Source organism: Salmo salar, chromosome 09, assembly GCF_965601325.2.
Source record: "Salmo salar chromosome 09, fSalSal1, whole genome shotgun sequence".
In the NCBI taxonomy this organism is placed as follows: domain Eukaryota; kingdom Metazoa; phylum Chordata; class Actinopteri; order Salmoniformes; family Salmonidae; genus Salmo; species Salmo salar.
Window position 1 is genome coordinate 20,139,062 of NC_138299.1, and position 119,689 is coordinate 20,258,750.

General features: G+C 43.3%; 5 protein-coding genes across 8 annotated transcripts; 1 reads left to right on the forward strand and 4 right to left on the reverse strand.

The window, feature by feature from the left end:
• Positions 1-529: 529 nt before the first annotated feature.
• On the reverse strand, positions 530-42,421 carry LOC106610858 (RAC-alpha serine/threonine-protein kinase). Of its 3 annotated transcripts, XM_014210494.3 has the most exons (14): positions 42,181-42,421; positions 31,550-31,717; positions 11,281-11,409; positions 9,890-10,001; positions 9,649-9,775; positions 9,095-9,226; positions 8,925-8,990; positions 8,418-8,486; positions 8,154-8,279; positions 7,205-7,333; positions 3,908-4,122; positions 3,737-3,824; positions 3,502-3,604; positions 530-2,434 (listed from the first exon to the last, which is right to left on the reverse strand). In XM_014210494.3, exons 2-14 carry the CDS (start codon positions 31,593-31,595, stop codon positions 2,355-2,357), a joined length of 1,422 nt encoding a protein of 473 aa, XP_014065969.1. In that variant the 5' UTR covers positions 31,596-31,717; positions 42,181-42,421; the 3' UTR covers positions 530-2,354. The 3 variants fall into 3 exon arrangements, with proteins under 3 accessions (XP_014065969.1, XP_014065971.1, XP_014065970.1); XM_014210496.3 differs by lacking the exon at positions 11,281-11,409; XM_014210495.3 differs by lacking the exon at positions 7,205-7,333.
• A 4,186-nt stretch (positions 42,422-46,607) lies between these two features.
• LOC106610857 (zinc finger and BTB domain-containing protein 18.2) lies at positions 46,608-53,574 on the forward strand. Of its 2 annotated transcripts, XM_014210492.3 has the most exons (3): positions 46,632-46,782; positions 47,532-47,699; positions 48,122-53,574. In XM_014210492.3, the coding sequence occupies exons 2-3, from the start codon at positions 47,639-47,641 to the stop codon at positions 49,708-49,710; spliced, it is 1,650 nt and encodes a 549-aa protein (XP_014065967.2). In that variant the 5' UTR covers positions 46,632-46,782; positions 47,532-47,638; the 3' UTR covers positions 49,711-53,574. The 2 variants fall into 2 exon arrangements, with proteins under 2 accessions (XP_014065968.2, XP_014065967.2); XM_014210493.3 differs by lacking the exon at positions 47,532-47,699 and having other exon boundaries at positions 46,608-46,782.
• Positions 53,575-62,248: 8,674 nt separating this feature from the next.
• LOC106610856 (apoptosis regulatory protein Siva) lies at positions 62,249-75,323 on the reverse strand. The gene is made up of 3 exons (XM_045723454.2): positions 75,124-75,323; positions 63,387-63,540; positions 62,249-62,486 (listed from the first exon to the last, which is right to left on the reverse strand). Exons 1-3 carry the CDS (start codon positions 75,278-75,280, stop codon positions 62,438-62,440), a joined length of 360 nt encoding a protein of 119 aa, XP_045579410.2. The 5' UTR covers positions 75,281-75,323; the 3' UTR covers positions 62,249-62,437.
• Positions 75,324-84,239: 8,916 nt separating this feature from the next.
• On the reverse strand, positions 84,240-91,224 carry LOC106610855 (adenylosuccinate synthetase isozyme 1 C-like). The gene is made up of 13 exons (XM_014210487.3): positions 90,963-91,224; positions 88,982-89,084; positions 88,828-88,890; positions 88,682-88,732; positions 88,463-88,529; positions 87,949-88,056; positions 87,691-87,772; positions 87,477-87,603; positions 87,199-87,353; positions 85,643-85,767; positions 85,386-85,483; positions 85,077-85,226; positions 84,240-84,667 (listed from the first exon to the last, which is right to left on the reverse strand). The coding sequence occupies exons 1-13, from the start codon at positions 91,158-91,160 to the stop codon at positions 84,615-84,617; spliced, it is 1,380 nt and encodes a 459-aa protein (XP_014065962.1). The 5' UTR covers positions 91,161-91,224; the 3' UTR covers positions 84,240-84,614.
• A 116-nt stretch (positions 91,225-91,340) lies between these two features.
• Positions 91,341-107,060, reverse strand: LOC106610851 (inverted formin-2). Its single transcript, XM_045723456.2, has 19 exons — positions 106,857-107,060; positions 101,898-101,931; positions 101,503-101,644; positions 101,238-101,370; positions 100,584-101,069; positions 100,267-100,409; positions 100,084-100,145; positions 99,890-99,992; positions 99,668-99,753; positions 99,367-99,467; positions 98,603-98,673; positions 98,394-98,501; positions 98,171-98,241; positions 97,942-98,062; positions 97,622-97,786; positions 97,389-97,491; positions 95,457-95,609; positions 94,382-95,128; positions 91,341-93,248 (listed from the first exon to the last, which is right to left on the reverse strand). The coding sequence occupies exons 1-19, from the start codon at positions 107,035-107,037 to the stop codon at positions 93,205-93,207; spliced, it is 3,054 nt and encodes a 1,017-aa protein (XP_045579412.2). The 5' UTR covers positions 107,038-107,060; the 3' UTR covers positions 91,341-93,204.
• Between the last annotated feature and the right edge of the window lie 12,629 nt (positions 107,061-119,689).

A 119,689-nucleotide genomic window follows, 5' to 3' on the forward strand; every position in this document is an offset into this window, starting at 1 on the left:
CTGGCCAGACAGTCAGACTGAGCCCTGGCTGTCAACATCTGCTCCAGAGACTGTACCATCTGGGTCTGGCCCAAAGGAGCTTCTCCTCTAGCTCTAACCAGCTGCAGAACGAGCCAGACAGACACGGACCTAAGCAATCCTGTGGAGGTACAGAAACAAGGCCAAGTCCAACCACTCAGTACTTAGGTTTATTCATAATTTGTTTCAGACGCTTGCCTCATGAGTTATTCTTTTCTTAAGTACTTCACTCAGCACAAGCTTGACTTGCTAATGTTTTGGATCTATGACTGTGGGTTAAAGCATATTAGAGAAGATACATTTTTACATTTTACATTTTAGTCATTTAGCAGACGCTCTTATCCAGAGCGACTTACAAATTGGTGCATTCACCTATAATATCCAGTGGAACAACCACTTTACAATAGTGCATCTAAATCTTTTAAGGGGGGGGGGTTAGAAGGATTACCTTATCCTATCCTATCCATAAATGTTCTGTAACGATCAACAAAAAAAGACAAGTTGGCACAAATTTAGTTAAGATATTTTATATAAATTTGAAAGAAACAAAACAGTAAAAAGTGTACAAAGGTTATATTATTTGTTTACTAAAGCTGGTGCCCTCCGTTTCAGGAATGGGAAAGGGCAGGTACAAAAACAATGTAAAAACATAAATGTATAAAAGGCATTTCCCCATTTTCAGAGGGTGACAGCACAGGAATAAGTAACAATCCAATCTAACAATTGTTTGGGAAAAAAGGAATTGAGGTGAAAATATAAATGCCTTTACATTCAATAACATTAACTTTATAGTTATCAGTCCCCTGGAAACACTGTGCAGTTTCCCCAAAAAGCATTTCCAAGATTCTCAGTTTATCTACAGCAATCTGTATAGGGGGGGTTAATTACGCAAACAAGCCTTTAATAGTTCACACCTTTCAGAATTGACATTAATTCAGTCATTTCCAACTATAAAGTGTAACAAGTACAAATACATGTTTTGGGGCAGGAAATTGCATATCATTGGCACAGTCAAACTCGTTTTCTATAAATAACTCAGAACCATGTACCCTGATCCCTACCTATAGAGATCAAAGCGGACTCAACTTGTTTTCCCCTGAACCACAGCCCAGCTTGTTTATGGAGTAAGTCCTAAAGGACTGTGTTACAGTGACCTCATTGAGGCGGTAGTGAATACACTGGGAGGAAAAAACCCAGAGGAGACAGAAGATTCCCTGATTGGGCAGAAAGGATCAGTACCTGACTGGCCAGTTCAGAAAGAAACAGCCCAGAGTGTTTGAAACACAGTATTCAGACAGGAAGGCATCATGATCCAAGCACATAGTCCAGAGAGATTAGAGTAACTGTCTTTTCAATGGGACAACAGCAAATGGATATCCAATTGACCGTGTAGACACGGTTCTGAGATTCAGTGCCGGCAAGCTTTAACACATTTACATTGTATGCCTGCTCCCAGAATCAGTTCTCTAAGTGTCTGCCATTGTATTGCACAATTTGTCATTAGACTGATAATGGAGCAGAGCGCTCTGACAGAGGTCCATAGACCATGTTCTCACTTTGTTCTAGAATGTTTTGGGGCTCTAACATACAGATAAGAATGTTCTTTTGAGGGATGGAAGTCCTATGAGAATCAACCATGTTCTACAACAGTTAGGTATGCAGAATTATACATTTTATTGATTAGGTACATTCAATGGCAGAACAACAGGTTTCAAAGTGTTGGTCAAATAGTGATTAGTATAATGTGAAAGTCCTGATAACAATATCTAAATATGATTAAACCTCCCACTACATGGAACATTAAGTCATTGGTCATATTTTGTTGTTGCTGTTGGTCCACAATATATCTTTGCCTTAAACAAAGAACATCAAAAAGACAATTTTCATTTTACATGGCTAATTCCGATACAATCCTTATGGTCCCGTAAAATGTTCACTTTGTGAATAATGTGTGACAAATAACAGGTTCTGATAGAAGTTTAGGAAAGTGTAGCCTGACCATTCTAAAATGATATACCACATTGCCACCCTTTTCCTATAAAGTGTGGTTTTATGAACATCAAGCTTGTCTGACTCTACTCATCAAGACAAGCAACACTGTAGTGTTCTCTCTCACCATTAGAAAAGTCTTAAGAAGCCACAGAAACAACCAGTTTTTCATTTGTGTACTATGAAGTATTTTCCCCTATAATTACCGAACTTGCAGATAGCAAATGTCTGTTCAACAATACTATATGCGACACTGGAAGTAAAAAAAGGATGGGGTGAATGTAGTTGGATGTGCAGTCTGGTAAGGTGAGGGGAAATGTTGGAACCAGAGGAATGAGAGGGGGAGTTTAGGCTGTCCCACTCGCAGAGTAGGAGAACTGTGGGAAGTGGGGCCTCCGTTCGCTGTCAAACAACTCCATGCTGTCTTCTGGAATAGATAATAAGTGGGGAGGAAAGAGTGGGACGGCACAGAGAGAACTCAATTAGTGTATAACATTAATCTGATCATCACATTTGTTGAATTCAATGTGTTCTTTTTCCATCTCAGTGACTACGAAAAGCATTATGATTTAGTCCTAATAGATAGTGTACCTCGAACTAGCCCAGGGTGCAGTTTGGCACACATTGCTAGTGCTCTAGCACCACCATTTTGAGGGACACAGTGAACTATGGAATAACAGATGTTACACATGCGTTCCAGAAGAGGGCACAAATCCCCCAGAGGAATTGAATAAGCTCTGTGTAATTTGACCTCGCATTAATTGCACTGGGATAGGGAACATGAACCTTCCCCATTCTCATTTCAATACTCGCCTTTGAGAGTGCAATCTATACCTCTAAATGATGTTGTGGGATTTAATTCCTTGGCTACTACAGTATCATAAACATCAAGGGTATTTACACGTGGAACTCATATGGAGTGCACCTTCAAAAATGGTTGTTCAATTAATAGGTTGTAAAAGTACTGGGAGTACTCAAAACGTACATGTCCTAGGCAGTCTGATAGTAAGCAAAGATCGGACTGCATTTAAAGTAGAAACTAGGGGCATTCTCTCATAAGCCTGACAACAAGAGGAAGAATATTACAGTCCATCTAAAAGTAAACCATGTAGATCAGCTTGGGGTTTTCGTTTGGGACACAAATTCTGTAAACCCCCCTCAAAAATAAACAATTACCTTTGGAGCCATGATAATAACAATTTAAAGTTCAGTTTAAAATCAACATTTTCAGAAAATCTCTGAAGAGGGGGATAGAAATGTCTGAGATTCTGAAACTCAGTAAGTGGTTCTCTCAACAGTAATGACGTTCAGAACCACCTGTGGGTCCAGTTCATTCTTACTGAGTCGGACTATGATCATCACAATTAAACAAAAGCATTCCGGTCCAGTGAAAAACATTAGAATGATGATTGTCTATTTGGGCTCGTAATACTGTTCTCTGTGACGCGAGTGTGGTGTGTGTATCCTGTAACGATACAGTGGGTGAGGTAGTACCTTGTCCGGGCGGTGTAATAGTGATGGTCTGTGCTGTGAACTCCTCGTCAAAATACCGCGTGTCTGTTTCTGAGGTAACCTGCGGCTTAAAGGGCGGGACCAGCTGTGAGAGAAGAGAGGACATCATGGAGCACATTGGCACATCTGTCCTGTCAATCAGAGTGTAGACATTTGCGGGCCTGGTCAAATCTATTGGTTGTTCTCTGAAGTAATGGAACGTGTTACACCGATTTACCTTCTTCTCATAAACATCTTGCCATTCAATCCCAGCAAAGAATTTGTGCTGCATGATCTCTTTAGCATCATTCTGTCCACCACCTAACCTGGAAGACACAGGGACCAATGGACAAGAGTAAGTACAGAGGGCTTTTTGGTTGGAATGAGAAGGGAGGAGAGGCCTACTTACCGCTGCTTGGGGTCCTTCTTGAGCAGGCCTGAGAGCAGGGACCTGCCCTCGGGGCCCAGGGTGCGTGGGAAACGGATGTCCTCCATGAGGATGAGCTCAAACAGCTTCTCGTGGTCCTGGTTGTAGAAGGGCAGCCGACCACACATCATCTCGTACATGACCACGCCCAGACCCCACCAGTCCACCGCCCGGCCGTAGTCATTGTCCTCCAGAACCTAGACAACACAGGACAACCACAACTCAATAGAATACAACTTCACTAATACCACCATGGACAACTGCACAATCATACCTGGAAGCATACAGGACAGTACAAGGACAATACTAGGGCTAGCAGGAGTTCAAATGTACGGTCAGCCCTATGACGGCATCAGAAGAGACACACATACTATACATTCTTGGTTTAGATCTCTGAAACCTATCTATTAGCTAAGTGGTTGGACATTAGGTGAGTAGTGAGGTCAGCAGCTCTCCAGGCTGTATAAAGAACCCCGAGGCCAGTGTCCCCTTCTCCTGGTCTGGGCTTTCTGACCAGCCACAGCAAGCACTGACTCACATCTCACAATAGGAGCAGGGATAGAATTTCCCCAGGAGCCCTGCATATTTAATCACCAGAGGTCTGCAGTACACACCAACATCTCGACTGCACTGTATATCCAACCACACCACAGCCCTCCCTCTCGACTGCACTGTATATCCAACCACACCACAGCCCTTAGTGATGGAGGTGGAGGTTCGCACACCATGGAAGATGACATGTTCACACGTTCTAATCAATTGGCTTGCTTCAGCTCTGTGCTGACCAACTGGGGCAACCTGTTGAACGCCAGTACACTCTTCCATTTGTTACTATACAAGGCCTTCTGGGATGTGCAGTTGGGTCAACACTACCGGAAGGATGTTGTAAGTGAAATCAAGTCACTGAGAACAGGTTGTTCTTTAAAACATCAAAAGGTTATGAGTTGAGATTGACTCTATTCCTGGACCGGTCTTAGGTAAGGGGGCAGCCTAATATAATTAAATATGGACATAAAGGTACACAGACCCAGAAAGAGGCGGGCAGAACAGATGGACGGACGTGGCCGTAAATAGAACAAAACCAGAGTGTGTTTGTGCGCGTGGGTGGGCGGCGTGTGTGTGTCTGAGGGGCACGCTGCTTGGCGCTGCGGTTAGGGGCGAGGAGGCCTCGGAGGGCAGGGGTAACCTGAAGCCGGCACGGTGCTAGGATTACTGGACCGTCTCTATTTCCAGTGCTGCTGTCGTGCGATTCACACCGTGAGACAGCTGGGTCTGCAGCTGCCCCATATACAGTATGTAGAAGAGCGCCACAGCTGTGGAGCTGCCAGGACCACAGGAGCCAAGCTCATCCCTCACACGTAACCAGGGCTGCCTGGACCGACTCTGTTACACTGGCCCCAAGGACAGCACAGTGCAGAGTGGAGGGGAAGAGAAATATCCTCCATTTGATAGAGAGTACTATCTTACTCTGGCCCCTTTTTTTTCTCCCTCTAACACAAACACAGCTACCGTCCCTCTCCCAAACACATCACTGGCTCACATTATATGTGATTCCCTTCACTCTCCTTAACTTCCTTGTTCATAACTTCCCCAATTCAACTTCAGGCATTACTGTTCCAATGTTTCTATAAAACGACCCTATTTCACAGTGGGTTAAGTGAAACTGGTTCCATGGGTGTTCTCTAGAGGAAGGTTTACAGTGCTGGGCTCCTGGCCTGTGGAATATTCCCAGATGTTACAGGATTCCTGTGCAGCACACACACAACAAGGTCATTGTTTACTGCAGAACAACCTGTAACACTGCCTGGCCCTGGCTCCATAGAGACGCTCTGCGGCGACCCTGTCTCCACGGAAACGCCCCCTGATGTCTCCGCTGCTCGAGTCTAGCAGAGCTGGGGCTGTTATAGGGTAGAATGTTACTGTGTACAGAATGGCAGAGGAAGAGCTGGGGGTGAATGGGGGGCAAGTTAATGGAGGTTGCCTTTCATTTCTAACAAACCCCACATAAAACATGAAATTATATAAACAGATTATTTTCTTTCCTTTTACTTATCATTTGCCTTTTGCTGGCCCTATTGTGAGTGGGGGACGTTATGATGAAATAGTAATTCATGCGCTGGTTGGCTTAAGTGATGATAGCTACTGTAGACTATGCCCTAGATCAGGATGGTCCTCTAAGAGAGATGAATATGTCAGATGAAAGCGCCATGGGAGAATGTTACTGGGGAGAAGTGAAGTAAGGACAACGTGCATGGCCCTGGCTTTGCCCAGGTCAGGATAGTCATCCTGAACAGAGGTGTTCAGACTGTTGGGGCTTTTAAAGCAGGCCTTAAGTTCTTATCTTTATTGGCTGGCCTACCCTTCATCCTAGACTTTGTTGCTTTTATGATATGGTTCTAGATATTTTCTTTGTTTAAAAAAAAATAATCTATTTTAACTTTTATTTTATGCACTTTGAGATGAATCTTGTTTAATGAAAAGCGCTTTACAAATGTAATCAATTATTATTATTATCATCTCGGGCAGCAGTGGGCTAGAAGCAGCTGCAGCCAATGTGGACTTTTCTCCAGGGGCAGAAGCTCACGTTTCCTGAGGCACTGCCAACCCCCGGCCCCCCCCCAGCAAATTCCAAATGGTGGCTAAAAACAACGAGCCGGCAACTGTGTCAACATGGGCACCCTTCTCCCGGAAAAATATTCCTACGGCAAGAGGGCTATCACACACACACAATGCCCTATCGCGTCACACCTGCACGCAATGGGGAGCAGCCACACCCCTGTACACATGTCCTCTCACCCAATAAATACGGGCACACCTTGCCCTGCCCTAGTCACACTGCAGAGTCATTAGCTCCATGTCTTCTACTGGAGATTAGACAGGCATTTAGGAACAGCTGCCCCAAAGCCACTCTTCCACATAGCTTGTATGCCTTAACAATATGCCCGACAACATACATTCACGATATGTTTAGTGGGATATATTCTCTGCACCACAGTTCCTCTCTTCAAAACAGTATTTAGTCTTAATTCTTTCAGGTACTTACCAACTATGTGACTTTATTCTGTTCAGTTGATTTAAACTCAAACTTGATACAGTGTACTAACAAGAACATGTCAAAAGTGGGTAAACTAGCAGGTCTTTTCACAACATCAAATTCTAAAAACATCTGAAGAGGAAGAACCCACATGGGTTGGGCTCCAAAGGCTACATCTTTACTGACTCAAAATGCTAAGATTTAATGACCCCCATATTGGTGATTGGACAGTGAGAATACACTACCTCTGGGGCCAGGTACTCTGGCGTCCCACAGAAGGTCTTCATGGTGGCCCCGTCTGTGATCCCCTCCTTGCACAGTCCAAAGTCAGTGATTTGTATGTGTCCGTCTTTGTCCAGCATGAGATTTTCCAGCTGAGGGGAGGAGACAGAATGAGACAGGAAGCATCCGCATCAGGAGGAGGGCGAGAGCCTGTGTGAGGTGTGTGATTGAGGCCCAGCTGTTTTGACTTCAGCTCAGAGGAATGAGTTAGCGATGCATTGCCTTTTAATATCAGTGTCCTCTCAGTAAACGTCACCTGGCAGCTGTAGCTCACACGTGACCAGTAGCACCAGGCAGGCCAGAGTCAGCACTTCCTCCAATACTGCTACCCTGGCATTTTCAGGAGAACCTTAGCAGGTTGGAAGCCTGCCTCATAAACCCATGGGAAGATCACAGGGAGGGGGGAACGAGGAGGGAGGGGGGCTATGCTGACCTGGCTGGTATAGTTTCATCAGCTGGAAGAAACAGGGCTACAGATGCCTCCCTCCCCTCCCTCCTAAAAAACAGTCATATAATAACTCTGCTCTTATGCTATGAATACAGTTCACTGAGTTTTTGTACCGGCCTCTTGCTTCTGGTAGGAACAAATTGCAGCTCTACGGAATAAGTTTGACGCTGGGGGTAAAAGATGACTCAATACTCTTACACACTTTCTAAAATACAAAATGTTTAATTGTTGCCTATTTACATTAATGGTGAAATCAAAGAAAAATAAACGAGTCGAACAGCTGTCCAGAAGGACATGTTGGTTATTCTACTCCTCCTGCCATAAGAGGCGGTCTAGGCCTAAGTTTCCAGCTGCAGTGAGGCCTGAATCAGGGGGAGGGAGATCGATGCGCCCCTGGCTGCAGCATGCTGCTGTGGACACTATTTATATCCCGGTCGGAGACTGACTGTGTTCCACCACCGTACCTTCAGATCTCTGTAGACCACGTTCCTCTCAGCATGCAGGTAGTCCAGTGCTGACACTATCTCCGCCCCGTAGAACCGAGCCCGCTCCTCCGAGAACACCCGGTCCCGGGACAGGTGGAAGAACAGCTAGAGGAAGCGAGGAAAGGAGGGAGAGGAGACAGAGGGAACAGGGTGAGCGTACAGAGGAGGGGTGGGAGGCATTATTGGCTACTACTAGCTAAATTGGATCTAGCTACGGTGTTATTGACAGTTTAAAAAGCTCACCTCTCCGCCGTTCGCATACTCCATGACGAAACACAACCGGTCATGAGTCTGGAAGGAGTATTTCAGGCCCTGGAGATATACACTAACAACTTTAACAACTGCAATCAATGAAGAAAAAATAAGCTTGCAAGTTCTCCAAAAGAAACCTAAGTCTTTGTTGATGTGATATCTGCCTTTGGGGTATTACTGTCGTGTGCCAACTGCCCATTCACCACAGTGGGATGAACACAAGCTGCATGTGTTACCACTTAACGTGGAAGAGTTTGGCATTGTGAGCTGTCACAGACTTTGAGAAAGGTGGTTAACTGACAATGAAAGGTCTAGTGTCCTCAATAGAGGCCAAGTCTATTGCTGTGTTTGTAAACATTGCTCAAACTCTCCCAGCACAGATTCAGCATCTCCCCCTGCATGGAAGCTCCCAGGCTGAAGTGGAGTGGCTTGTCAGAGTCTTTGTGGCCAGGGGAGAGTTTGGGTTAGGTAGATGGAGAGGATGGAGGGGTCTCTCACCGTCAAGAACGGATGCTTGGAATTCTGTAGCACTCGGTTTTCTGTGAGTGTGTGTGCCACTTCATCCTGAAAGAGATCACAGAGTGTTTGTGCAACTCCCACAACGGCTGCCGTTTAGGTATCCATGATCTCTCTCATGCTTCCTGTAACGGTCAGTGGCCTGTACTCACTTTCGCTACGATTACTTCCTTCTTCAGGATTTTCATGGCATAGTAGCGTCCTGTGGCCTTCTCCTTCACCAGGATCACTTTGCCAAAAGTGCCTTTTCCTAGGAGTTTGAGGTATTCAAAGTCGTGCATAGTCTATGAGCGAGGGGAGAAAAAGAGCCACCGGGTTACAAAACAGTAGCTATAACAAATTCATGCTCTAACTACTCAAAACATACAATCCCACTGACAACACGGAAGCATTACAGGTGCTAGTTCATCCACTCTTCTAAAGGTGGGACTAAATGCTGCAGTGGCTAAATTAACCTCTGACCCTCAGGGCTGGTGAGAATGTTGAAAACGGTTGCGTGGGGGACATCCAATCCGGTGCCCTTAGACCTTTGTTTCATGAGTTAACAGCACACGTGTGGTGATGAAACAGAGTGGACATGCTATGTGGTGCTAAGCCTCCCAGGGCTGATGTCGGGAATGTCAGGGCGCCGGGTGAGCTGGGGTGAGGCAGGAAAGGCCGTGAGGAGCGGGCTGAGGCAGGAAGGGCCGTGAGGACAGGGACGCACCACTTTGAGTCTGGGTTTGGTCAGGTACATCTCCATGTCCATTGGGTCTGGGGAGGAGTCCATCATCTCCTCCTCCTCTTTCTGTAGACCGTCTGCTACGGCCTCAATGGCCTTCGTCCATTCTTCCCTGAGAGAATGAGAACGGAGACGAGTTAGAGAGGAACAGAGGGAGAGAGAGTGGAAGGGAAATTACAACACCTCATTTAACATGAGGTAATTCAGCCCAATCATGTAAGCTTGCCTCTCCTCGGGAGTCTCCACGTGGAAGGTGCGCTCGATAACAGTGGTCCACTGCAGGCAGCGGATGATGAATGTGTTGGGCTTGGGCCTCTCTGTCTTCATCAGCTGGCACTCTGGCCACATCCAGGGTGAGACGGCGCAGGAGAGGAGAGAGAGACCCGCAGTTACAGCCATTTATCTTTATCGCCACCCTAACAGACACTGCAGGGACTGCCACCATACACAGGGAACTGAACAGGTGCACTATGGGTGAAGGGGGAAGCCCTGATCACAGATCTCTTCATACTGAATATTTTAACCTCAAGATTTGGTCATATCATCGGACTGAGACATGGATAATGTGAAATAAGCAGACGTTTCAATCAATTCCAGAAAACGTCAAAGATATAATAATGGGCCACAGACAACATTGACTTCAAAAGAATTTGCTTGAATCAAAAGTTAGAATTCTAAGAGAGCAGCCAGTTTCCCAGTGCAGCTCTTTCACATAGTCAACATACTGTGTGTGCCAAAAGGAGACATGGAGGAGTTTGTCAGGATGTCTGTTAGATGGAGGATATGGGGCTGGGCCACCACTGAGCTCCAGCAGGGCCCTGTCAGTGTGGCCCCACCCACCACCCCCATCAGCAGCACCACACGGCCCCTCTGTGGGTCTGCTGCAGGTCTGCTCACTCCCTCCCCGTACTGCTTATTGAGACAGAGCTACAGAGCAGCGCACAGATAAATAATTGAAATCAGCCAGTTAATAACTACTATAACTCAAGAGTGTCAGGAGGAAACGTTTTGTTTAACAAACAGTATGATGTCTAATTACTCTGTTCAATCATCTGCAGAGGCTGTCCCAGTAACTTCCTGCCATCTAGGGTTGCTCTGCTCTACAGAGTCGCAGCCTCTTCGACAAGACTGGAATTCACACATAGCCAGGGAGAACACACCAGTCTATTCTGCTGTTTGTAGCCACAACATTGTGGCTTTGAACTGTACCAGTTAAGGTAAGACATTGGCATAGGAGCTACTGAACAGAATATTACATTTTTCTATGGGTGATTAGGCAATATACACTGAGTACACCAAACATTAGGAACATATTTTGTCTCGCCCATTCACCCTCTGAATGACACACATACACAATCCATGTCTCAATTGTCTCAAGGCTTAAAAATCCTTCTTTAACCTGCCTCCTCCCCTTCATCTAGACTGATCGAATAGGATTTAATAAGTGACATCAATAAGAGATCACAGCCTTCACCTGGATTCACCTGGTCAGTAGTCTACAGTACGTCATGGAAAGAGCAGGTGTTCTTAATGTTTTGTATACTCAGTGTAAAGCGCTATATGACCTTAAATGGGTGAGGTAATGTAGATAGTAGTCTTGAAAGCGTAGATACTCACGTGCTACTGAGAAGTTATTTAAAGGGGTTTCAAGTGCCTCAACATGTTGTGGCCGTTCCTTGTAGCCAATGAATGTACCATCAGTCTTGAGTAGAAAATACCTAGGCCTCCAGGTCTTAATGTACTCTCCTGCAAAGAGAGATGGAGAAAATGGATGCACATAATTGGTGTCTATAATCCAATGTGCTGGTTTCACAAGATTCCATTTTTTTTAGGATCCCATTAGCCGACGCCATGACGACAGCTATATTCTTCATGTTGATTGGTCTATGACAATTTAGCTGTGCGGTTTGATGATTTATGATACACAATGATATTCTTTTCAAGGCGCCACCCTTATTTCAGTGGTGTGACCCATTTCCTGTGATCTAATTACCATGCTGTTCACTAAAATTACCATCTTTTCACCCACTTTCCGCTATAGTAGAACAAAGCCAGGACAAATGGCTGTTTTAGCCAGAGTCAGGACCCTTGCCTCTGCCTCGTGTCCCATACAGAGCTCCCAAAGGGATCCATGTGGCTCCATCACTACCCCATCCACTTCAATACAACACACCCACAGACTAATCTCTCAAAGGCAACAAAACTCAATTTATTCTGTGGATGGTTCAGGAAACGTTGTGCCAGATGTTCCCGAAATCTGAAGAAGAAAACGCTTACGCACCATAAAAAAGGCAGTGGCTCACATCGGAGAGGGGCTTGAATATTTATATAGGAAAAGTGTAATTTATTTTTAATTATGGGAGCCGGGTATTAACCCCATGCAGTGCCTGAGCAAGCTGTCCTTAATTGCCCCATTTCCTCGGATACAGAAGTCTGGGGGAAGTGGAGATCAGTCAATGCCGGCGTCATGCTCCTCTTCTCCCCCGAGCCTCGCCTGGCACAGATAGGCTCCAGTCTGAGGAAACTGATCCCAGACCAGTCTGTGACCAGTCTGAGGAAACTGATCCCAGACCAGTCTGTGAGCAGTCTGAGGAAACTGATCCCAGACCAGTCTGTGACGAAGCAGACAGACCGGAATCCCTCTATAACAGTACCTAACTGACCTCTAGTCCACTCAACACAACTCATATAAACTCCTCTTAGTGAGAAGAGGCAATGTAGACCATCACTAAGTGGACAGTACGCCATATTCTAAAAGTCTCACCTCAAAGTGATGGTTAAACTGTCCGACTAGCAGAGAGCCACCTGAGGGCCTAGACGGCTCTGATTCACTCAAACACCAACCGTTACAGCAGTAACACACACAGTGTAAAACACACACAGTGTAAAACACACACAGTGTAACACACACAGTGTAAACACCTGCTTTACTGCAACCTGCGAGGAGGCAGCACAAATCACAGCACTAGAGAAAACATCTGCCTCAGAGCACTGTATACTTTAAATTTCAAATCTGCAGCAGATGTCCAATATGTTATTACGGCTGCTGCCATTTTTCATCATGGCACGGGGAGGAGATTCTTCCATCTCCAACCTGCTGGCTAAGTGTTTTTACACCAAACGCAGCTCATTTAGAAATTAGTTAGACTTTGTTTGCCTTCAGATTGCAATGCTTACTGCTTGCATACAGAGCGGAGCTCACTACATCCTCGTTGAAAAACACACGGTGTGATATAAAGTAAAAGCTCTGGATTTCCCCATGCCTGTTCAATATGCTGCAATTACAGTGATGAGTCATTTGTCTATTTTACACTACATGGCTCATGAAATCAACATTCACAACACTAATCCACACACACACACACACACACACAGGTCCCCAGAGAATCCACATCGTCAATGTGATTTACAACTATGGGTCAATGGCAGCTTCGCATGACTGACTGAATTCCTCGTTACATCAGCACAGTGGTGGGCATTGGTGAGGAGAAACAGAGATACTGCTATAACGAGCAGGATCACAGGTGAGAAGCCAACAGTTTCCAACACCTGGACCCACAGCCTCCATATCCAAGACCCCTTTCCAGACTCATCTTAAACCTGAGGGACATTGTGTCCAGAAAAACACCCTCTCAGACCTGGTCTCAGCCCCAGCCTTAAACCAAGGCCTCACTACTGCCCCAGCTGGTTTGTCAGTCTGTGGTGAGGTCTTGGCTGACCCATATCCCCACCCCGGGCCAGGCTCAGAGCCCCTGGCAGGGCAGGCTGGGAACAGTATGTGCACAATGCAGAGGCAGCATAATGAGCCCCTACCTCCAAGCCTGCATCACCCCAGCACAGTGACAGACGGAGGGTTGGCCTACACACTGGCAGGGCTCCGCTCAACTCTTTTGGGAAGAATACAGAAAGAGATTCAGGAAGTGGCTAGGTCCATGTTTGGGGTTTTCAACAATGACTAACTGGCTGAGTGATTACGTTAATTGTGTCGAGGCCACAAACTGGCATCTAGACCATGGTCCCAACACAGACACTGACAAGCAGAGACGCATGTTTGTTTATGTGCACGAAAGTACACTCTACAGTGTATATGTTTGTATAGTATATCTGACAACAGCTATTCTTGCCCTCCCCAAGCACAGAGGGCCTGAATGGGGCCTGGATTTGGCCTGCCAGCCCCTCTGACGCACGATGCCCACCCAGGCTGGCACGAGTTGGTGTCCACCATGCCTTGTGTCTGGAACGCGCCGCAGAGACATTCCTCCACGCAAAGCTTGGCTCTGTCACATGGCTCTTAACGAGGTGACGATGAATACACACTGTACCCTGTCACAGTGTCACTACAGAACAACAAAGCCAAGGTGACGATGAACACACTGTACCCGGTCACTACATAAACAACAAAGCCAAGGTGACGATGAACACACTGTACCCGGTCACTACATAAACAACAAAGCCAAGGTGACGATGAACACACTGTACCCGGTCACTACATAAACAACAAAGCCAAGGTGACGATGAACACACTGTACCCGGTCACTACATAAACAACAAAGCCAAGGTGACGATGAACACACTGTACCCGGTCACTACATAAACAACAAAGCCAAGGTGACGATGAACACACTGTACCCGGTCACTACATAAACAACAAAGCCAAGGTGACGATGAACACACTGTACCCGGTCACTACATAAACAACAAAGCCAAGGTGACGATGAACACACTGTACCCGGTCACTACATAAACAACAAAGCCAAGGTGACGATGAACACACTGTACCCGGTCACTACATAAACAACAAAGCCAAGGTGACAGGCACTTAATGGTCATCCTTCACTGTAATACAAACGGCATCTCAGGAGACGCCAGCTTGTAAAGACCAGAGAGTAGGGAGTTCAGTGAACTGAATGAGGTCATCATGGTGGAATGTGACACCTCTCCACCTAACCCCACCCTGAGACACCACAGCAGGCTCGGACCACAGCAGGCTCGAACCACAGCAGGCTCGAACCACAGCAGGCTCGAACCACAGCAGGCTCGGACCACAGCAGGACTGACATTGGTACAATTGGCAGAACAGAAAAATTGTTTGTGTGCTTCTTTTGCTCTTCCAAATAAAACAGTGGTGAAAACAATGGCTGTGAATGCTTAAAAGCCCTTCGATAACATGCCAATGTCTCCTATGAGACAAGTTATAAAATGAGAAGACGGTCTTTGGTCTAGCTGGAGCGAGGACATCCTGACCAGCCATACGTGTCCTCATCCTGACTGGGGCCTGTGGAGTCATGTGACGGTAGAAATGCCCACATCCGTCTGTCTGCCTGCCCATTTCTGTTACCTGCAGTCTGTTTTTTCCCCCCTGTAGAAAACACAGCCATGACCCTGATGTGTTTCCTATTTACATGCACTTCCCCTTTCCATTATCACTTCCACTTTTTACAATGACCTTTTTCTAAGACTAAAAACCCAGCCCACTACTGTACTAATGTTATGTTGATGACACCCTACCATGCCATCCCCACAACTAGGAACTGCGGGGTTATGGGATGAGGCTATGGCTGTGCAGACAACAGCAGCAGCCCACTGGTTGGCAGTGAAATTACGTTGAACCAATGTGGACTAGATGTTGATGTCTGTGCACAGTGAGAGGGGATGCCAAGACTCCTTCATAGACAAATGAAATGATTCACTAAGTATTTGTGTGCTTTTTTTGACACACTATATTTTGACAGATTGGACATGTTGCAGGATAGAGAGTAAGAGAGGAGACATGCTGACTAAAAAGAAGGGACTCTGGGATAAAAGCCCTGCTATCAACTATCTTCAAAGTCTTTCAGCTGCAGTAAACTGGCCTATTTCATCTCACTAGAACGTTCTGATTGTAGAAAACAGGAAACAACTGGACAGACAGCCTGTCAACATAGCAGATAAGATCGAGAAGTGAACAATCTTTGAGATGGGTAACTTTGACTACAGACTCATGCCTGAAACATACGCACAACAACAACCACAAACAGGCTCCATTTCCACTGTTGGAACCTGCTCTACATTTGTCCCAGAGACGTCAGATAAAGTTCTAGGGGCAAAGGACGTAGCTGAGAGTACAAACTGTAAATGAATGAGACGAGGGAGGAGAGAACCAGAAGGTAGCGAGAGAGAGATTACTACATACGTGTCTGAGAGCGTGAGTGAAGTCTATACGCGCATTTTCATGTGTGTGTGTGTGTGTGTGGGGGGGCATGCGAGGAGCTGTCGGGGGCTGATAGAGTGTCTTTACATGACAAACAGCTGCTGAGGTCTGGGATGCACGCTTGGCAAAGTGGAAAATAATGAACAGTGAGAATCTGCCAAACACAAGAGAATTCATCTTTATTTGCCAACTGCTACATGGCTTGTGTGTGGACAGCCACAATGTTCCAGTGCCACGCCCTCCACACACACTCAATGACTTACAGCTGCATAGACGGCCAATTGTCCAAATACTGTATATGGGCAGTTCCATGTAAAGCCCCATGAGCACCAACATGTGAAGTGCATAGGAGCACATCACATTTGGTGTCAAATGAAAAAGCTAAGAGTCTATGAGAAATGAAGGTATTTATACATTTTTCCACCACCAAAAATTGTAATAAGCAAAAGCTTTGATTTCTGGTTAAAACAGACGGAAAAAGGGGTCTTAGAAAACATCTAGCAGAAAAAGTCTGAATAAGGTATTAGATATACAATAACGTTGAGGTGAAGACCCCTGCCAACTAATATCAACATTTAACTTGCAGAATTTTTTTGCCTTCTGTAAGTTAAAATAAATATTGCCTAGTGTTGTCATTCTGTTACAAAAAAAAGAAGCATATTTTTAAAGCCCCCCGTGCAGTCTTTGCAAATCATCACTGTACGTGTAATAAATAACTGTGTGTGTGTGTGTTCATTTAATGAACATAAACGCTAAATATACTTGGGAGTTATTTCCCTGAGTCTCCTTTGGCCCTTTAAATGCTCAGTCTAATCGTTTGGGCATTAGGAAACAAATTTGAAGATATTTACATACACAGCCCTGATGCTCTCTGGAGCCCACTCAATTATCCAGATGAACATTCATTGGTCTATTATAAATCAGATCATTGTGAGGTCATGATGTGGGCCAAAAGTTCCATCCCACCTGAACACGAAAAGGGCAATATCATCATTTTCAAAATGTCAGTCCTATTTCAACCACATCGCATGGAAATATCATTCAATGTTTTTTATTTTATAAATTTTTAACTGCACTTTTGGTATTTTATTAGGATCCCCATTAGCTGTTGCGAAAGCAGCAGCTACTCTTCCTGGGGTCCACACAAAACATGATATAATACAGAACATTAATAAACAAGAACAGCTCAAGGACAGAACTACATCAACATATCAATACATACACATAAAATATCTAGTTCAAATAGGGGAGAGGCGTTGTGCCGTGAGGTGTTGCACTGCCTCTAAAGATATTTTCCTCATTTCTTCCCTCATGAGGGAGGATAATCAAAGAAGAAACAAGGTAGACCTACCAATTAGTATTTTTTTTTTTTACTGATAACAATTTGGTTCATGATTTATTACGTGATTAAAATCAGTAACAGAATGACCAAAGAATCAGTAACAGAATGACTGCAACAGAATTGGCTACAATGAGAAATAGTAGTCAGTCACAAACCAAAGTTGGGTCACCTGCTACTGTCCTCCCTTCCAATGGCATACTGTTATGTTCAGCCTATACCGGTTCTCTTTCGGTCGTGTGGTGGTCAAAGCAAGAGCGTGAAAACAGTCTGGACAACTCCTCTCTCTCTCTCTCTCGTCAATGCCACATCTCCCAACTCTTACTGAAACCTACCCATGAGCCCCCTCTTTCCATTTACTGTATGGTAAATGGAGGTAAATTATATCAAATAAATAAATAAATAAATATATATATATATCATGCTTGAGATGCATCTACAGCTTGGAGTCCACCTGTAGTAATTTCAATTGATTGGACATGATTTGGAAAGGCACACACCTGTCTATATAAGGTCCTACAGATGGCAGTGCATTTCTGAGAAGAAAAAAAAACAAGCCATGAGGTCGAAGGAATTATCCATAGAGCTCCGAGACAGGATTGTTGAGGCACAGATCTGGAAAGGGTACAAAGAATGTCTGCAGCATTGAAGGTCCCCAAGAACACAGTGGCCTCCGTCATTCTTAAATGGAAGAAGTTTGGAACCACCAAGTCTCTTCCTAGAGCTGGCCGCCCGGCCAAACTGAGCAATCGAAGGAGAAGGGCCTTGGTCAGGGAGGTGACCAAAAACCCAATGGTCACTGACAGAGCTCCTCTGTGGAGACGGGAGAACCTTCCAGCAGGACAACCATCTCTGCAGCACTCCACTAAATCAGGCCTTTATGGTAGAGTGGCCAGACAGAAGCCACCCCTTAGTAAATGGCACATGATAGCCCGCTTGGAGTTTCCCAAAAGGCACCTAAAGTTCTCTCAGACCATGAGAAACAAGATTCTCTGGTCTGATGAAACCAAGATTGAACTCTTTGGCCTGAATGCCAAACGTCACGTCTGGAGGAAACCTGGCACCATCGCTACGGTGAAGCATGGTGATGGCAGCATCATGCTGTGGGGATGTTTTTCAACATTAGGGATTAGGAGACTAGTCAGGATTGAGGGAAAGATGAACGGAGCAAAGTACAGAGAGATCCTTGATGAAAACCTGCTCCAGAGCACTCAGGACCTCAGACTGGGGCAAAGGTTCACCTTCCAATAGGACACCAACCCTAAGCACACAGCCAAGACAACGCAGGACTGGCTTTGGGACAAGTCTCAATGTACTTGAGTGGCCCAGCCAGAGCCCGGACTTGAACCCGACCGAACATCTCTGGAGAGACCTGAAAATAGCTGTGCAGCGATGCTCCCCATCCAACCTGACAGCACTTGCGAGGAACTGTAGAGAAGAATTGGAGAGGTGTGCCAAACTTGTAGCATCATACCCAAGAAGACTCAAGGCTGTAATCGCTAACCAAAGGTGCTTTAACAAAGTACTGATTTAAAGGGTCTGAATACTTATGTAAATGTGAAATTTCCAGGGGTTTTTGTTGCTTTGGTCGTTATATGGTATCGTGTGTAGATTGATGATATTTTTTTAAAGTATGTAATCAATTTTAGAATAAGGCAGTAACGTGACAAAATGTGTAAGTCAGGAGGTCTGAATACGTTCCGAATGCACCGTGCAGTACTTTACTGTACTGAATTATACTCTGCTGAATTGTACTGTACTGTGATGCCCAAACCTGTGAAACATAGACATCTATGATTGGTACAGATGTGGTCTGGTCCAGACCAACCAAATTTGGTCTTGTTTGTAGATGGAGCTCATTAAAATGCAAAGGAGGATATTACAATGTTCTACCTTTGTGTACCTATTCAGGATACATCACCATGAAGAGAATGACATTCATAATTATGCATTTCTCTATAGTACAGATCAGAGGCCAAAGACGTCATTCTGTTACCATCATTCTGTTACTGGGTGTAAATACACTTTACTCATTGTAGTTCAATAACCAAAATATATTGTTCAAAGTCAAGGTGTCATAGCGCCATTCTTTCTGCAGACATCTTTGAATCTTAATTCGGTTGCATAACAAACAAAAAAAAAGGAGATTTTACCATCATTCTGTTACCAAACTTTATATCTGAACTGAGTAAATGTGTTTATGCAATTTTTTCTGTGGAAATTGTTAAAACGTAGTCCTAGTTGTATGGTTTGTTTAACTTTGCAAGGATCTGTACACAATTCCTGGAAGCTGAAAATGTCACAGTTCTTACATGGCCTACCAAATGAACCAGACATGTCACCCATTGAGCATGTTTGGGATGCTCTGGATCGACGTATACGACAACCTGTTCCAGTTCCCACCAATATCCAGCAACTTTGCACAGGAGTGGGACAACATTCAACAGCCTGATGAACTCTATGCGAAGAGGATGTGTCACGCTGCATGAGGCAAATGGTGGCCACACCAGATACTAACTGGTTTTCTGATCCACGCCACTACCTTTTTTTCCAAGGCATCTGTGACCAACGGATGCATATCTGTATTCCCAGTCATGTGAAATGCATAGAACAGGGTCTAATGATTATTTCAATTAACTGATTTCTTTATATGAACTGTAACTCAGTCAAATCTTTGAACTTGTTGCATATTGCGTTTATATTTTTGCTCAGTGTACATTAATACTACCATTTGACACAAAGGACATTTGCAAGTCAGCTTAGCTTAAGAGGCCCAGGCAGTCAGTGTGTCATTGAAAAGAAGATTAAGGGAAAAATGTAAAAGGGAGAGCATGCTGTAGAGTGTCAGAGGTTAGCCTGCGAGTCTGAGAAGCGTCATGTTCGCTCTGTCTCTACGTGACAACGGCAGGAATGTGAGGTCCCAGCTGCCACAGCTAGCTCTTTAATAAACACATCATGCAACATTCATCACACTGCAAAGGAGAGGCCAACCCCTGTGATCTGTCTGGCATCACAGGCCCATAGAGTACAGACACAGACAGAGACACAGACACATAGAGAGAGAAAGAGGGAGGAATGAGAGCGGAAAATAAATGTTAAGAAAGGGGAGAAGAAGAGGTCAGACAAAACAAGCCCCTCTCAGCACAGTGCCCACACCCAGTGGGAGCTGCTGTGGTGGTTTTGTCCCTGCCTGGCCGTCCATTCATAGTTTAAGGATGAGAGAGAGGAAGGGGGCCAGTGGTAACTGTGTGTGAGTGTATGTGCAGAGCTGTGGTTTTCAACCTGTGGTCTGCAGGTGGTCCACACACTATCTATATTGAATTTATAAAAAAAGATATATATATATATATATATAAAAATCTTCCAAAATTAGTAACAGTTGGGAGTATTAATGGTATTTAATACATTTTACATTACTTTCCACAATGCTAATTGTTAATAATCATAATAAACCTTTCATTTGTTACATTCACTGCTAAAATGGACAATTTGACAGCCAAGATAAAGGTTAAAAACAAAAATCTGCATCTCCCCGAATGGTGGTCCTGAAAAGCTTTTGACAGTGATTTGGTTGTCCCCGGAACGGAAAAGGTTGGGAACCGCAGTTGTAAAGCACATCGGGAGAAGAAGGGTTGCAGATTAAGGAATTCAAACTCCAAAGCGGGGGGGGGGCTTTTGTTGGTTATTCCTCAGTCACCCCCTCCATCCCTTCAGCCCTTTTCTGCTGGGCCCTGCCTGTAGACTGCAGCTGCAGCCTACAGCCCTGCGCCCTGCATCTCAATGAGCCTCTGTGCCGCTCCAGAGGAGAGGGGGCTCCCTGATGGAAGGGTCACCACTCTGTACCACCACCCCAATACTGCTCCCATCCTCATCCCAGCCACCCCCGGGACTCAGGGCAGACTGGGCCTCTGGGCAGCCCCTCTCCCCATGACCATATAAGGCAGACAAGGCTCACAACAGGCCCGCTCACATGCCAGGCTAAACCGCCCAGGAGTTTGGGCTCCTTCATTCTTTCTTTTCTTCCCCCTCTTTTTTTCTTCCTGCTGTCCCTCTTCTTTTGTTGGCCCATCTCTTTCTCCCATGCAGCTGGATGGGACTGCACTGCCGGGGCTTTGGCAGCAGCCTCAACAGGTCGCAGGGAAGGGCCACCTCAGCCTCCACTGCAGCCCTCGCTTCTCTCTCCATCTCCCCCTCTGCTGCTGCGGCTGCTGCTGCTACAACAGGAAAAAAGGGGGGACACGGGGAGGGGGTGCGGGGTCTGCCCCTCTTTCTCACGCTCGTAAGAAAGCCCTCACTTCTTCTCCACAGCAAATGACACCTGCTTATTACCATAGGAGACACTGTGGGAAGTTCACCCTGCTTTTCTGTGTGTGAAATTTGGCCAACTCCTTTTGGTAAACAAGCCAACCATGGATTAGTTAACTGGGTTACTGCATGACAAACAAATAAACACACATTATTTAGTTCAAATGAGTGCCAATTAAACTTGAAATGACCAGGGAACAGTCCATCACTCTTAAATGATACAATCATGTATAATAAAAGGCGGACATTACATTTCTACCTTTAGGAGAGGTAAGGCCAATTCAAATACATTTGTTAGGGTATATCTGTCTGTGATCCATAATGACAAATTGTCCCTGAGCCGGATGAGAGGCTAAGTGTAATCTGGGTGCGTATCATGATGATGGTCTGATGTGAACGTGACAGCAGCCTGAACATACAGTCACAGTCAGACTCTATGGACAGCTGAGCAGCCCTGCCTGTCCACACTCCACCTCTCTCTCTCCCAGTTGCCGGGGAGAGCCAGTGATGTGATTGATGTCAGGTTGGGAGCGCCACACCAGTCAGAAGCAGCTTCCGCCTCGGCTCTGTGTTGTCAGCAGGGTCATTATCCTGGCAAAAGGGGAGGGAGGAGCTGGAGAAGGGAGAGAGGGCGAGGTGGTGGTGGGTGGGGGGGCGACTGGCAGAGGCAGAGAAGAAATGAGAGGATTAAGAAAGAGTGGGAGTAGGAAGCAGGATATGGGGTAGAGAGAGAAAAAGGGGACAGAGAATTGAAGAAAGAGAGTAAGTGACAAATACAGAGAGAGAGAGAGAGAGAGAGAGAGAGAGAGAGAGAGAGAGAGAGAGTGAGAGAGAGAGAGAGGGGTAGGGGGAGCACAGCCAGGCGCCACAGTTGTGGAGCAGGAGGATGTTGCACAGAAAAGTAAGCACACAGCGGGCTCACTGCGAGCGGAGACAAGTGACGGAGGTGGCTCTCCCTGGCCTCCTGTTCCCTTACCATCCAGCCTGCCTGTCGACAGCTGTACCCAGACAATGTACTTATCTCCACCACATTTAGCAGGAGGCTGCTTCCCATTACCCAGAGCAGGGGGCCCTGCTGACGCCCAGACACCAGGCAGAGCACTCCCCTCCTGGGCAGCGACCCTCTGCTGCTGCCCCTGACTCTGCTTCTGGCGTTTAAAGTTTGGTTACCGGTACAGTTCTAGCTAGCTGGGTGGCGTGAGTGTGGACAGGGCATAAAGGCCCTGGGGCAGCCCCTGCTGCTATAGTGAGGTGGTGTGTGTGTGTGTGTATGAGCAGGACCAGTGTGTGGCCCATGGCAGGCTGTAACCTAATGAAGGGTGTGTGTGAAGGAGACTAGGCGAGGCAAGCCTGTTGGTAAAGCTGGCAGCCAGACAAAGTCCTGGGGTGATCAGCATTGCAGTGTCATGAGACAGAGTTAATCAGTTGGGTCGGTTCCTTTGAAAAGCAAAAACAGAACACACCCAGTTCCCTTTTACTGCTTTGATACTGAGAAAATCTATCTTGAAAGAAGTGTAAAAACACATTTCAAAATGGTGTGTGGTTGTACGAGATGCAACCATATTAGGTACTCAAAAACATGCATGCATGCATGCATGCATGCTTGCTTACATACAGTCGTGGCCAAAACTTGAGAATGACACAAATATTAATTTTCAAAGTTTGCTGTTTCATTGTCTTTAGATATTTTTGTCAGATATTACTATGGAATACTGAAGTATAATTACAAGCATTTCATAAGTGTCAAAGGCTTTTATTGACAATTACATGATGTTGATTCAAAGAGTGAATATTTGCAGTGTTGACCCTTCTTTTTCAAGACCTCTGCAATTTGCCCTGGCATGCTGTCAATTAACTTCTGGGCCACATCCTGACTGATGACAGCCCATTCTTCCATAATCAATGCTTGGAGTTTGTCAGAATTTGTGGGTTTTTGTTTGTCCACCCGCCTCTTGAGGATTGAACACAAGTTCTCAATGGGATTAAGGTCTGGGGAGTTTCCTGGCCATGGACCCAAAATATCGAGGTTTTGTTCCCCAAGCCACTTAGTTATCACTTTTGCCTTATGGCAAGGTGCTCCATCATGCTGGAAAAGGCATTGTTCGTCACCAAACTGTTCCTGGATGGTTGGGAGAAGTTGCTCTCGGAGGATGTGTTGGTACCATTCTTTATTCATGGCTGTGTTCTTAGGCAAAATTGTGAGTGAGCCCACTCCCTTGGCTGAGAAGCAACCCCAGACATGAATGGGCTCCGGATGCTTTACTGTTGGCATGACACAGGACTGATGGTAGCGCTCACCTTGTCTTCTCCGGACAAGCTTTTTTCCGGATGCCCCAAACAATCGGAAAGGGGATTCATCAGAGAAAATGACTTCACCCCAGTCCACTCCCTGTACCTTTTGCAGAATATCAGTCTGTCCCTGATGTTTTCCTGGAGAGAAGTGGCTTCTTTGCTGCCCTTCTTGACACCAGGCCATCTTCCAAAAGTCTTTGCCTCATTGTGCATGCAGATGCACTCACACCTGCCTGCCTGCTGCCATTCCTGAGCAAGTTCTGTACTGGTGGTGCCCCGATCCCGCAGCTGAATCAACTTTAGGAGACGGTCCTGGCCTTCTTCACAACAATTGAACCGCTCTCCTTGAAATTCTTGATGATCCGATAAATGGTTGATTTAGGTGCAATTTTACTGGCAGCAATATCCTTGCCTGTGAAGCCCTTTTTGTGCAAAGCAATGATGACGGCATGTGTTTCCTTGCAGGTAACCGTGGTTGACAGAGGAAGAACAATGATTCCAGGCACCACCCTCCTTTTGAAGCTTCCAGTCTGTTTTTCGAACTCAATCAGCATGACAGAGTGATCTCCAGCCTTGTCCTCATCAACACTCACACCCGTGTTAACGAGAGAATCACTGACATGATGTCAGCTGGTCCTTTAGTGGCAGGGCTGAAATGCAGTGGAAATGTTTTTTGGGGGGATTCAGTTCATTTGCATGGCAAAGAGGGACTTTGCAATTAATTGCAATTTATCTGATCACTCTTCAGAACATTCTGGAGTATATGCAAATTGCCATCATACAAACTGATGCAGCAGACTTTGTGAAAATTAATATTTGTGTCATTCTCAAAACGTTTTGCCACGACTGTACATTACACACACACACACACACACACACACACACACACAAAACAAAACGACCGATAATATGCCTGAACCGATGTATCGGGCCGATATCGGCCTCTTCTAGTCTAGTTTATCGGCTATCAGCTTAGCCGATAGTCCCTCTACATAGCAAAGCTGCTGCTATGCCAGCCACCCCTCACCGCCCGAGCCACAAACACTGCACAATGCCGAGGAATGTCTAGCTGGGAAAAATCAGCAGTAGCAGCAGGCAGCAAGCTAGCTCGTGTCAAAATGAATGTACAGTATTGAGAAACGGATGAATTGACACAGTGACCAAAACCAAACGTCTGTTGCAAATATTAGATTAGTTATGTCACTAATAATAAGGCTTGTGTCGTCATGCATGCAATAAGCAAGCTAGATAAGCAGATACCTGTTAGCAAAGATTACGTTAACTAACACTTTCATCTGTGGTGTTAGCTAGCTATTAGCTACTATGCTAGAAAGCTGGCTAGATCAAATCAAATTTGTCACATGCGCCGAATACAACAGGTCCCAGCTAGCGATGAGGAATCGGCCCAGAAACGGCCCTCTTCGGCCGTTTCCGTCTACCGGAATTCGTCGGCATCTTACCAGAATCCCCCCAGAAGTGGCCTGATACTACATTTATTTAAATATTACACATACAAATTATACCCATCCACAAAAAAGCATTTTGTGTCAGAGGTAACACCATGGTGACCGTGTCAGTGTGCACGCGCCTAGCCCATTACAGGAGTCGCTACAGCGCGATTGGACAAGGACATCCCGGCCGGCCAAACCCTCCACTAACTTGGATGACACTGGGCCAATTGTGAGATGCCTCATGGGTCTCAAACCAGCATCTGTAGAAATGCAGTTTGTACAGCGATGCATTGTCTTAGACCGCTGCGTCACTCGGCAGGCTCCATCCACAACATTTTTTATTCTTATCAATTGCCTTGCACAAAGTATCAAAATACTACACTGGACTCTTAAATAATTTCTTTAAAATGTTAATTGTGCTTTCTGATCACAGAAACAATGAGGAAAATGAAAAAATGAAATTATGAAAAGTTAATTATATAAAGCATCCAGTGTAATCATCTGCCAGAGAGTAGTCACAATCGGCACGAGAGCCAAATAATACATTTGGGCCAGATCTCAGTCCCGGCATCCTAGCCATAGGTAATACTGCCGAAGGCGGCCCAGACTCCTGCTACATGACGTCGGCCGAGTCTGACCTACAGCTGAGTGCCCCGACTCTCAGCCTCGATCCACTGTGCTAGCTGGGGTGTAAACCTTACAGTGAAATGCTTACTTACAAGCCCTTACCCAACAATGCAGTTAAGAAAAAAAAATAAAAATGTTTTTAGATATTAAGAAAGAGATAACAACAACTAATTAAAGAGCAGCAGTAAATAATAACGGGGCTATATACAGGGGGTACCGGTACAGAGTCAATGTGCGGGGGCACCGGTGTTGAGGTAATATGTACATGTAGGTAGAGCTATTTAAAGCGACTATGCATAGATAAGAGAGTAGCAGCAGCGTAGAAGGGGGGGGAGGCAATGCAAATAGTCTGGGTAGCCATTTGATTAGCTGTTCAGGAGTCTTATGGCTTGGTGGTAGAAGCTGTTTAGAAGCCTCTTGGACCTAGACTTGGCGCTCCGGTACCGCTTGCCATGCGGTAGCAGAGAGAACAGTCTATGACTAGGGTGGCTGGAGTCTTTGACAATTTTTAGGGCCTTCCTCTGACACCGCCTGGTATAGAGGTCCTGGATGGCGGGAAGTTTGGCCCCGGTGATGTACTGGGCCGTACAAACTACCCTCTGTAGTGCCTTGCGGTCGGGGCCGAGCAGTTGCCATACCAGGCAGTGATGCAATCTGTCAGGATGCTCTCGATGGTGCAGCTGTAAAACCTTGAGGATCTGAGGACCCATGCTAAATCTTTTCAGTATCCTGCGGGGGAATAGGTTTTGTCGTGCCCTCTTCACGACTGTCTTGGTGTGTTTGGACCATGATAGTTTGTTGGTGATGTGGACACCAAGGAACTTGAAGCTCTCAACTTGCTCCACTACAGCCCCATCGATGAGAATGGGGGCGTGCTCGGTCCTCCTTTTCCTGTAGTCCACAATCATCACCTTTTTTGTCTTTTTTTATTTTATTTCACCTTTATCACTTTGAAGGAGAGATTGTTGTCCTGGCACCACACGGCCAGGTCTCTGACCTCCCTATAGGCTGTCTCGTCGTTGTTGGTGATCAGGCCTACGACTGTTGTGTCATCAGACAACTTAATGGTGTTGGAGTTGTGCCTGGCCGTGCAGTCATGAGTGAACAGTGAGTACAGGAAGGGACTGAGCATGCACCCCTGAGGGGCCACCGTGTTGAGGATCAGCGTGGCAGATGTGCTGTTACCTATTGCTTACCACCTGGGGGCGGGCCGTCAGGAAGTCCAGTTGCAGAGGGAGGTGTGTAGTCCCGGGGTACTTAGCTTAGTGATGACCTTTGAGGGCACTATGGTGTTGAAAGCTGAGCTGTCGTCAATGAATAGCATTCTCACATAGGTGTTCCTTTTGTCCAGGTGCGAAAGGGCAGTGTGGAGTGCAATAGAATATTGCTTCATCTGTGGATCTGTTGATGCGGTATGCAAATTGGAGTGGGTCTAGGGTTTCTGGGATAATGGTTTTGTGACTCGCAGGTGTCCAGTCATGTGAGCCCATGGAGTAAATCATCCAATAAGCATCAACCCATGAGTCAGTGTGACACAAAGACTAAACCGAACCACCTGTTTGAGGCAGGCTGGGTAAGTGAGTAACGGACTGCACGCAGTGATGATGTTCTGGGAACATCATAAAAACCTGTGTGCTGGAGCTCTCTTTCCTCTCCTCTCTGCTTGCTCGCTCGCTCCCTCCCTCCCTCTGCTCCCTCGCTCCCTCCCTCTGCTCTCGCCTCCGAGCCAGCTGAGCGGGCTACCCAAATTCAACAGTTGTTGTGGCCTTCGTTAGCCTAACGAGGGGGTCAGCTCTTTATACTTGTCAGAGAGCAAATGAGTCCAATGAACAAGGGCTGCCTGGAAGAGAGAGGGATAACGAGCACAGTTCTGTTACACTTCACTGAGTTATTGGCCACGGCGCTCAAATGGAATCTAAAGAACCTGAAATCTGCCTCTGATGTTGGATGATGCACTCCGCCTTTGATGGAAACTTTAGAGAAATAGGCTTTAGAAGAGCACTTGACTGCTGCCACCACTAGAGGTACAATGTAAACTGTGTGGTTGGTGTCAAGGAGATCCAAAACATTTACAGCAGGGATCATCAACTAGATACCATTTTTTCCTTGAGCGGATGGTCAGGGGACCGGAACATAAAACAAATATTTTTACAAAATCATTTCAAACCTTAATTACATTTGGGGACATTGCCCTGAGTAGGGTGCAGTCTTTCGGATGGGACGTTAAAACGGTTGTCCTGACTCTCTGTGGTCATTCAAAATCCCATTGCAATTATTGTAGGAGTAGCTAAATTCCCCAACATGGCCAGCTAATCATCATTCCTAATTGGCATATATTACTCCTCACCTCTCCACCTGATGTGTGGTGAGCGTTCTGGCACAAAAATGGTCACCGTGCATCACTGAGGTGGGTGCTACACATTGCTGGTGGATGAGGTGAGTTCCCCACCACTTTGTAAAGCGTGTTGAGTACCTCAGTTGGTAGAACAGCACTATATAAATCAAATGAATTATTATTAGTACACCATCACATACATCTCTTATGTGTGGAAATATTTGGGAATAGATTTCCAAAATAAAAAATAAAAATAAAAATAAAAAAAATCACTTGGAGCTGGTTTCCTGGGATTCTTACAGTCTTACGTCCAACAACGAAAATTCAACAACGAATTTGACTCAAGGGCCGCTAGTTGGGGACCCCTGATTTACAGATTAGGGTACGGCCACATTGAGATTGTGTCCCAAAATCCTGGATGGAGCCAGTGGTTTTTCAATGTCAGATGAATGACAACAGAAATGATTGTCAGACTAAAAATGCATGTCAGTGATGGAGTGGGAAGGCTGATGGAGTGGGTGTGGCCTGATGTTGGGGATCACCCGACTGAGCTGGGCCTATCTGGAACAAAGATACAGAACACTCTGGCCGTTCTGTGGCTTAGACTGGGTGGAATCTACTTTCTTTACTCTGCCAAACAGGAATCAGGGTTAGGAGGGTTAAGGGTGGTATGGATGTTCTCAGCTCCCAGCCAGGCTAGACCTGAGCTGCTTCACTCTGTGGCCTTGTCTGGAGCATGGAATGCAGTCGCGATAGCACGTCATTAAAGGGGCATTTCTGGGGCACTGGGCAAGCCAGTCAACAGCACTGCCACCTACCTGGAAGCACCTTAGAATGCTGCAGAAGCCTGCCTCAATCACGTGCCATCAAACATACACTGTAATGAGTTGTAGACATCAGTCCTGCATTGTCCTGTGACTGCAGTCCATAATATTAAACGGTGCCATCATAAGACATGGTAGTGGTAGGGTTAGAGAGTCAGATCAAACTAAAAGGTTCACAGAATAAGGGCGGCTGGCTAATGGTGATGGCCAGCAGAAGCTCGTTACTGCAGACTCACCTTCTGTGCTGTGGCACCGGGGCAGAGACGGGGTGACAGTGACGTGACATTAAAATCCATTCTGTCATGTAACGGGCAGCAAGCAGGCAGACGCCCTCCAATCAAAACAGAGTTGCTCTGGGTAACATTTCACCGGGCACAGCTGCTAGGGTATGACAGCATGCCAACTCACTATTCCTGAAGGCTTGTTTGTTTGTATATTTTCTTTGTTCTTCAATAATTCAAGGTTAAGATGTGACTTTAGCTCAAGGAGCTTGTCCCCCCCCCCTCACCTGTCACTATTTGACATTTTACGCTGGCAATCTTTCAGAAAACTCCCCGCTTCCTTATCACTCTGGCAAGGAATAGCGGAAATAGTCATACGGTATGTTAACTTACCAAGTGTGTCAACAGTGAGGTAAAGATGTTAAAATCACATGCATGATGTAAACAAAAAAAATTGACCCGGTCAGAAGAACTAGACACCCTTAGAAAGACCCTCCTTAGCTAACATTTGTTATTAATCCGAACTCTTCTAAATGATGAACTTTGGTCCATATACTTCCAACAAGGCAAATGCTGTTCAATCTTTCCTTGTTATTTGTCTCCATGTTTGGTTTGTCATACATTGCCTCTGGTTATCCAGAGAAACATATCTTACATCTGAAGGCATCAGACTGATCTGTGTTCCTCAACCTCTGGCCATGTCCCAAGGATCCAAGGGTGCCAGATATTGATTACCTTGGCGTTTTATGTAAAGCACGGAGGTTCTTTTTGAAACGAGAAGTCAGTAATACCTAGTGTTGCTCTCTCCACCCCAGGGAAGCATCGTCAGGGGTTGCATCAGTGTGCATGGGTCTGGGTCAGCCCGCCTCGGGTGACTATGTTACGACACAGGGCCCTGTTGTGTTCCTGCTGAGGCCTTAGGGAGAGCATACTGCGTAGCATGCTGTTCCCTGGCTTACAGCCTCTGGGACTCTCCTCTTCTAGGGAGGAATTCCGACCCGAGTTAAGCGTATGTAAATGGAACATAATTCCCTTTCTATGCACTTTTCTCTCTATGCGTATTTTGACCTTGAATTTAAGCGTGTGAGAATAGACACACCTTCACCCGCTATTCGTTTGAGATCAAAGAAATGAATATGTGGCAGAGGTGTGTCTACAGATACGGTATATTCTGACCTTGACTTCATTTCCTCGTAACTCCACCACCTTTACGTGCAATGACACCATGAATAAGGTGGAACAACCTGTCGGTTCCAAGTGGAACCACATCTACTTTATTTTCCCCGCTGGAAATAACGCTATTCTCCACGCACTATGGAAGGCAGATCATAAATGGCAGAGTTTAAACCTGGAGCACGACAACTGGACCGTTGTCAGAGTTCCATGATAAGTGAGAATTATGAGGGTAGATTTATAGACCACTATATAGACTACTCTTCAACCCCTATTGTACACTTTTCACCTTCCAATATTACATGGATTGAACAATTGAATATGGCAACGTTCAGGATGAATCGAACTATTTTTGATTCTCTAATATATTTTGTGCATAAAGGCTCTCCAAATAAATATACTTTCCTAACCCTAAATAATATACAAGATGAGTATTTTTAGATCTAACAAGCAGTGCTAAAAAGGAGAAGAACATTTGTGTATTTACATGGCTTTATTTAATTGATCCCTAATACTCTGAACAGTTCTCTCCATATAGTCTGTAGAGAAAATTCTAATTAAAAAGGAGGTACACTAAATGTAATGGGATGGCTTTAGATGAATGTACAGAGAACACTATTGAATGAAAACGCCACGAGAAAATCTGTTGGCCAGCAAGTGGGAGGGTTTTCAGCTGTTTAATTAAATGTATTCAGCGAGCGCAAGGGAACCACGCCTGCAAAGCCTGTTACACACCTGCATAAGGTAAGTCTGAATACCAACGACTGAGAAGTGCGTAGGAAAGGCGTACATTTCCTAAGTCTGAATCTGGCCCCTAGTGACATATTCCTCTGTCTATCTGTCTCCTGAGCCCCTGTCCCTGGGACCACACCCCTGATCCCTCTCTGTGCTGGAAGATTCCCCTTTGCCCTATGCGGGGGAGCTATAGCCCCAGCTTTGAGGCGCACGTGCACACACACACAAAGTCAGCAGGTATCTGAGGAATGCCTCCTCGTCCAAACAGGATCACGCCCACCACAGAGCCACACCACACAGTTAGAGCTGCTAGCAGGGTCAGCAGTCATGCACATGTGATAAAACAAGGAGTAAAGCATCTGTTGATACAGGGAAATGGTCCAAACCCACTCACCTCTTTTGTGCAGCCATCCCTCCTTCACTATCGCCACATCAGTCATGTTGGTGTGCAGGTTGGTGTGTCCAGGGTTGTGACAGGGAGAGACACAGCTCTGTCCCCAAGTGTTCTTCGCTCAGGCCAGGGCAGGAGCCTGGAGTCTGGGGCCGTCTTTTCACCAGTTACCTATTAGTGTCAAGGGAAGAGTAAAGCTTAGCCTCATCTGGACAATAACATTAACCCCCGAGTGAACATCCGTACAACTCAGTGAAAACAAGTTTGTCTGTTCAGACAGTGGAAAATAGTTGTGGTGGGTCCTACTCCAGTTCAGTATCACTCCCACACGAGGATCTAGTCAGAACCTCCGACTTCACCACAGGGGAAACCACTTCTAAACAAATGTTTTTATTTAACCAGGTAGGCTAGTTGAGAACAAGTTCTCATTTGCAACTGCGACCTGGCCAAGAAAAAGCATAGCAATTTGACACATACAAACACAGAGTTACACATGGAATAAACAAAAAAAAGTCAATAATACAGTAGAACAAAAGAAAACAAAAAGTCAGTGAGTGCAAATGAGGTAAGTTACGGCAATAAATAGGCCATGGTGGCGAAGTAATTACAATAAAGCAATTAAACACTGGAATGGTATATGTGCAGAAGATGAATGTGCAAGTAGAGATAGTGGGGTGTAAAGGAGCAAGATAAATAAATAAAATACAGTATGGGGATGAGGAAGGCAGTTGGATGGGCTATTTACAGATGGGCCATGTACAGATGCAGTGATCTGTGAGCAGCTCTGACAGCTGGTGCGGGAGATATGAGTCTCCAGCTTCAGAGATTTTTGCAGTTCGTTCCAGTCATTGGCAGCAGAGAACTGGAAGGAAAGATGACCAAAGGAGGAATTGGCTTTGGGGGTGACCAGTGAGATATACCTGCTAGAGCGCGTGCTACGAGTGGGTGCTGCTATGGTGACCAGTGAGCTGAGATAAGGCGGGGCTTTACCTAGCAGAGACTTGTATATAACCTGTAGCCAGTGGGTTTGGCGACGAGTATGAAGCGAGGGTCAACCAACGAGAGCGTACAGGTCGCAATGGTGGGTAGTGTATGGGCTTTGGTGACAAAACGGACGGCACTGTGATAGACTGCATCCAGTTTGTTGAGTAGAGCGTTGGAGGCTATTTTATAGATGACATCACCGAAGTCGAGGATCGGTAGGATGGTCAGTTTTACGAGGGTATGTTTGGCAGCATGAGTGAAGGATGCTTTGTTGCGATATAGGAAGCCGATTCTAGATTTAATTTTGGATTTGAGATGCTTAATGTGAGTCTAGAAGGAGACTTTACAGTCTAACCAGACACCCAGGTATTTGTAGTTGTCCACGTATTCTAAGTCAGAGCTGTCCAGAGTAGTGATGCTGGACGGGCGAGCAGGTGCACGCAGTGATCGATTGAATTGCATGCATTTAGTTTTACTTGCGTTTAAGAGCAGTTGGAGGCCACGGAAGGAGAGTTGTATGGCATTGAAGCTCGTCTGGAGGTTAGTTAACCTGTTGGGGATAGGGGGCAGTATTTGCACGGCCAGATAAAAAAACGTACCCGATTTAATCTAGTTACTACTCCTGCCCAGTAACTAGAATATGCATATAATTTTGATTTGGATAGAAAACACCCTAAAGTTTCTAAAACTGTTTCAATGGTGTCTGTGAGTATAACAGAACTCATTTGGCAGGCCAAAACCTGAGTCATATGTTTGAGAAATTGAAGTTATAGCATTTATGAGGTATTTGTATTTCGCGCGACGCGATTCCACTGGCTGTTGACTAGGTGGGACGCAAGGTTCCCAGACAGGTTAACTTGGCTTTCGAAGACCTTAGAAAGACAGGGTAGGATAGATATAGGTCTGTAGCAATACCGCCCCCTTTGGCAGTTCTCTATTGGCGGAAAATGTTATAGTTAGCGATGGAGATTTCAGGGTTTTTGGTGGTTTTCCTAAGCCAGGATTCAGACACGGCTAAGACATCCGGGTTGGCAGAGTGTGCTAAAGCAGTGAGTAAAGCAAACTTAGGGAGTAGGCTTCTAATGTTAACATGCATGAAACCAAGGCTTTTACAGTTACAGAAGTCAACAAATGAGAGCACCTGGGGAGTGGGAGTGGAGCTAGGCACTGCAGGACCTGGATTAACCTCCACATCACCAGAGGAGAAGTAGGATAAGGGTACAGCTAAAGGCTATCAGAACTGGCCGTCTAGCACGTTTGGAACAGAGCAGGTTTCTGGGCACAATAGCATAGATTCAAGGCATAGTGTACAGACAAAGGTAAGGTAGGATGTGAGTACATTGGAGGTAAACCTAGGCATTGGAGTCATGATGAGAGAGATATAGTCTCTAGAGACATTTAAACCAGGTGATGTCATCGCATATGTAGGAGGTGGAACAACATGGTTGGTTAAGGGATATTGAGCAGGGCTAGAGGCTCTACAGTGAAATAAGACAGTAATCACTAACCAGGACAGTAATGGATGAGGCATATTGATATTAGAGAGAGGCATGCGTAGCCAAGTGAACATATGGGTCCGATGAGTGGTTAGCAGACCGGGGCTAAACAAGCTAGCAGTTAGCAGACCGGGTTAGCAAGCAAGCAGTTGGGGGACGTCGCGATGGGGGTTAAGTCTGTTTTTGCCTCTTCGTGCGGTGACGTCGATAGACCAGTCGTGGAATTAGTAGGGTTCCAAGTAGCTCTAGGTAGCAAGTAGGCTGCGGTTAGCAGAATGGGCCTTCAGCGGACGTCGCGCCTGAGGGGCCTGTTAGAATCCTCGGGCAGATTATGTCGGTATTCCAGTCGTAGAGGATCGGCGGGGTTCTGTGCCCCGTACCGGCAGTAGAAGGGGTCCGGATATTGTAGCCCAGGAGTGGGCTTCGGTGGTAGCACAGGAGCCCTGGCCGGGCTAGCTTCAGGCTAATTGGTGCTTGCTCCGGGATGGAAACGCTAGCCAGGAGTAGTCAACCGGGATTACGGTTAGCTAGTTGCGAAGATCCAGATGAAAATGTTCAGAGTTTGAGGTAGGAATCCGGGGATATGGGGAGAAAAAAAAATTAATAATAGGTCCGTTATGCTCTGGTTTGAGTCACGTTGTTCGAACTGGCGAGAGCTTTCCGAGTTAAAGGTTAGCTGATGACCGCTAGCAATGGTGTGCTGACTGATAGCTGGTAGGTAGTTAGCTGGCTAGCTTCAGTTGAGGGATTCCAGATCCGAAGTAAATAGAAATACTTTTGAAAAAAAAACAGATCGACGCCACATTGGGTGAGGCGGGTTGCAGGAGAGTATTTAGAAGTTCAGGTTTAGGAAAATATTTTAAAAGGATATGCAAAGAAAAAAATGTATAAAGATATATACAAGGGACACGACAGGACAAAGACATCTGACTGCTACGCCATCTTGGATTATAATGGCAAAGTCCTGTGACAAGTGTAAGGGCCTGCAGAAATCCCCTTCCATGGGACATCAGTTTCGCTGCCATTTCAGGGGGGAAACCTGTTCCACCGTCAAGACACAACCTTTCCATCCCGTGAAATGGAATAGAAAGACATCTTTGAGCTTTATGTGGATGCAGAGCACAATCAATTCCCATGCATGCCTTTTACTGGATAGCCAGCCCCGTTGAGGGAGCCACAGTAGATGACTATCTCATACCATCCACTGAAATCTACTTATCCTCCAGAGCGCCATCAGGCTATCATCACAAAAGAGGCCGGTTAACGTGACCTCATCACTGGGTGCTGAGGACAACAACAGGAAGCAGAGTGGATATTGACAGGCTGGGAGTTAGTCCCATCTGAAGGAGCCCTGGGCCTAATACTGCACATCCCCCAATAAGTCAGCCTGATCGGTCCCTTTAACATCCATTGAATTGTTTACAAATCGTTATGAGTGAAGCAATATTCATTGGAAACACTACAGTGTTGGAATCAAATGTATTCAATTATTGCAGTAGCACATTGTGCTCCAGTCCTCTCTGGCGGTGGTAGAGACAAAGCTCTGAGGGAAACTGACTGAGAGCAGGCCTGTCCACTGGAGCAGAGTAGACCACATTGAGATCATTTCAAACTGTGATCACAAACCCAGACCAAGCCTCTGCACTCTCAGCCGTCGCTACTGTGGCCTGTGGAAAAGCTGGGACACCGCCAGGACTCAGCCACCACTGCAGCCACTGAATGAACCCAGTACCCTGACAGCAGGTCACATGGTCCAGTGGGCCCCGCCTGCCTGCCTTGCGCGCTCACTCTCTCCCTCTCTGCTTGCCTTTCAATCATTCATCATTCTGGCTCTCGCTCCAGGGGCCACCCCATTCAATGCAAATCAGTGTCATGCAGCAGGGAAGCCACACACAGAGCCAGAGAGAGCCAGAAAGAGAGACCTAACACACTATTAAATTAAATCAAAAACAGGAGCATTTTACATCTGGCTAGAAATAAATAAGGAAATGATCTCAACAGAGAAAAATGTCCTCCTGTTTGCTACCTATATTCCCCCTATAGAATCCCCATACTTCAATGAAGCCATTTCTCCATTCCAGAGGGGGAGCTCAACCATTTCCAGGCCCAGGGACTTGTAGTCTGTGGTGACCTAAAAGCCAGAACTGGATAAGAAAAACTGACACCCTCAGCACACAGGGGGACAAACACCTACCTGAAGGGGAGAGCATTCCATTCTCCATACGCCCCCCTAGACACAACATAACCCCCCCACAATTGGTCACAACTCCTGCAGCTCTGTCGCACGCTGGCTATGTACATAGTGAAAGCTATTATTTGAGGGGACTCCTATGGTAGGTACACCTACAGCTCATCCCTTGGCAGCAGTACTACAGGCTACTTTATCAGACCTCAACCCAGAGTCTCTCAGCGGGTTCAGTCGGTCCACTGACACCCCTATCAGATCACAGCAAAATCACAGCCTACTTGAACAGAGCAATAGTCAATCATGAGGCATCAAAGCCCAATACACTGGCTGCTATTAAGAAATGCTATAGATGGAAGGAAGATATCCAATCCAAGAAAATGTCCCCAAAAATTTCCTAGACAAAATGTTTCCCTGCAATAGTGAAGGTATTCACCTAGCAGTAGCAGTTAGAAAGCCTGAACAGTATATTTGACATAACAGCTTAACATATCAAATTGAAAAGATTTCAAGGAGAAAACCTAAGAACATTTACAGCAATGAGAAATGGTTTGCTGTAGCGTGCAAAAACCTAGGAAAGAAATTGAGAAACCTATCCAACCAAAAACACAGCTACCCAGAAAACCATAACATTCACTTTTAATATGGGGAAACACTAAAGCAGTAGGGCCTTTCCATCGAAAAGGACCCAATGAGCAACAACATGAAGTTCACAGAAGCATATCAAATTGGGTATAAAATGAAAGCTAAGAGTTTTGGGAAATGAAGGTATACAGTGCATTTGGAAAGTATTCAGACCCCTTGACTTCTTCCACATTTTGATACATTACAGGATTATTCTAAAATGGATTAAATATCCCCCCCCCCCCCCCAATCTACATACAATACCCCATAATTACAAAGCAAAAACAGGTTCAGAAATGTGTGCAAATGTATATTTAAAAAAAAAAAGGAAATAACATTTACATAAGTATTCAGACCCTTTACGCAGTACTTTGAAGCCTCGAGTCTTCTTGGGTATGACCCTACAAGCTTTGCACACCTGTATTTGGGGAGATTCTCCCATTATTCTCGGTAGATTCTCTCAAGCTCTGTCAGGTTGGATGGAGAGCGTCGCTGCACAGCTATTTTTCAGGTCTCTCCAGAGATGTTCGATCGGGTTCAAGTCCGTGCGGTGGCTGGGCCACTCAAGTACATTGAAAATTGTCCCGAAGCCACTCCTGCGTTGTCTTGGCTGTGTGCTTAGGGTTGTTGTCCTGTTGGAAGGTGAACCTTCGCCAAAGTCCTGAGCGCTTTGGAGCAGTTTATCAAGGATCTCTCTGTACTTTGTTCCGTTTATCTTTCAATCCTGACGAGTAGCCCAGTCCCTGCTGCTGAAAAACATCCCTACTGCATAACGCTGCCACCACGACGGTGCTAGGATTCCTCCAGACGTGACGCTTGGCATTCAGGCCAAAGAGTTCAATCTTGGTTTCATCAGACCAGAGAATCTTGTGAATCTTTGAGAGTCCTTTAGGTGCCTTTTGGCAAACTCAAAGCAGGCTGTCAAGTTCCTTTTACAGAGGGGGGGCTTCCATCTGGCCACTCAACCATAATGGCTTGATTGGTGGAGTGCTGCAGAGATGGTTGTCCTTTCTGCAAGGTTCTCCGATCTCCACAGAGGAACTCTGACAGAGCTCCAGAGTGACCATCAGGTTCTTGGTCACCTCCCTGACCAAGGCCCTTCTCCCCCGATTGCTCAGTTTGCCCGGGCAGCCAGCTCTAGGAAAAGTCTTGGTGGTTCCAAACTTCTTCCATTTAAGAATGATGGAAGCTACTGTGTTCTTGGGGACCTTCAATGTTGCAGAATGTTTTTTCTACCCTCACCCAGATCTTTGCCTCATGGCTTGGTTTTTGCTCTCCCATCCAATGTCAACTGTGGGACCATATATAGACAGGTGTGTGCCTTTCCAAATCATGTCCAATCAATTGAATTTACCACAGGTGGACTCCAATCAAGTTGTAGAAACATCTCAAGGATGATAATTGAAACAGGATGGGCCTGAGCTCAATTTCAAGTCTCATAGCAAAGGCTCTGAATAAGATATCTCGTTTAAGTTTTTAATAAAATGTGGAAAAATGTCTAAAAACCTGTTTTCGCTTTGTCATTATGAGGTATTGCATGTAGATTGATGAGAATTATTTTTTATAATAACGTAAAAAGGGAAGGGGTCTGAATACTTTCCGAATGCACTGTAGATACACATTTTTCTAACATTTACCCATCTTAAATATTAGGCATAGGTAAACGCTTTGATTTCTGTATTAACAGATGTAAAAGGTGTTTTAGAAAATATCTACCAGGAAAAGTCTTAACACATCAAAACACAAATGTTGATGTTAAGACCCCTGGCCACACTTATATTTACTGTTGGAGAAATTGTGGCTTGTTATTCTGTTACCAAAAACCCAACATGTCTTTAAGATATTTTCTAATTTCGCTCCCTCATGAGGGAGAATAATGAAAGTTTGCAGAAGTAACAAGTAATGGTAGACCTACCAGTTAGTTATTTTGATTTTACTGATACCATATTTGTAAGTGAGTAAAACTCATAAATTCTGTTACCAAATTGGAAACCAAAAAAGCCTGTGCAACCAGTATTAGCTCCAGGGAGCCAATAGTTTTGTCCTTGCCGTTTGCCCTTACTTTCCCAAATAAAAATTGTAAACTTAAGTTTACAAAAATAAAATTGCTTCTGCAATTTTGACAATCCAACAACAAGATGCGGAGAACAAAACCTATTTTAGAAAAAAAATAGAATTATTTAAGAAAAGTTCAAGGGTGCCAATGTATTTGTCCGCAACTGTATCACTGTGCTATTTACACTACTCCAGCAGAATCACTATATTTCAATTAGGAATTCTTTAATGTCCTTCAAGCAGAAAACAGCCATTTCCAGGTGCAGGGAAATGTGCTGCTGTGTGGCGACTGGAACACTAGGACTAGGTCCGAGCCTGACTGTATAGACCCACAGGGCAACAACCATGTGTTGGGCCAAACCACTCCGTACAAACCACCAACCATTATACAAAGTAGCAACCTTCACTGTCCCATCAACAAATGTGGTAGAGAGCTAATACATGGAAGGATCAGAGGGGACTCTTTGGGGAGGTTCACATATTCTTCAGCTCTTGGGTCTAGTGTAGTTGATTATGCAATCACTCTCATGGACCCCTCCTCCATCAATGCAGTCACTGTCAGGAAGCAAACTCCTCTTTCAGACCATAACCAAATAAATGTGTTTCTGAAAATGATTGGACAACCCGGAGAGAGAGAGCCCAGTAAGCTGTATAAACTGAATCAAAAATACAGATGGGCTCCAGAGAGCGGGAAATTTCATTCAAGCGCTCAAAATCGGCAGAATTAAATTACAAATCACTCAAATGTATTAATCAATTTGCAAGTAACACAAATTATGTTAATATGGCTGTTATCATCTTCCAAAAGGGTAGTAAGAAAAAGCACGACTAAAATAAATACAATTGTTTGACAATGAACATTAAAACATCAGAAAAGAACTAAGGCATTTGTTAAACCTAAAACATCAGCAGCCAGAGAACCCAGATTTACGTTTCAGATATGCTTCAACTCTCAAACAATACAAACTGCCCATAATAAATGTATAAAACACCAGTCAAAAGTTGACACACCTACTCATTTCAGGGTTTTTCTAAATGTTTTACTATTTTCTACATTGTAGAATAATAGCGAAGACATCAAAACTATGAAATAACACATATGGAAATCACGTAGTAACCAAAAAGAAAGGAGAAAAAAAGTGTTAAACAAATCAAAATATATTTGAGATTCTTCAAAGTAGCCACCCTTTGCATTGATGACAGCTTGCACACGCTTGGCATTCTCTCAACCAGCTTCATGATGAATGCTATTCCAACAGTCTTGAAGGAGGTCCCACATATGATGAGCACTTGTTGGCTGCTTTTCCTTTACTCTGCAGCCCAACTCATCCCAAACCATCTCAATTGGGTTGAGGTCGGGTGATTGTGGAGGCCAGGTCATCTGATGCAGTACTCCATCACTCTCCTTCTTGGTCAAATAGCCCTTACACAGCCTGGAGGTGTGTTGGGTTATTGTCCTGTTGAATGAACCCCATCCACCCCTAAAATGGTTTCATCAGTGTTTAGCTTTCGCACTACAGTTAGGCTAAGCAGTAGGCTAGGCAGTAGGCTAGTATCTGGTGTGATGATCTGTGAGGTGATGGCAAATAAAATGTTTTGTGATTTGTCAGTAAACGACTTGTCAAGTCAGGTGCTCTGGGTCTTGTATACACTGTAACAAGTTAATTGAAGATATGTAATATGCTGAAAAGTGGCCAAACTAAGTTCATATTTTTCAGGCAATGGGTGCAGCCATCTTTGACTTTGTTTATTTGCATCTTACAGTGAATGGGCATTGAAAAGTAGTAGAAATTTGGTCAGTCCACCCAGGCCTTGATGTTAACGTCCAGAAAGACAGGTCTGGACCAAATTTGATCCTATCAGATGTATGTTTCACAAGTTTGGATAGCTCAGCACAGTAAAGTATACAGGACAATACAGTACCGTGAGAAGAGCACAATATAATACAGTACAATAAAGTTGAGAAAAATATAGTACAGTAGTGTAGAGTACAATATACCATACTTTACCAAACTCCACTGAACTCTGTTTCACTGTAAGTCCAAAATTGTGAAACATTAGGAGAATGACATTCATATCTATAATTATGCATTTCTATGTAGTACATATCAGGGACCCATTATGTAATTCCGTTACTGTAATTCCATTACCAGGTGTAAATCCAATTCACTTAGTGTAGTTCAATAACCAAAATGTTCTGAATCTGAAAGGCAGCAACTCTTAACATTCACCCGTCTCCTCTGCAAAAATCGAACAATTGGTTACACTTCATCAGCATCTTGTATCTGCACATGGAATCCCCCAATCCCATTATATGCTGTTGGTGCTGATTTGAGGGCTTGAAGTTCAGAATGTAAACAACTTGCTTGCAGCCACATGGACGGAAGCAGTGTTGTGACTGTGACAAAGAGAGACTGTGGAGAGAAGTACAGTCATATGATGTGCATTGAGGGCCAGGCAACGATCCTGGGGGGGGGGGGGCAGCATCTCCCAGGAAGGACAGGGTCAAACAGTAACAACATCACTTCACCAGCCTCAGACCAATGTCACAAGCTGCTGCTGTGCTTTGGATCAAGTTGTGTACCGTTTCAGGCATCGCTACATTGTAACAATGCAACAAAGTGGCTGACTGCCTTAAGATACTCCACATTTAAAATAGCGTGGAACTTGGAATGAAGCCAGTAAAATATGTCATCTCGTGTGACATACAGACGAACAGATTAGAAAACAAAATAAACTGTCTTGACGAACGTTCAGAGAAATTAATGACTGGGTGGCCACAAACACAACAACATCAACGTTTGTTTTTAAGACCCGTTGTATAGTAATTTAAAATGTCCATAAAGTTAATTTAGAAAACTGATAGTTCCTGTAGTAGGTGACTTGTATGAAATTAACGTGCAGTAAAAACGTCACAAACATGTCCGGCCTGCCTTGTAGCCTGTCTCAAAGGCTGACATAAGCGTCCTGTTCAAAAAGCTCTCAATAAATTACAATGTTAAAAATAAAAAATAAACATTTTAGTATTATTTGAGGCACAACCTCTACTAAGGTTAAAGTTTAAACACTTAAATAACTTCACCTGCAAAAATAACTGCACCCGGAAATAAACTGTTTTCAGGAATGGACTTCAATTTAGGCGCACATTTAACGATTTTAGACTGGATATGGGGCCTAGCAGGGCAGCGTGAGTGAGAGTAACCGCATCATCCTATGTAATACAATGGGACCTACCCTCTAGTAGCAGTCGACCTCACAGTCAACACGAGAAACAAAATGTAGGCATTTACCTGGACAGGATTTCAATAGTGTGTCCGTTGCATTATAATGAGCTGTTTCGGTGATTTACTTAGTTGATAAATCCTTCAATAATCTGGACAAAACGTGCTCTCATTTACTCCGTTTTTCTCGCCTTTCTTCCACTACACCTCCCAAACGTTCTGTCTGCAATGCTTCTGTGGCATACTTATCCCCCAGGTCCTAGCGCCGATCTCCCCGTCTGCGATCCACAGAAGTGGCTACTCAGAGGCGCACAGGCCAACATTAACATAGGGTACTCTAAAATATTCTGAATATATGCTTTTTTTCTCTATATTTGGAGATAATATATATTTGTATATAGGTTGAGACATCAGAGGCATCCCATTCTAAAACGTATATTGTTTTACTTCACTTTCACATAATTTCTTCTGTCGTCACTTTTGACAGTGTTGTCATCAATTTGATCAGCTGATACTGGATATTGTATAGCCTAGTCCACAGAATGCTTGTAGTCTACATCATTTATTTAGTTTTATTTAACCTTTATTTAACTAATCATAACTAATTAGAAAATGATAACCAACAGACAGCCTATCTGGTCAAATATTATAACGTTCTGATCCAATGAGAATGTATATTGTATTTGCACCATGTGTTTCTTACTATATGAACAAAGGTTCATATTAATGTATTGCCGCATATGATACTACCAGTCCTATGTTTAGCATTAGACATATTAATGTGCTGCCTCTAACAACACACTTGTTTTGACAGAGACTTGTTGAAAGGTTGCGTAATTATTGAGTAATATCTCAACGGCAGGCGGGTGGAGGAGGATGGGGCTACTGGCAACCCTCTCCCTTTGATGAAGCATTTATTGACCCCCTGCCTCCCCCTCCAGTTCTGTGCCATTTCCCCTCATTGTCACTTGTACTGTAAATGAGATATTCACAACTTGAAACAGGGCTGACCATTTGTAGGCAATAACCTCATAGAAGCAGGGCTGACCGACTGTAACCAGTAACCTCCTGTTGTTGTTTTTCAGTGATGACTTCGTCCTCCCTGGATTGAAACTTTGCCCTAGTGGAGAGTAGTGTAGTGGAGTATCCTACCATGACATGTTACTGATCTCTCTTTCATAAGGTCAAAGGACAATGTTTAGTTTGCTCTACCAGACAAGCATAAATCCTGCTTCCTCACCGTCTGTCTCTCTTTTCCTCTTTCTATCTGTTCAAAAACAAAGAGAAAACGCTACGCAGACAGTGTAGCTGCCATCTGACATAAGCTATTTATGTTTCTGTATAGCTATTTACTCACATACTTTGCTTAGCATTAAATCTGTTTGGTGCCAAATGATATGGTTTGGAAAAACTTGAATACTGCATTCAGTATTTTAGATAATGTAAAAGAAGACACACCTGATGTCCTGCTGCTAAATATGTATAGGATATATAGGAGCATCGAAGCGTGCAGCTTCTATGTCAAAGCAAAGGCTCAGATCAAGAGAGAGTTTGATTTTCATACAGTTAACTCTGCAGTGTCAACCAATACCAATACAATACCATTCATGATAAAACAAAACAAAACCACAGTTGCTTTTTTATTATTATTCAAGATTCAATTCAATACATTAGGGGGGAAACCAGTAGAACAAATGGTTTGATATAAATAGTGACAATTAGGCAGCATGCTTAAAATGTATAAATCCCTCAAGTAAACAGTGGTCATTTACATCCAGCCCCCTGATGAGCCCATTGGTCCAAATTAATGATATGGTTCAACTGTGCCTGGCTGAGCTGGCTGCAGAGGAATGCAGGGTCTTTGTCTGTCTGAGTGAGGAGTGATTCTGGGGGAGAATGCCATTGATGATTGCAGAGAGGAGGAATTAACCTCCAGAAAGTGCTCGTTCTCTCTCTCTCTCTCTCTCTCTCTCTCTCTCTCTCTCTCTCTCTCTCTCTCTCGCCTTTAATAGATCATGGATATTTTTACTACTAAAATCAATATCAACCTACAGGAAGAGAGAACACAAAGAAATATACCTTCTGTTCTTTTACGCTTTGCTTAGGTTCATGTGGACAAGGGTTGGAACAAGATGCCAAAGTGATTATAGATGTAATGTCAATGGTAGACTAAAATGGAATAAAGCAGAAACTGGATAAGAATCTTTAACCATGGCCTCTTTTGACCAGTGCCTGACATTTCTCGTCACATTACTCATTCCCCACTGTGTCAAGGGGCAGAGAGTAGCCGCAAACGCCCCTTCAAAACACACAACAGCTGGAACATAGGGCAGATGACTGAAGCAGTTGCAGGGTGGGTAGGGAGGGGCCACAAGATGAGCAGCTGCACTTGAAGCCCCTATCTGTGCTGTGCTTTATAAATTACAGCAATTGAAATGTTCAACGAATGAGAAACGTCTTTACCTCAACATATGTATTTTGAAAACATGGAATTAGAAATTCATTAAAGGGATACTATGGGATACCATTTTTTTTTGTCTCTGTGTCCAGTATGAAGGAAGTTAGAGGTAGTTCCACGAACCGATGCTAACTAGTGTTAGTACAATGACTGGAAGTGATAGTGTTAGTCTATCACTTCCAGTCATTGCGCTAACGCTAGTTAGCAATTGTGCTAGCGCTAGTTACAAATTCCTTCAAACTTCAAGAAGAGACATAACATAAAAGTTCATCTGACTCTGGTGAAGTAGATGAAGGGCCTCATTGTCAAAATCTCAAAATATCCCTTTTAGATCAGTGAAAATGAGCAAAATCTGTATTTTGATGTTAATTTCTCACAATAAACAATCCTTATGATCAGTGGTGTAGAGGAGGGTATAGGCAGGTATATGCTGTATGCCCACTTTGTTTGTGGGCATTGAATATACTCACTTCTTACTCCTTATGATATGTGTCAAAGTAGTGTAGTGGAGGTATACGCTGTATCAATTAACAAAGCTGATGGAACAGATCAGAATATTTAGCTTAAAATGATGATAAACTATTATTTCTTTACCTTTTAAGCACAGAAATGTGCACACGGCCGTAGACCTACGATCAAATGTTCCAAAATGGAATTTGTCGGAAAACACTATTCTAAAATGCTCACTGCACATGTGAGCAGTTTCATGGACAGAGATAGAAATATCAATTTGAAATGTTGAAAGAGGGGAGATCTACAGAGAACAGGAGAGTGCATATGAGGAAGTCTTTATAAAATATTTGCCTCCACATTCTGTGGTGGGATTTGGCCTATAGGCTACTTTGAAGCAAGGTAAGACATGCCTCATAATATAAAGTAAAACTTCCAGGTTTCAAACAATGAAGGAACAGAAAAAATATAGCAAATCTAATCATAGGCCTAACTGGTAGATGGAAAGGCTTTCCCCAAAAAAACTTCTCAATTAAATGTTAACTAGCTACAAAGCAGCCTATGCCTACCTGGCAGAATGATATGATTATTTGCATCAATCCAGTGGCCATTTGTTTGCAAACACCATTTCATGTATGCTATAGAAACATCACTAACCAAACAACAGTGCTAGGTGCCTGCACAGTTGAATTAAAGGGTAACTACACAAATTGTTTTACATTTCTTAGATTTTTCTCAGACCTCAAAAGTGGTCTCCTGATGTGGTTTAAGCATTGTTATGGATTTAGGACACCCAAGTTTGTTGTTTTTCTATTAAAAAGCAGAAAATGTTTGGAAAAATCTGAAACCTGTGAATTTCTGATGCAGTTGACAGTCTCATTAATCTATTTCAATAGCAGGCCTACTTACACAGTACAGCTTGGGCTGTCCTGACTGAGAGAGACCCATATGAGATTGATCATTTTAGGTCATTCAGAGTGTTTGTCATCAAATTTTTCTATGGGGGTCGTTTCCTTCACTGGGTGGGTCGTTGGGAAATGTTTTGCCAAAGTAGAGTATACTCACTTCTACCACTACAGCACTGCTTGTGATCAACTCCTCATTGAGAAATAAACATGTTAATTGAACAGGTTCCATCAGTCCAAAAGAAAAGATCGAAGTGTATATGTTCTTATAGATGTGACAGAGAGTTGGGGTTATGGCAAGTTGCAATAGCTTCATGGTTAGATGTATTCTGGGGCCAGGGAATTCCATCCCATTCAATATAAATTGTACCAACAAGATAAAATACATATCTGTTGGAATAGCCTATCAAATGTATTGTTCTGACTCCTTCTCAGATTCAAATATATAGAACCGGAGCATAACTGTCTCTTCCATATAGACCTACATTAAAGACAAGAAAGACATTTCTCAATAACGTTGGCACATATTAAGCACATAAGTCTTTCAAAGCATAAATCAATTCCCAGGTGGACATATTCCAGAAAAGGGAGATGGATTTAGGTCAAATTGTGTTATCAAGGAACATTGCTACTTGCTGCCTCTGTGCGAGTTCATGCAGTAGTACAGAACGTATTGTGGTCGGCGTTATCGCGAGACTGGTCCATTAACAACCTGCTTGACACACAGCACTGAGCGCAGCTTGCCTGCCTGGGTCGAACTGAGCTAAAGAAACGACAGGAGAAGCTGCGAACATCTGGCCTAACATCATGAAAGGACGTCGGAACATTTAGAAAAATACGGTGACTTGGCAAATATCTGTAAGTATTGCGGTTTGACAATGAAAATGTTGAAACCGAAAGTTATAATACACTGCGCTGTTGGCTTGGTCAGCGACAGTTGCTGAGTTCATTTGCTGTTAAAGGCTTCATGCCATGCATTACGACCATGTAGGCTTATCTTCCTGCGTTCTTGCCTGCTTGTAGTTTTCCTTACGTTAAAACAGGCCAAACTAGTGCGCGTAAAGCAAATGGTTGTATGGTCGGGTTTATTATATGTTAGGCCTAATTAAAAGTATGATATGGACATTGATGTTTGTGCTTTTCGTCTGGTCTATTGCTATTTTATTTACTTTAAATGTTGTTAAACCAATAAAGGTTTTTTTTTTGTATATAAAGTCTGGTTGACCAGTGCGTAAATTGAACAACGACGCATTATAAAGTTAACCACATTGACTGTTGTCAAGTGTTTTTTGTTACTTGAATAATAGACGAATTGTCGGAAAAAGTTTAATATTTTAGTGCTGGGACTGATGCAACCTCTTAAACAAGTTTCTTTTTTGTACGTAGCTCGATTCGGAGTAGGCTAACATATGGTAAGGGGAGCACCGCTGGAGGTAGCGTTTCCATTGCGGTGATGTCAGAGTAGCTGACTCCACAGCTTGCAGTGTATTTAGCGAACAGAGCACCAGTTTACTCACTCCCCCGAGCTTTTTTCTTAACCTTGCCCGATGGGCGAGTGCTGGTATTCACAAGCCTGAGTGTTTGTCCGTCTATTTTTTGCGTTCTAGGTAAATTGAACGGTTCCTCATGATTGTTCAGTAAACACGAACAGCCGAATAGACAGAGTTTTGGTCTGTGTGTGCGACTGTGCCTGGTCCGTCCTGTCCGCATTTTCATGGGAAGCGCAAAAACTAATGATCAACTAATCGGACTGCTGTTGGTTACTGGAGAGAAAGGTAGGAGACGTTTAGTTACTGGATAACACTGATAAACAGACACCGCAAGTTGTAGTCAAGAAATCTGAATAATATACAAATGTTACATTGATTAAGCAGGGCATATTAATGCGTAAAGAAGTCGATATGAAAAGGATATTTACCATATTGTAATGACGAAATTAAGTCCGAGTTTAACTTTTTGTTGTTGACAACTGTATGTGGAAGTCTCCCGTTTTGATTGCCAATGTTTGCTTTGCAGTGATAGACTACTTTGTCATTTTCTGCAAGTTTTATTATTTTCCCTGTACATTTCCTTTGGGGTTGGGATACTTTTGTTTGTAGTTGCCTCAAACACCAGATGAGTTGTTAACTCTCTGTGGCACCCTCTAAATGGCTGCATTTCGTTTATTCAATATCCAGTTTTTCCTGTTTTTCATCAGGTTATGAAGGAAGAATGGAGTTCCCAGACCATAGCCATCAGTTGCTGCAGTGCCTGAGTCAGCAGCGTCACCAAGGTTTCCTCTGTGACTGCACTGTTCTTGTTGGGGAGGCGCGATTCAAAGCACACAGAGCCGTGTTGGCCTCATGCAGCATGTACTTCCATCTCTTCTACAGGGACCAGCCAGACAAAAGGGACGTTGTGCATCTGAGCAGTGACATTGTGACAGCCCCGGCTTTCAGTCTGCTCCTTGAGTTTATGTATGAGGGGAAGCTGGAATTCAACACTCTGCCAGTGGAGGATGTCCTGGCTGCGGCCAGTTACCTTCACATGTATGATATAGTGAAAGTGTGCAAAAGCAAGCTGAAAGATAAGGAACTATCCACCCTGGATGAGAAGGTTACTGAGGGGATAACACAGGAGAACTCCTCAGAAAGCGAGCTGCACAGCAAGCAGCCAGGGCCAGGCCGGCGACAGACACGGACACAGCAGCCGCACCAGAGAGCCCCCCCGGGAGAGGAGTTTGACATGGACAACAGCAAAGTCAGGCTGGCTGTCACAGATTGTGATAGGTCTGCACAGAGCAGGCGGAAGGCAAATGGTCACCCTGGCAGGTCCCCGGACCTTGTAGGTGTCAATTATGTGTCAGCAGAGGCCGAGCCCTGCGTCCAAACAGCTGGAAAAACAAAAGCTGATGTCAGTAGTTCCACAGTATTGTTGTCCCAGAGGTCCCGGGCTTCAGATGACATGGACTGCGCTCTGGATTTGTCTTTCAAGCCACTGTCTAGCAGAGATCCCTTACACCCCTCCTACGTCTCAGGACAGCTGGCCCTCGACAGCCAGCAGCAGGGCACTGAGCCACTTGTTAAAGACGAACACGACTTGCTGTCAGAGCAGGAGGACAGTGAGTCGATGAGCCCGGAGAGCCAGCGCTTTGGGAATAGTGCCAGGAGCTCAGTGGTGACAGGGTTCACTGCCCTCTTCCCAGGCAACAACGGCTCCACGGCGGCCCTGCTCTCCCAGGAGGAAGACCTGATGGAGGAGGGGGAGAGCTGTGGGGGAAGGGAGAGCACGAGAGGCAGAGAGGGCGAGGAAAGGAGGGGGAGGCTGCTGGGGGACAGCGAGGAGGAGGATGACCCGGCCTCCTCGGACATCTCCACTTCCAGTGGGGTGCTCCTGCCCCCGGGGCAACAGGTGTGTGTGTGCCCACTCTGCAGCAAAGTGTTCCCCAGTCCCCATGTGCTCCAACTGCACCTCAGCTCGCACTTCCGCGAGAAGGACGGGGCTCGCTCCAAGCTCTCCCCCGACGGCTCTGTTCCCACCTGCTCACAGTGTGGCAAGACCTTCTCCTGCATGTACACCCTGAAGCGGCATGAGCGCACACACTCTGGCGAGAAGCCGTACACCTGTGGCCAGTGCGGCAAGAGCTTCCAGTACTCTCATAACTTGAGCCGGCATGCCGTGGTTCACACACGTGAGAAGCCTCATGCCTGCAAGTGGTGTGAGCGGCGCTTCACCCAGTCTGGGGACCTGTACCGCCACATCCGGAAGTTCCACTGTGGCCTTGTCAAGACCCTCGCCATTGGATAAACCCCTCTCACCAGTGCCATGAAATAAGACAGAGTAAGGTTTTATCACTCCCTGAGTACTACTGCGTATACTTATCTAGTTATACATATTCACAAATTAATAATGACATCCTTTTGGAATTCTACTCTGGCATTTCTTAAGTTAAATTGTAGCAACTTCAGAATGCACAAAACTGGATTTCACTGGAAAGATGTTCGGGCTTTGTCATTGGCCTATATGATTTAGTTGCACAAAACTAACATGCTTTTCAACTCAAGCTGGATATTCTGTATGTTAAAGGTGGACAAATCAGTTGCACTTGTCTATTTCTGTATTGGTACTGCAAAACTGCTGAGCTGGATGAAGAGTATTCTGCTAAAAGAAACATATCTATGTACATACCTTATGTGCAAGGAAATTATAGCACAATATCCTGAATGGATGAACAACGTCTGAGTAGTGCACATGGGGAAGGAGAAACAAAAACCGTCCAAGAGTAGCAGTATATTTTCTTTTTTAAATACAACCTTATTTATTAGTCTACATGCTACAGTCTACAGGAACAAATATCAAAAGGCACTGAAAAAATATTTGAAGTTGGAATACTGGAATTCTTTTTTTTGGGGGGGGGGGGTAGCTAGTATTTACATTTTCTTTATGGTAGGAATGAAGCAGACCACATAAATAATGTTACCTAGAATAGAGGACTAAAAGAAAGATGAGTGGCAAGGGTTTTTAATATCATAGTAAAATGGAGCTTGTCCTGAAGGAATAACTTTTTTTGCTGCACTGGCCTTTCAATGTTCATCACAGCTGGCTTAGAATCAGGCTGCTGAATGAACATTTAGAAGTGAATTGTACTATCATCTTTCCACTCTAGTATGATGCAAAACAGTTTCACTATGAAGTGAAAGAATGCCTGTATCACTGGTGCCTACTGAACTTCTTGACACTCCTCTTGTTCTCAGGCAAGCATGGGACCTCTTGCCATCAATACAACTAATCTGTGGGCCTTCAAAAACGTGGTTAGCACTTTCCGTTTACAGTGCATGAATACCAGGAAATAACTTGGTCACTCTGTGATAGTATTCCAGTTGACTAATCAGTGTATTTAGAACAATGTAATAAATGTGCCATAAATCAATCTCTTTTATTGATTAACAGTTGTTGACTTCTATTTAGTAAGTTCAATTTCTGGGTTAATTTTCTGTATTTCGGCACTGTAGAAGAAAGGGTAACCACGTGAATATTCCATTGCTGTCCATGTAATAATGCTGGAGACATGCCCCGATAGACAGGGCAGAGAGTAGGTGAGGTGGTAAGTATATACTCTGTGTGCCTCAGTGCTTCTCTGAGGAGATGGTGTACTGTGGATATCTTGTTGCCACGCTGTTCGTTCATCAGAACTTCATCAGTTTATTTCGCCCCTTGCATTTACACTTATACTGTCCTATCTATTTTTCTGTTAATGTTGAAGTACTACTGATAATGTTTGAGTGAAACCTTTGGTGAAACTTAGCTTGACAGAGTCCTTGGACAGAATATGTACTTTATGAGCCTGTTATGTGTTGGAAGGATTTCATTGTAGTTGGGTTCATTTTGATGCTATACATATGGATTCCTACAAGGTGAGTAGCACTAAAAGTCCAAGAAATTTGTTTAATCTGTCCTGAGAAGACTTGATCAGAATTATTTATTAGTTTAACTTGGTTCAGGGTTTAGTTTAGGTGTGATCTGTTAAGATGAGCTCATTTCTCTAAGCTTGAAAGACTTTTGATGTCTTGCCTTGGTATTGGGGCTGTTTTTATTACTTTCTGTAAATCCAGTTACTGTAATGAATTGGTCTGTTAATTAATGTATCTTAAACAGAATTCTTAAATTAAGTATTCAAGATTTGTCTCACCACCCGTAGCGAAGCACTTGTTTTGAGCATGCATATAGTTTCAACACTGATATTGTCTAGGCTGCTATTTCTTACTATTTGTATATTTAATGTAAATATATATTCTATTTATCAGTGTCGTTTCTCTTTATTACAAGAACACATGTAGAGTTGAGAAAGCAAGGTGTCTTACGAAGGCTTCAATCTCTTAGGGAAGAGTTTCATGTCTTCCCTCCCCCTTGGTTTGGGCTTCCTTTTCCTGTCTCACTCCAGTGAATTTGGTTTCCTTTTCATATTTAAGGTCTCATAGGCCATCTCTTCACTACATATCAGAAAAGGGAATAATATTGCTATGACTGCTGTTCCAGCAGAGGAAGCAGTTGTTCACAAGCCCAAACACACTGATTATGGTATAGAATATCTATAGAAATCCTACAATACGAGCATTGTTCTCCTGTCCCAGGTAGTTCTCAAGGGATAATTTTGCATCTCTGCTTTCGCTGTTGGGAAAAAGGCAGCATGAGTCTCTCTTTGCACTTTTCGTATTGAATGGAGCCATTGGAATGTGAGAAATGCATTTAGCAACGAGAGACCTGGGAGACAGTAAACAGGTGCATTGTCTGGAGGCATCAAAGAACAGCCCTCAATTCCCAGCATGCATTAGATAAGTGCTTCATTGTTCTTTTATGTGGAGAGGATACCACAGCGACTCCATTGGTGTTTCAAGAACCTGTTTGAGATAAGGTATTGCAACACTGATTAATCTGAATTTTATAATAGGAAAAGTAGTATGTAGGTAGTATTTATTAACATCTAGTTATGCCTATTTCATCATCCTCCCACTGGAATGTGTTTCCCAATATTTCATGAAGCTGTGTGTTTTCAGAAATGTCATGTAGTGTTAACAATGAGTGGTATTTCAATCAAAACACAGGAATGTAGATTCATTCGTGTATTTTGAAAGGAATTTTTTTACATGATGCAGTTGAAACAATGATTTATTGTTTTTCTCATGCAGCTGTGCAGGGTTAGAAAACTATGTAAAATCTTCTCTTGCTGGTTTCTCAGTCATTATTTATATCTCCAGGATCATCACAGAATGTGCCTTGCAGACACAAGTGTTGCACCTGGAGTTGCCCTTTTTGTACACTGCGAGTTTGCTACAGACTGCTGTGATGACCATACAAACTTCTGTTAATTATTATATATATTTTTTTCATAGTATCAAAACGTCAACAAAGCCCATTGTTTCTGCTGCTTTTAGAGATGAGTTTCAGAATTGGAGTTCGCAACTGTCAAATTAATTGAAATCTTTGTAAAAGTTTTTAATCTGAAATTCAATGTAATGTTAAGCAAACTGTACGCAGTTATTTGTTTTGTTTGGCTCTAAGCCAAGTCCATGTTTAGGAATTAACCTAATTGTGTTCCATATGATGTCATGTTTAATGTGAAACACAGATATAGATTTAATTTATGTTTGAAAACTCATGCCGGTGCTCCTGATCGTGGGGTTACGTTTTCCTAATTCATGCTATAGGATTTTACAGTCTAAAACTGAGTATTAGGTTACATTTAATACTGGAATTTTGTCTTTGGCAGGTTAAGACTGTGAAATTGTGTATATTCATGAGAAATATTTATTGAATTGTTTCTTGTGCAACATTTGACTGTCTGAATTTTGATTTGTAAAATGAAAGATGCTACTAAATGTCAATGGAAATCTTTTTAATAGATTTTTTAGAAGTGCCATTAGAATGTAATATAATTTTTTAATAAGAAAGGTATATTTTATAGTAATCAATTGCTTCTGTGTTAGTGGTTTATAGATTAGGGGCAATCTTATGCAGAATTGACATTGTAGAACTCGAGGCAATTTATTTGTATGTGTTTTTTTTGTGTGTGTTTTGTTTGCGCTTTCTGAGTGTTCTTGTGTGTGCGTGCTGTGGAGATGTGACAATCTTGAGTTAGGTCTTTTATTAAAATTATGCATAGATTAAACGGAACCCTTTTTTGTGACTCTTGTGGATTTCTTTCTTGTGTTTCCTCCACATCACGTGTATGTGCACAGCTCTGGCCACTTTGATTTAGTTCTTCAATCCTGTGTTTTGTTCTTTACTGACAGTCATACTAAACGGAGACAGGATTTTCCTCCATAAATCTGTATAATCATTGTCATGGGAAATTGAAGAAGTAATACTTAGTTGATTTTTCCAGTACTGACCTTTTAGATATTGTCAAGGAGAGTCTTCATTGTTGCCTGCGCACCAGCAACACCCGATCAGTGTGGGGGTAATGAGAGGACTGTATACTGACAACACAATGTGATAATACTGTGGGTCTTAGTCTCTATCCCATTGAAACCATAAGCTGCATCCCAAGGACAGGATCTTTAGCGGTGGCATGTCATTATTCCAGAGTTACTGACAATAGTCTGCAGAGAAAATACCTATGAATACTTTCAATTGTTATTTATCCTTATATTAATCACCTTCCATTTCCTTTAATGAAAGGAAACTTAAACTTAAAATTCTGGATTAATTTACATACATGAGCAAACAAACAAAAAGATCCATGAGTAATTGGGGATCTCCATTCCAATTCGCTGGTCATTTTCTTTGCAGAGGGGTCTTAATTATTCCCCCACTGCACATCTAAAGCAATCCAGCTGCTCTGCTATGCATTACCAATAGGGATGAATTGGGAGTTCCCACCATCCTCCCCCACCCAGCACACCCATTCTGTGGTGCACCGACAAGGCAGCATCCACTCAGACCCCATCCCACCCCCGAACTACCGCCCCAACCTTGGCCTCATCCCACCACTATTGTGTGCGTGGGTAGTAGCTCAGCTGCTCCCATTGTCTGCTCCAACTCCCGAGCACCTACTTTATGCACAGACAGATGACAATGCGGTGCTGGCCAGCCATCCACAGCACAAAGAAAATAAGGTCCTCCGAAGATCATTCATAAACACCCTGAACGGCCTCCTGTACAGTACCGCCTAGTAAATAAGGGCCCTCACACTGTAAACATTACTTCAGTTCTCAGGGATTTCACAGCACGATCTGGATGTCACTTCTGCACTAGGCCATCATGTATAGATTTCTATCTACATGAACCAAACCTGAGAATGGAAAGTATGGGCCATGTGATAAGGATTAACTGTTGGATGTCAGAGCTGTGATGTGTACCCTTGAGTTAAATGATAGAATAGTGAAAACTTTCCAGGACCTTTAAGCCTGGTACATTTAGATGGTTTTTGACCTCTACAATACTCTGTTTTTATTTATTCCCCAGTTTAGAGGCAGACTTGAGGGAAGTTGAGATGAAAGTTGTAAGTGTCCACCACCTCACAAGGCCAGCGGTGGGAGCCCTTGACCTCTGAACGGACTGCCAGGGACAGCTGGTGTGGCCCATGTTTATTTATTTATTTCATAACAAAAGACAGGTGGTCAAACTTGAAAAGGGCACACACACACTCCCAGCAACAAACAGCTTGGTACAAACATCCAGTCTCGATTCTCTTATCAAGACACTCATCTGCGGCATAGACATTCTTTTCACTCGCAGACAAATCACCATCACATTGCTCTCATGGAGAGACAGTAACAATGAACTCACAAACACACTGTGGAAAGGCTTTCTCTGTTTTAACATTGTGTTAAAATTATTTGTTCACATAATTGACTTGGTTACATTCAAGTTCCCCTACAATACATAAGTTACATTAAGAAGTTGAATATATGAAGGAGTGAATTAGTTAAGACAGTTGTATACATAAAACATATCACTGGTGTTGAGCTCATGCTGGGGTTCCCTTGTTTGGAGTGACTCGTCCGGGGAGTGCCAAGACATTGTGTCCTTGGTCCACTGCACAGCTGCCACTTACTCACACTCAATGACGCATATTTATAGCAGCAGTATCACTGGGCTCGGCGCTCGCACTCCGAGCACAGCTGGTCCCCAAAAGAATGGGTGAAAGACAAAACCACATGCTTCCACTGCAGTTGATGTCCAAGTCTGTCCAGTCTTAGAAGGAAAAGGACGGAATGCCTCCTTCTACAACTGGGTCCTGGACTTCCTGACAGGCCGACCCCAGGTGGTGAGGGTAAGCAACATCACCTCCGCCATGCTGACCCTCGACACGGGGCCCCACAGGGGTGTGTGCTTAGTCCCCTCCTGTACTCCCTGTTCACCCACGGCTGCATGGCCATGCATGACTCCAACACCATCATCAAGTTTCCTGATGACATTACGGTGGTAGGCCTGATCACCAGTTATGATGAGACAGCCTAAAGGGAGGAAGTCAGTGACCTGAAAGTGTAGTGCCAGAACACAGCCTAGTCTCATAGACTGGACGTAATATAGTAAACATAAATCCAGGACACTCAAATTAGTATGATACACTACATGACCAGAAGTATGTGGACACCTGCTCGTCGAACATCTCATTCCATTATCATGGGCATTAATATGGAGTTGGTCCCCCCATAGCTGCTATAACAGCTTCCACTCTTCTGGGAAGGCTTTCCACTAGATGTTGGAACATTGCTGCGGGGACTTGCTTCCATTTAGCCACAAGAGCATTCGTGAGGTCGGGCACTGATGTTGGGCGATTAGGCCTGGCTTGCAGTCGGCGTTCCAATTCATCCCAGACGTGTTCGATGGGTTTGAGGTCAGGGCTCTGTGCAGACCAGTCAAGTTCTTCTACACTGATCTCAAAAAACCATTTCTGTATGGGCCTCGCTTTGTACACGGGGGCATTGTCATGCTGAAACTGGAAAGGGCCTTCCCCAAACTTTTTCCACAAAGTTGGAAGCACAGAATCGTCTAGCATGTTATTGTATGCTGTAGCGTTAAGATTTCCCTTCACTGGAACTATGGGGCCTAGCCCAAACCATGTAAAACAGCCCCAGACCATTAATTACTGCTCCACCAAACTTTACAGTTGGCACTATGCATTGTGGCAGGTAGCGTTCTCCTGGCATCCGCCAAACCCAGATTTGTCCGTCGGACTGCCAGATGGTGAAGCGTGATTCATCACTCCAGAGAATGCGTTTCTACTGCTCCAGAGTCCAATGGCAGCGAGCTTTACTTCACTGCAGCCGATGCTTGGCCTTGCACATGGGGATCTTAGGCTTGTGTGCGGCTGCTTGGCCATGGAAACCCATTTGATGAAGCTTCCGATTAAGAGTTCTTGTGCTTACGTTGCTGCCGAGAGTCAGTTTGGAACTCAGTAGTGAGTGTTGCAATCGAGGACAGATGATCTTTATGCGCTTCAGTACTCAGTCTCGTTTTGTGAGCTTGTGTGGCCTACCACGCGCTGAGCTGTTGTTGCTCCTAGACGTTTCCACTTCACAATAACAGCACTTACAGTTGACCGGGGCAGCTCTAGCAGGACAGAAATTTGCCAAACTGACTTGTTAGAAAGTTGGCATCCTATGACAGTGCCACGTTGAAAGTCACTGAGCTCTTCAGTAAGGCCATTCTACTGAGAATGTTTGTCTATGGAGATTGCATGGCGGTGTGCTTGATTTTATACAGTGGCTGACATTGTCAAATCCACTAATTTGAAGAGATGTCCCACATACTTTTGGGTATAGTGTATGTAACGTTTGGTGTGTTTAAATAAGACAGATGGTTACTTAAGGCAAAAATTAAAGTGGGGTGATTGGTCTGGGTGGATAGGTAGGCATTTAACGCAAATGTCTAGGAACCCGAAGGTTGCTAGTTCTAATCTCATCACAGACCACTTTGGCAGTTTAGCAACTTTTCAAGTACTTACTACTTTTTAGCTACGTTGAAACTACTTAGCATGTTAGCTAACCCTTCCCCTAAGCTTAATCCATTTAGCTAACCCTTCCTCTAACCTTAACCCTTGAACCTAACTCCAAAACATAACCCCTAGCCTAGCTAACATTAGCCACCTAGCTAGAATTCGTAAAATACAATATGTTACAAATTTGCAAAACTTATGGTATGTTTTGCAAATTGTAACATACAGTATAATACAAATTGTAATTTGTAACATATCATTCAAAATGGGCGATGGACATCCACAAATGAATATATACCATACAAAACATAACATACAGTATGATACTAAATTGAGTGTCTCAGATTTACATACAGAATAATTCGAAATGCTCTGAGACCAGGTTGCAGGACAACCTCTTCCTCAAAGTCAGTAAAACCAAGGAGCTGATCGTGGATTACAGGAAACGAAAAGTGCGACAGGTGGCTGAAAAGATTTGTCATGAGCCCACAAATACTCTAAAAGTTCTACAGCTACACCATTGAGAGCGTCTTGACTAGCTGCATTACTGCTTGGTATGGCAACTGCACCACCCTCGATCTCATAGCGCTACAGAGGGGGGGGTGGACAGCCCAGTACATGACTGGGGCCGAGCTCCCTACCATCCAGGACCTTTATATCAGGCGGTGTGAAAGGAAGGCCTGGAAAATTGTTAGACTTCAGCCACCCAAGCCATAGACTGTTCTCTCTGCTTCCACATGGCAAGCGGTACCTGAGCTAGTCTGACACCATAAGGCTCCTGAACAACTTCTATCCCCAAGTCTTTAGATTTCGAATTAGCTAATAAAATGGTTACTCGGACGACCTGCATCAACCTTTGTTTTTTGCACGACTCTACTATGCACGCTCACTATATGCATGCTCTTCCGGTGGCGGTCAGTGCCGTTTGATGAGGGAGTTTTTTTTTTTTTTTTCATGAGCACAGCCTTATTTCTATTAGCTAGCTAACATAGCATCCCTCTGTTTGAGCAGGGTGTTCCAATAGGCTAAACTAGCTAGCCTAATTTGCCAGCTAAGTAACATTAAGTGAAACTGAACGTTACAAAAAAAATGAAATCTCTCTTTCATTTTGGAATAAATTAATTTGTTTAAAAACTGTTCAACTACAGTCTCTTTCTCTCTTGGAGTCAACTACTCACCACATTTTATGAACTACAGTACTAGCTAGCTGTAGCTTATGCTTTCAGTACTAGATTAATTCTCTGATCCTTTGATTGGGTGTACAACATGTCAGTTCATGCTGCAATAGCTCTGATAGGTTGGAGGACATCCTCCGGAGGTTGTCATAATTACTGTGTAAGTCTGTGGAAGGGGGTGAGAACCATGAGCTTCCTAGGTTTTGTATTGAAGTCAGTGTACCCAGAGGAAGACAGAAGTGAACTGGTAGGTAGCCTAGTGGTTAGAGTGTTGGGCCAGTAACTGAAAAGTTTCTGGATCAAATCCCCGAGCTGACAAGGTAAAAATCTGTCATCCTGAGCAAGGCAGTCAACCCACTATTCCCTGGGTGCCGTGGATGTTGATTATTGCAGCCCTCTGCACCTCTCTGATTCAGAGGGGTTGGGTTAAATGCTCAAGACACATTTCAGTTGAATGCATTCAGTTGTCCAACTGACTAGGTTTCCCTCTGGCACCCTACAGAGTGCTACTTTGCAAAATAGTGAATATATTTAGTACAGTTTTCTCTAAAAAAGGTTAACTTTTTAAATGTTTTACAAATTCTATTTTTATGGAATTCGCTGAAAAGCATCCAGTACACACACTGATACTCCAACACCCACATTCATACTGACTCTATACACAATCAGGGCTCCCGAGTGGTGCAGTGGTCTAAGGCACTGCATCTCAGTGCTAGAGGTGTCACTACAGACCCTGGTTTGATTCCAGGCTGTATCACAACTGGCCGTGATTGGGAGTCCCATATTGGGCTGCGCACAATTGGCCCAGCATTGTTAGGGTTTGGCCAGGGTAGGCCGTAATTGTAAATAAGAACTTGTTCTTAACTGACTTGCCTAGTTAAAAGGTTAAATAAAAATCATATACGCTGCTACTACTGTTTATATATCCTGATGCCTAGTAACCTTATACATATCTTATCCTACCACTCCAGTATCCCTGCACATTGTAAATGTGGTATTGTCACTGACCCTGGAACTGCTTACTTTCTCGTTTTCTTCTTATTTCTATTTATCATGTTTTTTTGGTTCTACTTGAATTTTTTTATTTTATTGCTACTGATATTGATTCCTGCATTATTGGGAAAGAGCAAGCAAGGCATTTCACTGTACTTGTGCACGTGACAATAACTTGAAACTTATTCTGAAGTCCGTAGAGTGTACATGCCCTACAACCTCAGCAGCCTATTTCCAGTGATGTGTAGCCAGTTTAAGATTACATTTCCAACAAATGTGCTTTGGCTGATGGACACCTGGCCACCCAGCAGCTGTCTGCCTGCTCACCCAGCCAGAACTGCTTTTGGACACCAACTGCAGAGAGATCCCCATAGACCAGAGCCACAACTGACCTGCGGAGCATTGGTGTGACTCATGTTCAAATGCCTGTTTCCAAAGGACTCCAGTATAATCTCATAATGAATACCTGTAGCTAATACATAGGGATATGAGTCATAGGCTAGGACCTAGAGTGTTCACATATTCAGAAGAAAAAAAAAATGGTCTCCAATGAGTCCCCTACTCCAGAAGCGCTTGAGGTAAACTTAAAAGGATTAGATGGGCAAAAGCCATACGGAAGTAGCATCACTGTGTCCTCTGATAGGCCAGATGGAATTTATCATATTGCTTACCTATCCAATCCATTCAAATGTACGTGTTTCATTCCATGGAGGGCCTAGTGTCTGCGAATCCCCGCAGACACTCGGCCCTTTGTGGATTGAGTTGGACACATGGTCTCTGGGTTGTTTCTGGACAGGGCCTGGGCAGGGGCGGAAATCCCGGGGTGGGCACGACCCCCCCATCCTGGGAAAAAATATGATTTGTCCCCCCCAATATATCACTGAAACATAACTATGTAATTTAAATAATATTAATAACACGCAATGAAAGCAATTGTGCTGATTATAGACACTTAATAGCGCGTTTTTAAGTTTCAAAAGATTGCGACCCCCCCACCCTTTTCCTCACAATGGTTTGATCCACTGGCAAGGTAACAGAGAGGTCGTGTCTACTGTCTGAAAGGCACTCAATGAACGTAACTGACGTGAGGTTAATCCAGTCAATCGCGCACACACACTAGCTGAATATGCAGAGCTAGCGCGCAAATATTAACTATTAAGCTAGCTAGTACCTATTCCATTTATGTGGCCTCGTCAAAGATGGAATCTTTGCTATCGTCAATTTATTCCAAGATCAGCATGCAGATGATGTAAATTAGTGCTTCAAAGTCCCTGTGATAAGGTTAGCAATAAACTGAAGTCCAAACTGAACAGAACTACACTCTCTTCTACCATTGTCTTAAATATATTTAATGGTCTCGTTGCAAAAGCTAAATTGTCGCAAGGGAACTTTTATTTAACCCGGGTAGCAAAGATTATAGCAAACACCACTGAAACGGAATTGGTGCTCGCTTGCTTTGCAAATTCAGCTATTGTTGGAAGCCAGCCAATATGAAACAAACTATTAAAATTACAAAAGGTTGCAGCATATGTTGTGTAAATGGTGAACTCATACAGCTGTCAACTCGTCATTTTAATCCGTTTCACATTTGCTAGCTACCTTTTAGATCGAAGCCCAAATAGAATGATAAAAGATAAGATGATAGAAGCCCATCTCCTACTGTAAATAACCTACACCCTGTGTGTGTGTGTAGCCAGCCAGCCAGGTAGAAAAATGGCAGAAAAATAAAAGAGACGGACATCAGAGTATTTTTCAGTACACCAAAACGCAAAGTAAGAACCCTAGTAGCCTAATATCTCAAAGACTAGTTGATAAAATGTTCATAAGAAAGAAATGAAATTCTAATGGAAATGTTTCACAATGATGTCATTAGGCAGAGCAGGCAACAGATGGCACACAGACAGCAGAGTTAGGGACAGATATGCAGGGACAGACTGGCAGAGAGACGGAGTCTCAGGTAAGTTTGTTGAGTCTTTGTTTGGCAACATTATGAAAGGTTCTCAATTTTTTTGACTTGTAAAATAGGAACATAATTGGAAAATGCCATGGATACCCCCACTCTCAACTTAAACTGGTGACTGAACTAAGATTTGTTAAAGGCAATGGTATTGCTGTTGTAAGTAGTTGTGTAGTTTTGGGTACCGGTAGTTAGGAGTACGGCAAACACCTTATTTCTTTGGTTCCTCAATATACATTTACCATATTACAATGTAGGCTGTGTGTTACAGCACTACTTTTGGTGTCCCCCTCAGGAATTGCTCGAGAAAATTTCATTTAATTGTCCCCCCCAAAGTTGATATCAGATTTTCGCCCCTGGGGCTGGGTGACATGACAATCCTGTTCGACTGGTAATCTGCACTTCCGGGTATGTCCACAACCGAGAACAATTATCCACAAAGCATAATACATGACCCTGAAATCAGTAAGTGACGAGAGCCAAGAAAAAGTGACGACTACAAAAGCAGTGTATTTAGCCAAGTCACAGGAATCTTTTACCAGCTCATGTCTGAATCAAACCTTGATATATGCTGCCATCTGCAGCTTTGATAGACTACTACTACTTGGTAGAACAACCTTGTTTCAAACATTCAGTTACATAGCCTACTACACTATAACTTTGCACTACCTCCACTTCCCTTATGGGCAGCATGAGTCATTCATGATAGAAATTAAACACATACATATGAGCTGCACGTAAACTGTGCATGACAAGCAAAGTAGCAAACAAGGAAAGTAAAGCGTCCAAGTATTTATTCCACAAACATAACAAAATACATATACAAAAATACAGTTGGATCGTGGTTAAAATTTAAAAAATATGCATAAACATGTATAACAATTTAGAGTAAATATTCTTAAATGTAAAATTACAACTAAAACATTCAAGCATAATGCTTAAATTTTCTCCATGTGATGTTGTTGACTAGGATGAGCAGCCGCAGCACAGTACTTGCTCATACTGGCCACAGTAACTGAAGGAGAAGAGGATACAGAGAAAACAATGAGTAACAAGCAAAGTAAAGTAGAATAAAAATAAATAAATAAAAACAGGCTACATCTCAATGTACGTGCTCTGCACTGCTTGCTTAATCATATATGTTGCATACTATTCTGCCCTACCAAGCAAAAAGACAAACTGCTCATTTGGTCAAAAATGGGTCATTTATTTGAGCAAAAATGACTACATGCTTAGTCATGTGGACAAGTATCCTACCTCTATTGTATTGTGTTTTGGATAAAATGGGGTTCATGTTATAATTAACTGTATAAAGTTACTGTGAAACCAAGGTAAATAAAAGCCATTTTCTCAGTTCCACGCTATGAGCAGTTACTGCATTCTTTCTTGTTTGGGCAGTATTGTAGAGACCCTCAGACAGTTATATGCATGTTATATTTTCTGTTGTATAGGTTGTCAGTGCACATTTACCCAGTTACACAGGGTTTAGCAAGGTCCAGTCTGCCAGTCAACCTGCTGTCTGCCAACCACAGGAATGTCTGATATGTTTGTGCCAGGAGTCCTTGGTTGATTGAGCCGCAGAGGGTTGGGCACGGCAGGTTCCGTTATATGACCATGCTGTCTATTGTATGTCCTGACAAAGTGACCTACCTGTTGATTTTATTACAGATTTATTTGGCGTAGGCTACAGCCATACAGTATCCTGTGAGAGTGTTGAGAATAAACTGTTTTATTTCAGTCGAGAACTCAATCTATTCTGGACATGATTTAATGTAGGACTTCCTGAGGTCATTACACTATGGTAGTGGAATAGCAGTAGATGCTCTGCTTGCTGATTTTACCCAACTCAGAAGAGATGCCCACTCTGACCAGAGTAAAATCAGATGAAAGGAAAAGGGTAAGGAGTGTCACTTACTCAATGACGGTGCAGACAGAGCAACAGGGGCTGGAGCAGTTGGAGCACTGCTGGATGCAGGAGGGGCAGGCTGGGCGGTCACACTGGGAGCACTGCCTCCTGGTCCTCTGGGCCTTCTGACACACACAGCACCCCTTTGAAACCAGCACAGCACCTAAGACAACCACACAAAGTCAGATGTCAGAGATTTCCCAGTTGTCTTGAACGTGGCATAAAGCAAAGGTGTCAAACTCATTACACAGAGGACCAGGTGTCTGCTAGGTTCACACTCATCCCTTGTACTTGATCGATCAATTAATGTCACTGATTAGTTAGAAACTCCCCTCACCTGGTTGTTTAGCTCAATTGGACACGAATTGAAAGGAAATAGATAACTAGCCAGTGGCGGCCGCGAAGTGGTTGGAGTTGTCAAAGCAGCATGACAGAAATATGAAAAGTGCATTTGAACAGCATAAATACACCCATTTCACTTTTGCATGTCAAAAACCAAATGACCACTTCTGCACATGCTGCCACTGTTTTGAGCAGAGTACACTATGAAAACGAGCAGCCAGCTCACATCACAAACACACCAGGGAGAAAGTAACATGCCTGCCGATGCGCCCGTGGCTGACAGCGGTCTAAGGCACGGCATCTCAGTGCTAGATAGCACTGAGATGCCGTGCTAAGGTAAGGCACAATTGGCCCAGTGTCATCCGGGTTTATGGTTTGGCCGGGGTAGGTCGTCATTGTAAATAAGAATTTGTTCTTAACTGACTTGCCTAGTTAAATAAAGGCTAAAAAAAATTACAAATATGTGAAAACATCTAACTGGGGATAGCTAGCTAACAATGTCACAAAGCATGATGCGCTGCTAGCCAGTTAACTTTGATTCTGAAACAACTTCATACTTCCGAGTTAGTTAGATGTTAGATATTAGTTTACAAAGACTTGAAATTGGCATGGGAGCTAACAAGCTAGCGGCTCATCAAAAGGTAGATAACTGGTTAATTTGACCAAAAAAAAAGTAAACCAAACTATTTCTCAATTACTGTAGCTGACTAATTAATTTGATCATGCTTTGTGATAGACCTGATTTTATGCTGTTTTAGTCCACACAACATGTCACCTACAGTAGAACCTGATGAACAATATGGGGGTAACAAAATTATCCATGATTTTTGTCCTACCAGACCTGAGATGGTTCTAGCTAGCGTATCCCTCTGTTCTTCAACGCTTGTTGGATGCAGTTGTCCGGCTTATCTGGTCCCAGGCTACCATAACTGCTATGATTATTTATTTACAAGTTCATTAAAATTCACTTTAGCGCCATCTGTAACTGATAGAGCAGATCTAGTCTCACGTCAGTAAGCCATCTGGTGCAAGAGACAAATTGGGAGGGAGAGCAGCCCCAGAAGTTCTGACTGAACGGCGCACATTTGAGCGCCCCAGGACGGTCCATTTACTTTGTGCTGTTCGAATTTACAGTTGAAGTCAGAAGTTTACGTACACTTAGGTTGGAGTCATTAAAACTTGTTTTTCAACCACTCCACAAATGTCTTGTTAACAAACTATCTACTTTGTGCATGACAAGTAAGTTTTCCAACAATTGTTTACAGACAGTGTATAATAAGTGAAATAATCTATCACAATTCCAGTGGGTCAGAAGTTCACATACACTAAGTTGACTGTGCCTTTAAATAGCTTGGAAAATTCCAGAAAAGGATGTTGTTACGGATACAGGTATCCTGTATGTATCCTGTGTGTGTTTCCTTTCTCTCTCCTTCTCCCCTCACAGGTGACAATCAGTCGACAAACAGAAGACACCTGTTCCTTTTCCCCTCAACCAATTACATCCCCTTTCCCTTGGTTTAAAAACTCAGTTGTTTTCTCCCCAGATCAATCTTTGTGTTCATGCTCTCAATCTCTCTGTGTCCAATCTCTCTCTCTGTGTCCCTAGCTCTACATCTCTGTATTGATCTCTTTTGTTTTGCAACTACATGTCACTTTGTCCATCCCACCTGTGAGTATTATTTTGTTAAAGTGTTGTTTGTTTGGTGGGAAAAGGGTACTAAGACAAGTCGCCCATGGGCATACATTACCCGTAGGAATACTTTGTCTACGTACCCTAGTTAGAACTGGGCGGACCACCCACTGTATTTTTGGTTAGTTAGCTGTTCTTGAAATAGGCTAGTCTAGCTTAGGGGTGTTTTTTTTATTTTTGTTTCTTTGCTTGGGTCCAGCTCAGCCCCTTTACAGTGTGTTTAAAATAAACCTTTTGATTTTGACGGTAGATTTCAGTTGTCTGTGGTTTTTGGTTCTCACTGTTCTTTATCACTATTATAATTTGCATGATTTATGTTACGTGTCTCGTATCCATCCCCCCTAGACTGCTGGGCCAAAGGGATTCGTAACAGATGTCATGGCTTTAGAAGCTTCTGATAGGGTAATTTACATAATTTGAGTCAAATGGAAGTGTACCTGTGGATGCATTTCAAGGCCTACCTTCAAACAATAGTACGCAAGTATAAACACCATGGGACCACGCAGTCGTCATAACGCTCAGGAAGGAGACGCGCTCTGTCTCCTAGATATGAACGTACTTTAGTGCAAAACAATCCCAGAACAGCAGCAAAGGACAGCAAAGCCACACTACGGTTTGCAACTGCAAATGCGGACAAAGATCGTACATTTTTTGAGAAATGTCCTCTGGTCTGATGAAATATAAATATAGCCGTTTGGCCATAATGACCAGCATTATGTTTGGAGGAAAATGGGGGAGGCTTGCAAGGCTTCCCAACTCTGAAGCACGGGGGTGGCAGCATCATGTTGTGGGGGTGCTTTGCTGCAGGAGGGACTGGTGCACTTCACAAAATAGATGGCATCATGAGGCAGGAAAATGATGTGGATATATTGAAGCAACATCTCAAGACATCAGTCAGGAAGTTAAAGCTTGGTCGCAAATTGGTCTTCCAAAATGGACAATGACCCCAAGCATACTTCCAAAGTTGTGGCAAAATGGCTTAAGGACAACAAAGTCAAGGTATTGGAGTGGCCATCACAAAGCCCTGACCTCAATCCCATACATTTCTGGGTAGAAAAAAAAGCATGTGCGAGCAAGGAGGCCTACAAACCTGACTCAGTTACACCAGCTCTGTCAGGAGGAATGGGACAACATTCACCCAACATATTGTGGGAAGCTTGTGGAAGGCTACCCAAAATGTTTGACCCAAGTTCAACAATTTAAAGGCAATGCTACCAAATACTAATTGAGTGTATGTAAACTTCTGACCCACTGGGAATGTGAAGAAATAAAAGCTGAAATAAATCCTTCTCTCCACTATTATTCTGACGTTTCACATTCTTAAAATAAAGTGGTGATCCTAATTAACCTAAGACGGGGAATTTTTACTAGAATTAAAAATCAGGAATTGTGAAACTGAGCAAAAATTATTTGGCTAAGGTGCATGTAAACTTCCGACTTCAACTGTACGCTTTGATGCTGGTAAAGTAGCCTCGCGCACCTACGGTGCTGGTCAGAAAAAAAAAAGCTAGCTAGCTCATGGATGCAAACAATGTTCTTCCCCAAAAACATATGTTTCAGTAGCTATAGTTAGCTAACTATATAGCTAGGTGTCATCATCATTAAAAAAAAAAAGTCATGTATAAGACAGTTCTTATTTGATTAATGGTGGTGGGACCCATCTATGTGAAGCTAGCCACGATAAGGATTAGCCACAATAGTGGACTTTGCGGTTAGCCTTAAATAAAAATATGTCATTGACAGTAATACAAATAGTAGAATTATGCCATAATTGAATAGATCATGCTAAACGAGGATTTATATATATATTTAATAAAAAGCAACAAAAGACAATGTTAATTTGACAAAAATCTGTTAATCACACTGGAGGTATTATACTTTAGAATTGCATTGAGGCATACTTATTTCACTGTACAGCCTTAACTATGGATTATGGATCAATGACATGGGGTATCAGTCTACTCAGTGACACCCAGAGAACATTAGCGTTGTAGCTCTTATTGCGGGACTCTGAAACAACTGAATTGAGCCACATTTGTCATCAACCGTGTGTATTGAACACTATTCCTGAGGAAAAACAATACTGCGTGGATGTTTTGGAATCTGATAACTGAGGAGGACGTTGGGGAAAAAAAACATCTTGGGTATTGAGTAGACTGATAGCCCATTTCATTGATCCCCAATCCTTAGGTAACGCTGTACAGTGCAATATGAATGTCAATACACACAATAGGCCGACTGGGGAGGTGATTTCACAGTCACGCGACAAGAGTTACAACGCTAATATTTGTGTAAACTCTTCTTCTTTAGAATTTCTAAGCAAACAGCTGGAGGCAGGGCTTTCTCCTATAGAGCTAAATTTTTATGGAATAGTCTGCCTACCCATGTGAGAGACGCAGACTCAGTCTCAACCTTTAAGTCTTTACTGAAGACACATCTCTTCAGTAGGTCCTATGATTAAGTGTAGTCTGGCCCAGGGGTGTGAAGGTGAACGAAAAGGCTGGAGCAACAAACCGCCCTTGCCGTCTCTGCCTGGCCGGTTTCCCCTCTTTCCACTGGGATTCTCTGCCTCTACCCCTATCACGGGGGCTGAGTCACTGGCTTACTGGTGTTCTTCCATGCCGTCCCGGGGAGGGGTGCGTCACTTGAGTAGGTTGAGTCACTGACGTGGTCTTCCTGTCTGGGTTGGCGCCCCCCCATGGGCTGTGCCGTTGCGGAGCTCTTTGTGGGCTATACTCGGCCTTGTCCCGGGATGGTATGTTAGAGATATCCCTCCAGTGGTGTGGAGGCTGTGCTTTGGCAAAGTGGGTGGGGTTAAATCCTACCTGTTTGGCCCTGTCCGGGGGTTTCATCGGATGGGGCCACAGTGTCTCCTGACCCCTCCTGTTTCAGCCTCCAGTATTTATGCTGCAGTAGTTTATGTGTCGGGGGGCTAGGGTCAGTCTGTTACATCTGGAGTATTTCTCTTGTCTTTTCCGGTGTCCTGTGTGAATTTAAATATGCTCTCTCTAATTCTCTCTTTCTCTCTCTCGGAGGACCTGAGCCCTAGGACCATGCCTCAGGACTACCTGGCTTGATGACTCCTTGCTGTCCCCAGTTCACCTGGCCTTGCGGCTGCTCCAGTTCCAACTGTTCTGCCTGCAGCCATGGAACCCTGACCTGTTCACCGGACGTGCTACCTGTCCCAGACCTGCTGTTTTCAACTCTAGAGACAGCAGGAGCGGTAGAGATTGGCTATGAAAAAGCCAACTGACACTTACTCTTGCGTTACTGACTTGTTGCACCCTCAACAACTATTATTATTATTATTATTATTATTATTATTATTATTATTATTCCATGCTGGTCATTTATGAACATTTGAACATCTAGGCCATGTGCTGTTATAATCTCCACCCGGCACAGCCAGAAGTGGCCACCCCTCATTGCCTGGTTCCTCTCTAGGTTTCTTCCTAGGTTTTGGCCTTTCTAGGGAGTTTTTCCTAGCCACCGTGCTTCTTCACCTGCATTGCTTGCTGTTTGGGGTTTTAGGCTGGGTTTCTGTACAGCACTTTGTGATATCAGCTGATGTAAGAAGGGCTATATAAATACATTTGATTTGGTGTTATGTGGGTGTCATCGAGTAGACTGATACCCCATGTCATTGCTTCACATTCCAACCTTGAGTAATATTATATAGTCTAAATATGGCATGATTCCACCAACTGTAACCTTCTGCGTCACCGGGTCTTTATTTTGAAGGCAAACCGCAAATTCCACTACTGTGCCTAATCCTTATTGTGGCTAGCTTCACAACACAACCCGGTCGAGCGTCACTAGCCAGATGAAGCTAGCTGGCTGCTTATAACGTTAGCTTTGGGCAACAGGGTTAAGTAGCTGGCTATTTATTTTCATGAACTGAAGTTGAATTTTAATAGGCGAACAACAAGTGGCTACCTAGCTAATACTTCCTCACAAGGATTCCAGCTGCTACCCGCTGTTTATTATCCTTGCACAGTCACTTCACCCCCACCTACATTTACAAATTACCTCAACTAACCTGTACACCCGCTCACTGACTCGGTACCGGTGCCCCCTGTATATTGCATCGTTATTCTTATTGTGCTACTTTTTAAATTTTAGTTTCCATGGTAAAGATTCTTACCGCTTCTTGAACAGCACTGTTGGGTTAAGGGCTTGTAAGTAAGCATTTCACGGTGAAGTCTACACTTGTTGTATTTGGCCATGTGACAAATTAAATTTGATTTGAAATCATTGCTAAGTATAATGAAAATAACTACTGGTCATTGATTTCAGGCTGGTTGTATTGGGGCTAGCTAGGTACCAAGCTAAAGCTGGCTAGCTACCCAGAAGTTGCAGTCAAACAAATAAATGGTTTATTACCAGCGCGGTATTGTAAACACATCGTTCGTGGCCGGTGTTTGCATACTTTTTTGTACAGCTTTGACAGTGCTACTGATAGTAGTGGTAGCGCTGGGGTGCACATGCAAATTCAAAACATACAACATTCTATAATATAACTTATGTGTGTCAAATTAAAAGCTTATTTAACGTGTCAAATAGTGTTAATTGAAATATATATTTTTTGACACAAAGACCCAAACGGCGTTCCATAGTATGTTGTGAAGCTAACAGCAGTGACGCTATTACTGTGTAACTCCGGTAGAGCAACATCAGAAAAATAGCGCACTTAGTAGTGTGTACCAGTGCTCGACCAGTCGCAAAAGCCAACATCACCCACGACAGGTAACGGTTGATTGTCAAGGGCAATGAATCCCATTATCTTGGCGTTAATGGATTTCGCCTTTGAGTTGTCTCGCTGAAATTGTATTACTCTTTCAAATGACTGCTCGATTCACACAGCAGACATTGTGGGCGAGGATTGAAATGCTGTGTTGCACGTGTAGCGCAACATTATACACGTTGTCATTACATCATGTGCATACCTATATAACGTAGGTACGTCAGCTTTGACATTGGTTTTGCACATAAGGCGTTAAACTAGACATCGGGCCGATACCGATGTTGGCACTTTTAGCTAATATCGTCCGATTCCGATATGTTGATATTTTGTGCATCCCTAAAAATAACATTACAACCTAACCCAACTCCGGCGTTGGCCTACCTTAGAAGTACGCTATGTTAGACTTATTTGGCACTCTATTCCTAATCAGTTGGGCTACTAAATACAACATAACTGATAAATAGGAACCCATCTTTTTGTGCATGCGTGGCACCTTACTGCTCAGTGTAGACTCCCAGTTCTGCATAAAACATCAACATATACAGTGGGGGAAAAAAAGTATTTGATCCCCTGCTGATTTTGTACGTTCGCCCACTGACAAAGAAAGGATAAGTCTAATTTTAATGGTAGGTTTATTTGAACAGTGAGAGACAGAATAACAACAAAAATATCCAGAAAAACGCATGTCAAAAATGTTATAAATTGATTTGCATTTTAATGAGGGAAATACGTATTTGACCCCCTCTCAATCAGAAAGATTCCTGGCTCCCAGGTGTCTTTTATACAGGTAACGAGCTGAGATTAGGAACACACTCTTAAAGGGAGTGCTCCTAACCGCAGCTTTGTTATCTGTAAAAAAAAGACACCCGTCCACAGAAGCAATCAGATTCCAAACTCTCCACCAAGACCAAAGAGCTCTCCAAGGATGTCAGGGACAAGATTGTAGACCTACACAAGGCTGGAATGGGCTACAAGACCATTGCCAAGCAGCTTGGTGAGAAGGTGACAACATTTGGTGAGATTATTCGCAAATGGAAGAAACACAAAAGAACTGTCAATCTCCCTCGGCCTGGGGCTCCATGCAAGATCTCACCTCGTGGAGTTGCAATGATCATGAGAACGGTGAGGAATCAGCCCAGCACTACACAGGAGGATCTTGTCAATGATCTCAAGGCAGCTGGGACCATAGTCAGCAAGAAAACAATTGATAACACACTACGCCGTGAAGGACTGAAATCCTGCAGCGCTCGCAAGGTCCCCTGCTCAAGAATACATATACATGCCCATCTGAAGTTTGCCAATGAACATCTGAATGACAACTGGTGAAAGTGTTGTGGTCAGATGAGACCAAAATGGAGCTCTTTGACATCAACTCAACTCGCTGTATTTGGAGGAGGAATGCTGCCTATGACCCCAAGAATACCATCTCCACCGTCAAACATGGAGGTGGAAACATTATGCTTTGGGGGTGTTTCTCTGCTAAGGGGACAGGACAACTTCACCGCATCAAAGGGACGATGGAATGTACCGTCAAATCTTGGGTGAGAACATCCTTCCCTCAGCCAGGGCATTGAAAATGGGTCGTGGATGGGTATTCCAGCATGACAATGACCCAAAACACACGGCCAATGCAACAAAGGAGTGGCTCAAGAAGAAGCACATTAAGGTCCTGGAGTGGCCTAGCCAGTCTCTAGACCTTAATCCCATAGAAAATCTGAGGGAGCTGAAGGTTCGAGTTGCCAAACGTCAGCCTCAAAACCTTAATGACTTGGAGAAGATCTGCAAAGAGGAGTGGGACAAAATCCCTCCTGAGATGTGTGCAAACCTGGTGGCCAACTACAAGAAACGTCTGACCTCTGATTGCCAACAAGGGTTTTGCCACCAAGTACTAAGTCATGTTTTGCAGAGGGGTCAAATACACTGCTCAAAGAATAAAATAAAGGGAACACTAAAATAACACATCCTAGATCTGAATGAATGAAATAATCTTATTAAATATTTTCTCTTTACATAGTTGAATGTGCTGACAACAAAAATCACACAACCCATGGAGGTCTGGATTTGGAGTCACACTCAAAATTAAAGTGGAAAACCACACTACAGGCCGATCCAACTTTGATGTAATGTCCTTAAAACAAGTCAAAATGAGGCTCAGTAGTGTGTGTGGCCTCCACGTGCCTGTATGACCTTCCTACAACGCCTGGGCATGCTCCTGATGAGGTGGCGGATGGTCTCCTGAGGGATCGCCTCCCAGACCTGGACTAAAGCATCCGCCAACTCCTGGACAGTCTGTGGTGCAACGTGGCATTGGTGGATGGAGCGAGACATGATGTCCCAGATGTGCTCAATTGGATTCAGGTCTGGGGAACGGGCGGGCCAGTCCATAGCATAAAGCATCAATGCCTTCCTCTTGCAGGAACTGCTGACACACTCCAGCCACATGAGGTCTAGCATTGTCTTGCATTAGGAGGAACCCAGGGCCAACCGCACCAGCATATGGTCTCACAAGGGGTCTGAGGATCTCATCTCGGTACCTAATGGCAGTCAGGCTACCTCTGGCGAGCACATGGAGGGCTGTGCGGCCCCCCAAAGAAATGCCACCCCACACCATGACTGACCCACCGCCAAACCGGTCATGCTGGAAGATGTTGCAGGCAGCAGAACGTTCTCCACAGCGTCTCCAGACTCTGTCATGTCTGTCACGTGCTCAGTGTGAACCTGCTTTCATCTGTGAAGAGCACAGGGCGCCAGTGGCGAATTTGCCAATCTTGGTGTTCTCTGGCAAATGCCAAACGTCCTGCACGGTGTTGGGCTGTAAGCACAACCCCCACCTGTGGACGTCGGGCCCTCATACCACCCTCATGGAGTCTGTTTCTGACCGTTTGAGCAGACACATGCACATTTGTGGCCTGCTGGAGGTCATTTTGCAGGGCTCTGGCAGTGCTCCTCCTGCTCCTCCTTGCACAAAGGCGGGGGTAGCGGTCCTGCTGCTGGGTTGTTGCCCTCCTACGGCCTCCTCCACTTCTCCTGATGTACTGGCCTGTCTCCTGGTAGCGCCTCCATGCTCTGGACACTACGCTGACAGACACAGCAAACCTTCTTGCCACAGCTCGCATTGATGTGCCATCCTGGATGAGCTGCACTCCTGAGCCACTTGTGTGGGTTGTAGACTCCGTCTCATGCTACCACTAGAGTGAAAGCACCGCCAGCATTCAAAAGTGACCAAAACATCAGCCAGGAAGCATAGGAACTGAGAAGTGGTCTGTGGTCCCCACCTGCAGAACCACTCCTTTATTGGGGGGTGTCTTGCTAATTGCCTATAATTTCCACCTGTTGTCTATTCCATTTGCACAACAGCATGTGAAATTTATTGTCAATCAGTGTTGCTTCCTAATTGGACAGTTTGATTTCACAGAAGTGTGATTGACTTGGAGTTACATTGTGTTGTTTAAGTGTTCCCTTTATTTTTTTTGAGCAGTGTACTTATTTCCCTCATTAAAATGCAAATCATTTTATAAAATTTTTGATATGCGTTTTTCTGGATATTTTTGTTGTTATTCTGTCTCTCACTGTTCAAATAAACCTACTATTAAAATTATATAGACTGATCACTTTCTTTGTAAGTGGGCAAACGTACAAAATCAGCAGGGGATCAAAAACTTTCCCCCCCACTGTATTAACAACACGACAACCTAACTTTAAATGAATGAGTTTATTTTTTTAAATTCTTAAAATGTATTAGCATATTACATATCTAATTTGCATACAGTAGTATAAATGTTTTCTAATTTCATAAATTGTTACAAAATCAGTTTGGCATATAGCATGAAGATGTGATCATTTACCACCCTACTTTAAATTGGTCTTAAATTACTCTAATGATGTATCTCATACTGCCTGATTTGCATATTAATTTAATAAATTGTTCTTTCATTTGAATCATCTGTGTTCTACATCAGCCCTGAAAATGCCATGACAATATGACCACCCTATCTTTTAAGATATTGGACAAAACATGTTGAATCCTGACAGGTGATTACATTGACAAGGGATTCATATTGACCTGTCCGTGACCTTTTCCGATCGCTTAAAAATAAGATAAGCAATACAAAGTATAACACCAGAATGAAAGAAATTTTGAATCCCAACTCCCTATCATAACTAACTAGAAAGCATAGCTAGGCAAAAATCAAACATCCATAGTAGCAAGCTAGCGTCATACACACAAAAGCTTCTTTCCCTAAAAATGTGTACAAACATATTTACATCCGTTAGTTAGCATTTTATCCTTTGTCAAGATAATCCATCCATCCATGTGACAGGTGTAGCATATCAAGAAGCTGATTAAACAGCGTGATCATTACACAGGTGCACCTTGTGCAGGGAACAATAAAAGGCCACTAAAATGTGCAGTTTTGTCACACATCACAATACCACAGATGTCTCACGTTGAGGGCATCCTACAATTGGCATCCTGACTGCAGGGATGTCAAACAGAGCTGTTGCCAGAGAATTTAATGTTAATTTCTCTACCATAAGCCCCTACAATACCATTTTAGAGAATTTGGTTGGTTGGGTCTGGCTCCCAAGTGGGTGGGCCTATGCCCTCTCAGGACCACCCATGGCTGCGCCCCTACCCAGTTATGTGAAATCCATAGATTCCTTATATGAACTGTTGAAATTGTTGCGTTTATAGTTTTGTTCGGTACAGTATATTTCTGTAACGTTTGTGGCTAACGTTACCTGGAAATAGTCAAAGGCTAAAACAAACTACATGTAATGCCTGTCGTGGCTGGATATAGCCACCTAGCTAAATTATCAAGTAATAAAAGGACATTAACATTTGGTGTAGGTCGTTAGCTGTTGTAACCTAGCTAGCTAGTTTTTACCACTAGCTAAACAACAGCACACGGAGTAGGGCCAGCTAGTTAGCTAACAGCCAGCCAGTTATTTCAGACAGCAAACCTTACCGTAGATTTCTTGTCTATACTTGTCCCCATAATCGCCGCGATTATTCAACTCCTTTTGTCCAATGTGAATTTTATGCTGCGATGAGAAAGATTCAGCGAAAGGATAAGATCTTTTAGGCATTTTTGGGGGGGGGGCGAGGAACGTGCATCCAAACATAAAAAGCTTGCGGAGCAACGCCGGAAAAATACTCACTAGCGCGCGAACTAACCAATCCGATCATTGATCTCTTATCACGTGACTGTTTTATTTTGATTACTCAAACCACGTGTTTTTATTACACATGGGATAAACAAACGTACAGTCAATAACAAAATAGAAAAGTATGTATACACTGTGTGCAAATGAAGTAAGATTAGGGAGGTAAGGCAATAAATAGGCCATAGTGGCGAAATAATTACAATTTAGCAATTAAACACTGAGTGATAGATGTGCAGACGATGAATGTGCAAGTAGAGATACTGGGGTGCAAAGGAGCAAAAAATAAAACATAACAGTATGGGGATGAGGTAGTTGGGTGGGCTATTTACAGATGGGCTGTGTACAGGTGCAATGATCGGTAAGCTGCTCTGACAGCTGATGCTTAAAGTTAGTGAGGGAGATATAAGTCTCCAGCTTCAGTGATTTTTGCAATTAGTTCCAGTCTTTGGCAACAGAGAACTGGAAGGAAAGGCAGCCAAATGAGGAGTTGGCATTGGGAGTGACTAGTGAAGCTCTGAGGAACTAACAAGGTTAGCTAGCCAGCTGTATTCGTTCGTTCGCGCCGTTTTCGAAACGGCGTCAACACCATAACACCACAGCTAGCTTGCCAACTTTACCAATTAGCAGTACTGTAGAAACTATATACATTACAACGGAACGATTTGATTAGTGTATTGTTAGCTAGCTACATAGTTGTATCTGCTGTCTTTGTATCAAGATAAAGGCATAGTACAGAGTAACTATCGAGGTTAGCTAGCCAGCTACATTCTCTAACATAGTCAACAACGCGCCCACTGCTAGCTAGCTAACCCTACCAGCTAGCTGTATCATTTTTAGTCAATAAGATTTTTGCAACGTTAGCTTAACTTTCTGAACATTCGAGATGTGTAGTCCACTTGTGTAGCTAGCAGGACTGACTTTGTGTTAGCTAGCCAACGTTGAATTACTTCTGCGTTATGAACTAGACACGGACAAGTATTGGTGCTAACCGTGTTACAGGATGCTAGCATGCTAGTTTGCTACGGCGTCATAGGATACGGTGCACTAGGTGGGTTTTCACGGAAGAATACTGTACCAAGTTATCTAGCGGAATAAACTAAGTTTGAGCCTATTCCTGGAAACATTGAACCACTGTAGTTTACGTCAATTTTAATTTCTAGTGGTAGCTAGAAAAGTTATATTTTAACATTTTAGTGTTTCAGTGAATTGTTAGTGAGGGAGGGCCTGCTCTCTCGCTTCCCCAGTTGTTTAGTTAATTTTTCATGCCAATCTCCTTTGCATTAGCGTAGCCTCTCCTGTAGCCTATCAACTATGTGTCGGTCTATCCCTGTTCTCTCCTCTCTGCACAGGCCATACAAACGCTTCACATCGCGTGGCCGCTGCCACTCTAACCTGGTGGTCCCAGCGCGCACAACCCACGTGGAGTTCCAGGTCTCCGGCAGCCTCTGGAACTGCTGGTCTGCGGCCAACAAGGCAGAGTTCATCTCAGCCTATGTTACCCTCCAGTCCCTCGACTTCTTGGCGCTGACGGAAACATGGATTACCACAGAAAACACTTCTACTCCTACTGCTCTCTCCTCGTCTGACCACGTGTTCTCGCACACCCCGAGAGCATCTGGTCAGCGGGGTGGTGGCACTGGAATCCTCATCTCTCCCAAGTGGACATTCTCTCTTTCTCCCCTGACCCATCTGTCTATCTCCTCCTTTGAATTCCATGCTGTCACAATCACTAGCCCATTCAAGCTTAACATCCTTACCATTTATCGCCCTCCAGGTTCCCTGGGAGAGTTCATCAATGAGCTTGACAAGTTCCTTTCCTGAGGATGGCTCACCCCTACCTCCCTACGTCTACCTTTGACTCATTTCTCTCTGCCTCCTTCTTTCCACTCCTCTCCTCTTTTGACCTCACCCTCTCACCGTCCCTCCCTACTCACAAGGCAGGCAATACGCTTGACCTCATCTTCACTAGATGCTGTTCTTCTACTAATCTCACTGCAACTCCCCTCCAAGTCTCCGATCACTACCTTGTATCCTTTTCCCTCTCGCTCTCCTCCAACACTACTCACTCTGCCCCTACTCAGATGGTATTGCGCCGTCGCAACCTTTGCTCTCTCTCTCCTGCTACTCTCTCCTCTTCCATCGTATCATCTCTTCCCTCTGCTCAATCCTTCTCCAACCAATCTCCTGATTCTGCCTCCTCAACCCTCCTCTCCTCCCTTTCTGCATCCTTTGACTCTCTATGTCCCCTATCCTCCCGACCGGCTCGGTCCTCCCCTCCTGCTCCGTCGCTCGACGACTCATTGCGAGCTCACAGAACAGGGCGCCGGGCAGCCGAGCGGAAATGGAGGAAAACTAGCCTCCCTGAGGACCTGGCATCTTTTCACTCCCTCCTCTCTACATTTTCCTCCTCTGTTTCTGCTGCTAAAGCCACTTTCTACCACTCTAACTTCCAAGCATCTGCCTCTAACCCTAGGAAGCTCTTTGCCACCTTCTCCTCCCTCCTGAATCCTCCTCCCCCTCCCCCCCCTCCTCCCTCTCTGCGGATGACTTCGTCAACCATTTTGAAAAGAAGGTCGACGACATCCGATCCTCGTTTGTTAAGTCAAACGACACCGCTGGTCCTGCTCACATTGCCCTACCCTATGCTTTGACCTCTTTCTCCCCTCTCTCTCCAGATGAAATCTTGCGTCTTGTGACGGCCAGCCGCCCAACAACCTGCCCGCTTGACCCTATCCCCTCCTCTCTTCTCCAGACCATTTCCGGAGACCTTCTCCCTTACCTCACCTCGCTCATCAACTCATCCTTGGCCGCTGGCTACGTCCCTTCTGTCTTCAAGAGAGCGAGAGTTGCACCCCTTCTCAAAAAACCTACACTCGATCTCTCCGATGTCAACAACTACAGACCAGTATCCCTTCTTTCTTTTCTCTCCAAAACTCTTGAACGTGCCGTCCTTGGCCAGCTCTCCTGCTATCTTTCTCAGAATGACCTTCTCGATCCAAATCAGTCAGGTTGCAAGGCTGGTCATTCAACTGAGACTGCTCTTCTCTGTGTCACGGAGGCTCTCCGCACTGCTAAAGCTAACTCTCTCTCTCTCTCATCTGCTCTCTTCCTTCTAGACCTATCTGCTGCCTTTGATACTGTAAACCATCAGATCCTCCTCTCCACCCTCTCCGAGTTGGGTATCTCCGGCGACTCATTGGATTGCGTCCTACCTGACAGGTCGCTCCTACCAGGTGGCGTGGCGAGAATCCGTCTCCGCACCACGTGCTCTCACCACTGGTGTCCCCCAGGGCTCAGTTCTAGGCCCTCTCCTATTCTCGCTATACACCAAGTCACTTGGCTCTGTCATATCCTCACATGGTCTCTCCTATCATTGCTACGCAGACGACACACAATTAATCTTCTCCATTCCCCCTTCTGATAACCAGGTGGCGAATCGCATCTCTGCATGTCTGGCAGACATATCAGTGTGGATGACGGATCACCACCTCAAGCTGAACCTCGGCAAGACGGAGCTGCTCTTCCTCCAGGGGAAGGACTGCCCTTTCCATGATCTCGCCATCACGGTGGACAACTCCATTGTGTCCTCCTCCCAGAGTGCTAAGAGCCTCGGCGTGACCCTGGACAACATCCTGTCGTTCTCCGCTAACATCAAGGCGGTGACCCGATCCTGTAGGTTCATGCTATACAGCATTCGCAGAGTACGACCCTGCCTTACACAGGAAGCGGCGCAGGTCCTAATCCAGGCACTTGTCATCTCCCGTCTGGATTACTGCAACTCCCTGTTGGCAGGGCTCCCTGCCTGTGCCATTAAACCCCTACAATTCATCCAGAACGCCGCAGCCCGTCTGGTGTTCAACCTTCCCAAGTTCTCTCACGTCACCCCGCTCCTCCGCACACTCCACTGGCTTCCAGTTGAAGCTCGCATCTGCTACAAGACCATGGTGCTTGCCTACAGAGCTGTGAGGGGAACGGAACCTCCGTACCTTCAGGCTCTGATCAGGACCTACACCCAAACAAGGGCACTGCATTCATCCACCTCTGGCCTGCTGGCCCCCCTACTGCTGCGGAAGCACAGTCCCCGCTCACCCCAGTCAAAACTGTTCGCTGTAGTCTTTGAACGAAAATGACGTCTCCCGGTCGGAATATTATCGCTATTTTACGAGACAAATCGCATAAACATTTATTTTAAACAGTGTTTGACATGCTTCGAAGTACGGTAATGGAATATTTTGAAATATTTTGTCACGATACGCGCCGGCGCGTCACCCTTCGTTACCCTTCGGATAGTGTCTTGAACGCACGAACAAAACGCCGCTATTTGGATATAATTATGGATTATTTGGAACCAAACCAACATTTGTTGTTGAAGTAGAAGTCCTGGGAGTGCATTCTGACGAAGAACAGCAAAGGTAATCCAATTTTTCTTATAGTAAATCTGAGTTTGGTGAGTACCAAACTTGGTGGGTGTCAAAATAGCTAGCCTGTGATGGCCGGGCTATCTACTCAGAATATTGCAAAATGTGCTTTCGCCAAAAAGCTATTTTAAAATCGGACACCGCGATTGCATAAAGGAGTTCTGTATCTATAATTCTTAAAATAATTGTTATGTTTTTTGTGAATGTTTATCGTGAGTAATTTAGTAAATTCACCGGAAGTGTTCGGTGGGAATGCTAGTTCTGAACGTCACATGCTAATGTAAAAAGCTGGTTTTTGATATAAATATGAACTTGATTGAACAAAACATGCATGTATTGTATAACATAATGTCCTAGGAGTGTCATCTGATGAAGATCATCAAAGGTTAGTGCTGCATTTAGCTGTGGTTTTGGTTTTTGTGACATTATATGCTAGCTTGAAAAATGGGTGTCTGATTATTTCTGGCTGGGTACTGTCCTGACATAATCTAATGTTTTGCTTTCGTTGTAAAGCCTTTTTGAAATCGGACAGTGTGGTTAGATAAAGGAGAGTCTTGTCTTTAAAATGGTGTAAAATAGTCATATGTTTGAAAAATTGAAGTTTTCGGGTTTTTCGAGGAATTTGTAATTCGCGCCACGTCCTATCATTGGATATTGGAGCGGTGTTCCGCTAGCGGAACATCTAGATATAAGTTTATAAATGGAACACTAGTCACTTTAATAATGTCACTTTAAAAATGTTTACATATCTTGCATTACTCATCTCATATGTATACACTGTATTCTATAATATCTACTGCATCTTACTCTATGCCGCTTTGACATTGCTCGTCCATATATTTATATATTCTTAATTCCATTCCTTTACTTAGATTTGTGTGTATTAGGTATTTGTTGTGAAATTGTTAGATATTACTTGTTATACATTGCTGCCCTGTCGGAACAGGTTTTATCCATCTATTACTGTATTACTGCACTGTTGGAGCTAAACACAGGCATTTTGCTGCACCTGCGATAACATCTGCAAATACACTATATATAAAAAAGTATGTGGACACCCCTTCAAATTAGTGGATTCAGCTATGTCAGACACATCCGTTGTTGACAGGTCCATAAATTGAGCACACAGCCGTGTAATCTCCATAGACAAACATTGGCAGTAGAATGGCCTTACTGAAGAGCTCAGTGACTTTCAATGTGGCACCAACAAGTCAGTTCATCCAATTTCTGCCCTGCTAGAGCTTCCCTGGTCAACTTTAAGTGCTGTCATTGTGAAGTGGAAACATCTAGGAGCAACAACGGCTCAGCCACGAAGTGGTAGGCGGCATAAGCTCTCAGAATGGGACGCAGTGCAGAAACGCGTAGTGCATAAAAATCATTTGTCCTCGGTTGCAACACTCCCTACCGAGTTCCAAACTGCCTCTGGAAGCAACTTCGTCGGGAGCTCCATGCACGAGCAGCCGGACACAAGCCTAAGGTCACCATGCGCAATGGCAAGCGTCGGCTGGACTTGTGTAAAGCTTGCCGCCATTGGACTCTGGAGCAGTGGAAACACTTCTCTGGAGTGATGAATCATGCTTCAGCATCTTGCAGAATCTGGGTTTGACGGATGCCAGGAGAATGCTATTAGCCCGAATGCATAGTGCCAACTGTAAAGTTTGGTGGAGGAGAAATAATGGTCTGGGGCTGTTTTCCATGGTTCGGGCTAGACCCCTTTGTTCCAGTGAATGGAAATCTTAATGCTACAGCATACAATGACATTCTAGACAATTCTGTGTTCCAACTTTGTGGCAACAGTTTTGGGAAGGCCCTTTCCTGTTTCAGCATGATAATGCTCCGTGCACAAAGCAAGGTCCATACAGAAATGTTTTGTCAATATTGTTGTGGAAGAATTTGACTGGCCTGCACAGAGCCCAGACCTCAACCCCATCGAACACCTTTGGGATGAATTGGAACGCCAACTGCGAGCTAGGCCTAATCGCCCAACATCAGTGCCGACCTAACTAATGCTTTTGTGGCTGAATTGAAGCAAGTCCCCGCAGCAATGTTCCAAAATCTAGTGGAAAGCCTTCCCAGAATTAACGCCCATGATTTTGGAATGAGATGTTCGAAGAGCAGGTGTCCACATACTTTTGGTCATGTAGTGAATGTGTACCCAACCAATAAAATTAGATTTGATTTAGTCTTTTATCTACTGTATAGCGGTAAATTCCCACTTCCCACTTGGTTAAGAACACAGCATATGTCATCCATTTGTTATGATATGTTCCGTCCTTTTTTGTGTGCAATTCTTAAGATCATACAATACGTTCCAAATGTGTCAGTGCTTAAGATCCCGGACTGCATCTTTAACAAGGATTACAATTATTTATCGCACTCTTTCACTACTGAACTTGTTTATTATGCAAACAGACAACTTGGTGATACAAAATATATGTTGTCTGCGGGTGTAATAAATGTGTAAGGGAGTGACCATTATTTGTAATAAGGGTTACATGGAAAAAATCAAACCTCCCTGAAATGACAATCGATGGCCCTCCCTTCAGCAAAATATATTTGACCTAAACTCTACCTGAACGCTTGAAAAAAAAAGTGACCCTTCCCTAAACCCCAAATAATAATTAAAACATAAAGTGGATAGCTGAAAACATGTCTACCATTTACCCTCACTTTTGGACAGACCAGCACCTTAGATATCCATTATTAGAAAATGTTCTTCCTCCTGTAAGTCTTACATGGCAACGCAGGAAATTTGATAGCGTACAGGGCTGCGGGCCAGAAGGTTGTGGGTTCGCAGACCACCGTGGACAAGAGAAGGGGTGGAAAGATCCTCTTCATAGTAAACACATTGCATGAATCTATCATCTTACTTGCAGGTCCGAGAAAAAAATAGGCTTTTATAAAAATGTCATGCAATTGTACGTCATTTTACACATTAGCAGAATCTTTTTTTAATACACACAAATTACCAAAATTACAGGCTAAGAATTGACAGAGAGCTAAGGCTATGTGATCATTTTATAATGTTTCTCCAATGCCAAAACAGTGTGTCTTGTTTACAATGAAACTGTCCCTGTTTGCAAATAATAAAATCTGAGACATCAAGTTGCAGCCTGGTCTTGTAGACTAAACATAACATAGTAAACGTAAACCCGAGACACACAAATTAGTATGATATTTTGTGTTCGGTATGGTTACATAAAACAGATGGTTAGTTAACGTAAAAATGAAAGTAGGATGGTTGGGTAGGCTTATAACCCGAACGTCTAGCAATCCAAAGGTTGTGAGTTTGAATCTCAACACGGACAATTTTATCTAATTAGCAACTTTGCAACTACTTAGCATGTTAGCCAACCTGTCCCTTGACCCTTTAGCTAACCTTTCCCCTAACCCTAACCATTTAACCTAAATCCTAAAGTTAACCCAAACCTTAACCCCAAGCCTAGCAAATGAATACATACCATACAAAATGTAACATATCATACTAAATGGATTTACGTACAGAATAATATGAAATGCTCCGAGACCAGGTCAGCAGCAATCAGAGCATTGTACTTTTAAAAGTTAGGCCTAACTTTCCACTCCAGACAGAGTAAGCCTACAGACACAGAAAAATGTAATCTTTACTGCTGTCTACTCTTCCCCAAAAGCTGTCTGGGATTAAATATCTTCTATTGTACAGAAAGTGAATAGCTTAATTGATTGTGACAGAATTACATTTCTTCCGAAGCAAAGTCATTTTTTTTGTCTCCTTGGATATAGAAGGTTGCAGCTCAGAGTCTGAATGTCAAAGAAACTAAACAACTAAACAATGATATCCCCATATATAGTAGTAGCAAGCTATCAAAGTTGACCTCCGGTCCTCCTTCTCATCTTCAAGCTCTCCTTCTCAAGCTGAACAGAACATAGGTTATATTCTAGTCTGCATGCAATATAGTGCATTTTTTGGACTAGGCCTAACATAAAAAAATATATATTATTTTTGCAAGAGACCTTTGACTCTCCTGAACTGCCACCATAGGCCTACACAGCACAGCATTGGTTAGGCAGCACACAAACCAGTTTGGGATCAGCAAGAGCAGAGCAGGCCGGGGCTCAGGGATGGAATATCCATTGCAGTGTGTAATGCAGACTAGTTGTATTTACACCATCCCAGCAGCTATCTTAGAAATATAACTTTGCTCTGTGCATCTCCGAGCATGCAATTCATAGCCTACAGCCTATAAGCTATGGATCTTTTGATTGAGACCACACTAAATAGCCTATAGACAGACGCACTTGATATTGCGTCCCCAGCGAAGAATCAAGGTTGAGGGGCGGCATCGGGCACACATCGATATATAGCCTAACAAGCAACTCATTCTAAAACACTGAGAAATATAGACATTTCATAAATTACAAATTACATGACCCTCCCCTGGCCTAGATACAAAAAATACAAAGCCCTCCCCTTGACTGATATTGAAAAAGCGTTACCCTCCCCCATTTTCTCCAGGTACACATTATGTCCATTTCGATCCATCCCTAAAGAAGACCGAAAACATAAGGCAGGTAACATTACTCAGGTGGAAAAGTTATTGGATGTGTTTTTTTCTTTCTGGGTTGTTGTGTGGCACAAGGTAAGATTTACACATGGCTCAGTCATACTGTAGGACTTTCTGGCAGACATCACTACAAGGCAATTTACTGATGCAACACAGATAGATGTAAAGTTACCAACGTTTCCACTCAACATTGTTTCAAGGCTACACGTATTTGTTGTTAACAGGTTTTACAGAATATTAGATAGTTTGAGGATTGTAAACTTATGTCACATCAAGCCACATCTCGTCCATCCATGTGCATCCATCTTGGGGAGAGAAAAGGAAAAGTCTCTAGAACATCTGGATCATGCACTCTCTGGACTTTCCGACGCCGACCCACTTAACTGTAGAGAGAAATTACAAAGGACATGTCAAAAAACACTCACAAATCCCAAAAACCTTTGCATTAGACTAGTATCATCCTTGCAGAATTGGGTACTCGTTATAATATAGCCAATACTGCCCCCCACTGGCACATTGAAGCCATGTCCCTGTACCAAGGCCGGCTCTTCAGTTTCCCATTTAGTGGTCAGTATGCTGGACTGTGGTATGGTTGTAGCTGGTAAAACTGGGTCACCTTCAGTAGGCATTCCACTGAAGAAACTATTTTGAAATGTGGTGAAATGGAGGAGATATTACTATGCCATGTGCCTATTTGTTCAATTAGAAGGCTTATTTTTGTTTTCAGTTTGTGCCCTACTGAAGACTAGCCTGCTGTCAGCAGGAACTCCCTGTATCCTGCATGTAACTTACTGGGTACTCCAATGTGGTTCTCCACAAAGCGGATGTAGTTCTGAGCCTTCTGGGGGAGATCATTCCACTTCCTGGCTGCAGACGTATCACTCTTCCAGCCTGGGAAGGTCTCATACTCAACCTCCACTTTGTGCAACAGCTCCATGTTAGCTATGTGAATGAAGGTAGACGATAATGAATAATCCGAAAAGAAATCAGATGTTTGTCGAGATAATAGTTCATGAATGTCTCTTTTACAGTGTAGACCTAGTCTGGTACAAGTAGGCCTACTTCTTAATCAATCAATACAGTTGAATGTAGAGAGCATACCTGGGAAATGGGGAATTCTTTTGCCACTGATTTTGTAGGCCACTCCTACTTTGATCTCATCCAGCACATCAAGGATGTCAAGTTTTGTCAAAGCAATGCTGTTAGGAAATAATGTTATTTGTTTAACACATTTGAGAAAAGAGAGGAAAACTACTACATGAATTACATTCAGACTAGCAGTCACAGGCAGAGACAGTACTTTGAACCTGTCAGATAAAGACTTCATAGGGGCTGATATTTTAGTCCTATCCACTCACGCAGTGAAGCCATTGATCATGTGGGCGTATCTCAGGATGACCAGGTCCAGCCAGCCACAGCGACGTTTCCTGCCCGTTGTCACGCCCACCTCATGACCTCTCGTCTGCAGCAGCTCACCTGTCGCCTGCACAAAACAGACTCAGTTATCTAGAATCAAATCAAACTTTATTTATCACATGCGCCGAATACAACAAGTGTAGAGCTTACCGTGAAATGCTTACTTATAAGCCCTTAACTAACAGTGCAGTTCCAAGAAGAGTTAAGAAAAGATTTACCAAATAAAAAATAAATAAATAATAAGACTGTATACAGGGGTACCGGTACCAAGTTAGTGTGCGGGGGTACAGGTTAGTTGAAGTAATATGTACATGTAGGTAGGGGTGAAGTGTAATAGTCTGGTGGCCATTTAATTAATTGTTCATCAGTCTTATGGCTTGGGGGTAGAAGCTGTTAAGGAGCCTTTTGGTCCTAGACTTGGCACTCCGGTACCGCTTGTCGTGTGGTAGCAGAGAAAACAGTCTATGACTTGGGTGACTGGAGTCTCTGACAATTTTATTGGCTTTCCTCTGACACTGCCTAATATATAGGTCCTGAATGGCAGGAAGCTTGGCCTCAGTGATGTACTGGGCTGTACGCACTACCCTCTGTAGCGCCTTGCGGTCAGATGCCAAGCAGTTGTCATACCATGCGGTGATGCAACCGGTCAGGATGCTCTCGATGGTGCAGCTGAAGAACCTTTGAGGATCTGGGGACCCATGACAAATCTTTTCAGTCTCCTGAGGGGGAAAAGGTTTTGTCGTGCCCTCTTCACGACTGTCTTGGTGTGTTTGGACCATGATAATTCATTGGTGATGTGGACACCAAGGAACTTGAAACTCTCGACCCTCTCCACTGTGTCGAGATCACTTGGTTAATTAATAGTCATTTTTGGGTACTAATCCTAATGGTTTTTATTAATAAAATGTTACAAAATGCTTAGTAAACCAATAGATTTACAGTTGGAGTGAGGGATCAAGCAGAAACATGTTGAACAGCAGCCCCATGGACAGTTCTCATGTTAGGTAACATAACCCCAGACCAGACAGTAAATCTATCTTGAACCCTGACTCTGGCCTAAATTTAGGCCTTGAACATGTGATCAGCATGAGAGCTAAATAGTGTTTTAACAGGCCTCTCACACAATCTGACAGCTGGCCACAGAGGCAGCGCATTTTGAGACCAGGCTTCCTACATGTGTGAAGGTCATGTGACCTTATACACTAGGCTTACTATATATATCCAACTCTACTTGTACCTCAAAAGAAAACAACATGTCTAAACAAACTGCAAGATAGTGACTTAGGCACGGTAAATATCAAACTGCAAAATGCAGTATAACCTCTGCTAAGAGGCCTTCACCTTTATGGCACAGGTGATAGTGGAAGTGGACACTCTCACTCAAGGTCACTGGTTCAAGTCTTGCTCTGGCTGTTCCCCTTTAATCGTTACTCTCAGTAAGGAGGTGCTACTGTAAGGCAAGAGACAGAAATGTCCAGATAGATGAAAGAGATCTTACATTGAGCTGTTCTGTGGGGAAGGCACCAATTCCTACCCTGGTGGTGTAGGCCTTTGATACACCATACACTTCACCAATATTCAGGGGAGGGATGCCAAGACCAGTGCATGCCCCACCAACAGTGCAGTTTGATGAGGTCACAAAAGGATATGTGCCTAAAGGAAAGAGAGAAAGTGGGACTTAAACGTACATACAGATGAGTTGTCCATTTCACCATCAAACTTTCCTGTCCATCTCATCATTGGCACGATCCTCAATGGGACTATGACATGTCTTACCAAAGTCAATGTCGAGGAGGGCAGCATTGGCCCCTTCCACCAGAATTTTCTTTGGGGGTCCATGAAGAGCCTCATACATGTAGTAGACTCCATCCCGCACCATCGGCCGCAACCTCTCTCCATACTCCTGCCCAATACAAGACAAACAACAGTCTCATAGATCTAATATATCCGTAGCTCATGACTATTCATTCAGAGGGGATTTACCAAATACCTTCAGTTTTTTCAGCTGAGTATCAGTATCAACTGTCAGGGATGAGTACATGGACTGGTACTGCGCGACAAGGTTCTTGAATCTGAAAGAAATCCCCAAATCATCTCAATCTCTATTACTGCTCACTTCCTGTGGGTCAATTTAGTTCAAGAGCAAAGTCTCAAGAGAGACACAATCATATACTGTTGGACTCTCAAAATGTTTGTTGTATGTGAGGTTTAGATGTTTATATTGTGTCCTGTCTGTCAGTAAGCATACTTGGTAGAGAACTCTTTAAAGTCTCCCAGCAGGTCACAGACACGCAGTCCAATGCGAGATGCTTTGCTGGTATAGGTGGGTCCAATGCCTTTCTTGGTCGTTCCAATACTGTCATGAGGAAAAACACCTGTTTTAGCTGACGGGATTACAAAATAGAATCTGCAATTTTTCATCAGCTGTGGAAGTGATTATAATAATAATTTGGTGGGTGCTTATTTGTCCTATTTCACACATGTACAAGTGTGCATTAATATGCATGAGTGAATTGGAAATGTGTTTTTGCATATCCCATCTCCCCCTGAAAGTGGGGTCAAGGCCAGAGTCAGCCATTATCACTGCTCAAGGGCACATCGACAGATTGTTCACCTTGACGGCTCGGGATTCAACTAGCAACCTTTCGGTTACTGGTCCAACACTCTAACCGCTAGGTTACCTTCCACTTGACTGAAGTCTCTATTGACAGTGACCCATTGTATTCCCCTATGTAAGCAACCATTGCCTTCCCTTCCCTTACATCTTTCCCTCTGTTGCTTGTCGCTGGCTCTCCTGAATTCCATCCACAACCTGGTGGAAATCAAACACTGTCGAAAAAATCAAAGCAAAATAAATGTCATCCTTTCTCTAAGCACAACACAAAGATATACATTATGCAGATAAACACACACTACTAAAATAGTACATATAATGTATATATCTTCGCCTCATTTGTGAAACCAGAAGAATACAAACAAACCGAGGTGAGCTCTGTCAGAGACTATTAGTCTCTTCTCCCAGCCTTTGAGACCTGGTCAGAGAATGGAGAACAAAAAATGACTGTAATGGTTTCCTTGAACTTGACAATTACAGTATTGACTGTTTTTCGAAAAATACTTGATTTACCTTTCTTCTCATTCTTCTCCGCCTCCTCAAACAAGCCCGGTAGGTGTATGACTACGCCATTACCTACAATGGACCATATGCTGGATAAATGAGCACATATAGACAGTTGCCCATTGGGGTCAGTGGAAATGGTGATAAAGATAAAAACACTCACCAATGACACATATGCTTTTGGGGTTGATAATGCCACTGGGGAGAAGGTGGAAGTCATACTCTGTGCCTTCTACTACCACTGTGTGGCCTGCATTGTTACCACCCTGGAAGATCAAAACAAGATTGTGTTTGGCAATCCAGGCACTTTCAACAAAGTCTAGTGGCATGATATCACCAAAGGACAATTATTGATTTGGTTAATGGCTGTTACTTGTAATGGGATAGCAAAATGTGGACATAAAACAGCCAGGACATCCACTGGCCATACATCCAGAGCAAATTCATAATCCTATCTGAATCAGTGGATAATAGAGTCTAAGCCCCCTCCCCTGTCACCAAGCTTCCCGCCCTACTAACTATTTTAACATACTTGGCTGCCAGACCCTCCACTCCTTGCCCCCTGGCTAAGACCTGGCCTTCTCACATGTCAAGTCACCCTGGGAATGTGACCCTGCACCAGCAGTGGGTGGGGCTGGCTGAAGGAGTACACAGAGTGCTCAATGATGTGACTTGCTGTCAATGGAGAGTACAACACAACTGTGTAATGGCCTTTACACCGCAAGTGTCCCAAAATATGACTTCTGAGCAAGTTAAATTTTTCCTTGCTGGCCAAAGAGAAAATTTGCCTATGAGCCCCCCCTCTCTCGTCTCGTCTCTGCCCTCTCTCGAAACCTGGCTCCTCTCAAGGTTTCTTCTTAGGTTCCTGCCTTTCTAGGGAGTTTTTCCTAGCCACTGTGCTTCTACATCTGCATTGCATACTCTTTAGGGTTTTAGGCTGGCTATACGTATACGGACTTTGAGACAACTGCTGAGGTAAAAAGGGCTTTATAAAATACATTTCATTGATTATTGACAATTTTCATTCAGGTTAGTCTCGTAGGAGAAAAGGTGCTATCTAGAACCCAAAAGGGTTCTTCGGCTGTCCCCATATAGAAGAACCCTTTGAAAAACCCATTTTGGTTCCAGGTAGAACCCTTTCCACAGAGGGTTCTACCTGGAACCAAAAAGGCTTCTACCTGGAACCAAAAAGGCTTCTACCTGGAACCAAAAAGGCTTCTACCTGGAACCAAAAAGGGCTTCTACCTGGAACCAAAAAGGCTTCTACCTGGAACCAAAAAGGCTTCTATCTGGAACCAAAAAGGTTTCTACCTGGAACCAAAAATGGTTCTTCTATGGGGACAGCCACATAACCCTTTTGTAACCCTTTTTACTAAGAGTGTAGGGTGACACAGTTATAACACCCTCTTTACGAATACACCTTTGTAATAATATGAATATTGTTCCAAGTGTGATCTTATGCTACCTTTCCCTGTCATTACTGTGTGATTTTAGACTTTAATTTGTAAGAAATAGTTATAGTTTTTCCATATTGTTGGTACTATGGTCTATTTGAGCAGTTTACGATAGGTCAGATAGAGAAAATGTACAGGTACAGTAGGTGATGTGTGAGGAATGGATTCCCCATTGAGAGAATATGCTTCCAAGTTCTTAATGATCATGTTACAAGTCTCAAAAAGGGACAATTAACCAGTTAATAGTATTCCAAGTTAAAAAGTTTCATTTCAACTTCAGTCAAGTCAACAATTCAAAATGGTGTTGAAGAACTGGTCATATCACCCTGTTTTCTAAATACATGTTTTAATTATTCAAAATTACATTTAAACTAATTTCCTGTATTGATAAAATACAAAACAAGATTTATCCTAAATTCCATTATAGCCTACTGAGGACATCACATGAAACATTACTCCACTGAACAAAATAATAATAACAGTAAGCTATTTCAAGGTTTTTCCAATGCCAGCCACACACCTGTCACACGGTTGTAAAGTACAGTGACAGTCACCGATTTTGATATGTTGAGACATTACTTTTCTAAAGACGCATCATGAATTTCACACAATCAACAATGCGTTATAACTTTTGTCAGTTCAAGCATGTCAAGGTTACATTAATATCGCATTATATGCACACGATATTACCTGACATCTGCAAACAAGGTCAGACTCAGTCGCCAGTAAATCGACGACTTTTCCTTTGCCTTCATCTCCCCATTGCGCACCGAGCACCACTGTCACTTTGTTCCCTGCGTCATTCCGTGGCCGCTTCAGCCCTTGGGTAGGGTTGGAGGGTGAATTTGTATAACTCTTGTGGTCTTTTGCTGACCAGCTCAACGACATGATGTTGCTTAGGCTGTCTGTCTGAAACAGACTAGAATGTTTCTAACAGTAGCATTGCCATATCAGTGTCTCCATGATGTCAGAGCAGGACGCACGAACGCAGTAGGCAGATCTCGAACCGCGCAAGTCTACGTTTCCATAAAGACTTGTTTGATGTCAATAAAGAGAAAGGCAATCTCATAATGTGAATTCATTTTTTATTATACTCCAGAATCAACATTCGATACTAATTCTGTTACAGTCTATTTGCTAACATGGCACCGTCTAAGCTATCACATTTCTAGAGATAGTAAACTTCCAGGGCTTAACTGACTTAAAATTGCACCATACATTTTTAATTGATGCCTTAAGTGTTCATATTTTATACTGTCTGTGTGTTTGTGCTACTGAAGAACCCTGTCAGTCCTGAACGAATTGCCCTTCGGGGTTTAATACACGTGTATTGTATTGTAAATTATAATTGTAGAAATAAGTTAGTTATTGATAACCTCAGGAAGAAGCTGATATTTTTTTCTCCTATATGTCAAGTGTGGAATCAAAACGTTTAAAAAATGTTCACGACATTCACAAAAGACTGGAATACTATTTTCAGCACAACTGTTCCAACCAACATACTATCAAAGCTTATTGTGAAATATAGACGAATTTGGTTTCAACTGTGCTGGAGGTTATTTATAGCTTTGGAAATTAAGCCTGTATTTTTATATTCAAACAAATACAAAACAATAACAAAAAGTACATATACTTTTTATTCTTCAATATAGAACACCTAAAGTGACAGAATGTTGACACAGCCTGGTCTCATAGACTAGACGTAACATAGTACATTTAAATCCAGGACACTCAAATTAGTATGATATGTTAGGTATGGTTACATAAGACAGATGGTTACTTTGGTCAAAAACAGTGTGGTATAACACAAACGTCTAGAAACCCAAGAGGTTTTGAGTTCTAATCCCATCACGGACAACTTTAGCATTTTAGCAACTTTTCAACTACATTTTAGCTACTTTGCATGTTAGCTAGCCCTCCCCCTAACCATTTTAGCTAACCCTTCCACTAACCCTTCCCTTATCCCTTTAACCTAACTCCTAAACTTCAACTTTACCCTAACACCAAGCCTAGCTAATGTAAGCCAGCTAGCTAACGTTAGCCACCTAGACAGAATTTGTAACATATCATACGTTTCGCAGATTCTAAACATATTGTACATTTTGTAAATTTGTAACGTATAATACAAATTGTAATTTGTAAAATATCATACACAATGGATAATGGACATCCACAAATTAATACATACCATACAATAATAAATGGTGCTTCGGGTTTACGTACAGAAAAATACGAAATCCTCTGAGACCAAGTTGCAGCGACTGAGTAAATTTGCTGGGATTGAGGCTGTGGGAACCATGACAGTTTTTCCTGTTTATTTCACAAATGTTTCAAGAACTCAAAATTATCAAAGGAAGGAAGACCATGCTGATATCTTCTTGGAGGAATCAATTTAGTTCAATATAATGTAGTCCAGGGGTAGGAAATCCTGGTCCTGGGGTGCCACAAATTTAACCGACCTGGAAGACCAGGTGTGATAAATTGGGGGCAATCACTAAATTGATCAATTAGCTCAGTTGGTCAGGGCTGTGTTCAGTACATAAAAACGTAACAGAACATTAAATTGAATGGAAACGATGCTGTGCTGAACAACCAGTTGACAAACGGGGAGGGGTTGGGTTGTGGATTCAAACGCACAGTGTCCCTTTAAATACATCACTCGTTGTTTCAAGCCACACCCCAGCACACTCACCGAACGGAGCAAACGTATCTCAAAGTCTGTTCAAGAACGTACAAGAACATTTTTGGAAAACGTGCCGTTCAGTACAAACCGTTTACAATGTAGCAAACGTTAAAGCGATCTGAACACACCCCTGGTATGGTGCCTAGTTGGAACAAAATCCTGCAGTACCTGTGGCACTCCAGGAACAGGGTTGCCTAGCCCTGATGAAGTCTATTACAATGTGCAGAAACCATGTATGGAAAAATCAACTCAACATTTTCTTTTCCCTCTTGACTTCCTTTTCCGGGAATTGCCTAGGGAGAGTAAAGAGTAAAAATAATAGATTGAAGGAATCAAATGACATACCAATGACTTAAAATAGTATGCAGATAATGTCAAACAAAGTGGGACACCAAAGACTGCATTTGGTGGATCTTGGCATTGAAGAGAAGGGACAGTTTTATCATGTTTCTGATGAATACTATTATTTTGGAAATGGAATTACATTCAGTGCTGTTGGTTCCATCAATTTCAAGATCATTAAAGCTTTCAGCAAAGTCAGACTTAAAAAGGACACAGTTTACAGGAAGCACAAAAAAGGCATTGCATTAGTAGTTTAACTCGGTTGTTATGAGGGTGGACAGTTTAGTAACATAGGGGTATGAAGTCACAGAAAACATGACAGCAAAACTCCACAAAAACAACAAAAAATTGTGCTGAGCAAGGTCTTCCCGGTGAGGCCTTCACAAGTTGAAAAGCTCAGTATGACAGTGAAGTTAACTTGGATATGATAATGAATTTTCAATTGTGGCACTTATGAGGTGTCAGTTTGAGGCTAAGTACTGTATGTCTTTACAAGATAAAACTCTATGATTCAGGCTGATAAAGAGTGCATAAAGTAGTGGCCAAGAGAGGTCTCACACAAAGTGGTTCATCTTAAGAGAGTGTTAAAAGCAGGACAAGACACAAATCAGGTCAAACCAGACCCTGTTTAGGCCAACACACGTCTGTTAATTAAAATCATGGCTTGGTGCTTATGGGTTGATTAAAATGTTCCTGCTTGCACCAGTTAGTTTTCAAACCAGTTGTTTGACCTACCTCACTGCAACACACACCCCTTTTTACATTTAGGGTGTCCCTTTCCAGTGTTACCTTGTGTTTTAGAGAGTCAAAGAAAAAAGACAACACAAAAAACAAACTACTTGATGATCATGACAGGACTCAAGGTGTTGTAAATGGGAGGCTTTTAAGATCGGTTTTCCAATTTTTGGAAAACCGAGTTCACAGCTAAAACAACAGCACAAAATGATCAGACACTATATTTAAACATGTAATGTAAAATGCAATAAAACCATATACCAAAAAAACTGGAGAAATCTCCCTCTCAGACACTTCAGGAGACCACAGTTCCAAACATGATCTTTATTAGAATGAATGAATACATTACCTTCATTACTCTTCTTTTTGTTTCTTCTAAAGAGCTTCTGCTGTTTTTTATCCTCTGGTTTTAGGGTTTCAGATGCAGAGGCAGGCAGAGCTTCGGATACTGAGTCCACTCCATCGGGCACATCGTACGCCGGTCCGCTTTCCGCAGCACTGACCATAGGTACGTTGCCTTTGGTGTTTGTGTTGCCATTGGTCTCTGTGCTGCCATTGGTGTCTGGGTGTCCATTAGTTATACCCTCATCCTGTGCCACCATCTTCACCATCATGTCATCCCCAGCCTCATCTTGTCCAAAAGTCTTTACCATCATGCTGTTGCTCTTACCTCCAACTTCATCTTGACCAATGGTTTTTCCTATCAGGTTGCTTTCACCATTACTCTCTTTCATCATGTCCATATCAGTGACAGGAAGTGTGCAGGCTCCATTAAGGTGACTCTCTCCATTGCTCTGTGGACATTCAGGCATCAAGTCCTCCGTTACCATCAGGTTGATTTCAGGCAGGTCTGCATCTGTGAAGGTAGAGATGCTTGGGGTGTTATTTAGGACACCCATTCCCAGGATCTCCTGTGTTGGTGAATTGGTTGTGGGAAGGCTGGAAAAAGCTGGTTTTTCTTGGGGTTTGCTGGGGCATCCGTTCATTCCTTCTCTTGGGGCCCTCTCCTCTGCCTGGGGTTGAGTGGGACTGGGAGTGCTGGAGGCTTCTGAGACAGAGGCTTTGATTTCTTCTATTACAGGCTTGACACTTGATGCTGCAGTGGAGAAGGAGGTTCTGTTAATGTATGAAGACAGATAGGAAGAGCAGGTCTACTGTACCAAGCATTCCAAACATGTCATCATTCTTAAAAGCAGGCAATGTTTGAATCTAGCAAGTGGTGTTTCTTAAGAAAAGACACAAAGAAGCATGACCAAGCACACATTATTGATGAAATTAAGCAAGTGTAATTGGTACTTGTAGTGGCTGCACAAAATCACAAATGGAAGCACAGAGATGGAGTGGCAAAATCTGTTTATGGTTCAATGCAGGAGAGTAGGAGTGGAGTTGGAGACAGGACGGAGTCAGAGTCATCTTGTCCTTACCAGGCTGGCCCGTTTTCCTATTCATTTCACTAGAGGGGGGGATTTCCGTTTCGCACCTGGGCCGCGTCTTCCTGAGATGGAAGCCTTTCCGGATGTCAGCAAGAAGGTGGTCGATAATACAGCCATTGTCCTGTGGCGAGGGTCCTTTCCGGACTGGTGACAGAGGATAGAGAAAGAGACATATCAAGATACCACACGGCTCGTTATGCTGTATCATCTTAGTGTGAATACAAAACATAGTTGGACTCATATGACAGAGGAGATACAGTGCCCTGCAAAAGTATTCACCCCCTTGGCGTTTTTTCCTATTTTGTTGCATTACAACCTGTAATTTAAATTGATTTTTATTTGGATTTTATTTAATGGACATACAGAAAATAGTCCAAATTGGTGAAGTGAAATGAAAAAAAAATACTTGTTTCAAAAAATAAAAATAAATGAAAAATGAAAAGTGATGGGTGCATATGTATTCAGCCCCTTTGCTATGAAGCCCCTAAATAATATCTGGTGCAACCAATTACCTTCAGAAGTCACATAATTAGTTAAATAAAGTCCACCTGTGTGCAATCTAAGTGTCACATGATCTGTCACATGATCTCAGTATATATACACCTGTTCTGAAAGGCCCCAGAGTCTGCAACACCACTAAGCAAGAGGCACCACCAAGCAAGTGGCACTAAGAAGAACAAGGAGCTCTCCAAACAGGTCAGGGACAAAGTTGTGGAGAACAGATCAGGGTTGGGTTAAAAAAAAAATATCAGAAACTTTGAACATCCCACGGAGCACCATTAAATCCATTATTTAAAAAATGGAAAGAATATGGCACCACAACAAACCTGCCAAGAGAGGGCCACCCACCAAAACTCACGGAACAGGCAAGGAGGGCATTAAATCAGAGAGGTAACAAAGAGACCAAAGATAACCCTGTAGGAGGTGCAAAGCTCCACAGCGGAGATTTTAGTATCTGTCCATAGGACCACTTTAAGCCTTACACTCCACAGAGCTAGGCTTTATGGAAGAGTGGCCAGAAAAAAGCCTGCTTAAAGAAAATAAATAAGCAAACACGTTTGGTGTTCGCCAAAAGGCATGTGGGAGACTCCCCAAACATATGGAAGAAGGTACTCTGGTCAGATGAGACTGAAATTGAACTTTTTGGCCATCAAGGAAAACGCTATATCTGGCGCAAACCCAACACCACTCATCACCCCGAGACTACCATCCCCACATTGAAGCATGGTGTTGGCAGCATCATGCTGTGGGGATGTTTTTCATCGGCATGGACTGGGAAACTGGGCAGAATTGAAGGAATGATGGATGGCGCTAAATACGGGGAAATTCTTGAGGGAAACCTGTTTCAGTCTTCCAGAGATTTAAGACTGGGACGGAGGTTCACCTTCCAGCAGGACAATGACCCCAAGCATACTGCTAAAGCAACACTCAAGTGGTTTAAGGGGAAACATTTAAATGTATGGGAATGGCCTAGTCGAAGCCCAGACCTCAATCCAATTGAGAATCTGTGGTATGACTTAAAGATTGCTGTACACCAGTGGAACACATCCAACTTGAAGGAGCTGGAGCAGTTTTGCCTTGAAGAATGGGCAAAAATCCTAGTGGCTAAATGTGCCAAGCTAATAGAGACATACCCCAAGAGACTTGTAGCTGTAATTGCTGCACAAGGCGGCTCTACAAAGTATTGACTTTGGGGTGATGAATAGTTATGCACGCTCAAGTTTTCAGTTTTTTGTCTTATTTCTTGTTTGTTTTGCAATAAAAAATATTTTGCATCTTCAAAGTGGTAGGCATGTTGTGTAAATCAAATTATACAAATTCCCCCAAAATCTATTTTAATTCCAGGTTGTAAGGCAACAAAATAGGAAAAATGCCAAGGGGGGTGAATACTTTCGCAAGCCACTGTATATCAGAAGAACTCACTTATTTTTCCATTCTCCCCCTTCTGTCTTTTGGATTCCTCCTCCTCAAGCTGCTTCTTCCTTTTCTCCACCTTCACAGCCTGCTCTTTTCTGGTTTTGTTTTCCTGTGGGTGTAAATAGAACATTGAGAAAGAGATTACACCAAGCTACTCCTTAGAAAACCTTTATCTTCAGTTTTCTAGTGATGGAAATCAGTATTCATTATTTTCAGTTATCTAAACTTGCTCCTCTGACTTTTAAGGCTTTGATGAAAAGTCCCCTAAAGGTCTTGATGGTTCCGAAAAGCTCCTCCAGGGAAAGATTGTTGACATCCTCACACAGGTAGAGGGCAAGGTCACCCTTCTTCCTCACAATCTCCAAAAAACTGTCCTCCAAATCTCGGCAGGCCTCCAGGTTTTTCTTGGGGAGGGAAACAAACAGTTGAACCATTGCCTTATTAAAGAACACATTTGTATAGTTGGTTGATCTCCTCCAAAGAGTTTTAAAACAACCACAAACTTGTCAATATTGTGATGCATTGAACCACAATAGAATCTAATTCACTGGTTTCATACCTCAAATACCTCTGCGTACTGCTGCTTTACATCGTCCACAGAGTTAGAGACTTTCTTTGATGCTTCTTTCAGTCGATTGAGTAAGGCACTGGCCTCTGCCTGAATGGAGTCCAGGTTGATTCTGAAGGATAAAAATAAATATACAAATCTTTTGGTGTGTAATTGTATCATTTATGTATCAATTTCAGAGCTCATAATACGTCTTTTTTTAATAAAAAGGGTGTCATACCCAGCTGCTTTTTCACAAATCTCAATGTCGTCAGGGAGGTACAACAACTCTGGGTGGTTCAGCTCTACTTCCTGTAAACAAAATGGTCAGTCATGAGTCTATTTATGATTTCCAACTTTGATTTGATTGTCCATGTGAAGTCTGTTTGGCTTCTGTGAGGAGCACTGACCACACAGTTGTTTTTCTTCTCAGAAAAGCACGTCCTTATTTAGAATAGTGATACCTCCAGAATGTAATGGAGCAGGGTAATGCGGCTCTTGTTGGCCTTAGTCTCAGTCAGCATCAGCAGGGAGCTGATCTTAAAGCCCTCAGCGTGTCCTGTGTGACTTCCCTGTGAACAAACAGAATCAGGAGTTAGAGCTCTTCAGACTGCATAAGTGCTGCATGTTTTTGGGTGAGTAGAATGCCATCCTTTGGAAAGTCCTTACTTACGTAATTGAGGAAGTTTCCCACATCAAGGATGAGCCTGCAGAAACTGGGCAGGAGAGTGCTCACTCTGAGACCTGGGGGAGACATTTTTTTTAATGTTGAAATGTTCGATGCAAAATGTTTGACAAACCAACACAAAAACAATGATTTGATAGACCTGCATCTCCAACTTGAAGAGATAAAACCTTTCCAGCACAAGCAACAATTTGGTCTACATAAAACAGCATAGTTAGTCTTGCTCTGTTGATATTTCCAACAAACCAAAAAGTTCATAATGAGCCTTACAGTGTCCTCTGATAGCTTTCACAAATATTTAATTGATGAATAGAGCAGTCAATGTAACATGAGTGTCACGTCCTGACCAGTGAAAAGGGTCATTTGCCATAGTAGAATGGTCAGGGCGTGGCAGGGGGGTTGTTTTGTGTGTTTTGGGGTTGGTTTGTTTCTAGAGGAATGTGTTGTAGTTTTCATGTTCTATGTTTCGTTTTCCAGGTTTGGCCGAGTATGGTTTCCAATCAGAGGCAGTTGTCTTTCGTTGTCTCTGATTGGAAGCCATACTTAGGCAGCCTGTTTTCCTTTGGGTTTTGTGGGTGGTTGTTTTCCGTATAGTCTGTGTACCTTACGGAACTGTTTGTCGTTTGGTTATTTTTGTTTAAGTGTTCTCTTAAAATAAATGAAGATGAGCACTATACACGCTGCGCCTTGGTCTAATCCTTCCGACGCTTGTGACAATGAGTGTTTATACATGGAAGTTGATGTTGACTTACACTGGCATGCAGCTTCAACCACCTCTGCTTTGGGCTTGAGCATGTCCAGTACGGAGGCCGTCTCCTCACACAGCAACATGCAGTCTATCCTCAGCTGGTAACTGTGGGGAGACATGAGAGAAAGGGAGGGAGAGGGGATACGAAGTAGGGATGGTACAGGGAGGGAAGAGAGATGCCATAGGTAATTAAGCAAGACAATTCAAGGAAGTGCCAAACGAATACATACACCAGAATCATTTCCACATAAAGTATCCTGTGAGGTGCCAGAAATATTGAAAGCGAGGAGAGGAATAGCAGTTACCATGGTACAGCCAGGATAGAAAGGTAGAATCGGTCAACATTGGCCAACTTGTCTTTTTCACCCTGGAAGGATTTCAGGTTTTCTATCTAGACAGAGAAAGAAAAGAGAGTACTTCAGATCAGTCATTACCCTCAAATTGTTCAATGCTTAACTTATACAAAAAATAAAACATTACTTGTTTTATATATGAGGAGAAATTAGGAAAGTACTCCTTATACCAACCTCATGTTTCTCAGGTAAGAGTTTAACAAGTTGCTTCAACACCTCCACATCAAACTTAGTCCGATCCCCATTCTGAATCAAGGACACAAACTCATCATGTGAGCTAGATGGAGGAGCACGGAGAAAAAACATCAGGTCAATGGGGTAAAAACAACATTGAAATCAATACCAACTGAAATAATCAATTACATTACCATTTGAATTGCTTGAGAAATATGTTCAAATTCAAGTTCTTCTTTACGTCAATAAAGGAGATCTGTAGAGAGAAGAGGGGAACAAATATTTTGTTAGGGAGGTTGTTGTTTTAGGATTCATAATGAGCCATGTTTTTGGTGTGCTCCAGATATGAGAGCTGTAGTGAGTGTTGACCAGTGCACCTCTTTAGGCTCCTTCTTGACAGGAGCAGGTGCCCCCTTGTCTTTGTGTTCGGTCACCGGGAGACAGAACAGCTGCTCAATGCTGGAGTAGTTGGGCTCCCGAGGAGTGTCTTTCTGAGCAGAGGTCCACATGGAATGACCATCTGTGTGTTTGTGAAAGGAGGGAGAGAATAACCACAACACATCTGGAATGATCTAATACAATTATTCTCTATGCTGTACTGTCAGACAATCTTTTCCCCTCTGAAATAGAGCAGACTGCCTCTGTAAACAAAGGGGAGGTTCATTAAAGAGAGATGCCAAAGTTATTCACTCACCAGTGACAGCTCTGAGCTTCTGCCAGTTGAGCTTCTTCATCCTTAGGGTGGGGCAGCGGCCTGCCTTGGAGGAGGCAGAACAGGCACACCCCAGGGATTGGCTAATTTGGGCCACCCCCATCCCACCCATGCCAGGAGGAGGTGGTGGTGGTGGTGGTGGAGGCATGCCTGACATAGCGGGCAAGGGTGGGGGTGGGCACCCCATCCCTGGTAGAGGCGGAGGTGGTGGGGGTACTCCACCTCCTGTGTGTGGTAGTGTCGGAGCGGGGGGTGGAGGAAGGGAAGGTGGTGGGGGTGGTGGATGAGAAGACACTTGGGAGGTTGTGGGGCATTTGGTCAGTCTTTCTTGGTCATTGTCCACCTTATCAGTCTGAACAGCCTTATCAATCTTCTTGTGTGGCAGACCATCCACAGCATGGACACCAGCAGTCCTGCGCTTGGAGAACACCAGGCGTTGCATAATTGTCTCACAGGAGTCCATTGGAGCTGGAGCACAGAATCATACACAAACACTGAAATCTACAGAATTTTGCCTACGTGTAACCCCCCCAAAAAATATTCTATGCACTTTTGCTCTTAGTCTACATTCACCCAGACTCCAGGCCTTTGCCCATAACTCTCTCAGGGGACAACTTATTGCCTCAGAGGACTCACAGTCTTGATCCAGCAGTATGGCCCTGTTAGTGAGGGCCTCCAGGGTCTGCCAGATGTCAGCCCTGTCGGGCCCCAGCAGCAGCAGGGCCTGTAGGATGGACAGGAGCTGGAGGGATGACGGAGACCTGCTCACCTGGAGGTGGACCAACACACAACCAGACCTTATTAAAGTGCATTTGTAATTCAATTGTTTACAAGACTTGCCATGATGTTAAGAGAAGGTGGCCTGCAGTGTTATGGTAGTGCAGCTGACGGCTGTGCTCACTTTGTTGAAGAGGGTGGTGAACACCTCCTGGTGACTGCTCATGTCGATGCCTCCATAGACTCTCAACAGCTCCTCCTCATCCTCAACCATAGCCTCTTCAAACGCTTCACACTGAATGATCAAGTCCTCATCCTCCTCATCTCTGGAGGTCACACACACACACATCAAGTAATTTATTCAAAAGGGCCTATTGAGCAAGTAGGCTATGTTTACATGTGTACTTCCCACTTGCACATCAAATCAACAAGTAAATTAACAAATGTTAAAATAAATACAAGTTTTGTTGAACATTTCACTCAGATGTTATTGTGCTTGACTGATGCATGGGCATTTAATTTATCTGCACACGACAAAAAAGTCACAATGAAATCGAGGAAGTCAGTCAAGGCACTCACCTCAATTTGGGCAGTATATCAAGTAACTGTAATCCTGGAAAAAAAGAAACAGTGCACTTAATAAGGCAGTGACAAAAACAAAGATCCACTTTCAAATTCATCAGTTTCGTACTATTAAAAATTTGGAACACGACGGAATGTAAACAAGAATTTGCGTGATGGGAATCAGCGTGTGATTTTGATCACAGGTGAGCGATTTAGGATATAATTAATCAATCTGCAGTGGAGCGGGGATGTGGAACGACTTCGAACAAATTACACATTTTCTGTGAATGCCAAATTCACAAAAGGATGCGAATGGCGACTTGACAGACGAGCTTCTGTTGTTGGCTTCTGATTGCAGCTAATTGGCAATCATAAAAAGGTAAGTCTACATCGCAACCAGTTCCTGGACAATACTGTAACCTGTCAAGAACAATAATATTGTACATACAATGTTGATAGGACTACTATGCCCATATTTCTTCAATAAATTCAGCACACATCTCTATAGGCCTAATCTTGATTTCCCAGATAAATCAGATTTTCCAAAACAAAAAACGATTCAGGTACCACCATCTATGTCAAATACAAATGAATAGGCCTACTTTCAATCCTAAATATGTGAGGTTTGCCCAAGATTAAAGTGTTTAGGGACGAGATAGCCCAGTGAGCACCATTCCGACACCGAAGTCTGTGCAGTTGAAAAGATCTTGAAATTTGGTCTGTCTGTCCTGTCCTTGATTTCAGCGTCCACAGACGTCATTTTTTGGTCTGTGGATGTTAAAAAATCAGGGCCAGGATGGGGACTGACATAGACTTATTTAGATTTGCTCCGGTTTGTACCGGAATTAATTTCAACCTCCACAGACGCCTGGTCCGAACCAACCTCGATTTGGCCCGAACATTGACGTCTATGATTGGGTCAGATTTGGTATGGTCAAGTCCAGACCAAATCTGAACCAATCATAGACGTCTATGATTCACAAGTACAGTACAGTACAGTAAAGTAGAGTATTTATTCAGTACAGTAGAATACAGTAATGTACAGTAGAGTATAGTCCAGTACAATACAGTAGAGTACAGTATACTAGAGCATATTAGAGTAAAGTACAGTATTCTGTGTTCTACTGTACTGTACTCTACTTTACTGAACTCTAATGTACTGTAATGTACTCTACTCTACTATACTGAACTAAACTCTACTGTGCTGTCTCAACTTGTAAGACATAGACGTTTGGTCCAGACAGACCAAATTTGGTCTTCTTTGGGGCGGGGTTCATTAGAATAATACTCAGCATGCTTTGAAAGTGTTCCTTTTTACATTTACATATTGGGCCATTAGCAGACACTCTTATCCAGAGCAACTTACAGTCAGTGCATTAAACTAAGGTAAATAAACAACCTCATATCACAGTCATAGCAAGAAAAACGTGTCTAACTGTTATTGAGAATATTATTGTAGTTGAAGTGTCCTGTTGTTTTTATTGTGTAAGTCTGAAATCTCTGAACATGATCACTGCCAGTTCTAAAGCTTGTGAAAAGACTAAAATAGAAAAAGCTAACGTGATAGATGGGAGGAATAATAAACATTCCATTCTGCACTCTTCGGTTTGCTCCAGTATCCTATCTTAATTGTAGTTAAAAATGTTGAACGTGACAGAATGCTTTCTTCATTGACATGTAGATACACAGTACCAGTCAAAAGTTTGGACACACCTACTCATTCAAGGGTTTTTATTTATTTGTTACTATTTTCTACATTGTAGTGTCATTGTCGTGTGCGTAGGTGGCAGGGAAGTCAGGCGCAGGAGAAACCAACTTGGTGTAACTGGAATAGTTTAATTAAGATAAAACAAACTCCAAAAACCAACGTACATAAAAAAATAAAATAACATGGGTAAAATAACCCGTCGCGCACCAATACAAATACACGAGCACATAACCACAAACAATCTCTGACAAGGACATGAGGGGAAACAGAGAGTTAAATACACAACATGTAATGAATGGGATTGGAACCAGGTGTGTAGGAAGACAAGACAAAACCAATGGAAAATGAAAAATGGATCAATGATGGCTAGAAGACCGGTGACGTCAACCGCCGAGCACCATCCGAACAAGGAGGGGCATCGACTTCGGCAGAAGTCGTGACATGTAGAATAATAGTGAACACATCAAAACTATGAAATAACACATATGGAATCATGTAGTAACCAAAAACGTGTTAAACAAATCAAAATATATTTTAAGAGGTCTTTCAAAGTAGCCATCCTTTGACTTGATGACAGCTTTGCATACTCTTGGTATTCTCTCAACCAGCTTCACCTGGAATTATTTTCCAACAGTTTTGAAGGAGTTCCCACATATGTTGAGCACTTGTTGGCTGCTTTTCCTTCACGCTGCGGTCCAACTCATCCCAAACCATCTCAATTGGATTGAGGTCAGGTGATTAGTGGTGGCCAGGTCATCTGATGCAGCACTCCATCACTCTCCTTCTTGGTCCAATACCCCTTACACAGCCTGGAGGTGTGTTGGGTCATTGTCCTGTTGAAAAACAAATGATACTCCCACTAAGAGCAAACCAGACGGGATGGCATATCGCTGCAGAATGCTGTGGTAACCATGCTTGTTAAGTGTGTCTTGCATTCTAAATAAATCACTGACAGGGTCACCAGGAAAGCACCATCACACCTCCTCCTCCATGCTTCACGGTGGGAACCATACATGCGGAGATCCTCCGTTCACCTACTCTACGTCTCACAAAGACACGGCGGTTCGAACCAAAAATCTCAAATTTGGATTCATCAGACCAAAGGACAGGTTTCCATCTGTCTAATGTCCATTGCTCGTGTCTCTTGGCCCAACCAAATCTCTTCTTCTTATTGGTGTCCTTTACTAGTGGTTTCTTTGCAGCAATTTGACCATGAAGGCCTGATTCACGCAGTCTCCTCTAAACATTTGATGTTAAGATGTGTCTGTTACTTGAACTCTGTGAAGCATTTATTTAGGTTGCAATTTCTGAGGCTGGTAACTCCGATGAACTTATCCTCTGCAGCAGAGCTAACTCTGGGTCTTACTTTCCTGAGGTGGTCCTCATGAGAGCCAGTTTCATCATAGAGCTTGATGTTTTTTGCGACTGCACTTGAAAAAACGTTCAAAGTTCTTGAAATTTTCAGGATTGACTGACCTTCATGTCCTCATAAGGATCGGACCCTTTTTTTCAATTTTTGCTTAAAATGTCATACCCAAATCTAACTGCCTGTAGCTCAGGACCTGAAGCAAGGATATGCATATTCTTGATACCATTTGAATGGAAAAGCTCTGAAGTTTGTGGAAATGTGAAATTAATGTAGGAGGATTTAACACATTAGATCTGGTAAAAGATTATTCAAAGACAAAAACATGCGTTATTTTAAAAGCAAGAGAAAGGCCATAATGTACTATTCCAGGTTAGGCAGAATTTAGATTTTGGCCACTAGATGGCAGCAGTGTATGTGCAAAGTTTTACACAGATTCAATGAACCATTGCATTTCTGTTCAAAATATTGTATCAAGACTGTGCAAATGTGCCTAATTGGTTTAATACATTCAAGTTCATAACTGTGCACTCTCCTCAAACAATAGCATGGCATTATTTCACTGTAATAGCTACTGTAGATTGGACAGTAATGTTAGATTAACAAGAATTTAAGCTTTCTGCCCATATCAGATATGTCTATGTCCTGGGAAATGTTCTTGTTATTTACAACCTCATGCTAATCACATTAGCCTACGTTTGCTCAACCGTCCCGAGGGGGAGGACACAGATCCCGTAGAGGTTAAAGTAATGGACTGTCATTTGTCTTTGCTTATTTGAACTGTTCTTGCCATAATATGGTCTTTCACTACCTCATGAAGCTGGTTGAGAGAATGCCAAGAGTGTGCAAAGCTGTCATCAAGGCAAAGGGTGGCTACTTTGAATAATCTCAAATATAATATATACAATATTTGTTTAACACTTATGGTTACTACATGATTCCATATGTGTTATTTCATTGTTTTGATGTCTTCACTATTATTCTACAATGTAGATGTAACAGTCTTCTCCTTCATCTGACGATATGTTAAAATCACTGTCAGAAAGGGTGGACCAATACGCAGCGGGTTGCGTGTTCATCATGATAATTTATTAACTAAACGTGAACACGGAAAAACAATAAACAAACGAGAACGACAGTTTTACAGGCTAAGTACTTACATACAGCAGTGCAAAATCAACTACCCACAAAATAACCAAACCAAACACACACCTCTATATAGGACTCTCAATCAGAGGCAACTAGAAACACCTGCCTCCAATTGAGAGTCCAACACCCAATCCTAAACATAGAAAAACTAAACTAGACAGAACATAGAAATGCATACACAACACAAACCCTCTGCCACGCCCTGACCAAAACTAATACAATTACTCCCTCTGCTGGTCAGGACGTGACAGTAGAAAATTGTAAAAGTAAAGAAAAGCCATTGAATGAGTAGGTGTGTCCAAACTTTTGACTGGTACTGTATGTGAATTTATGTACGGTTGAAATTTGGCCATAGAAACAATGACCGGAAAAATAAGTATTCTCAACGTCCGTAAAATAAGTATTTTTAATATACGTTAATGACGTCCTTTCAAAGTCTGTAAAATATGAATTTTCAACGTCCGGAAAATACATATTTTCAACTTTCAATCAGAACCGTAAATTAACCTAATTTTCACCGTCATTTCACCCACCGCTCACTGGGAGGGGACAGATTGCAGGCAGGCATATAGCTAAAATGACACAGTGACATAGATTAGTAATGGAACTGTTGCCAAATGGCCTATTTTCATTCCCATTTGTCTGGTGTTTCTCCATAGGGAAACTACCTTTTGTTATTAACAATGTGCCACTGTGTGACCTTGCAGATGAACTGAGTGGCTGAGTATTGAAGATAAACAATGCGCTGTACCGATAAACTCCTTGCGCATCTTATCTCTCTGTCGCAGGTCATCTGTCCCAAAGATGATGGCGTTGATGACACTGAGGAGGGTGACCATGTAGGGCACATTGTCTGTGGCCTGCAGCTCGTTCATGATCACACTGAAGCGATACTGCTGGGTCTTCACACCCTGGGAGCCAAAGTAACACATTAGTCATTCTGTATGTCATTCACTCCTTCTGTGTGAGGACTGCTTCTATCCCCATAATGCTCTAATATTGATCAGTGAGTAACATTTATCAAAGTATTGACAACTACGGACATTGCTAGATAACCCAAAGAGGTCACTTAAGCAGTTCAACACATGTACACTAGAGGGCATTACTAGGTGCATACAGTGTATAGTTGTTCAGTTATGTCTGGGTTGATTAAAAATGACTTTAATTAGCCTATTTAATGAGATTCCATTGAGCTGAAATAGCATGTTACAAAAAACTCGTCATATCTGATTTCAGTACATTTTCATCAAAAGCACACAGATTGTTATTTATAATTTTCCCCGGGCATTGTTAATTTTCTCTCATGGTCCTTCCTAAATCAGAACTAGGCCACTTATTCTGTAGGTGTATGGTATATAGCCTCTGTCCATCAGTGACAGCTTGTCTGGCTGTATGACACTTGCCTTGTAGTGGTCCAAGGCATCCATGGCCAGACGGTACCCATCAGAGGAGAACATGCTCAGGGCAGCAAGCAGCTCAAACACCTGCTTCTTCACCATGGTATTGGACGTGTCCAAGGCTGTGATAAGACATAGTCACAGACATCAGTTAGTGTACACATATTCCCTCCTACCTTTCTCCTTCTTTCTTGTCTGGTGTCCTCTAGGATGTTATGGCTCATCATAAGACAACATTACGTGAACTTACCTTCACAAAAAGTGTTTTGTTTGTGATAAGTTTGTATGTGTGTGTGAAGATGTAGCAATGCACTGTCCCCCCACACAGTGTCCCCCTCCATACACTTTGTCTGACACAATGGCCTTTATCTGACCTGAATTCTGTTGCCATGGTACTTCTTTGAAATTCCTATTTTGTGGGGTTGATTTTATATTGGAATACAATTATGTACAACTGAATACAAATTCTTAAGTATTATTCATATATATATATATATATATATATATACATACACACACACACACACACACACACACACACACACACACACACACACACACACACTCAGTGGCCATGTTATTAGGTACACCACATGTTCACGAAAATGTTTCGCTCCTACAGACAGTGAGTCATGTGGCCGTGGCTTGCTATATGAAGCAGGCAGACAGGCATTGAGACATTCAGTTACTGATTGAACGTTACAATGGGCAAAACGAGGGACCTAAGCGACTTTGAGCGTGGTATGATTGCCAATGCCAGGCTCGCCATTTCCAGTATCTTAGAAATGGCCGGATCCTGGGCTTTTCACGCACGACAGTGTCTAGGGTTTACCGAGAATGGTGTGACCAACAAAAAACATCCAGTCAGCAGCAGTCCTGTAGGCGAAAACAACTCATTGATGACAGGTCGAAGGAGAATGGCAAGAATCGTGCAAGCTAACAGGTGGGCCACAAACAGGCAAATAACGGCACAGTACAACAGTGGTGTGCAGAACGGCATCTCGGAACGCACTATTCTTTTGTCCTTGTTATAGATGGGCTATTGCAGCAGACGACCACACCAGGTTCTACTCCTATCAGCTAAAAACAAGAAGAAGCGGCTCCAGTGGGCTTGCGATCCAAACACTGGACAATTGAGGAGTGGAAAAGCATCGCTTGGTCCGACGAATCCCAGTTCCTGTTGTGTCATGCTGATGGCAGAGTTAGGATTTGGCGTAAGCAGCATGAGTCCATGGCCCAATCCTGCCTGGTGGCGGTGGTGTAATGGTGTGGGGAATGTTTTCCTTGCACATGTTAGGTCCCTTGATACCAATTAAGCAACGTTTCCATGCCTCAAAGTACCTAATAAACTGGCCACTGAGTGTCTATATATACTGTGTATATATAAGGCTAATTCGTGGAACCTCTCGTGGAAAGTGTGTGTGTGATGCCATAGCTTTAAAACACTGTATATCTCCTCAGTCCTAGGTGCTGTCGAACCTTGGGAGAGTTTGCGGATGTAGCCCTCATTCTCCACGATAAAGTTGATCCCAGACGAGGAGTTCATGACGGCCCGGACACAGCTGACACAGGTGAGCTGCAGGAGGGCGTCTGCGATGCGGGAGCAGCCCCTCCCAGACAGCCTGTCCAGGGCCTCCAGCAACAGGTCCAGCCCACTCAGCTCCAGGAACTGGACCATCCAGGACTCCTCGCTGCCCTCCAGACGACGCTTCAGCCCAGAGTAGTTGACCACACTGGGCACCTGGAGCATGCAGATGCACAGCTCTGGGTCTGCACTCTCCAGGTTGGCCTCCAGCTGGGTTTCTGAGTCCTGGGAGGAGCCCAGATGGCCCCTTACCGCCGCCCACTTCCTCTTCCCGTCCGACTTCACTGACATGGCGATGGAAAGGATCTGTGGAGGGAAGTTAAAGTAGTTTAATGAATTAATTGACATGGTGATGGGCAGAAGGTTTGTGGAGGGAAGTTAAAGTAGTTTAATTAATTAATTGACATGGTGATGGGCAGAAGGTTTGTGGAGGGAAGGGAACGAGGTTCAATTCAGTGTCGTGGTGAGACTTTTGATTTGCTGGACTGCAGTTTTGTTTGATAGAGTCTAATGTAAACATAAATCTGTTTTCTATGAAGTGCTGAAAGTGGTGGAGAGTTCATTATATTTTGTCATTGATGGTCAAAATGTTATTGGGATGTTTTTTTGCAAACAAGCCATATACTATTTGACCTGCAGATGGGCCTTTGCATAAATATTATGTAGGATGATCAGTACCCATTATAATTGTATCAGGGGTATCCTGGCTAAAGGATTCATGACTTTATCACAACATAGCACATTCATAGGAAATGACAGCTCTGCACATTAGGGGACAAGTGAAAGATATGTCAGCAGTTCTGTCATTACTAGTCCTGCCAAACATTCAAACATAATCCTGTAGTAAAAGGGAAGGGACTCGCTGTCAGCTAATCAACAGCAAACACAAAGACAGGCACATGACACTCAGTGTATCTTTATGGGAGATATATTATATTCTGTGTATATACTTTATTTTCAATTACATCCAACTGTGAACAAGATTTTGAGTAAGGTTGCAAAGGGAGGGTATATTACTGGAGACTTGAGAAGTTTACCAGTAAACTACCAGCATTTTTGGTATCTTTGAAGAATTGTGTGTAATCTATCACAAGACATCTAGCGGCCCTATTGGGATTATTACAGATGTCTGTAATTATCTCTGGCCCCTTGTTGGGACTCATCACGTGTAAAATATATGAAATTAAAATAAAGAATTGAATGACAAAGCTGTAAAACATTATCCCAAATATAAACCATCACCTTAGTGAATACCATTGGTGTTTAATGTGAAGGTTTCAGAATTTTACTATGTCAATATGTATTTGTTGTAAATGTTTTAGCATCAAACTGGTGGGAGTTGAGAAAAAAAGTAAATAGTTGGAAGAGTTGCAAAGTTCATTGAAAATTATGCCATTGTTGATTAGAAGCTTTTTTCATTAATTAGGCTTTTTTCTCTTTAACCATATGGTCTACCTACTAGAAACTCATGGACAATATGGACACAGATATAAAAAATGAATACCATATTAAAAGTGATTCAAGTATAAATGACCAAAGTTACGATAGATTAAATTACCAGTAGCTTTGCAACCCTAGTTTTGAGTAATATGCTGCAAAACAAAAGTATCATTCTGAAGCGAAAAATATCACCCAGGATATCCCTTAGCTCATTTGGTCTTTTAGCATAACTGGCTGAATTGGCACAAATGCACACATTGATCACACAAGTGACCTTTTCTGGCATAGCCTTAGCTCAGAACCCTGCTCTATCTATCAACCTGTCCCGCCCTCACCTACGCACAACATCCCTTGCAAGCTCCCACACTCACTCAGAAATAACACGGTAGGGAATGAGCCTAAGAAAGGGGGAAAAATCTATAAATACTTAATCTATAATCGCAGACATCTGATCTAATGAATAACTGTAGGGGTATAATTCTCCTCCCAAAATGAGTTACTTATTTCAATAACATTAGTTATTTCACACTTGGCAAGACTAACCTAAACAGATGGCATTTGAAAGGCAAATACATATAAACAGCAAAACTGCAACTCTGCACACACTGCAGTACTATGGATGGTTCTAATCCCCCGTCTGCCTCTCTCTATATCTACACAAAACATGGCTTAGCTCAGGAATCCGGGCTATTTCAATGATGTTTCTGTGTGGTGTTTTATGTAAAAGTCTCTCATGAAACTCACTGAGCAGAATAACAAGAGAGTAAAAACTGGGTACTGATGACAAGATTCCACCACAGTGGGAATTTACATGGAACTAAAGTCAACTCTAAAATGTAACAAACTGTAACCTCCTACAACTTTACATTCAGTTCTCAAGTTCCCGATAATTCAACAGGCCGAAAAAGCAGCTGCTCTGTTCCAGACACATTTGGCAAATCATTTGTCGGCTCCAACTTTGTCGGCTGATTCTCTCTGACTTGGACTGCCAGTGTGACAGTGTTACCGAGCAAGCCAGGAAGACAATTTCCTTTCACAATAGGCTTTCTCATCCCCCATCAAAGAGCTCTGTTCATTATCTACAGAATGGGAGGAATGTCCCCTGCTTCACTGGCTGCTTTCTTGACGACTAATGGGTTTTATACTCAACAAGCATCTGAACACATTCTTACAAGGATTTACAATCTATTCATCTGCGCAGAGTGATGTGCTGTAGGGTCACTGGTGAATAGAACATTCTAGTCCAGGTGAATTCCACCACATCAGTCATGGACACAGTCATGGACACAGTCATGGACACAGGGGAAGTACATTATAAATGCATTGACATTAACATTAGGTAGCAGGACAGTCAGCAGGACTTTCCAACATGGGTCAGGCGCTTTTCAGTAGGAACTAAGAAGGGAAGGACTTTCCTGAGACAGGAAACACAAGACAAACATGGTGCCACAACAATATTCATTTTTAAAACGTAATTTCTCACACAATTCTGACCTGACCTCAGTTATAGAGAGAGAGAGAGCATCTGTTTATAAACAAACAGCTGGCTCTCAATGCAGGACCAACTGTGGATCATCTGAATAAGAAGGATGAAAATGACATCCTTTAATAGCTTGTTGCTTCTGCACATTTTTCTACTTTAACCAATATTAACATGAGCTCAGTGACAGCTCCCACATACCACAACTCACATTGGGTTAATAACTGCATGTCAGGAAAACACTCCTCCTGTACTCAAGGGAAGCTGCCTACATTGAAACAACCCAGCCCACTGTTCTACTGTAAAAATAGAGTGCAATTATATAAGAAAGATGATCCCCATTTATTTCCTTGTAAGAACTCAGCCAACATATACAGTGTAGATATGTCTGCATTTGCCATGGAAAGAGTCTCACAATCTATTAGTTTATTCTTACCACCTTTAGAGCGGGGGATTTTGTATAAGCCAAACAGAAGAGAGTAAATAAACAGCAACATGTACTGTGGCAGGGATAGGAATTGAGCCAGATGAAGCCCAGTGTTTATGGAATCTATCTTATTTGTTGTCCTTTAACTGGAATGGCAGACTTGGCCATGAGAGAGAGAGAGACCCATGATGCCTCATATCTGTCTCTGAACAAACATTGTTGCCTGCAGCTGAGCTGACTGTCGTGTTTTTACAATGCAGACTTAAGCCATAAGAAAAGCTTTAAAAACAGAGCTCCCTGGAGCTCTTGTAAAAATCTTGACTTGTCATTGATAACATCTCACTTTCCTTTCTAAACATTCAATTCAGCATAATTGTATCTGTAACTTATTTGCCCAAAACAGCCAATGTGTTGGACATGTCCCTCTCTTCACATCTGGTGTTCATTTACTACAACTAGTATCCTGTTATGAATTCCTCGCTTCACTTACTATCTTCATTGATGTTTCTTCTTTGAAGTGGTTGAATTTAAATCCTGTTGATGTCATTGACTGACAATGTTTTAAGACCTATAAGTTCAGACCTGTGAGTTCACCAGAGCAGATGTCTGACGGAACTATTAGGAATCATTTCTCATGGTCTTGATTCTGGGTTTTATAGTCTCAGATATTTGGCCATGGACTTTAAGACATTATGACCATGTTGTTATGGCAATGCATTTGAGGGCTGCTGAATAGCCCAATAACTGTTGCAATCCACAGATATGAGGGTATGCTGTGAGTCACAAAGCCCTGAGTGGGTTGCTTTTTCTTAGTGGCAATTATACAGAGTGATATTTCAGAGCCCTCTCATCCTGGTTCTAATGATGACTTTGAGCGTGCCTTGCCTTGAACAATAAATCCATAGAGGTACCATGCAATACTCCTGCACTCCTACTTGGATGAACGGGCCCCCAGAGACTGACGTAAAGTATGAACAAAGTATGTAAATGTCTGCACTCACTACTGATTTAATAAAATGTTTTTAAAAAATACAAAAATAAGAAGAGCCTAATGTAAACAGGGCTGAGGTCTCCAACAGAATTTGGGCAGTGTATCCCAACCTTGTTACTGTTAAACAGTTCAATGCAACACACATGATGTTAGTAGCTGGATGTGAATATGTAACAAATGTATTATATTTGTGATAACTTTCATTTATATTCTATTAGACCACATCTGTCAGTGTTTCTGTCAACAGGGACCAGCTGACTCCACTGATGTAACCTGTCCTGCATCACACACAAGCAGTCCTCCTTTCAATGGGAAATACTAAGAGAATGTTTGACAATTTCCAAAAGGATTAACATGCATTATGTCAGGATATTCACGCCTGTTGTAATAATATGTTATGATAAATAGGAGATAATGGGGGATGTGATGCCAGTAAGGATGAACTGCCTTCTGTTGGATAAATGTTCAGTTGGGCTACAGGTAGTTCATGTTTTGTCAGTAGTCTCATATTATTCTTTGGAACAGATGAGAAAATATGTTTCTGGTTGATAATCATGTGAAGTAACCTACCCTAGTCCGGAGGATTCCAATGTTTTTTGGACCGTCTTTATTTTGCGCTCCTGTCCGCTCCCATTTTCATGGTGGGAACGTACGGGAAAACCTGTCACCGGCTTATAATGGCGAATTCCGATAAATCATTTAGATTGCCTAATGGAATGATTGCCTTCAAAACACTCATTTCACTTTTAAGACATCTAAACAGGTCGTTGTCTGAAGTTATCATAAATAGCCTACCGATGCGCTAAAATACAATTCCATTTAAACCGTTTAAACCTTACCTGAGATTATGCCATAAATAACCACTTGAAGAATCGCGTCCTCCAATTGCGGCCAGATAAAGTCCCTTTCCAGCCTCCAAGCGCCTTTTTCTTTCGTACTTTACCAGGATACCTCTCTGCAATGTATGTAGTGGAAAATGGATGGGGATGGTTAGGAAGATTTCAGTTTGGACCTGGACCTCCTGGCAGTTTACACATGAGTGTGACGATGTTGCAGGCACAGCTGGATGGCCCCTCCCACGCCCTGAACTCAGCTGGCCCAGCTGGACAGCATGCTTTATAGGTAGAAGACAAAATGTCCCAACAGGTTTCAATAAAGTAGCCAATATATCATATTCTATTTTGTACCCTACTATTCTGTTGTATTCTATTCTGTTGTATTCTATTTGCATAGGAATCTTGTCTTTCAAAAGTCTCCATGGGAAAAGGTGATACAAGGCAGGGCTATCGTTTCTTATTGGAATGTCACTTAGCTATGCTTACAAAAACGTTATCTGCCTCAGGATTACAGTCTTTTAGCCTGATTACCCTGACCACGTGGTAAACCCAAGCGGCCAGGCCTAATGTAGTTTGAAGATTAAAGATAATAATTATCTTCAACCAAGGGCCAATCCAGGCTTAATTAGTCTATCCATCATTGCTCCAAAACACAAGGAGAATCTCCTCTGTTCCCCTCACCTCGTTGACCTCTCATCTCCAAGAGTCCTGACAGGTTAGAGTTTCAAGAATACAGTATGGTTGGAGTCTTGATATGACATATGATGTCTATGTACTGTATTTTCCTAACTCAAGTTGCAAACTTGGGACTCCCAGAGCTTAAAGATAGTGATGCAAATGACATGACATGAGATGGTGCATTACATCTTTGGTCTCATTTTACATAAATCACCAATGCAGAAAACCCCATCATATGTACATGAAACCAAAAAGTAATGCAAAATATCTGCACTTTGTGGGGGAAGAAACATGTATTATTTCTATTGCATCCTTTAGTTGGTGGATGTTTCCAGGTAAGCTCAGACTGTAGGGGAGAGAAGATGAGCATGTTGGACTCCGTGATGAAGACTGCGTCGGCAACTTCCATTAAAAAAAATAAAATCATAATTTCACCTTTATTTAACCAGGTAGGCCAGTTGAGAACAAGTTCTCATTTACAACTGCGACCTGGCCAAGATTAAGCAAAGCAGTGCGACAAAAACAACAACACAGAGTTACACATAAACAAACGTATTTGCCTCCTGACGTTCGAAGTTCAGAGTAATGCTAATTTAGGTTGGGGGTCTTGAGTCCTGTTCCTGATGGTTCAAATTGGGACCTTGTTTGCAAGCCTCCTGTGTGTACAGACACACATAGATTTTCTCTATTAGAGGTTATTCTTATTAGTTCATAGTCATTTACTCTGTTTTATTACGTATCATGTCTTCCATGTTGAGTGTTAATTCATTCATAACTAATAAATCTATTAGTTGGTTTGAGTAAATGCATTTCTCGTTTATAGAGTAACTCTTTGATTGACTACTTCATCATTTAGAGCTGGTAAATGATCAATCGTAGAGCCGAGCGGAAATGGAGGAAAACTAGCCTCCCTGCGGACCTGGCATCTTTTCACTCCCTCCTCTCTACATTTTCCTCCTCTGTTTCTGCTGCTAAAGCCACTTTATACCACTCTAACTTCCAAGCATCTGCCTCTAACCCTAGGAAGCTCTTTGCCACCTTCTCCTCCCTCCTGAATCCTCCCCCCCCCCCCTCCTCCCTCTCTGCGGATGACTTTGTCAACCATTTTGAAAAGAAGGTCGACGACATCCGATCCTCGTTTGTTAAGTCAAACGACACCGCTGGTCCTACTCACACTGCCCTACCCTATGCTTTGACCTCTTTCTCCCCTCTCTCTCCAAATGAAATCTTGCGTCTTGTGACGGCCGGCCGCCCAACAACCTGCCCGCTTGACCCTATCCCCTCCTCTCTTCTCCAGACCATTTCCGGAGACCTTCTCCCTTACCTCACCTCGCTCATCAACTCATCCTTGACCGCTGGCTACGTCCCTTCTGTCTTCAAGAGAGCGAGAGTTGCACCCCTTCTCAAAAAACCTACACTCGATCCCTCCGATGTCAACAACTACAGACCAGTATCCCTTCTTTCTTTTCTCTCCAAAACTCTTGAACGTGCCGTCCTTGGCCAGCTCTCCTGCTATCTCTCTCAGAATGACCTTCTCGATCCAAATCAGTCAGGTTTCAAGGCTGGTCATTCAACTGAGACTGCTCTTCTCCGTGTCACGGAGGCTCTCCGCACTGCTAAAGCTAACTCTCTCTCCTCTGCTCTCATCCTTCTAGACCTATCTGCTGCCTTTGATACTGTGAACCATCAGATCCTCCTCTCCACCCTCTCCGTGTTGGGTATCTCCTGTGCGGCTCACTCTTGGATTGCGTCCTACCTGACAGGTCGCTCCTACCAGGTGGCGTGGCGAGAATCCGTCTCCGCACCACGTGCTCTCACCACTGGTGTCCCCCAGGGCTCAGTTCTAGGCCCTCTCCTATTCTCGCTATACACCAAGTCACTTGGCTCTGTCATATCCTCACATGGTCTCTCCTATCATTGCTACGCAGACGACACACAATTAATCTTCTCCTTTCCCCCTTCTGATAACCAGGTGGCGAATCGCATCTCTGCATGTCTGGCAGACATATCAGTGTGGATGACGGATCACCACCTCAAGCTGAACCTCGGCAAGACGGAGCTGCTCTTCCTCCCAGAGAAGGACTGCCCTTTCCATGATCTCGCCATCACGGTGGACAACTCCATTGTGTCCTCCTCCCAGAGTGCTAAGAGCCTCGGCGTGACCCTGGACAACACCCTGTCGTTCTCCGCTAACATCAAGGCGGTGACCCGATCCTGTAGGTTCATGCTATACAGCATTCGCAGAGTACGACCCTGCCTTACACAGGAAGCGGCGCAGGTCCTAATCCAGGCACTTGTCATCTCCCGTCTGGATTACTGCAACTCCCTGTTGGCGGGGCTCCCTGCCTGTGCCATTAAACCCCTACAACTCATCCAGAACACCGCAGCCCGTCTGGTGTTCAACCTTCCCAAGTTCTCTCACGTCACCCCGCTCCTCCGCACACTCCATTGGCTTCCAGTTGAAGCTCGCATCTGCTACAAGACCATGGTGCTTGCCTACGGAGCTGTGAGGGGAACGGCACCTCCGTACCTTCAGGCTCTGATCAGGCCATACACCCAAACAAGGGCACTGCGTTCATCCACCTCTGGCCTGCTGGCCCCCCTACCTCTGCGGAAGCACAGTTCCCGCTCAGCCCAGTCAAAACTGTTCACTGCTCTGGCACCCCAATGGTGGAACAAGCTCCCTCACGACGCCAGGACAGCGGAGTCAATCACCACCTTCCGTAGACACCTGAAACCCCACCTCTTTAAGGAATACCTGGGATAGGATAAAGTAATCCTTCTAACCCCCCCCCCCCCCAAAAAAAATATAGATGTACTATTGTAAAGTGGTTGTTCCACTGGATATCTTAAGGTGAATGCACCAATTTGTAAGTCGCTCTGGATAAGAGCGTCTGCTAAATGACGTAAATGTAAATGTTAATTATACACACATTTGTATGCTGAGCAGACTGGGACCAGAAATCGGCTTTGGCATTTCTAACCCATTTCTTTCTTTGAGGCCCCCATTATTAGCCAGATAATGATCATAAAAAAATAAAACATGGAAATAAATGTAGACAGCACAAATAAGCTAAAAATGGACCAGCCCATCTGGCATTTGACCGAAATGTTAGATGGCCAGTCTGACCCTGTCTCTGTGTGTGTGATTGCTGTTCTCTTCTCAGAAAGTTCTATATCATTCTAGGAACTGGACAGACTGGCATTGTTTACAGGGCCGGACTAACTCATTTGGGGCCCCAGGGCACCTACCTCCAGGGGTCCTACCGGCCTCTCAGGGAATGCTGCAATAATGGGCTTTCCATGAAACTGGCTGCATTATCTTCCTCTGTAAGCCACAAGCCCTCATCCGGTCATCCAGAAGTGAAACCTGAGTGTATTATGCCATAATAACCCATATGAAATGTTTGTGAATGTACCCTCTCTTACCCTTGTTTCAAACATAGTTAAAAATATATTTTTTAAATGATGTCCTAATATTACTGTTATATCTAGAGTCGCTGTACGAACGCACATCTGCACGGTTTCACATTGTACATCACTCTCTCGTTTAATGACATGTACACTCATTCTCACGAAACAAAATGTTATTTAACCATAAATGGTTCTCAAAAAACATTGTTCTTGTCAGCCAATTAGTTGATAATAGTGGGAATCTATTTACACGGAGAGAATTTATGGAAAGATACAACTTTGAGGTTTCAAGCAAGGAATATGACACTGTTATTAAAGCTATACCTAGTGGGATAAAAACTTTACTTCAGAATAATACATATTTTGGAATATCTCCGATTGTAAGCAATATTCAGGTGAATGGCATTGGTCTACTAGATACGAAATTCAACAATCGTTTATTAAGGGATATTTTCTACAGGAAGTCTATTCCCTCTGCAATATTTTGTTGGGCTTCATCGTTTGATGTAAACTGGCGCCGTGTTTGGCTCACTCCACACAAATTTATGGTGACCAATAAAGTGAAGGAGATCTCCTTTAAGATAATCCATAGATTCTATCCGTGTAATGGCTTGATTTCTAAATACATACTTGATGTTACCAGTGAATGCAGTTTTTGTGAACGAGAAACTGAATCTATTGAACACTTATTCTGTAATTGTTTATATAGAGAAGTGTTCTGGACTGATGTAAAACTATATATTGGCCTCAAAATGCATACAACCATTGAAATTTCTAAGTTTGACATATTATTTTACTACACTGATTCCACAATTGAACGTGAGTATGGTATAAATTTTATTAGGAAAATGTTTCAAACACAAATCAAAATTTATGAAGAAAAAGGCCCTTTTCTTAATTTTTTTATCTGATGTGGAAAACTATTTAGAGTCTTTAAAACGTATACAAAACAAAATATAAAAAAAATGTATTCCCTATATGTCTGGATTTGATTTGATATAATGTGTAATAGTTTTTTTTTTTTTTTCTCATTTCTTTGGACTCCCTCTGGCTGTTATGCTTATGTTTTGCATGTTACTGTTAATAAAAAAAAAATCTAATAAAAAAAAATGCGATTTTTTTAAACAAATTATAATAAAAAAAAAATAATAATAATTCATTCTCACAACCCATTCATCCGTAAAGCAGCACACTGTCGTAAACCATAACAACATACAGTATGACATTTTTACATTTTTTACATTTTAGTCATTTAGCAGACGCTCTTATCCAGAGCGACTTACAGTAGTGAATGCATACATTTCATTTCATAATTTTTTTTTTTTCCTGTGCTGAC

Coding starts and splice junctions, on each gene's coding strand:
- LOC106610855 (XM_014210487.3), bottom strand. CDS start 91,160: ATGTCGTTGAGCTGGTCAGCAAAAGACCACAAGAGTTATACAAATTCA. Junction 87,354..87,476: donor CCTCCTCGACATTGACTTTG/GTAAGACATGTC, acceptor TCTTTCCTTTAG/GCACATATCCTTTTGTGACC. Junction 85,768..87,198: donor TCCCCACAGAACAGCTCAAT/GTAAGATCTCTT, acceptor TGTTTTGTGCAG/GCGACAGGTGAGCTGCTGCA.
- LOC106610851 (XM_045723456.2), bottom strand. CDS start 107,037: ATGTGTTACTTTGGCTCCCAGGGTGTGAAGACCCAGCAGTATCGCTTC. Junction 98,674..99,366: donor GGTTGAAGCTGCATGCCAGT/GTAAGTCAACAT, acceptor TGTCTCCCCCAG/GTCTCAGAGTGAGCACTCTC. Junction 95,129..95,456: donor TAGGAAAACGGGCCAGCCTG/GTAAGGACAAGA, acceptor TCTCCACTGCAG/CATCAAGTGTCAAGCCTGTA.
- LOC106610858 (XM_014210494.3), bottom strand. CDS start 31,595: ATGACTGATGTGGCGATAGTGAAGGAGGGATGGCTGCACAAAAGAG. Junction 8,487..8,924: donor CCAAGCATCCGTTCTTGACG/GTGAGAGACCCC, acceptor GTATATCTCCAG/GGCCTGAAATACTCCTTCCA. Junction 7,334..8,153: donor TGGTCTACAGAGATCTGAAG/GTACGGTGGTGG, acceptor TCCTCCCCTCAG/CTGGAAAATCTCATGCTGGA.
- LOC106610857 (XM_014210492.3), top strand. CDS start 47,639: ATGGGAAGCGCAAAAACTAATGATCAACTAATCGGACTGCTGTTGGTT. Junction 47,700..48,121: donor GTTGGTTACTGGAGAGAAAG/GTAGGAGACGTT, acceptor GTTTTTCATCAG/GTTATGAAGGAAGAATGGAG.
- LOC106610856 (XM_045723454.2), bottom strand. CDS start 75,280: ATGTTTGGATGCACGTTCCTCGCCCCCCCCCCAAAAATGCCTAAAAGA. Junction 63,541..75,123: donor GTATAGACAAGAAATCTACG/GTAAGGTTTGCT, acceptor TGGTTGTCTTAG/GTGCTGTGCTGGTTTCAAAG. Junction 62,487..63,386: donor TCTGTCTGCACCGTCATTGA/GTAAGTGACACT, acceptor CTTCTCCTTCAG/TTACTGTGGCCAGTATGAGC.